General features: G+C 45.3%; 1 protein-coding gene and 2 long non-coding RNA genes across 6 annotated transcripts; all 3 read right to left on the reverse strand.

Annotated features, from left to right (window-relative positions):
* Window positions 1–10,232: 10,232 nt before the first annotated feature.
* On the reverse strand, window positions 10,233–13,666 carry LOC134474195 (uncharacterized). Its single transcript, XR_010044859.1, has 2 exons — window positions 12,398–13,666; window positions 10,233–12,310 (listed from the first exon to the last, which is right to left on the reverse strand). It is a non-coding gene; the product is annotated as an uncharacterized LOC134474195 (long non-coding RNA).
* Window positions 13,667–42,620: 28,954 nt separating this feature from the next.
* Window positions 42,621–72,672, reverse strand: LOC134474133 (uncharacterized). Its single transcript, XR_010044761.1, has 2 exons — window positions 71,499–72,672; window positions 42,621–43,205 (listed from the first exon to the last, which is right to left on the reverse strand). It is a non-coding gene; the product is annotated as an uncharacterized LOC134474133 (long non-coding RNA).
* A 9,930-nt stretch (window positions 72,673–82,602) lies between these two features.
* On the reverse strand, window positions 82,603–109,318 carry Ppp1r36 (protein phosphatase 1 regulatory subunit 36). Of its 4 annotated transcripts, none has more exons than XM_003472510.5 (11): window positions 109,184–109,318; window positions 108,424–108,503; window positions 98,419–98,505; window positions 97,314–97,411; window positions 97,154–97,220; window positions 95,208–95,306; window positions 90,876–91,010; window positions 84,654–84,696; window positions 84,170–84,348; window positions 83,755–83,943; window positions 82,603–82,856 (listed from the first exon to the last, which is right to left on the reverse strand). In XM_003472510.5, the coding sequence occupies exons 1-11, from the start codon at window positions 109,241–109,243 to the stop codon at window positions 82,673–82,675; spliced, it is 1,221 nt and encodes a 406-aa protein (XP_003472558.2). In that variant the 5' UTR covers window positions 109,244–109,318; the 3' UTR covers window positions 82,603–82,672. The 4 variants fall into 4 exon arrangements, with proteins under 4 accessions (XP_003472558.2, XP_063097362.1, XP_013010806.1 ...); XM_063241292.1 differs by having other exon boundaries at window positions 98,229–98,505; window positions 109,184–109,202; XM_013155352.3 differs by lacking the exon at window positions 98,419–98,505.
* Between the last annotated feature and the right edge of the window lie 729 nt (window positions 109,319–110,047).

Here is a 110,047-nt window from a genome sequence, read left to right on the forward strand (position 1 = left end):
TAAAAGTTTATTATTCTTATTGTTGTTTGTTTATTTATTTTAGCTGGGTCTGTACTTTTAGCACTTGGGAGACTGAGGTAGGAGGATCACTTGCCAGCCTGGGCTACACAGCAAGAAATATTTTTTATTTTTATTAATAGGTGTTTGCAGTGCATAGTTATATTCTTTGTAGGGAGCTGGTACACGTATAGAAGACAGCTTTGTTCTTCTTACTTCTTTTCCTGTCTGCAGAAGATCTATCCTGGAGACTTTAGAAAGACTTCGGAGGGATGGGAAAGAAAACAAGGGAAAATTTTTTAAAATGAGAAAAGAGGGGCCGGGGATTTAGCTCAGCGGCATAAGTGCCTGCCTTGCAAGCAGGCAGTCGTGAGTTCGATCCCTGGTACCAAGGAAAAGGAAAAAAAAAAAAAAGAGAGAGAGAAAAGAAGGAAAAATGGAAACAAAACTTTTGTAAATGGGGAGGAGAGCAGGGGCTGAAGGGGGGTAGGGGAACTGGAAAAAAAAAGAAACAAGTTATATCACGTACAGGCCCAAAATTTCTATGATGAATGCCATCATTATGTATGCGTAAAATATACTACTAGAATCTTATGGGAAAGCAAAAACAGAAACACTTGGAGCAGAAGGAACTCTGAGCTGAAAGACAGGAAGGTGGGGAGACACAGCCAGGCCTCAGCCTGGCGCTGCAGCAGAGACGATGCCCAGCGGGGAAGGAGGTGAGCAGGGGCCACGTCACACTGGCACAGGGACCTAGAGGTGTGGGTGTGTGTGCGTGTGTGTGTGCCACACTAGTGAGGAGTGAACTCAGAGCACTTTCCCTGAGCAACACTCCAGTCTTTGGTTTGCTGTTTGTTGTGTTGTGTCTTTTTGAGACAGTAAATTGTTAAATGGTCCAGGTTAGACTCAAACCCAGGATGCTCTTGTCTCAGCCTCCCTGCTGCTAGGATCACAGGCATATGCCACCATTATGGCATCTGGGGATGGGAGGCAGGGACAAGACATGGTGTGGGGTGAGCAGGAAGAAGGGACGGTGACAGGTGAGATGTGGCAGGTAAAGTAAGAAAAGGAGCTGCGGAGAGGCTCATTTTCTGAGTGATCAGAAACAGAAAAACGGGAGAATCTGGGGGCGAGGGGAAGAAAAGGAAGCTTGTGTCTTTTTTTTTTCTTTTGAGGCTGGGTTTCATAATGTAGCCCAGGCTGGCCTTGAACTCACAGTGATCCTCCTGCCTTAGCTTCCCAAGTGCTAGGATTACAGGCATGTGCCACCACGCCCATCCGGCAAGCCTCTGTTGCATATCTGAATGATGAGCATTCTAAAGAAATCCCGTACAGGCCAGCTAGGACAGTGCTGTGGGGATGAAGCCCCTGCAGGCACGGAGCGTGCCGCCCCGCCCCTCTGGAAGGCTAGGTGCTTCCGTGTCACTAAACTGTGTCTTCACAGGGTTACAGTACTGGGGAAGGAGACAGGTAGGGGATGTGAGGAAGGTCAGAGTCTGGAACCCAGAGGACACACGCAGACCTCTGCAGCCAGGAAAGAGCAGGAGGCGGGGCTGGGTCAGCAGAAACTGCTGTCACCCTCGTGGCACAGGGGCTGACGGTGACAGTGCATGGGGACAGCCCTGGAGCCTGCTTTTCCCCAAGCAGCGCCTTGCAGGGGTCCCCTGCCCTCTACAGAGAGAGGCAGTGTCACAGTGTGTCCAGTCTGGAGAGGACCTGGGAGTCCCCCCATCTTGCTCTGCTTCCCTCTGGCTTCAGTGTGACCCAGGAGAAACCCAGAAGCTCCTAAAGGATTCCAGGAATGCACAGATAGTTGTGTACTGGGTTTTGGGTGCTGGAGTCTCCTTGTAGAGGTGGCTCCTAGGTTCTTTCTGGAAAAGGCTTAGTCAAGACAAGCACAAGCAGTAGCAAGTTTTATATTTATTAAAGGCAGGAAGAACAACAGGCTCTGCAGAGCAAATCTGGACCAAGAAAACGCAGGAAAAAGGCCCAGGCCACAGCGTAAGCAGGGATTGCTGTGAAAAGAGAGAGTAGCAGGGAGCCTTGGAGGCCACTGCCCTTTCCTGTCTCCCTGCCTCAAGCCGGGTCAGGTCTAGGTTGCACCGGGAACTCCTTGAGGAGCTGCAAGGCTTTGGGAACTGGGTCTGCCAGTGTCCTGGGATCTCAGATCACGCCTACTTCTCAACCAGCCTCCTGTCTCAGATGGGGAGGGAGACATGCAGGGGAGGTGGTAACAATCCCTGCAGGAATTCAACTGACTATTTTTGCAAAAGAGACTAAATTCATTTAAACTAATTTTTTTTTTTCTTTTCTTTTTGAGACAGGGTCTTGCTATGAAGTTCAGGCTGGCCTTGAGCTCACTTTGTAGCCCAGGCTGGTCTCAAACTTGCAATGATTCTCCTGCCTTAGCCTCTCAAGTACTGGAATTATAGGTGTGCACCACCATGCCTGGCTTCATTTAAAGTAATTTTATAACAGAAGAGACCAGTTTGCTTTATTGGTCAAGTTTTAAACTCTCAATATTAGTGCAAATGAAAATATGAGATTTGGGGGCTGCGGATTTAGCTCAGCAGCATAAGCACCTGCCTTGCAAGCAGGTGGTCGTGAGTTCGATCCCCAGTACTGATTAAAAAAAAATGAGATTTATATCCATTCTAAAAATATAGAATTTGTCTCTATCTCCTTCCATCCCCAACTCTTTTTTATATCTTTATTTTTAGACAGGGTCTCACTAAATTGCTAAGTCGTTCAGGCTGGGCTCTATTTGCAATCTTTCTGCTTCGGCCTCCCAGGGTGCTAGGATTGCAGGAGGCCCCAGCACTGAGTTATCTCTCTTTTCAAGTTGTAGTATGCGATTTCTGATACCTCTTACAATTTTACTTTCTTTTTTTATTTTTATTTTTATTTTTTTTGTCTTTTTCATTTTTATCGGTACCAGGGATCGAACTCATGACTGCCTGCTTGCAAGGCAGGTGCTTATGCCACTGAGCTAAATCCCCAGCCCCACAATTTTACTTTCAAGTTATGTTTATGGACCATAATTTAGATACAATAAAATCAACCTTTTTTTTTTTTTCTTTTTGAGATGTGCTTGTTATGTAGGTCAGGCTGGCCTTGAACTCACTATGTAGCCCAGGCTGGTCTTGAAATTGCCTGCCTCAGCTTCCCTAGAACTGGGATTACAGGCATGAACCACACCACACCCTGCCACCTTTTATTTTTAAATGGGTTTTTTTCCTGGCTTCCTTTTTTTTTTTGGATCAAACTCACAACCTTGCACTTGCCAGGCAGGCATTTACGCCACTAGCTAAATCCCTGGCCCAGTTTTTTTGTTTTGTTTTGTTTTGTTTTGTTTGACACAGAGTCCCACTCTATAGTTCAGGCTGGTCCTGAACTCGCTATGTAGCCCAGGCTGGCCTTGAACTTGATTCTCCTGCCTCAGCCTCCCAAGTGCTGCGATTACAAGTATGCATCACTACATGGCTGAAATCCACTTTTTAAAGTATATATTTCAATGTATTTTGACAAATTTCTACAGTCATATAACCATCACCCCTAAGGTTCCTGGCATCCCTTGTGCAGTTAAATTGCCCCATTCAACTCCTTGCCTCTGCAACCACAGACCTGATTTCCATCTGCATAATTCCTTTTCTTTTTTCTTTTTCTTTTTTTTTTTTTTTTTTGTCTTTTTCGTTTTTATCGGTACCAGGGATCGAACTCACTACGGCCTGCTTGCAAGGCAGGCGCTTATGCCGCTGAGCTAAATCCCCAGCCCCATAATTCCTTTTCTAGAGTGCTGTATAAATGGAACGAGGGTATGCAGCTCATTCTGCTAAGTTTCTAAACATATTCCTGAACTGCCTCAGCTTCCCCTTCTCCTTCAACTCTGCCTTCTCCACGAACTGCTTTATATGGACAAATCCCAGACCAGCTGCATCCTCCACAGCTCCTCAAATTCACCACTCAGACCCTGTATAAGGAAATCCCCAGGGTCAGCACAGGGATAATGAGAATTCCTAGCCTGTTGATTCTCTTCGACATTTGCTTTTCAGTTTTTGTGATAGGCTTCCACTATGCAGTTCAGGCTGGCCTTGAACTCGTGGCAATCCTCCTGCCTCAGGCTTCAGAATGCTGGGGTTGTAGGTGTGCACCACCATGCCCAGCTCTATATTTGCTTTTCTTTTCTTTCTTCTTTTTTTTTCTTTTTGGTACCAGGGATTGAATTCATGACTTTACACTTGCCAGACAGGCACTTAGGCCACTGAGCTAAATCCTCAGACCTACATTTGCTTTTCTTTCACAAGTGTTTCCACTTTTTTAGGACACAGAAGCACTCTCAGCCTCACATACCTACCCCCTGCCCCATTCTCTCCACCATACTCGCCTCTGCAGCCTGGTGGCCTGGAACAACACGCTGGTCACTTTCGTCCCAAGCTTCAAGCATCCCTGTTCTTCTGCACAAGCTTTCTCTCCCTCCCACCCTCCGTCCTCTGTTCTCTGGCTGTCTGTACCCCAGACGTCTCAGGATCTTATTTCCATGACCCACCCTTCTGCCCAGCTCCCCCCAGCATCCTTTGGCTATGGCTTGAAGTTTGTCAGCAGCTGGGGATTTTTCTCCTTGAGGAAGGATCAAGCAACCTCAAGACTGCGATTTCCTTTGCGACAGGCTTGGTCTCGGGGCAAGGATCGTGTCCGCACATGCCCTGCGCAGCGCTGCAGTCACAGTGGGAAAAAAGAAGCAGGGCGCTGAGGACAGACAGGAAGGGGCAGCAGTGGGTGTGAGAGGCACGGCTCCACACGGCTGAGAGGACTTTGGAGGTGTGTAGCTTCCCACCGCCGGGTGCCAGACATTTGCAAGCTAAGTGCACCTCAAAAGAGTGATGCACCCCATCTTCATGCTTGAGAGCCTTTGCAAAGGGCCCCACCCAGGAAACGGGTTCTCCCTGACTCCCATAGCCAGAGGGAGCAAAGCAGAGTAGGCGATGGGGCAGAATATGGCTGTGGTTGTGGCTCCCAGGGCCACTGAAATGATGCACACCTGTAATCGTAGCACTTGGGAGGCTGAGGCAGGAGAATTCGTGTCTGTTTGAATTCAGTTGTATTCGAGCTTTCAGGACAAAACAGATATTGTTAAAGGCCTTGGTCTTTAACAGGGCTCTCAGGAAGGTAGGTATGGAAGGCATAGACTGCCAGATCCCTATTCACTCAGCTTCCTTCAAAGCTACCATTTGTGATTCGGAATTCAGCTGGTAGCCAGACAGCTGGAACCCAGCCATAAAGACCTTCATTGACTCCCCCAGAGGCCTTGAGCAAGTTCCCTACCCACTAGCACTTCGGCTTCCCCTCTGTAAAACCACGCATGGGCTGCAGTCAGGAGGGAAGGAGAGGACCTATAGCAAGCACTTAGCTCACAGGAAGGACCCAACAAATTGTGGCTGCTACTGTCATTGTTCTTCTGATTTCCTGTTAGCTATTCCAGGCAAAATTGAAAAGAAAGTAATCCCCATGTCCATGGTAAAGAAAGTTGCATCTACCCTTAGGGCAACCCCAGACCTTGCAGTGTTGGTGCTGAAGAGGAGGAGAAATCCCCACTGAGGTGGTGAACAGTGCTGTTCCCTGACCCTCAGTGGCACCAGTGAGATGAAAGAGGAATCTCTAGGAGAAGGAAGATCTTGCGGGACAAAACATAGCCAACGAATCCAGTGACCTTTCTAATATGAAGAGGCTCCCAGCAGCTGGGGCCAACATTGGAGGATGAGTTTGCTTTCATGAAGCGTCTTAGTCACTTTCTTCATCCCTGGGACAAAAACCAGGCTCTTGCACCTTAAAGGAGGAGCAGTATATTTTGGCTCAAGATCTCAGTACATGATCAGCCAGCTCCAAGGCAGAAACAGCACAGCAGAGAGGCCAGGCAGGAGGGTGGAGCAGAGGAAAGCTGCTCACATCACGAAGAGCAGGAAACAGAGAGAATGGAGCCAGGGAAGGAAGGGCGTCCTTCCAGGCCCCGCCCCAGGGACCTGCTTTCCCTCCCCTCCCCTGTCCCCGCCTCCTAACAGTGCATTGGCTGTAGAGTCATCAGTGAATTTATTCACCACCCAATCACCTTCCACCTTCACTCTGGACGTGAGTCTTTTGGAAACCTTTTCAGATTTTTTTTTTTTTTTTTTTTTTGTCTTTTTTGTTTTTATCGGTGCTAGGGATCGAACTCACGACTGCCTGCTTTCAAGGCAGGCGCTTACGCCGCTGAGCTAAATCCCCAGCCCCGAAACCTTTTCAGATTTATATCAGAACAAGGAGGCAGCCAACAAGTAGCCTTCCGTGCACCGTGATGGGCTCTCTGTTATAGATATGACTGGTTCCCAGCATGTGAAATGTCATCCTATGCCAGAGCCCAGAAGAGAGTGGGCCGAATAAATGCCAGTTTAGGAAGCTTTAACTACTTATGGAAAGTAGGATCTCGCTTCCCCTGCAGACTTAATGATTGTGTCTTTATAGAGCGCAGCAGAAATAGGTGAAATGATAATAGCTGCTAATTTTTTTACCATTTACAACGGAAGTCTCACAATCTGTTAAGTTGGTACTATTCTGAGATATATATATAGTCTTTTTGAGACAAGGTCTCACTATGCAGTTCACATTGGCCTTGAGCTCACTTTTGTAGCCCAGGCTGGTCTCGAACTTGCAATGTTCTTCCTGCCTCAGCCTGCCAAATGTTGGGTATTCTGTTACATAGAACAAGAAGCTTAGGGGCTGGGGATTTAGCTCAGCGGCATAAGCGCCTGCCTTGCAAGCAGACAGTCGTGAGTTTGATCCCTGGTACCGATAAAAAAAACGAAAAAGACAAAAAAAAAAAAAAAAAAAAAAAAAAACAAGAAGCTTAGACTTGATGAATTAAAATAGCTTATTAGGGTCACAAGAATAGGAGGTGGTTTTCAAACACTTGTTTGACTCTGAATTCGTGTCTGTTTGAATTCAGAGTCTGTTTCTGCTGGCATGTTGTCTCATGGAGAATTCTAGATCCCATTTCAACCTAGCGAGAAAAGCATGTGTAGCATCTGCTTTTTTTCTGGCCTCCTCGGGGTATTTTATTTTCTCAAGAAAGTCTGGGAAAGGCACAAGGGTCAGCCCCCGAGAATGCGCATGCGGCTCATTGCTGCCCCCTAGGGGCCTAGAGGACAAAGCCGCCGCACAGAGGAGGAGGGTAGGAAGGCGGTGGCTGATGCGTGCTGTAGCCCTGCTGAACACCAAGTCTAAACCGGCCGCCTTTAGTTCACAGAAGGGAGGTGATAGCAACACCTAGGAGGTGTCTGGAATAAGACCGAAAGCAACCGATCGGGGCAGAACCGGTAGTTGGAAGAGAACCTCATTCGTAACATGAGATGACTCACGTACAACTGACTCATCTCCTACACGGGTTTAGCATCCCAGTGTTACTAACACATGTGGTGGACCTCAAGGAATCGAGTCCAGGGTTCAGCTGCAAACATCATGACGCAGGTTTGCTGAGTGAGAGGATGGCCGCTTTCTGGACGCTCACAGCGGGTTTCCCTTAATCTCCCAGACCTCTGCTTCCTTTTCTGAAACAGCAGAGAGTGAATACTCACCAAGCTTCCAGCCTGCCCTGGTTTGGGTCTCTTCCCGTTCCTGGTGAAGTGCCGGAGGGAGAGCTTGTGTAGGCGGTGTGTTTAGGACTCTGGTCTCCATAACCACGCTGATCCACACCCCTTAGAACATTTTCAGAAGTGCCTGATCCTGTTCTGACGTTCAGCGTTTTCGTGTTCCGCTGGGCCTGGCACTTGCAGCCACACTGCTGAAGTTTTCTTTCCTCTCTGGTTTCAGATGGACCAGGCTTCAAATCTTAGCTTCGCTACCCAGTTGCTGTATGGGTCGGGCCAGATAACCAGTCCAGGCTTGGTTTTCTCATCTTTAGAATGGGCCTATGAATAGTATCTGTGTTACTAGATCATGGACAAGATTAAACAAGATATTTATTTGTTTGTATCTTGAACCAGGATCTTGCTAAATTGCCCAGGCTGTGTTTGAATTTGTGATCCTCCTGCCTCAGCCTCTCAGAGTGTGGAATTACAAGCACTCACTGTACAGCGGAGAAACACACCCTGTCCCCTTGTTTGAAAATGTTGCAATGAGCCAGGCATGATGGTGCATGCCTATAATCCAAATGCTCAGGGGCTGGGGCAGGAGGGTCAGTCTGAGGCCAGGCTCACAGTGAGGCTAGCTTTGCTACAAAGTATGTTGTCCCAAAAGTTATTGCAATGAGGCCAAACTTTCCATCTCAGATTTCTCAAGATGAGTCTTAGTGGGTTGTCCTTAGGTTCACAGTGTTCACCAAGTTCCCAGAGAAGTGTAGCTACCTGGGCTTGAGACTATAGAAGGAGAGACCCTGGGGGCCGGGCAGAGGCAGGCAGCCCCACAGGTGTTCTTCACAGGTGGGCTGCAGTTTGGCCCAGGAAGCCCAAACCCTGGAGGCAGAGGTGGGGCCCTCCTTAAAATTTGCATTGTCTGTATTTGCAAACTTTTTTTTTTTTTTTGAGACAAGGACTCGCTACAAAGTGAGTTGAGCTAGGTCTTGAACTCACTATATAGATCAAGCTGTTCTTGAACTCATGGACATCCTGTTACCTCAGCCTCCCAAATGCTGGGATTATCATGATGCCTGGCTGAAATTACTTGCTTTTGCTTTATGCAAATGCTTTGCTTTGCATTGTTATTTTGTTTTGTTTTCGTTTTTGTCTTTTTGATATGGGGGTGTTTGTTTGTTTGGTACTGGAGATCGAACTCATGACCTTGTGCTTGCCAGGCAGGTGCTTATACCACTGAGCTAAATCCCCAGCCCCTTGACATAGAGTTTTGACATAGAATTTAGGCTGGCCTTGAACAACTCAAAACAATCTTCTTGCCTCAGCTTCCTGAGTCCTGGGATTACAGGTATGTACTACCATGTCCAGCAAAAACACCGAAAAGAAAGAAAAAAGAAATGCAAGTAGGAAATAAGTCATAAAGTTTGAAGATCATTCTCGTCTTCTTTTCTATTATTATTATTATTTTGGTGCTAAAACTCGGACTCAGGGCCTCATGTATGCTAAGTACAAATTCTACCACACAGCGCACTACATCCCCTGCCCAAGAATTATCATTATTACCTTTTGTATTAGAGATTGAAAACAGTAAGTGCTGAGTTGCATTTTGCTTGTTTTTGTTTTTGTGACAGGGTCTTGCTTCGTAGTTCAGGCCTTGCACTTTCTATGTAAGCCAGGCTGGCCTCAAACTCAGGTTAATCTTCCTGCCTCTGTCTCCCAAGTGCTGGGATTAAGGCATGTACCATCATGCCCTGCCCAAAATATAAAATACATTTGGCCTGGAACTTGCAGTACTCCTGTCTCAGCCTCCCAAGCAACTGGAATTACAGGCGTGTGCCACCATATCTGGCTAGGATAACTCTAGATGACTCCCACTAAGTTGCTAAAGATGTTCTTATGCTGTCTTTTGCTCCTTCCTGAAAGGACTTGAGGACCACAACTTTTTAAGGAGAATGGACTCCCTGGCCTGTCTTCTTGCCTTCCAACATGCAGTCCTCCTCCTCTGCAGCCTTTCCCAACAACACTGTGCACTGTGAAAACACAAACACCTTGTAATAGTTTCCAGCAGCAATCAACTATTCAGGCCCTCCAAGGAGAGTGTGACACTCAGCTGGGCCTCCAGAGGTTAAAGTTGCTGCTTTTCAAGGAGCAAAATCTGTTTTATTCCCACTGAATTAATCTACTTGAATCCAAGGGGAGGCACAAAGAAACATAAAGGCCTCCATTCTTGTCCATCCCTGTCCTTAAGGAGACATCTAGAGTGGGAGAACCTTGTACAGAGGTAGCCTATGACACATGTGGTGTCAGATGAGAGCTCCAGATAAAACACAGCTTTGCTGGGGAGAGGAGGTTCTCCTTGGGCTGGGCTGGCCTTAAATGAATATCAATTTATGCCTGTAAGAATTTTAAGAATATTTGACTGGATTAAAAAAAAAACTTTGTGTTTCCCTTCCTTATTGACTGTTCCTTTAAAACATAAACCGGGCATGATAGAGCACATCTCTAATCCCAGCACTTGGGAGGCTGAGGCAGGAAGATTCCCTCTAGTTCAACACCAGCTTATAGTGAGAGCCTGTCTCAAAAAACAAGTAAACAGAGGGAAAAATAACATCACCACCAAGCAAATACCAAAACAAATACCACATAAAATATAAAATTCAATCAAGCCACAGGCAGTTAGGAAGAAACAGAAGCCTCAGGAGCGAGAGGCCCAGACAATGATGCAAACGTCAGAGCTGGAGCTTTCCTTTACATTTTCCATGTGGACTTAGGATCTGATGGCCAGGGGTTGTCCCCAAAGATGGCAGTCCTCATGACCACAGTGACATTTTCCCAAGGGATCAACAGGAAAACAAGACAACACAAAACACATAATTTACAGTATTATTTACAATGGTCACCTAAGGAGTCAGATATAAAGAGAGTGCAGGTATTCTGTCCATAACACCAAAGACCTAGAGAATCCATCCAGGGCCTGCATCCCACGGCAACCTGCATGCGTCCAGACGAAGACCCAGAGCCCGTGATAGCGCCTCCCACAAGTCCAACTGGAGGCCTGGAGCCCATGACAATGACTCATGCAAGTCTGCTTCACAGATCTGCACTGGGAAGGCCCCAAGGTCAGCTGTAGAAGCCAGAAAGTCTGTACCAGTGGGGTAAAGGAGCTGTGTCAGTAGGTTGAGGGTTCTACCCTGGAGCAGCCAGGAAGTGATGCTCAAAGTAAGGGCCAGAGCTCTCCCAAAGTGAACTGCAGCCATTCTCAGCAACAAGGTCCTGAGCTCCTCCAGTGGTAACTGCCGAATTCATGTTAGGGAAGCCAGCGTGACAAGTTCCTCCAGGAGAACCAGCTCCAAACAACAATATTCTTCCTCTCTGATTCTCCTTTTAATGCTGGCAGCAGTCTTCAGGTGGACCATCTATCTGCACTCAGCACCACGCTGATTTAGTTCCGCGGGTGTTTAAGTTGACCACTGATTTCAATCCACCACAGGTCTCAACACTGCAAGGCCAGCAATTCTTTTTCTTTTCTTTATTTTTTCCAGTACTGGGGATTGAACTCATGACTGCACACTTGCAAGGCAAGCGCTTATGCCGCTGAGCTAAATCCCCAGCCCTAAGGCCAACATTTCATCCAGTGGATGTTGTGCGTCCCCTTGAGTCACGCATAGGCCACCAAGCTAGTAAGCATTCATGGAGGGCTCACTTCTGCTGGACACCAGCTTAGGTTCCTTCTGACAGCATCTCATCAGCACCCCCCCCCTTGGGTGCAGGTGTACTGCTAGCCCTACATCACACAGGAGGAAACTGACTTGGCCTTGGGGACTAGTCCAGGGGAACTGGATCTCCAAGCCCATTCTCTTACCCTGCACTCCTGCATTCAAAGGCAGAGGGGTTTCTTCCCATTGGACATTTAACTGTGCCTTTCCCAAATACAAGGACATTTCCCAAATACAATGACCACGATGACTAGGAAACTGACACTGATTCAATACTGCCATGGAACCATGGACTGAACCTACACGATACTTGATATACCACATATGTTTTTGCAGGTCCAGCACCCAAACTGAGAGCACAGGTGGTACTAGTCACTATGGCCCTCAGGCTCCTTTTAGCTAGAAAATCTTTCCAGGTTTCCTGGTTGTTCGTGACCTTGCCATCCTGATGGAGTAGATGGATGTGCCTCAGTGTGGGTTTGACTCCTTGCTTGCTAATGAGCTATGTGTCTTTGACAGGAACAGCACAAACCCAGGGCTGTATGTTACGCACCATAGTCAGGAGGTTACGACACCACTGTGTCTCATTACTGACTGACACAGAGGGATGTTTGACCAAGGGCTTCTGATTACCTACTGATAAGAAGGACTATGACAGTGGGAATTCTGCCCAGCTCAGTAGAGCCTTAAATACCCGCTGCACCATGGTCCAGCCCAAAAGAGGCCTGAACTCCATTCGAGGAACAACAGTACCCCTGGAAATGGTGAGGACAGTGGGCATATTTGTCAGAGCACCTCCCGGGGAGGAGGAGAAGGGGGAGAGAGGGAGGGGAGGAGGAATTCTTCCCAGGCCCTCAAGGTGGAGCAGGAACCGGGTGCTGAGAGCAAAGGAAGTGAAAACAGGGAAGGGAGAAAAATGGGCCGCAGGGTGAACACACAGTGGAGAAAGCAGCAGCCACATGGAGCTTCCAGTGTATGCCGAGCGGATCTTCTTCAGGGCTGAAAAATAAGAGGATTTACAATGCACTTACTCCCAGACGTAGAGCCAAACAGCCTGGCTTAACCCCAGGTCCTTGAGGAAATTACCTAGTTTTGCTGGACTGTTGCTGTTTTCTTCTCTGAACAGAAGGGAGAAGAACATCTCTCACAGTCCTGCTCATAGGACCGGATAGGACAACACCGGTCACGCGGTCCGGGCATACTGATTGTGTGTCTGCTGCGTGGCCCACGGTTCCTCACGCTGGGGACAGAAAACAAAACAGAAAAGAATCCCCACCCCACGGCCCCCATGCGCTCCAAACTGTCACCTGGAATTCTTGGGTCTTGCTATGTGGCCCAGGCTGGCCTGGGCCTCCCAAGTGCTGGGATCACAGGCATACACCACCACAGCCAAATTCTTTCTGTGAATTGGTCTATTCTAGGCACCTCGTGTGTGAAATCATACAATATTCATTCTGTAGTGACTAGATTATTTCACTAAGCATGTTTTCAAGCTTTGTCCATGCTTTCAAGCCCGCCCCCATCACATTTTGACTCCTTTGTTTGGCTGAGTAATATACTTCATCTGGATATCCCATATTCCTTTTATCCAGTCCTCTGTAGATAGACATGTGGGTTATTTTAATTTTGGGCTATTGTGAATAATGCTGCTATCAGAGCTGCGAATAGCAGCCTCAGAGCCCCTACTTTATTTCTTTTCTGGTTTGTTGAAACAGGATCTCACTATACAGTCTAAGATGGCCTTGACTTCACTACTGAGCCCATGTTGGCCTTGAACTCCTGGTGATCCTCCTGCCTCAGCCTTCTGATTATTGGGGTTATGGGCATGTGCCACCACTACATCTGGCCAATGTCCTTGCTTTCATTTCTACCTGGAAGTGAATTCCTGGGTCATGTGGTAGGTCTGTGGTGAGCCTTTTGAACTGATTCACTTTTTAGAAAAAAATGCAAATATCAATAAAACAGCGTATCAAAACAGATTAGTAGGAGAGTTGCAATAATTAATATACTGCGTATTGTTGTCTATATTTACAATCCTACTTCGTTTCATAAAGCATCTGCCATACTTAGGAAAATATACACAATGCCGTGAAAAGCGGGAGAGTTAAAGGGATTGGGGCAAAGGGAACAGGATGCCAACAGCCTCCTGGGCAGCCCCTGCTCCTACCCTTTCCAGCCCTGGGGGTCAGCAGCCAGCTCCTTCATGCACCCCGCTGCACCCCTCAGCGTCGCGCCGCTCCCCATGGCTCCAGGGTCCTGGGCTCAGGCTCTTGTGTCCAGGGCAGTCTCTCCTGTCCAGACAGGCCTGGCAGGGCCTAAGCAGTGTGTCCTGCAGGACATGCAGAGTGTGCAAACCGCAGACCTGAAATCAAGCCCAGCGTCCAGCGCCAGCCCCTCCCTCCCCGCGTCCCCTGCTCCCCCAGTTCCCGTACCCCCGCTGTCATTTGTGTCCACTTTTCTGCACTTATTTGGGAAATAGGCCGGCTCTATGAAAGCATTTAGCACGCTCTCTCTCTCTCTCTCTCTCTCTCTCTTTTTCTCTCTCTCTCTTTCAGTCCTGGGGAATGAATCCAGAACCTTCACTGTAAGCTACATTCCCAGACGCTGACTGCTTTCCAAATTTATTTACTTATTTTTGAAACAAGGTCTCATTAAGTTGTTAAACTGCCCCGTCTGGACGTCAGCTGATGACCCTCCTGCCTCAGCCTCTCAGAGTGCTGGGATGACCAGTGCCACCTCGCTTAGCTTTGTTCTCATTCTGTGGCTACCGAAATCCTTATGCAGTTTCCATACCCTGAAAGCTTACAGTACTATTCTGTGACACTAAACAATGTGCACACAGCTGCAGCAGGAGAGAGACGTCATAAATCCTGCTGCTGCAGCTGGAGCTGCCCTGCTTATTTTAGAAAACTTTCCATGAGTTGTTTCCTCAGAAAGCAGTGTTACTTCCTGGTTTCCTGGGGTGCTTTTTAAAATTTTGATTAAACGGTAGCACCCAGACAAGTCTGTCTGGGACTCCAGCGCTCCAGGGCTTGGTGACTTTGTCACAGAGGGAGAATGTGAGGCCTGCTATGTGCTCATCCAGCTTCAGGTCATGGAGGTCAGCGGACAGGCGTGTCAGACGGACCCCGGCTGGGTTTCTGCTTTTCGGTTTTTTGGAGGCAGGGTCTCACTATGTAGCCCAGGCGGGGGGTGAACTCACAGTGATCCTTCTGCCTCAGTCTCCTGAGTGCTGGGATTGCAGTTGTGCACCACCATGCCTGGCCCTGGGCTTCTGTTTTGATGTTAATGTCAACACAGCTGCTTGGTTTTATTTGAGTTCATTGATTTGATTTTTTTAAAAACAGATTTCTTCCCTTCACATGCCAGAGGCCTGGCCACTTCCTGTCCTCCCCCAAGGGTCACCAACACACACACCGTGGTTCCCAGGACTTCCTCGGCATCACTGTGCCTGTGTCAGCATGAGACCCTGGCGGCCACGCCCCAGATCACACTCTGTGACTTCCAGCAGGTGACCCCACCTCTCTGCCAACCTCATTTTCTCCTCCGAAGACTGAGGAGGATGAGAATTCCATGACCTCCTATGGCCCTGGGAGAATGAAGTGAGCTAACAGATGCAGTGGCGGGCCCAGAGACGCCGTGTCCTAATGCTGATAAATTGACAGAGCTCCTGCCTGCTCCAAGCCAGACACGGCCAGACTGTGGGAACATAAAGATGATAAAGCACAGCTCCCACTGCCAGAAAGCTCATCAGAAGAGCGCACTGTCTGTGTGTGATATGCATTCTCATACTGAAGAGACGAAGAAAGCTCGTTCCATCTGCTGCTTCCCCTCCCCTTCTCCCTTCAAATCCAACTAGGTTAAGTTTTAACTTCCTAAAGGCCATAAAACAAAGGCCTGAGGTACTAGCTCCTGACATCCTGGGTCTTCCCTATCTGGTAGCCCCGTCACAAATTGTGTTAATTGCATCAGATTGTATTAGATTGTACATTCTTCACAGAAATAGCTTCGTTTATATCATAGTAATACCTGTAACTGTAAATGTGTGTCTTCCTTTTCCCCTGGGTAAAAGATTGATATGTTAATCAATGCTCTCATCTGTAAAAAAATTGTAAAATCTTACCCAATTGATATGTTAACCATTGTTGCCCTCTACAAATAAAAAGGTTGTGGTGCTAAAGTAAGGTAATTATGTCAGGAAACTCAGAGATAAAGTCTGCTGACTATGCTAATCAAGATTGGGAAGTATGTCAGAACCAAGCCACACAGGAGCTAGGTGACCTAAAAATAAGCTGTGCAAAACAAGACAGTTAATCAACTCTGACCCACTGGTCGCCCCTCATGATCTGACCAATCACAAATGGACAAATCACCAACTGTTCTGCTCTAACTGCTATGATTGGCTTCTGTAACAATGCTTGCTTGCTTTGCGGTTTTCATCCTTAAAAACACCAGCCTTGCCCCAACTCAGGGTTCTCCGTTTCCACCTGTTTGGAGGACCCCGTGTACACGGAATAATAAAAACCCCATTGTTTTTACATGAGAGCGAGGCCCTTGGAGTCTTCCTCGCGACACCGGTCTAACATTTTGGAGGCCCTAGCGAGATCAAACTGAGAAGAGACCTCCTCGCAGAGGGAGACCCCAACGGCACCTCTCTGGGGTAAGTAGTACGGCCAGTTTTTGTTTACTTTCATTTTGGATCGATCCGCCATTTCCTTTCGCCCCAGGCCAAACTCCGGCTCTACTTCACGGGCAAATTCTGTTCTTGAGTGATCGGGGGACGCCCCACACGGTTTTCCGTGACTCACCGTCTGCGATAGGATTTTCCTATCGATCTGGGGAATTTCATTCCCAATCTGTGGTCCTTCTGGGCCAATCTGGGGAATTTCATTCCCAATCTGTGGTCCTTCTGGGCCAATCTGGGGAATTTCATTCCCAATCTGTGGTCCATCTGGGCCAATCTGGGGAATTTCATTCCCAATCTGTGGTCCGTCTGGGCCAATCTGGAGGCACCCCCTAAGGTGACTCGTTTGATGTGAAACTAATGCGTGAGAGTGAGGTGGCCGGCCTGTTTGTCCTGTGTGTTGTGACTGTTGTGATCGGTTATTTGTTGTGTCGCGCGTACGCTAACCACTCTTTGTCTTCAGAACACCATGGAACAAATGACATCGTCCCCATTGTCCCTCACCCTCGACCATTGGTCGGAGGTTCGAGAGAGGGCTCACAATCTCTCCTTTCAGGTTAAAAAAAGTAAATGGCAGACTTTCTGCTCATCTGAGTGGCCCACATTCTCCGTGGATTGGCCACCGGAGGGGACTTTCCACCTTCCCCTCATCTTAGCAGTTAAGAACATCATCTTCCGCCCTGGACGAGAGAGCCACCCCGACTGGGTCACCTACATCTTGGAATGGCAGGACCTCAGGGAGGAGCCCCCACCGTGGGTAAAACCCTTCCTTCCTCCGCCCTCTCCTTGGTTGCCTGTTTAAACTTGTTACTAACTTAGGGGCTTGTTGCCCATTTCTGTTACAGGATCCATATGGCTTATTAGATTCAAGGTTCATGATAAGAAAAATTATTTCCTTTAGCTGACCAAACTATGCAAGAAGCTCCCTTTGTTTGTGTCTTTAATGTTGTGGCACCTTGTTTAATATGTAAGACTTCAATTGATTGCTTGCAACCTCAGCATGCCTTTTAAAAGGAGTATTTTTTTCTCTCTGATGAAAATATAAACATGTACACATATATATGTATATCTATGGTTGTTAAGAGTCATGTCAACTTTGCCAAGTAAAAACCAGGCGGTACTATATTTGAGCCAGTTAAAAGGTTACAGTTTTGTTTTTAAAATACAACATTTTTATGTGGTAAAAAGACATAAAATAAGTATGTTTTGGACTACTAGAAGGTGACTTCAAGGGTTTTGTTGAGAGTTTTGATGTTGTCTGAAAAATGAAAAAAAAGGTAATTGACTGGTAATAATAAAAAGAGGGACAAAGAGAGTGGTCTTCAAGTAAAGGTGTCTGGCTATGCCAGAATGTAAAAAAAGATTAAAGCTTAGTTTGAGAGGTATTATTGTAAGTTGTAAAAGGCTCAAGAGGATGTGAATTTTATTTGTCTTGGTTTATAGTACTACAAATAACAGGTTTGACAAAAAGTAAATGTGTTCAGAATTTGACAGTATTAGATCAGTTTTGGTAAAAGTATACATAAGATTGTACTTTGCTGCAAAATGTTTTCATTAAAATGAGATTATAGGTGATATTAAAAATAAGATACAAGTTCTTACATATGCTGTGAACATCTGGGAGATTATACAGCACAATTTTGTTACCTATGAAAAAGCCCTTTTTGTTAAAAATATAATTTTAATAAAATAATGGCCTGTCACGTGACACCCTTGGACAAAAAACAGTGTGCCATCCAGATGAAGCCGGCTCTCTGATCCGGAATGCCAAAACCATGTTCTCCTTTTGTGCCACCCTGACTGGACATCCAGAGGTAAGGAGGTTTCCCAATATTGCCAGTTGTTCTCTTTGTAACTCAGTCGGCCCCACATGTTAGACAAAAATTACAAAGGTTTGAGAGGTTTAAGGAAATGCCCCTCAGCCAGTTAATAGAGATAGCACAAAAAGGTCTTTGAGAACTAAAAAATTTACAAAAAGATAGCCAAGATGTTAAAATTGCTCTATGAGAAAAAAACTTTTAAAAAACAGACGAGAGTTTCTGGGGGCAGTTGGATACTGTAGGCTAAATTTTACTGAAAAGCTTGCCTCTATATGACTGACTCCCATAAGGGAGAAACTCAAAATTCGCTGAACTGGACTGATAAATGTAAACAGGCCTTCCAACAGCTCAAGCGGGCCTTGACAGAGGCCCCAGCCCTGGGACTCCCTGACGTTACCAAGCCTTTCATCTTGTTCATAGATAAACTCAGGGACATTGCCAAAAGAGTCCTAACTCAGGACATTGGCCCTTGAAAGAGGCCTACCTCTCCAAAAGACTTGATCCAGTGACAGGAGTATGGCCCCCTGCCTAAGAATACTAGCTACTGTGACAATGTTACTTAAGGAGACAAAAAAACTTGCTTTGGGCAAGTGATTTCTGTGGTAACCTCTCACAGTTTAGAGACTCTTATCAAAACCCCTCCTAAAGAAAAGGCTCTCAAATGCCAGAATTCTACTGTCAAGCCCTGCTTCTAGACCCAGAGTTAATGATATTCAAGACTTCTTCAGCTTTAAACCCAGCCACCCTTATGCCTGATGATAATCCGGAGGAACAAAGGACACCTCTCTCCATGAGTGCGCTGACATCCTCGAACTGCAACAAAACCTACAGGCTGATCTTACTGACCAGCTTTTGGGAAATGCCGACAACTGTTCGATGAAAGCAGCTTCATCCAAAACGGCAAACGAGTGGCCGGGGCAACAGTGACCGCCGAAAAGGAGGTACTCTGGGTTAAGCGGGTAGAGTCTGGCACTTCTGCCCAAAAGGCGGAGCTTGTTGCTTTGACTGAGAGGCTAAAACTAGCCACAAAAAAGAGGGTAAACATTTTTTTTACTGAAGACATCCCTTTGCTACTGTACATATACGGGGAAGCCATCTAAAAATGCTCCACAGATTCTAGATTTGCTGGCAGCTGTCTGGCTGCCTCAATGGGTTGCTATTCCTTACAAGGCTCACCCAACCAGAGATAAAAAATAGCAACCACATCAGAGGGGTCAACCAAAAAAGTAACTGCTCTGATACTAGTCCTCTGACCTTGTCAGAACTAGTCTACACAAAAAAAGACCTACAGTTGGCATCTCAACTTGGAATAAAGTCTCCCACCCCAAGGGGCTAATACCAGTTACCTGATAAACAAATACTGTTACTGGAGGCACTAGGGTGGGAGCTGTTTCACCTTACAGAATTGTTCAGAACTCAGTATTTTATTCCAAAACTCTACAAACTGACCACCTCTTCGAGCTCCAGATGCCCACAGTGCTTGTTAGTCAACTCAGCCAAGAGCTCTGCGTTGGAGACCACCCGACATCAAGAAATTGTTCCAGGAGAACATTGGGAAATAGACTTCATAGACATGGTAAAACTTAATTTACAGGGACACCGCTATCTCTTGGTATTAATAAACACTTTTACTGGCTGGGTAGAGGCTTTCCCTACTAAATCTGAGTCAGCCTTAGTGGTAGTTAAAAGGCTATTACATGAGATCATACCTTGATTTGGCCTCCCACTATCAATGGGGTCCGATAATGGCCTGGCTTTCATAGCCCGAGTCACCCAAAAGTTAGCCCAGGCATTAAAGATTAATTAAAACTCCACTGTGCCTATCAGCCACAAAGCTCAGGGCAAGTAAAACGTATGAACCAAAGTCTCAAGGACATTTTAGCTAAGCTGTCTTCAAAAACTGACAATAATTGGATGAGCCTTCTTCCCTTTGCACTGTTAAGAGCTAGATATACCCCATATGTTTCTAAAATTTCCCCCTTTAAAACCATGTTTGGGAGGCCCCCGCCATCGGTTCCAAGATTGTCAGAAGACAAATTAGCTGAAATTACTAATCGAGATCTTAAGTCCCTACAGACACTCCAACCTGTGTTGGCCTGGATCCACCAGCTGTTTAGACAAAAACACTTGGACCTGCCTTCAGAGACCAAGGCCTCAAGGACTCCAGTCTTGGTTCGATGTCATCACCATGACTCCCTCAAACCCCACTGGGAAAGACCTTTCACCGTGGTGCTCAGTACCCCCACTGCCATCAAGGTAGCAGGAAAAACTGCGCGGATTCACTACACTCATGTAAAGCCACTAAAAACAGCAGACAACGAGGGACATACTCAGTGGACTACACAACAGACTGGTAACCCTTAAAGTTAAAAATTGACTAAAGCATAGTTAGATTATGCTGGTCATAAACTGTTTTAGCTTGATTGTTTTGATTTTAATAACATTGATGCCGACCTTGCATGGCGGCTTTGGTCCCCCTGTAAGCAAAAAAAAAAAAAAACAATTGTTAAAGATCTTTGTATGGGAGCCCCCTTTAAAAAATGTAAAACGGAATTCTCCCCTATCTCCTTCCCTTGATAAGACCATTAGTGACCTTAATCCTAATCCTAGCCATTGTCCCTTGCCTCATTAACTGGATTACCCAATTCATAAGGGGACAAGTCTCTCAGGTCAAATTAATGGTCATACGTCACCAATATGAACCCCTAGCTACAACAAACCTCTAAGATTAGAGGTCATCCACAAAAAAAAAAGGGGGGGAATGAAGAGACGAAGAAAGCTCGTTCCATCTGCTGCTTCCCCTCCCCTTCTCCCTTCAAATCCAACTAGGTTAAGTTTTAACTTCCTAAAGGCCATAAAACAAAGGCCTGAGGTACTAGCTCCTGACATCCTGGGTCTTCCCTATCTGGTAGCCCCGTCACAAATTGTGTTAATTGCATCAGATTGTATTAGATTGTACATTCTTCACAGAAATAGCTTCGTTTATATCATAGTAATACCTGTAACTGTAAATGTGTGTCTTCCTTTTCCCCTGGGTAAAAGATTGATATGTTAATCAATGCTCTCATCTGTAAAAAATTGTAAAATCTTACCCAATTGATATGTTAACCATTGTTGCCCTCTACAAATAGAAAGGTTGTGGTGCTAAAGTAAGGTAATTATGTCAGGAAACTCAGAGATAAAGTCTGCTGACTATGCTAATCAAGATTGGGAAGTATGTCAGAACCAAGCCACACAGGAGCTAGGTGACCTAAAAATAAGCTGTGCAAAACAAGACAGTTAATCAACTCTGACCCACTGGTCGCCCCTCATGATCTGACCAATCACAAATGGACAAATCACCAACTGTTCTGCTCTAACTGCTATGATTGGCTTCTGTAACAATGCTTGCTTGCTTTGCGGTTTTCATCCTTAAAAACACCAGCCTTGCCCCAACGGCTCCAGGAACCCCAACTCTTTGAGGCTGTGATTTCTGTCTCTCAGGAGCTTGGCCTCTGCAGGTCAGCTCTCTGCAGTGCCATCTTTGACCCAACCAGTTCCTCTTTCTGGGATCCTAGTTGAAGAGTCAAATCGTCAAGGTTTTCGCAGCTTTTTTACTGGCTTCCATCTAAATTTCCCCAAGCATTCCTCTCTGAACTGCCTTTCCCTGTTTGCTGATGTCTACTCTAGATTTCCAAAAGTTACTGCTGTATCATTATGAAAGCACGCTCGGCCAGTGTGATGGGGCACACCTGTAATCCCAGCACCTCAGAGGCTGAGGCAGGAGGTTTGCTGTGAGTTTGAGGACAGCCTGGGCTACATAGTGAACTGAAGGCCAGCCTGGACTACGCAGTGAAATCCTGTCTCAAACAAGAAAGAAAGAAAAGAAAGAACGAAGAAGGGAGAGCGAGACAGACAGACAGACAGACAGACAGACAGACAGAGAGCGAGCAAAAAGAAGCAAAGCAAAGCATGCCTGGATTCATAACCTGCAACCTATTTCTCAGTGTTACAAACCCTGCGGAGTGGCTTTCAGGTGAAATCTGCAGCCTAGGTGTAAGGTTACAGGACAAAGCATGGCAGCCTCCTCCCCTTCCCCATCCACTGAGGAGCTTAGCAGAGACCGGCCCCTCAGGGGACTCTCCTCTTTTGTAGGTCTGCGCCCACGCACCCCACCCTTGGCCACCACCTTATCTTGTTCCCAGGATATGATTCAGACGTGGGCCTTGGAAATGAGGTGGTCCGGGGACTCTCCTCTCCTCCCCCACCTTCTCTTCTAAAACTTCTGTCTCTTGTACAACTTGACCCCTGGCTCCCCAACTCCCGGGGGCGAGGCGGTCCTAGCCCTCAGGGATCGCAGCACAGGATCTTGTCATCTGCCTGGGGGGCCCTTGCCCTTGCGGGGCGCTGCCTTTGGGAGGGTTTGGGCGTGGCGCGGGGGGGACTGAGTTCCAGGCCAGGGCCCCCACCGCCAGCGGAGCTGTCACCGTTCCCACGGCAGGCGGCGACTCCTGGGCGGGAGCTGGCACAGCTCTGCGCCCCCTGCCGGCGGGGCGTGTGGTGCAGCAATCCCCTCCTGCGCTTAGCTGCAGCACCCCAGGGCCTGGCCCCTGCTCTAGGGGTCCCCTTCCTGACGCCTCTCCTTGCTGCCTCCTGCCGGTGCTCACCGCTCTACAGCTTGCCGGGCTCTGGTCACCGAGGTAAAGTGTCTCGCGTGCACTTTCACTGATGCTGCGCTGCCGACTCTGAACACCATATAGATGTTCCCTCATGAGAATATGCCTTTATTCCCTCACCTTGTGCTCCGTTAAGTTGGGACTTTTGTTGGGTTAAGGAAATCTGCCTCCCTCCTAGTCAACTTGCGAGACAGATCTGTGAAATACCTGTTTCTCTGCTCACATCCTGGAGGCCAGTTGTGGGTCTGATTCCTCTGGCTTCTCCCCTTCAGCTTTATGCCACACATGTCTCTCCTGGAGAGGGCACTGGGGAGCTTCCCATGTCACTTGATGCGGCCCAGGCATTTAAGCAGGAACTGAGAGCTGGCACAGTGGCACAGTCTTGTAGTTCCAGCTCCTGGAAAGCTGAGGCAGGAGGTTTGGGACCAGACTGAATAACGCGGTTGGTCTCTTAAACAAAACAAAATAGAACAAAAGCAGTTTCCTTAAAAATGTTTTAAAATTAAAAACATGCACAGTGGTCATGTTGAACCCTACAGTTAGGCTAAACACAGTTACATCCAGAATGTGGGATTCTACAGGACAAAGGACCTGGTTTCTTGAACACATAAATGTCATTAAAAGAAAACAAGTGGGCAGAGGGAGAAACAACAACGGATTAAAAAATATTTAAGAAGCATATTCACCAAGCGTACTAGAGCATGATGGCACACATCTATAATCCAAGGATTTGGGAGAGTGAGGCAGGAGTATCGCTGAGAGTTCAAGGCCAGCCTGAACTGCATGGAGAAGCCCTATCTCAAAAAAAAAAAAAAAAAAAAAAAAAAAAAAAAAAGAAAAGAAAAGAAAGAAAGAAAAAGATATATACACATACACACACATATGTAATAGAATTTTAAACAGTTTGGATAGTAAATGAGATTAGGACATTATTAATTTTGATAGGTGTGATAATTCTACCATTGGTGTGGCATTTGTAAACATCTTATCTATTGCCAGAGATTTAGCTCAGTGGCGTAAGTGCTCACCTGGCAAGCACAGGATGGTGAGTTCAATCCCTGGTACAAAAAAAAAAATCTTATTAGAAATTGACACTGAAGCATTGCCAGGAGCAATGATGTTTAGTATTTGCTTTAAAATTCTATGGTAAACTGGGTGTGGTGGCGCATGCCTGTAATCCCAGCACTCAGAGGCTGAGGCAGGAGAACTCTGGAAGTTCAAGGCCAGCCTAAACTGCAGAGTGAGACAACCCTGTATCTAAAGGGGGGCGGGGGGGAATGACACGACTCTATTATAGTCTTTGACAAATGTTTCCTGAGGGCCGACCAGCCCCAGCTCCTCAGCCCTGAGCTGTGATGTGAAAACAAGCAGCAGGCAGGGCCACGTCCAGTCCTCACTGGAATGGAGGAGCCAGCCATGAGATGGTGGTTTGCTGCTCCAGGTTCTACTGCAACAGGAGGGCACAGGCAGAAGGTGAAGAAGGTGGAGTTTGTTTCGAGTTTGAGACCAGCAACCAGCCTGGGCTACATAGTGAGACCCTGTCTCAAAAAACCAAAAAAATAAAAAACAAACAAAATGCCAAGAACAAAAAGAAGAAGACGGACTAAATGTTGAAGTAGTAGCTGGGTGATGAGTATGTGGCGGTTCACCTTGCTGTTTTCTGGGGTTCCTACCTAACTCTCTTTCACACCTCAGCACACAGGCCTCGGTGAATCCGAGTGACCTGCAAGGCTGCCAGGGCGCGTGGCCGTGGCCTCTCCTGTTATTCTCGGACACGCACAGGCTCGAGCCGCACACTTAGAGAGGCTTTTCCGAGGGGGTTGACCAAGCCCTCCAGCCCAAGCTGGGCTTCCTGGGGTGGCAGGCCGGGAGGGTTAGAAGCACGCCAGGAGCCTGCAGAGGGCGGGAACTTGGGCGCTTGGGACCTGGTCAGCACATGTGGAGTTCAAAGAAAACCAAATGTGAAGCTCACGATTCGACGCCATAAATCCTTTTAGAAGCCATGTAATTATGAAGCAGATGACAACGGGCGGCTCAGGGAGGGGCAGAGTTGCAGATGTGCCTGGGAACCTGGGTGTGTGTGTCCCCCCTGCCGTGGATGGCGGTGGACGGCGGGTCCACGGAAGAAAGCACAGCTGAGGCCCTCAGGGCCCACGGGACTGGGAGGATGGCCCTGCGGACCTGCATGAGCTGGAGGCTTTACCTCCAGCCTGTCTGCCCCATGACTCAGCTCCTGCCACTTTCACAAGCCCTGCACTCCACCTGAATTCCAACTTTTTATTTTACTATCATTATTTTTAATTCCAACTTTTGAGGGGAAGAGGACTTTCCTGACCATGCCAGCTCCTAGCAGCCTCAGGCTTCCCACCCCTGACCTCCTCCCAACCCCACGTACTGAGGACTGAACCCAAGGACGGGCTGAGTGACTTCCTCATTCCCCCTCCGTGTTGGTTATGTTTTGTTTTTGTTTGGGCTGACCTTGAAGTCACGCTACAGCAGAGGCTGGCCTTGAACTCCCAGCAAACTGCTTCTGCCTCCCAAATGCTGGGTTCCCAGACGAGTGCCACCACAACCTCCCTCTTTTGTGAGAAGGGATCTTGCTAAATTGTCAGACTGACCTTGACTTTGCCACCTTCCTGCCTCAGCCTACAGGGTAGCAGGAATGACAGGTCTTTACTGCTACACCCAGTCAGCCTCAACTTCTTATGATTTTCCGGCCCATTCTGACTTGCCATCCCTTACTTACAGGCTGCCTAGAATAATTAACCTTGGTTACTATAACAGATGGTCCTGACTTTTCAAACACTCAACACAACAGAAGTTATTTTCACTGTCACAACACAAAGCGGGTGTGCCCAGCCATGGAGGTGTTCTCAGCGCTCATGCAGACTCTCTCAATACTCCATCCTTGTCTAGATCCTTAGGGTCCTGGAAGCACTGGGGTCCTTGTCATTTAACTGCAGGTGATTTGATCACACCCAGAGTCATGGCATGAATTGTGAAAAGCATTAAGATCATGAACAAGACACTGCTATGCTTCATTCTCTTTTGTTACTGTCAAACAATCTGCTGCATGAATGTAGCATGATTTATTTCATCCATTCCGCTCCTGTTTGGCACTGGGCTGTTTTGGGTTCAGAGCTGTCATCAACAAGGCTACTATTAATGTCTCTTTTGGTGCACATATGTGTACATTTCGACTGGGTATGGACCTAGAAGTAGAATTTCTGTGTCAGAGGGAATTAATATGTAAGTATTAACACACACTGCCAAACTGTTTTCCAAAATGACAGTGCAAATTGGCACACCCATCAGCATTGCACAAGACTTCTAATTGTTCCATATCCTTGCTGAGACTTGGTATTCTCTGTTTGTTTCATTTAACCATTTTGGTGTGTACACAGCAGTGTCTCCATGTGGTTTCAATCTGCATATCTCTCTACTAAGGATTTTTTAATTGAGCACCTTTTTATAGTCTCATTTGGGCACTTTGAAAATTTTCCTGTCCTTCAGTTTACAGTGTATGGGCCATTGTTGCCCCCTAATTAATGTATTTTGAAATTTAGTTTTAGTTTTCTTTTTTTTTTCCTCCTTGAAATAAAATGAATTTGGTAAAAAAGAAAAGAAAAGAAAAATTTCCTGTCCAATCCGTTGACTTGTTTTTCTATTAGGCAGTTCATCATTTTCTTATTGATTTGAAGATATTATTTATACATCCTGGATACAACTGTTTTTATCAGTTATATGCATTGCTCATATATTCTGTAACTTCCTTTTCCTCTCTTCATGATATTTTTAATAAATAGAAGTTTTAAATTTTAATGAAATAAACTGGGTGTGGTGGCACACGCCTGTAATCCCAGCACTTGGGAGGCTGAGGCAGGAGGATCATCGTAAATTTGAGACCAGCCTGGGTGACAAAGTGAGCTGAAATTCAGCCTGAATTGCATAGCGAGACCCTGTCTCAAAAAGACAAAAAAAAAAAAAGAGAGATATATAGAGTATCGTTTTTTTCTCTAGTGTTCAGTACTTTTTGTATATTTTTAAAAAATCTTTGCCCTCTCCAAGGTCATGGCAATATTATAACATTCCATGTTATGTTTTATTTACTGTATTTATTAATTTTTTTTGTACCGGGGATTGAACTCACAACCTCACACTTGTGCAGGTTAGCTATGTCCCTCGCCCCTATTTTGGTCTTTTGAGACAAGGTCTCACTGTGCAGTTCGGGCTGGCCTTGAACTCACTATGTAGCCCAGGCTGGCCTTGAACTCACAGCAATCCTCCTGCCTCAGTCTACTGAGTGCTGGGTTCGCAGTCATGTGCCACCACACCTGGCTCATGTTATCTTTGAGAAGTTTTATTATTTTGGCTTTCTCATTTTTATTTTATTTATTTATTTGTGCTAGGGATTGAACTCAGGACTTTGCACTTGCCAGGCAGGCGCTGAGCTGCTGAGCTTTATCCCCAGCCAGCTTTCTCATTTAGATCTGTGATTTATCTGCAGCTTATTTTGGTTTTAGTGTGATGGAGGGACCAAATTTCCTTTCATCCTATTTGAAAAGCCTGTGAATAGCAGCATTTACTGGAAAGACCATCCTTTCCCCGCGCCCTGTAAGCCAGGTAACAACACATATCAGTGGCTCTATTTCAGACAGAATTTCGTTATTTTAGTTCAAGTAGCTGTAGCATTCGTTGTTATAGCTTAAATACCAGTAATTTATATTCTCTATCTTTGTTCCTTCTCAGAATTGTACATGCTATTCTTGGCACTTTACATTTCAGAATTTACTTGCCAGTTTTTGCACATACCCATAAAAATCTGTTGGTATTTCGACTGGGATCAAATGGTGTCTGTAGATAAACGGGAAAATTAACAGCTTTACAATCTTCTTTCACCCATGAATGTGGTATTGCCATTTTTTTTTTTTTTGCTTCCTTTGTAAAGTTCTCTTGGTGACGCTCTGCAGTCTTCTATATGAGGTCTTATACATCTTTTGTTATTCCTACATGGTGGTTTTTTGTGTTACTTATTGATAATAGAATTTTTTTTGAAATTTTATTTTCAGATTGCTTGTTGCTTATAAAAATAAACACAACGGGTTTTTGTACAGATAATCCTCATTTAATGACGTGGCTGTTAATCAATGGATGGTGCAGATGCCAGGGCAGCTTCAGTGACTTCTTCCACAGCACGGAGCTGTGTGTTTTGCTGATGACACTGTAGCTTTATGTTCTGTTATACGTTACAGTACTGCATGTAAGAGTTATGCAAAGAAAAGCAAAGTCATCAAGTTGGAATTTACCATTTCTTTGTTCTGCATATTGTCATGTACATACAGTTCCTCATTTAGTGACCGATTCTGCTAATGACTCAGGCAGTCCCTGGAACAGAGCTTGGTCATCAAAATAGGATTGTCTGTATATGAATTTGTATCAACTGATCTTGGCACATCCACCCTTTAGCAATTTTGGTCACTCCCATGGGAGCTCCCGATCAGAACTCGGACTCAAAGCAACTTCTAAATGCAGGCAGGGTGGGAAGTCTGAGTAGGCAGGAAGAGAGGGGGAGGAATTTTATCAAACACAACAGACTCATCTACACTCTAGAGGACAGCTTAACATCCAGGGACTTGCCCTTTCACTGGGGTGCAAGGTGTTCTAAAGCTCTCTAGCTTTTAAACCAGTGTTTAATCAATTTATAACTTGAGAATTCCTTTATGGTGCTTCATGCCTGTGATCCCAGCACTCAGGAGGCCGAGGCAGAAAGATCCCAGAGTTAAAGGTCAGCCTGCGCTACATAAATTCAAACACAGTCTGAGCTATACAAGGAAACCTTGTTTAAAACACAAAAACAAAAACAAAAAAAACCTAGAATACTTAATTTGAAAGAGACTACATTAAAAGCTATACTCTATAAAATGTGGTACATCTATATAATGGAATGCTATTCAGTGATGAAATGAAATGAGCTTGTTGGGAGCCGCAGCCCCGAGCCCGGTCGCCTCACTTGGCGGACGTGAGGCCTGTAGTAAAGAGTGAGGCCTGAGGTAGATTACCCCTCCCATCGAATATGTTAGTTTCCTGCTTACCGCGTAAACAACCCGCTCAACAATATAGTCTGCCTGGCAACTGATGATGTTAGCCAATCAGCTTGCCTTGCTTACTTTAACATGATTGGACACTGTACCCGTATATATACCGGTGCCACCCCTGGGCGGAAGAAGAAGCCAGGTAGAAGCCCAGAAGTAAAAGCCCAAAAGGAGCCGCGGAGAGCGGACCGGTAGAGGCTTTGGGGCAGACTGAAGCACAAAAGGAGCCGCGGGGAGCGGACCAGAGGAGGCTTCAGCTGGGAGAACCCAGGGCAGGCTGTACGGAGAAAGAAAAATAAAAAGAAAAGGTTGTCCACTACCAGACTTTGTCGTGTGTCCTTCCTGCCGGCCGGGAGCGGACATCGACATTTGGAGGCCCGCCCGGGGACTGATCACCCCCGAGACGTGGAAGTGGACAACGCTCCAGTACAGAGCTGCGAGACAGGTGAGTTGGGGATAAGCCTGGGCTCTGGGTGGCGCGCACCTACAGGGCTTTTAGACTCCCCTCAGGCTCACGCGTAAGTGGCGGATTCCTTGGGCCTCACGCGGTGAGTAACATATTAAAAGATGGGAAACATGTTAGGTAGCAACACTAAGAGCGAGGGTGGTTGTGGAGAAAGCTCTCAAGAGCTTACAAAAGTACGCAGGGTATCTGAGCAGGCCCAGTCAGGGAGCTCCCGAGAGGGGTCCGTCAAGGGGAACAAGGATGCTAAGGAGAAGGACGGGGCTCTAGCCTCGGAGTCGTCTGACTCCGAGGACGAGGGAAAGTTGAATGGCAAGGAGGCCAAAGAGACCAGCTGTCAGGAGCCTAAATCGCTCAATAAGGAGTCGCAGGGTTCTTTTCCAGCGTTGCCCCGCGAATTGCGCTCTGCTCAACCTGGTCTGCGGAGGAGTAGAGAGCTCCTGAGCGCTCCCCGGCGCGAGAGGGAGGCGAAGCCTTCCGCCCCACCTTGGGGGCCGTTTCCGGAGGCGATCCCTCGCCACGAGGCGGCCGCCTGGGAGCTCCCTCCCCTTTCGCCAGAACAGGAAGTGATGCACGGGCCCCCATTTTCCGCCCAATCACGGCCGCTGTCTTATGCTCCGCCGCCGGCGGGTCGGTATTTTTACAGGCGGCTTTGGCAGGGGGGACGCTTGTCTCATGAGGTACATCCACCTGGGATAGATAGTGGCCCCTACGGGATATTTCCTGTACAAGTAGCTATGGGCCAGGGACGCAATGTATGGGAGCCTTTTGAGATAAAGCAGATTAGAGAACTTAAAAATGCAGTTACAACCTTTGGGCCGACTGCGCCTTACACCATTGCCATGCTGGAGAATCTGTCTTCTGGGCCCCTCACCCCCGCGGACTGGATTCAGCTGGCAAAGGCGTGTCTGCCCTCGGGCAGTTACCTGGATTGGCGAGCCTGGTACACAGAGTTCTCTGCCGAGCAGGCTGAGAAAAACGCCGGTCGAGGAAATGGGGGCTGGGAATTTAGCTTAGCGGCATAAGCGCCTGCCTTGTAAGCAGGCAATCGCCAGTTCGATCCCTGGTACCAATAAAAAAAAAAAAAAAAAAAAAAAAAAAACGAAAAAGATAAAAATAAAAAATAAAAAATAAAAAACAAAAAGGGGGAGTAGGCCAAGGCCTGGCCCCAAAGGCACGATTATCCATGGCACTATTCACACACAATTTTTTAAATTTAAATAATGATAATCGCTCCCCAGCTGTGGAGCACTGCAACCCTTCCCCCAACCATAAAGGGTGGGTGAAGTGGAAAGATGTCCTGACAGGACAATGGATGGGCCCGGATCCAGTGGTCAGCTGGAACCGAGGCGCGGTTTGTGTTTTCCCACAGGAATCGGGACGAGAACCACTGTGGATACCGGAGAGACTGACACGGGCAACAAAGCCCTCGACTGAAGATCAGACCTGCCCTACCGGAGATCCATCACAGACCAACCAATAAGATGAATAGAAATAGCGGTAGCCCGAAATGGACAAGAAGATCCTCAGGCATATGCATGGCTCGCTCGCCTAGCCTACGACCGAGTCTAGGGACGGTGAGCTTCCCACACTCCTCCTCTAAAAAATTATGATATAGCAGGGTAGATGAGTCAATGACGGGTAAGAGCGTGCCTCCCCAGCATGACTCGACCTAAGCCAGGCCCTACCCCATCCTGCACGTAAGCCGCTGGACTGTTAGATGCTGCCCAGGTCTAAATTTCTCTCCGAGGGGATTTCTTTACGGAGAGAGAATGAGTGCAAGCTTGTGTGCATCCAGGTTCCGTCCAGTTTGTGCCTGGCCCTAGAAAAAGGACGAGGGCCTCAGGGCCTTGGCAGACCATGGGACGGCCGACCAGGGTCTAAGCCAAGGACCTACAGTGGGCCTACGCATAGGGCATAAGCCTCTGCACCCAGTCCAGGAAGGGCTACGATGCGCACATTCATAAAAAATAAAAAAGGGGGAGATGTTGGGAGCCGCAGCCCCGAGCCCGGTCGCCTCACTTGGCGGACGTGAGGCCTGTAGTAAAGAGTGAGGCCTGAGGTAGATTACCCCTCCCATCGAATATGTTAGTTTCCTGCTTACCGCGTAAACAACCCGCTCAACAATATAGTCTGCCTGGCAACTGATGATGTTAGCCAATCAGCTTGCCTTGCTTACTTTAACATGATTGGACACTGTACCCGTATATATACCGGTGCCACCCCTGGGCGGAAGAAGAAGCCAGGTAGAAGCCCAGAAGTAAAAGCCCAAAAGGAGCCGCGGAGAGCGGACCGGTAGAGGCTTTGGGGCAGACTGAAGCACAAAAGGAGCCGCGGGGAGCGGACCAGAGGAGGCTTCAGCTGGGAGAACCCAGGGCAGGCTGTACGGAGAAAGAAAAATAAAAAGAAAAGGTTGTCCACTACCAGACTTTGTCGTGTGTCCTTCCTGCCGGCCGGGAGCGGACATCGACATGAGCTGTCAAACCACAAAAAGATGGGGAAGAAATTTAAGTGCACTGTATTAAGCAAAGAAGCCAACTGGAGCTATAGTATCTTCCTGTAATACCAGCAGTCTGGAAGGCTGAGCCCAGAGGATGACAAATTCTTGTTTTTTTTTTTTTTTTTTTTTGTTTGTTTTTTTTTTTTTTAATTTAAGGAGAAAAAGAAAAAAAAAAACAGAAAAAGGGTACGAGTTATACAGAATTTCAGAAAAAATAAACCGTAGTAAATCACTAGTTAATAGATTACATATTGTCATCTTAGAAATAGTTGTTCAAGTTACAAAATTAAAGCATATAAAGTGGACATTCAAACAGTGAGACTGCAAACAGTTCTGTTTGATGATCCAACAAAGCTCAGTAATATGGTTATCTATCTTATACACTTAAATATACATGCAGTTATATCCTTTAGAGCACTTTCTCTTCCTCTCTTTTGTACAATGACAATTACACATTTTGTGTTTTATTACTCCCACAGTTCTTATTACTTTTTTTGAAGAGAGTAAAACCAAATGTGACATAACAGAACAGAGTCAGTCAAATCAAAAGGATGGACATAATACATAATGTAAAAACAAAATACAAGGTGATCAACAATGGTTCCCATAATGCCTCTTGCTATCTTAAAAAGAATTGCCTATATCATTAGTTATAATAAAATTGAACAAAAAAGTAAAGAACAAAAACAATAAAACCAAAACATTGGAGACATTACAGGACTTCAAAAGAAGATAATAGTCAACCAGAATGGGCGTCCTAATGAATCTTATTGTCTTCACAGTTGTTGCCTATACTTTCGAACTTGGTACTATCAAGCAAAACAGAATAGAGGAAAATCAGTCAAAACAAGATGGTGAGAGCAATACAGGGTTTCACATCAAGTTAACAGGAAATCAAAGTGGGTTACTATAATATATCCTGCTATTTTTTATTTATTTTTCCCTTAATTAAAAAGATAAAAATAAAAAAGGAGATTGAGATAAAAGAGGGCATAACAACAAAACAGCGTAGGTCAAAACATAGCCATTTAAGCAAAATAGTGTTTCAAGATATTCTGACATAAAAGTAGTTATCATAGTGTCTCTTTCCTTGAAATCTTTGAGTATAACTTCATATACTGTAGCATCAAACATATTAAGACAATGTAAAACCATTCAAGAGAATGACAGTATTACAAGGTATTTAGAACCAACTAACAGAAAATGAACAATGGTTTCTGTATAATCTCCTTGTCTATAAAAGTTTTTGTTTATATTATCACATATAATAAAATCAAATAAGACACAACATGTTAAGACCAATGGAGACAGAAGAACAAAAGCTTGATGGGACTTAAACAAGATGATATTAAATCAGCACTAGCTATTATGATGTCTTGTTTTCTCTAAAACAGCTGTTCCTATCATCTGATCTTTTCTGCCTCATTTCTGTTGAGCTCTTTTTCTGTCGTTTGTTGTCAGTTTGTCTTCTTCATTTTGCTTTCTGCTCCATTCATTGTGGCCTCTCTGCTACTGTTTCTGGAATCTTGGTATTTTTCTTTTTTAGAATATCCTGCAGTATTCTCTGTAGAGTTGAATTGGTGGTTGCAAATTCCCCTAGTTTCTCTTTATCCTGGAAGCACCTTATTTTTCCATCAATTTCTAGGGACAGTTGTACAGGATATATCAATCTTGGCTGGAGGTTATTATCTTTCAAAGCTTGAATTATTTCCCCCCATGCGCTTCGTGATTTGATGGTTTGTGCTGAGAAGTCTGCTGTAATTCTGGTGGGTGTTCCCTTGTAACTGATCTGTTTCTTATCTCTGATGGCTTTTAATCATCTGTTCTTATGTTGAACTTCTGAAATTTTGATTATTATATGCCTGGGTGTAGTTCTGTTTGGGTTGTAGGTAGCTGGGGTCCTGTATGCCTCATACATCTGAGTATCTTTACCTTTTGCTAAATTAGGGAAATTCTCCTGGATTATTTCTGTGAATAGCTTTTGTAGTCCATTTGTTTGTGTCCCTACTTCTTCTTTTATGTTCTTACTTCTTAAATTATAGATTCTCTTACCATCTTCTAGCCTTTGAATTATTGTCATTTATTTCCTTATTTTTAAGAAGTTTTTCATTTCATGCTCCCATATTACAAATCTGTCCTCCAGTTCAGATAATCTGTCCTTATTTTCTTTCAAGCTGTTATGCCAGTTTTCGATACAGTTTTTAGTTTCCTGGTAATCTCTTTGAACCTGCTTCACGTATTCTATGTTTTCTCTGTTTTCTCCATCAAACAATTCTCCCCTTTTTTTCTGTTCTTCCATTCTATCATCTGTTTTTTCTTGGGCGGTGCTTAGCATTTCTTTAACTATTCTACTTATATCTTGCTTTATTTCATCAAATACTTCACTTTTGAACTCGTCTATGAGGCTCCGGAGATATCACTTTATGTCTCTTGTTGCCGTGTCTGATATAGCATGTTTTCTGTCCTCATTCTCCTTTGCATTTACCTTGCCTGGATCATTGTTCTCAGGATTGGGGACTGAGGACCCTTTCTTGTTGTTCCCTTTTCCCATACTTTTTGTTCCTTCCATACAAGTGTATATAGAAGGCCCAGTTTCTTTCTTTGTCTGTTACAGTTTGTTTGAATCCGCCAGCTAGGTGTTCCCACCCACTGCAGCGTACTAGGGAGACATAGACCTGAGTAGCCTCTGCTGGGCCCCGCCCTTCCAGGTCAACCAACTGAAGGCTTCACTGCTAGGGTGCACCACCAGGCGCAGGGACCTGGTTTGGGCTAGCCTACTGGTTCTTAGTCTGTGGTGTCACCCAGGCCAAGCACTCCCCACCAATCCCGCTTGAGAGGGGAATATGCAACTAAAGTCACTGCAGCGTCCTGTTCCGGCTAGTCTGCCTGGTCCCAGAATGTCCTCTGTTGGAGCCTGCTAGTCTATGGAAGTGTCCCCATTCCTCTCACTCACTGCAGGTCAATGCAGGGCTCCCCGCCAGTCCCGCTCTCAACTCCATTCACCAATTCCCACTCTCAGAGCTTTCGTCTCTCTCCCTGCTGTGTCGATTCATACGCAGTAGCAGCAGCGGCAAGAAATTCAAGTCATGGCTTCCAGAGGTGCAGGTTCCAGCTTCAGCACTGAGATTTTATCTGTTCCAGTTATAGCACTGGGGTTGCATTTCCAGTTGCTTTCTCTCAGCTTAGTTCGTTCCTGGGTCAGCAGGCTATATCTCCCCTTGCTTAGGACTCCTCACATCACACCATTCCTGGATTCTACGCTGGCTATCTCAGAGAGCTTCTGTAGCTGCTATTATCTATCTGTCATGTTCTCCCAGAAGTCAGTTTTGTTTTTTTGTACAGGAGATCAAACTCATGACCTTGTGCTTGCCAGACAAGTGCCTGTGCCATTGAGCCAAACCCCTGGCCTGAGGATGGCAAATTCAAGACCAGTTGGAGTAAGTTAGTGACTTAGTAAGACTCTGTTTCAAAATTTTAAAAATGAAGCTGGGGGCTAGGACTTTAGTTTAGTGGCATAAGTGCCTGCCTGGTAAGTGTGAGGTTGTGAGTTTGATCTCTGGTACTGAAAGAAAGAAAGAAAGAAAGAAAGAAAGAAAGAAAGAAAGAAAGAAAGAAAGAAAGAAAGAACTGGGCATGGTGGCACACACCTGTAATCCCAGCACTCAGGAGGCTGAGGCAGGTGGATCTCTGCAACTTCTAGGCAAGTTTGGGCTACAAAATGAGTTCTGAGCTGGCCTGAACTGCATGAGGAGACCCTGTCTAAAAAACAAACAAACATTTAAAAAATGAAATAAAATGTAAAAAGATCTGGAAATATACTCAGCATGAAGATCCAGGGTGCAATCTCTGAAACCATGCAAGGATAATAAAGGCTGAGAACTCAGTGAGAAGAGTGGGTTCAATTCTGGTACTGCAGAAGGGAGGGAGGAGAAGGAGAGGGAAAGGAGACCGTGGGGTAGGAGGGGTGGATCTAAAAAGGAAAGACAGATAGGTTTCCAACTGCATGACAGTCTGGAAAATGCCAAGACCTGGAGACAGTACAAAGATCAATAGTTGCCAGAAGTTAAGGGTGAGGAAGGGATGCCTAGGTGGCCCAAGAGGATTTCGGGGACAATGACATATTCTGTATGGTACGGTGATGGTGGACACGTGTCCTTAGAGCTTTGTCAAAACTCAGAATGTGCCAGGACAAACCCAGTGTGGACTGTGGGCTTTGGTTGGGTTCGCCCGCTGCAGTACACACTTCCCTTGGGCGGAGACAGAGGCGGTGGCAAGGGACGGGACTTGAGACCTCTCTGCACTCTGTGCTCACTTCTCCTGTGACTCTAAAACTGCTCCTATGTGGAGATGGCCAGGGACCTGGAGGGGGTGACAGGAGGGAGGGGTGGGGGAGAGAGTAAAAAGGGTCAAGACAAGGTGTGTGTATGTGCCAGTTCCCCTGGGATGAATATATTTATTATGCATCACACACATACTAATGGAAAAGAGACAAAAAATTATTTAAAATAACTGAAACATCGTCACTATCTTAGTTACTGTTCTCTCACTCCTGGGACAGAATACCTGACACCCAAAGCTAAAGGAGGGAAAGGCTTACTTAGCTCCCAGTTTGTGGAGGTTTCAGTCCATCATCAGCTGGCTCCGAGGCAGGGTGAGCACAGTAGAGGACAAATGGTTCATGGTGGGCAGAGGCAGCAAAGCAACCAAAGATGACCATGGCTCTTTCTATCCCTTATATTTATCTAGGCTATTGGTAGGGGGAGTAGCACTCACACCTTTATCCAGCACTCTTGACCATATATTTCACCATGAATCAATCCCAGCGTCACACACTCTAATCCAGCCACCTCTGAAAAAGCCCCACCTAGGACCTCCTGAGGCTTGGGGGACATCTGGACACAGCTACAATAGTCACTTTAGATAATCACACAGCACCAAGGTGACCATAAACACACTTGCTAAACATCACTTTGAAATTGCATACTGTTGTTATGCCAGACACTGCAGTCTGTGCTGGGCACTGAAATGACCCAAGTTATGCCTCTGCACCCAAGACAGTTATTTACAATAAAACTTTGGTTTGTGAGCATAATTCCTTCCGGAAACATGCTTCTAATCCAAAGCACTGGTATATCAAAGTGAATGTTTCCATCAGAAATAATGGAAACTCAGATGATTCATTCACAATCCAAAAATATTAATCTAAAAATGATTATAGTACTGTAATATAATACAAAATAAAGCCGGGCATGGTGGCACATGCCTGTAAGCCCAGCACTCAGGAGGCTGAGGCAGGAGGATTGTTGTGAGTTTGAGACCAGCCTGGGCTACAAAGTGAGCTCACGGTCATCCTGAACTGCATAGTGAGACCCTGTCTCAAAAAGATAATAATAGTAAGAAGAAAGAAAATACAAAATACAAAGAAAAATAAACCAATTAACCTTTGAATACTTTTGTGACTGACAGGAGGGAGACAAGAGAGAAGTGTAATTGTATAGGATGACTTCCACTCTCACTAAGGGAGTCATTGCTATTATTATTATTATTATTATTTAGTACTAGCAACTGAACTTGCCAGGTAGGTGCTGTGCTGCTGAGCTACATCCCCAGCCCATCACTGCTGTTACTGAGGCGGTGCTTTTCTACAACATTTTGCACTGTTTCCCACATTTTGCACATCTCCTTAATGTCATTTGAAGTGAAAGATTCCTCTCCCTTTTCCTCCTTCTCTGTGAGGAGGCGATCATCCACAACCAGACTCTGAGGGGCCACCACTGGCTCAGCTGCGATCATGTGATGCTTCTTGTCACACACTGCATATATTGCAAGACATCGCTCATGGGTCAAGTTAAAATTTATTGGAAATAGTTGCTCATCTTGCAGGAGTAAGTTATTCGGCATCTAAGGTTCTGGTATATTTATCTTAGCAGCCCTGCAGACAAACCCAGGGCCATCCTCAGTGTCCCTCTCCTTCTGAGACAGGGTCTAGCAAATTACTAAGCTGCCCAGGCTGGGCTCAGACTTGAGATCCTCCTGTTTTAGCCTCCTAGAGTGCTGGGATTACAGGTATGTGTCACTGGGATGCTGTGTAGTTTGTTTCTGTCACTTTTAGGTTAGCACAGGAATGAAACTTGCCACCCACCTCCTGAAGAGCAAGCAGGCCACACTCCCTACCCCACCCACACCTCATTTACATGGGAGCTACCCACCCTGTGCATTCTGTGACATGCCAAAGTCAATCCTGTATCTTTTGCATGTTTATATTTTGCAGTTTATATTTTTTGTTCACACAATGTTGCAATCTCATGTCTTGTTTCATTGCTGTTACCAAACAGCAATGATGTACTTTCTGAATTAATCGGATTTGCTTATGGAATAACACAGCAGCTATACTTATGGTTTTGCCACTGAACTCAGATGGCTCCTGTGGAGCATATCTGAATTCTGACACTGAATTTGAAGGCTTTTCGTCTGTCAGCCATGCTCATTTCTGAGAATACAAAATACAGTCAACTGCTCTTGTGGTGGTTCACAAACCATGATGTGTGTTTTGAGTACACACCTGCAATGCTTGGTGAAAGCTGGTGTTCCAACACGGTATCTCCCTCCGTCACCAGCTCATGACACGATTCCAGCCCCACTGTGCGCTCTGCGTGGGCTGTGCTCTGGGGAGCAGGAAGACTTGAGAGCGAATGTTTTCACCCCAGGCCGGGAGGCTGAGCAACAGCATCTCCCAAGGTCTGAGGTTCAAGTACAGCCTCAAGCCTCAGAGGAGGAGCAGTCATTGGCCCTAAATTTCCTTCTGGAATGCACTGTTTTTCCAAAGCATCTCGCTGTACCCCCCAACTCCCCCCCAGCCCCACCCCAGTCTAGCTCAGAGAGAGCCCGGGAGGAATGTGAGGACAAGGGACCAGGGATGTGGCTCAGGGGGAGACTTGCCGCTTAGCACACACAAGGCCCTGGATTCAATTCCCAGCACCACCCCAAACAAACTAACAGAATATGAGGAACAGAGTGGGCCCCAACACTGTTTCCCGGAGCCTCAGCCTCAGCCTCCCTCCCTGCCCACCTCCTGCCCCCAACCATGGCCTGCCAAGCAAGGTGTTTAGAAGCCCTTCCCTCCTGGCACAGCCCCTCCACCACCAGCAAGGCCCTGCAAGCTTCTCCAACTCCTCCTCCACTGCGCCTCCAGTTCCTCCCGCTCAGTCCTGGCTGTGTGTTGGAGCCACGGTGGGCGTTGCCTTGTTTGGCTTTTGTTTTTTAGGAACCCAAGGACGGCGGGGAAGAGGGAGGCCTGGGACAGAAGTGCGGAAGATCCGGGCCACAGGACCTCACAGAGCCTTAGACTAATCACGCGTTCACAGCTCACAGAATCTGAGAACCACATTCTGAACAGTAAGAGCCAGCTTTTATTGGGCTGTGCACCAGGATCTTTAATCCTCACAACAATCCCATGAGGCAGATGCGGCAGCTGAGCTGGAGCTTGCCCCACAACGGGGAAGGTGAGGCTAGGGGAAAGGGCGGTTTTGCTCATCTAATCTGATGTTATTTGGCTGTTTTCACATCTATGACGCCAACAGAAAGATAGGACAGGGCCGGGGATTTAGCTCAGCGGCATAAAGTGCCTGCCTGGCAAGCAGTAGGTTGTGAGTTCAATCCTCGGTACAAAAAAAAAAAAAAGATCATGTTGGGAGACAAGTGCTGTATTGGAATTTTCACTCAGCCCGGTTCTTAAAGGTTGGAAACGAGGCTTGGATGATTATGTTTATATTCTGGTAAGTTGAGTCATTTCCCCCCTGGGTCTGTGGGAAAAGGGCAGCCACAGGTCTTGGATTCTGAGGACCCTGCCCTGGAGGCCAGGGGAAGCTTGGAGACAGTTTGGAGGGTTGGGGACGCTGATATTCTCAAAAGTGCCAGCAGGTGGCGGTGTTTCTCTCGCCATACGGAGACACCTCACCCAAAGTCTGCGCAGAGGCAGGGGACGTGAAGGCGATTTGTTCCGGCCAGAAAGACCTGAGCACCTGCCTGCATTGGGGTGCAGGTGTGGCTCTAGGGGTCAAACCCCAGGGTCTTGCTGTGCTAAGCAAGCACTCTATGTTCTGATCTACATCGGTCTCCAATCTTCATTTAAAATTTTTTTGAACTTTTTTTGTCTTTTTGAAACAGGGTCTCTATGCAGTTCAGGCTGGCCTTGAGCTCACTTTGTAGTCCAGGATGGTCTCGAACTCGCAAGGATCCTCCTGCCTCAGCCTCCCCAGTGCGTGAGCCACCACGCCCCGCCTTTTTTTAGACTTTTTTACACCTTTTGTTTTTGAAATATTTGTTGAAATCAATCAGGGTTAGCTTTCGTGAAAACAGCAGCGATAGGAAAGGTGCTTCTTTCCACGCATGCCACCAACTGTCCTTGGCTGCCCAAGTCCCCTCACTGTCGCCCCCTACAGATGTGCCCGTCCAGAGCCGCCCTGAAGATTAGCCCAGCCTCGGCTTCACTCGCCTGCCCGCCACCCCACCGCCTGCCTGCTGGTCGCCACCCACCTCCCTGGAAACCTGCTCTGTGCACATCTGGAGAGCCAGCCTCAGTCCTTTGGCCCTGTCTTTCTCAACTGAGTTTCTCTGGGGAACCAAGAACCCTTCTATCGAGGGCGCTGTCTCAGAACAATTTTATCTGTTTTATAACAGGGTCTCACCATGCAGTTCAGGCTGGCCTCGAATTTATAGCGATCTTTCTGCCTCAGGCTCCCTATAGCAGCGCATAAGTGACCAGATCCTTGAAATCGCCAAAAGTCCTCAGTCTTGGACCCAGATCGTTACTAACATGCCAAAACAGAATTCAAATACCCATTTCCCTCTCTTCCTAGATGTTTGTTTGTACCGGGGATGGAACTCACGACCTTGCGCTCTCCAGGCAGGCGCTTACACCCCTGAGGTCGATCTCCAGCCTGCTCCCTGGGTCCTTGGCCGTCTCTGTGTGAGAAACGCTAACTCTTCAAGAACGTCGCGTTTCTGTACCTACGCTCAGTACTGTGTTCTGATGTGGGGACTTCCACAATCACTACACAGGAGAGGGACCACGCTCATCAGGCCAAACCGGCTCCCAGCACCCGGCATGCTCGTACTCGCCCCGCGTGCGCCCCCTGGCGGCCGCTCCTCCCGGACAGGCGCCCTAGCACCCTGTAGCTCCACGGAGGGAGGGAGGGGACCGTGGTAACACAGTGGTCTCCGAGGGATGACAAAGAGGATGCTGTGCACCACAGAGAGGCAGCTTGTTCTGCTGTCCTGCCTCAGCAGCCAGGACCAGCTCCTGCGTTTGGTTCCCGTGGAGTGGGCTTCGGATCCACTCAGCAGTGTGTTTTTCTTTCCACTGAGGTCATGATGTCCTGCCTCCCCACGTGTTTAATCAACAGGTCTCCGCTCTGCAGGGAGAGAGCTGGTACCGAGAACATCCAGTCATCCTCAGGTTTGGCTGTCAGTCTTTTCTTTTTTTTTTTTTTTTTTTTTTGCTACTGTTTTTTTTTGTTTTTGTTTTTGTTTTTTTTTTGGTCTTTTTTGTTTTTATCGGTACCAGGGATCGAACTCACGGCTGCCTGCTTGCAAGGCGGGCGCTTATGCCGCTGAGCTAAACCCCCAGCCCCGCCAGTCTTTTCTTTTAATCCTTCAAAGACAGCAATAGTGAAAAGTGGTCTCCAGAGGGGTGTACCCAAGATTGCACCACTGGGTGCAGAAAGAAACGACAGAGTTTCTGTTTTAATTTTGCATCTTATCTTGTTTGTTTGTTTGTTTGTTTGTTTGTTTGTTTGAGACAGGTTCTCACTATGTGATTCAGGCTGGCCTTGAACTCACTGTGTAGCCCAGGCTGGCCTCAAACTCATGCCAGTCCTCCTGCCTCAGCTTCCCAAGTGCTGGGATTTACAAATATACACCACCACACCCCACAATGTATTTTAAAATGTCTGTGTGTGGAGGCATTTTTTGCACAGCCTAAATATTGCATATATAGCCTATTGGGTCCCCATATCTGTGGATCTCTTCTTTCCTTAGGCTGGACGGGAAGTTCACCCACAAGCTGGGCCCCCAGGGTGAAGGTGAGCCTCAGGGTGTCCCCGCCAGCCCTGAGCCCTACAGTGGGGGTGCAGAGCCGGCTGCACGTCCCAAACCCCTGAGGGGTTAAATACCCAGATGAGAGGGTAAGAAAGTTGAGGGACACTGAGAAGTCACAAAATGTGAAAACCAGATGACCAGAGGGACCTGCACATTGGGATTGTGTTTATTTTAGTTTTCTGGCTGCTGGCACAGAGTGGCCAACACCCACAATTAAAACAAATTAAATTAGATTTTATTAGTACATTTTAGATATATATAGCAATCACATTTCTCATAGAGAACTTGCATCTGTGCGTGATAAAACTTGTTTTTTTCTCCCATTCCCCTACCTGCCTTCAATGCCCTTTCACTTCTCCGTTTCCAAAGCTTTGTTGCTTATTTTCCTTTTCTCATTTTTTTACTTTTCCTTTCTTTTCTTTCCCCCCTCCTCTCCTATGCTCCCCTCCCCACTTGAATATTTTCTTCCTGTTTTGCAATACCTGTTATACATTTTGGTCTTTATTTACACTATCAGCTTCTCACACCAGAAAAACAATGTGATATTTATACATGTGTGTCTGGTTTATTTCACTTAACAGTGTGGAGTCAAGGTACATATATTTTCCTAGAAATATCTCAAGTATAAAAAACATTTTTTTGGTCTTTTTGAGATAGGGTCTCACTATGCAGTTCAGGCTGACCTAGAACTCACTTTGTAACCCAGGCTGATCTCAAACTCACAGCAATTCTCCTGCCTCAGCCTTCTGAGTGCTAGGATTACAGGCATGTACCACCATGCCTGGCAAAATATATCTTCTTTATCCAGTCACTAGTTGATGGGCATTTGGGTTGTCTCCAAGATTTTGCTATTACAAAGTGTTCTGCTATGAACATAAGTGTGCATATATTGCTGTGGCTTTTAATTCTTTTGGGAAGATATCCAGGAGGGAAATGACTGAGCCAAATGGAACCTCTAGTCCTAGGTTTTTGAGGAATCACCACACTGATTTCCACAATAGTTGAACCAGTTTACATTTCCATCAACAGTGGAGAATGATAGGATTATTTCTAGAAGATGAAAAATATTCCCAAAAGATGAGGAGTATAAATCAAAAGAGGCCTTTATTCTGGGAACACGGAGAGAGAGGACTGGCATGCCGGCTGCTGAAATCTGGTGATCTCTCTCACACATGGCGTGGGGGAATATAAGTAGCCTAAGCTTAGAGTAGTGCCCTAAGGCCATTAGAGATATACAGGTATTTCATTGGCACACTTTTGGCGCCAGGGGCAGATTCCGAAGGGTGGGGGGATATCGAGTTACAGGTAAATCTCTAGGGGCGAGGGAGACAGGAGCTCCCTGATTCCGGCTGAGGCTTTTTCTGGCTAAAGTGTCCGGTCTGGATCAACAACCCTTTCATATCGCATCTTATGATTATTATGAAAACGGGTGAAGATTTCTCTCTTTAACTACTTCCTGCTGGCAGGGGGTGCTGTACGGGAGCCTAGGGGAGTTGACGGGATGACAGTTGATGCCCAGGTAGACTCTGACGCCAGGTGTTTTAGCCAGGACAACTTCACTGGTGAATGTACATATGTCAGACTGGAAAAACAAAGAGACATGATGTTATGAGGAGACATGGCACTGTCATATTTAAGGACCCAGGTGAGGTAGAGAGGAAGGTGCCTTTGATTTAGACATGTTATTATTCTATCAGGATGACGTTGAGGTAGGATCATTGTCACGGTGAGGTAGAATTCTGAAAAATAAGTGTGAGGTTAGAAGGAGTGAAATTATGAGAGGTGATTACTCCCCCATCTGAAAGCATAAAAGTTAGGAGGGTAAGTGTGTAAAACTTGTCTCTGGTCCAGGAGTTGAACTGGAAAAAATAGGGGGAGTAGGGAAGGCGGTGGCTGTACCAGTATAGGGAAGGTCAGGGCTTAGGCTTTCAGGGATGTCACGTTTAACCAGACAGCTGAGGGTAGAAAGAACCAGGACAGCCATCACATAGAACATTATGAAGATGATCTTACGCATGATGTGGGAGTCTCTAGGAAAGACTGTCAAGAGTCCTGCTGTAAAAATGATCATTAATAGAACATAAGAGATTAGGAACCTAATTGGATAACAAAACATGACTTAGCCTGTTAACTGTGGCTGTGAGGCCTTCATGAAACGGAGACGGGTGGGTGACAGAAGATGAGATGACTACTCAGAATGATCAGATTTAGGGCTGGGAGGGCACCTCTTAGCCTGAGTGATGTGAAACCAGGATGGGAGTCCAGCAACTTTGACCACTGTAGGGGTAGCCAAGTAGACCAGGTAAGGGCCGCTTCACCTTGGTTGTAGTCCTGTGGATTTAGAACATTTGAGATAAATTAGATCTCCTGGGGATGTGGGAGGATCTGGTTTGGCCTCTCTAGAGGGTTGCAGAAGGCAGAGATCAGCATGTTGTCAAAACAGGTGTCGGAGGGAGGAGAGGACTGGGACATAGTCAGCCAGGGGAGGGAGATTTTGGGAGTAGGAAGATTATGGAGTAAGAATGGCCTGCCATACATAAGTTCAAAAGGACTTAAGAAAGTAGGAGCCTGGGGAAGTGCCCTGAGCTTGGCTAAGGCTAAGGGCAAAAGTTGAGGCCAAGGTTGGTGTAGTTCTAAAGTGAGTTTTGTAAGGTGTGTCTTATGAGGCCATTTGCCTTTTCTACTTTCCCTGAGGATTGTGGATGATACGGGATGTGTAGGTGCCAGGTGATGTGTAAGCTTGAGGATACCTGTTGAGTGATCTGAGAAATAAAGGCGGGACCATTATCTGACTGAATACTCTGAGGTAGACCAAACCTTGGAATGATTTCTTGTAATATGATTTTGGAAACTACATCAGTAGCTTCCCTGATGTGGGAAAAGCTTCTATCCATCCTGAAAAGGTACAAACAAAGGTGAGAAGATATTTGAGAGTCTTGTGGCAGGGCATGTGTGTAAAATCTATCTGCCAGTCCTGAACAGGGGTGTGTCCCGAAACTGATGGGTAGGAAAGGAAGGGGGTGCCATGCGTCCCTGAGGAGAGGTCCTGGCACAGAGATCACAGGTGTGAGTAATCTTAAGAATGATAGCTTTTAGAGAAGGGTGTGTGACTTGTGATTACTGGGGCTAAGAGTTCGTCTAGGGCCTGTATGAAAACAGTTGTGTAGGTCAGCGATGATGTCTGAGGCCTGTTGATGTGGGAGAACAAGTTTAGATCCCTGAAAAATCCATCCCTGAGTGTTTTGCATGTAACCTGGTTTATGAAGTAGCTGTCACTGCTCTGGGGAATAATTGGGCTGAGGTAGACTGTTTGGGACTAACAGAAGATGAGAAGGGCAGGGCCCTTGTGCAGCTAACTTGGCTTGTGAATCTGCAAAGGCATTGCCTTGAGCAATAGGATCTGTAGAGTTTTGGTGTCCTCTGCAATGAATAACTGCTGCCTGCTTTGGAAGTTGGGCTGCCTCTAGAAGTTTAAGGATAAGGGGAGCATTAATGATGGGGGTTCCCTGAGTGGTAATAAAACCCCATTCCTGCCAGATAGAGGCATGAGAGTATAAGATGCTAAATGTATACTTTGAGTCAGTGTATATATTTATAATCTTGTCTTTTGCTAGTGTAAGGGCCCTTGTAAGGGCAATAAGTTCTGCCCTCTGGGAAGAGGTCCCAGGTGGCAGTGGATTTGCCTCTATAACTTGACTGGTTAACTGTTGCATATCCTGCCTTTTTTTGGTTGTCTGTGTTTGTTGAACTGCCATCTATGAACCATGTGTCAAAGGCCAAGGAGAGAGGTGTGCTAGGGAAAGGGGTGGGAGTCATCTGTAAAAACTCTATACAGCCATGGTGAGGATGGCCCTCTGAGGTGGGAAGTAAGGTGGCTATACTAAGAGGACCACTAGTTGCAATACAGTTGCAAGGGTCTTGAGAGAGAGCTAAGTGTACCTGTTGAAGGCGAGAAGGGGTCATTAGGGCAGGGAGCACCTTATGTGAGATAAGGTCACGTAGGTGATGAGGTGAGTGTACTGTAATAGATTGTCCTAATGTAAACTTTTTAGCTTCCTGTGTCAGGAGGGCTGCAGCTGCAAGGGCTCGGAGACAAGGAGCCCATCCTTTTACTGTGTGATCTAACTGTTTTGACAAGTAGCTACTGCTTGAAAAGAAGGTCCCTTTTTGTGCCCTAGTACACCTATAGCGTTGTGGCCCTGACAAGTAGTGTATAGGATGAAAGGTTGGGTGGGATCAGGAAGGGTAAGAGCTGGAGCTTTGAGGAGAGCCTCTTTTAATTTTTGAAAGGAGGCATGTATAGGCCTAGTAGGGTCCAGGGGTTCTGATAAGGGACCCTTAGCGGCCTTGTAGAGGGGTTAAGCTAGGGCTGCAAAGTTAGGAATCCAGAGATGAAAGAAATTAGCTAAACCTAGGAAAGATGTAACCTGCCGTTTAGTTGTGGGCACCTGGAGATCACGAAGAATTGCCTTACGATCCGAGGTGATGGAGCGAGTGGTGGGGGTGAGAGCGAGATTGAGGTATTTGACTTTTGGGGAGGCTATCTGGGCTTTGGCAGGAGACACCCTGTATCCATGACTAGCAAGGAAATTAAGAAGACGCTGAGTGGCGTATGGCTAAGATATGGGATGGAGAACATAATAGGAGGTTGTCTATGTATTGAAGAAGAACACTAGGTTTGAGATCGAGTTCTGTGAGGTCAGTAGCAAGAGCCTGACTAAAGAAGTGGGGACTATCCCTGAACCCCTGGGGGAGCACTGTGCAAGTAAGTTGTTGAGACCTGAGAGTGTCTGGGTCAGTCCATGTAAACGCAAAGAGGTTCTGGCAATCTGGGTGTAGGGGGATAGTGAAGAAGGCATCTTTAAGATCTATAACTGTAAGGTGAGTAGTGGAGGGAGGGATATGAGAGAGCATGGTATAAGGATTTGGCACCACTGGGTGAGTTGGGGTAACGGCACTGTTAATTACCCTAAGGTCCAGTACCAGGCAATAGGACCCATCAGGCTTGAGTACCAGGAGAATGGAGTATTGTGGGGTGAGTGGGGAGGTTTAAGAAAACCATTGTCTAAAAGCCGCTTAATTATGGGTTTAAGTCCCCTTAAATGTTGAGGAGCTATTGGGTATTGGGGAATGCAGGGAAAAATTGAGGGATCCTTGAGACGGATTAAAACAGGTGTGGCATGTGTAGCCAGAGTGGGATTGGATGTGTCCCAAAGCATGGGGTCAATCAGAGAAGGAGGAAGAGGGGGGAATGGCCTTGCAACGCATTGTGAAGCTGTTTGGAGGATTAGGGCTGTGGGGAGAGAGAAAGTGAAGGAAAATTAAGCTTTTGAAGAAGGTCTCTACCTAAAAGGGGTGTGGGACATGTTGGGATTAGGAAGCTATGGGTAAAGACAAGAGTCTGGAATCTACACGGGATAGGCCCAGTCTGCAAAGGTTGATTCAGCTGGCCGTCAACGCCCACAACAGAAATCAGACTTAGTACAGGGTCCTGAAAATTCAGGAAGTACACTATAGGTTGCCCCCATATCCACAAACAGAGATATTATTTTGCCTGAGACTTCCAGTGAGACTCGGGGCTCTGACAAGGTGACCCGAGTGGGGGCTATGAGCCCTGAGCCCCATCAATCTTCCACAGCAAGTCTGAGCAGGTCAGTCAGCGACGAATCTGGCAATCACCAAGTCTCTTGTGAGGGCGAGGGATTAGGGGATGGCCTAGTCGCTCGCTGGCATTTAGGACAATCACCCTTCCAATGCCCTTTATTGTTGCAGTATGGGCAGGGCCCAGGAGGAATGCCAGGGTTAGGGCAGTCTCTTGCCCAATGTCCTTGTTTGCTGCATTTGAAGCATGGTCCGGGCGGGACTCGGGCAGCCACACCTTGTTGTGGATTCTTTGTCTTGGAAGCTCCGAGTGCCACTGCCAAGAGGTCAGAGTAATATTTAGCGAACTTTAATTTTTGAGATTGCTTTTCCTCTTTTTGAAGCTTATCTCTATTATTGAAGATACGGAAGGCTAGTTTAAGTAGATCTCCTTGTGGAGTTTGAGGGCGATGTTCAACCTTTTGTAACTTTGCATGAATATCAGGAGCAGACCGTGAAGTAAAATAAGAGTTAACAACAATCATCCCTTCATGAGAGTGTGGGTTTACATTGGTATATTTAATTAAGGTTTCCCGAAGCCGATTTAGAAACACAGCCAGGTTTTCCTTAGCCTCCTGGACCTGTTCTAAAAGCTTGTTATAATTAGTGTGTTTGTGAGCGATCTTATTAAGGCCCACAATCAGACACTCAATCATCTTATGTAATTTTGTTGAACCTTGTCCATTCTGATAGTTCCAGTTAGGGTCTTGGTCTGGCACAGCTACAGGCCCAGGGTCATTGTCAGTAGTATTTGCCCTGTGCCTGCGGTCAGCTTCTTCTCGAGCTGCTTGCCACAGCTGATTTCGCTCTTGCGAGCTAAGGGTGGTATTTAAAATCACATAAACATCTTTAAAATGTAAATAACAATTGGTGATAAATTCAAATTGCCTGATATAGTTCTGTGGGTCAACAGAGAAGCTACCTAATTTATGGGTAATCTGAGACAGATCAGAAAGAAAAAATGGCAATGTATATTAACAAGTCCTTCGGGGCCGGCAGCAGAGCCTGAGGAGACGAATGTGGAGGAGAGTGCCATTGGGCAGCTATCCGCCTGGTAGACGCGTGTAATTATCTGAAGAGCGGCTATAGAGCGGCTGCCGCTCACCCTGGGAAGAGGAAACACAGGCAGATGGCATTGCACTGCGTGCCTTGAAAGGAGAGGATTGTTGTGGGCCGTCACCATGCGGACCTTGACAGGGCAGCTGTTGCTGTTCACAAGAGGAGCCACAAGGGGGCACTCATTGACCGTGAGACCAGAATGAACATGGTGGCACCCTGTCCCCATGGTAATCAACTGAACATGGCGGTGTGCCACGTGACCCCTCTGAGCATGGCAGCCCCCGTCGCCATAGTAACTATCCAAACATGGCGGTGCTCTATTGCCAAGTGACCCACCTGAACTATGGGAACATGGTGGCACCCTGTCACCATGGCAACTATGGGAACATGGCGGCACTCCATTGCTGCGTGACCCGCCTGAGCAATCGGAACATGGCAGCACCCCTTTGCCATGGTAACTACCAGAACAAGGTGGCGCTCTGTGGCCGTCGCAGCTGCCCAAACATGGCGAGCATGGTGGCTGTGTACCATGCAAGCTGGAAAAATCACGCTGCTTGCTGGAAAGCACAATGAATGTGACATAGTGTGGTAGGCGGGTGGTGAGAAGGTGTCAGAGGGCAGAGCAGAGCTGCTGGGAGAGGCCTGCATCGCGGAAGGCAGAGGGAGAGACATTGCGCAGTGAGAGGTAATTTTGGTGCAGAGGGACCAGGGGCGGGGGAAGGGGATGGCGGTGGCGATCGAGATAAGGGTGAAGAATTAATTTGGGGGTATTAATTTTCAGGGGTAAATTGGCGGAACGTCCTCAAGCATATCTTGGGGACAGGATGAAACAGATTGGGTCACAGGAGAGCTAGCTAGGAGTATTTGAGTGGGATTACAGGACTTAATGAGAGACGGACACGTTCTCAGAACCAAAAACGCCTCTATGTATGGTAGCTCAATCACTCTGTCACTAGCTCGACAGAAATCATGTAATGTTTGTAGAATAGAAACATCAAATGTTCCTTCCCTAGGCCAATGCTTGCCAAGGAGTGGGTACATAGGCCAAACTTCCTGGCAGTAAAAATAATTTAGTTTTTATGGTACTTTTAATTTTTAATGTACATAAATTGGAAATTAAGCATTGTAATGGTGTTTTTTGGGAGTGAGGAAGTAAATTTCCCATTGTTGATTTAGGCAAGTAAAGACCTGTGGCCCAAAAATTAAGCCGTCACTGATTCTGTGGCACCACACGGCAGGACTAAGGTTCCAAAACTCGTATATTCTAGTCGTCACTGAGAAATTTTTGAGTGGAGTTTGCGTGAGGTCAGTAGCAGCTTTGCTGGTGAAAGCGTCAGGCTATTAAGGGAAGCGAGGCATTTTTTCAGTGCAGGTGGTCCAAAAATTTCTGCTTTGGGCTATCAGAACCCAAAGAACGTGAGAAATTTTAGTGTGGACACAGGTTAGCCCAGAAAAAAAACCTGCTCAGGGCTGTCTTAGGGACGTGAAAATGCTAGAGACCCACGCAAACGGGGAGACCAGTCCACTGGGGCCTGGCCCAGTGCCAGGAGTCTTCCAGAGCGTGCTCACCTTAAATCAATCTAGGTGGTGGTGTGTGGAGGCGGCCGGTAAGAGGTGGAATGCGTCTCAGCAGAAGGAAAAGTGCAGAATCAAGCCAGGATGTTACCGGTTCCTGAATCGGCCTGGGACCCAACGGGGTGTGTGTGTCCCAAGAGTCAATCGCCTGCTGATTGAGTCACAGCACCAAATGATAGGATTATTTCCAGAAGATGAAAAATATTCCCAAAAGATGAGTAGTATAAATCAAAAGAGGCCTCTCCTCTGGAGAGGACTGGCATGTTGGCGCTGAAATCTGGCAATCTCTCTCATGCGGACACGTGGTGTGGGGGAATATAAGTAGCCTAAGCTTAGGGCAGTGCCCTAAGGCCATTAGAGATGCACAGGTATTTCATTGGCACACGTTTGGCGCCAGGGGCAGATTCCGAAGGGTGGGAGGATATAGGGTTACAGGTAAATCTCTAGGGGCGGGGGAGACAGGAGCTCCCTGATTCCGGCTGAGGATTTTTCTGGCTACAGTGTCTGGTCTGGGTCAACAACCCTTTCAGAGAAGTGTTCTTTTTTCCCCACAGCCTCTCTAGCATTTGTAATTGGTTGATTTGTTAATAGCCATCAACCCCTGAAGTTTAAAGGAGAGGTTTATTTGGCTAATGTTCCCAATGAGTTCAGTCCAATGGTCACTGGCTCCAAAGCAGAAGGACATGGAGCTCCACCCATGATAGCCAGAAAGAAGAGAAGGATGGGAAGAGACAAGGACCAGAACACACTCTTCTGGGTCACATCGCAGAGTCCCACCTCCAACTGCACATTTGGTCATCAATGCATAAATTCGCCAATGGATTAAATCACTGAGGAGTATAGTGCCCCACCTGTGAACACAGACTGGGTAGGACTCTGGACATCTAGATCCTAACAGGGACCAGCCTCACCTTAGTGAGCACTTGGCAGGCTCTGGGTGTTAGGGGCCCAAGCCATCTCTCATGGTGCCCAGCCCACAGCCCTCCACCCCAGGGGAGCCACGCCTGTCCCCTCCTCTCCAGGGGTTTCTCCAGCCAGACCTCAGCAGCGCTGGTCAATTTGTGCTCCCTCATCCCCAGTTTACACATTGAATTCCTGACTCCCAGTAGCACCTCAGAAGTTGACCTTCTACAGTATCCTTGTAGATATCACTAGTGAAGAAGATGTACCAGACTAGAGAGACCCCGATCCAATGTGATTCGTGTCCTCATTGGAAGGGGACATGTGGAGACAGACAGACACACACACAGTTTGAGGACAGCCTTCTACAAGCCCAGGAGAGATTCTTCCAGCTCGCAGAGGCAGCTGGCGGGCCAGTACCATGTGCTCTGATTTCCAGCCCCACCACCCCTAGGCAAGTCACTGGTGTTACCGAAGCCACTCTGTCGCAGGGTGGGCACAGCGGTGCTACTGTTGCCCACTGATCATCACTGTTGCTATAGGGACAAGGCAGGCAGAGGGCAATGTGGGAATGAAATCTTTAGTCAGCAGAGCCTGAGATAACCCAGAAGGGAATCTCAGAGATCTTGAGAGACCTTTCCTAGACAAATGGAAACCCTCTTCCTATAGTGGCCACAGAAGAAGACAATGCATTTTCTGCTGCTCTTAACGGAACGCCTTCGGCTGAGCAGTTTATATAGAAAATAGATGTATTTGGCTTGCAATTCTAGAGGCTGGGAGAGCCAGGGTCATGGTGTTGGCCTTGGCACAGCTTCTGGTGGGGCCCTGTGCTGCTTCATCACACAGGAGAGAAACGAAGAAGCCAAACCTGCACTGTGACACACCAGTCTCAGGAGAACAAAGCCGCTGCCTGAGACCCACCTCACTCTGCTGTGAACCCACTGGCACGCGAAGGGTGTCCATCCACTGGTGAGGCTGGAGGAGGCCTCACCCCCTGCACACCCACCTCCCGATGCTGCTACGCTACACCGGAGTACAGGCTTCCCACAGGAAATCAGGGGGCAGACCCAAACTTGCAGTGGGATAGTCACGGAGAAGGGGCCAGTGCTTCTCGCATGTCTGAGCACACTGAGTCAAATGTCAGCCTAGCCGTACTTACAAGATGTCCCTGAAATACACAGTGAATGTTTTTTTAACATTACTACAGAGAAGAACACATTGCCTTTAGTCCCCTCAATAATTCCCCCTCAGGCCGGGCGTGGTGGCACACACCTGTCATCCCAGTATCTGGAGGCTGAGGCTGAAGGATCACCACGAGTTTGCGGCCAGCCTGGGCTACAAAGTGAGTTCAAGGCCAGCCTGAGAACATGTCTTTAAAAAACAAACAAAAAATCCCCTCACTTTGGACACCCTTAGCCCATCTTATTTGCCACTTTTGAAGTAATTCTGGAAGTCCATGTCCTTGTTCATGGGTGTCTTCAGGAGGTGAGGTGAGAACGTGTGAGTGTGCTGCCAGTGCCATCTGATAAAAAGGCTTAGAAAGCCTTGCAGCACGTCCTCACCCACATTATTCACCGGGGCTGGCACGCGTAGCTTCTGTTACTTCCCAAAGTCAGAATGACCGTGAAAGGTGAACAAGGCCAAGGCAGCCTTGCCACACAGCTAAATACACCGAGCAAAGAGGACTCCCACAACTGCTTCGGAGAGCGGCAAGAGGGCTGGGGCAAGAACGCTGGGGTGCCTGCGTTTGGAGGGGTGAAGGACAGACTTTGGAGGCTTTGAGCCTCCTGAGTAACTCTCAGGCTCCCAAGAGAACAGGGGAGTCAAAAGGGTCTCCGAGCTCTAGGACTCTGTCATCTACTCTGTAACACCCCTCATCCACCAGCTGACGTGGCGTTTTAACTCCCAGCAGAGCCAAGTCCTCAGAGTGACTGCTCTGTATATAGTAACAGGTGTAAAAATAGCAGGCGGCTCCACTTCAGTGATAAGTGCCAGGCAAGACGGGTTTCAGGGGCCCCAGCAGGTACGCTGTGTGGTGCAGCAGTTCAGCAGCTCAGGGCTGACCTGGGCTGGTGGCGGCTCCATCACTCACCAACCATGTGGGTGGCACAAAGGAGTGACCTTTCTATTCTTCCATGTGCTCATCCGTATAGATCATCCATATAGAACAGAAGAGAGCTGTCAAAAGTCCACGAGCAAGACACAGATTTCTGTGTATGTGCATTTTAAGGTTACAATGTTAACTAATACAATGAAGGAAAAAATAAAATCTAAGTATAAAGAAACTAGGGGCAGGTCCTAGGAGTGGTGATATATCTGAATCCTTGTCTATCATAGCAGAACAATAGAAGTTAAGAGTATTATTTAAAGATAAACATGTAACCCCAGATACAGTAAAAACAGAACAAATAAAAGTAGTTACCTCTAGGGTTTGGGACTCCAGTGGGGAGAGATGTGCCTGTTGTTTTTCCCTGCTGGATTATTCAAGTTTTTACTTTTGCAGACTGTTCACACACTACCTTGATTTAATTTCTTTCTTTCTTTTTTTATTTTTTTGTCTTTGAGGCAAGGTTTCACTATATAGTTTAGGCTGGCCTTGAACTCACTTTGTGTCCCAGGCTGGCCTCCAACTCACAGCAATCCTTCTGCCTCAGCCTCCTGAGTTCTGGGATGACAGGCATCTGCCACCACACTTGGCTAATTCCAAAAAAAAAAAAGCCCTGCATTACATGAGCTAGACTTCCAGTCCCTCTCCCTCTTGAACATTAGTTTGTTTCATACTGTTCTTTTCTCTAGAGCAGAGTTTATGTGCTTTGCCATGGGGACCTTGGAAATGGTTTATATTTATAGCCCTCCCTGGTGTCTCTACAAATTTCTTTAGCTCCTTTAAGTATGTTCTGTGTGTCTCTTGATTTATAAGATGCTGGTGAATCACTCCAAATAAAGCCTTCTTTTCTTGCAAAACAATATGTAAAGAAACGCAGTGATGAATCAGCATTTGAAGCGAGTGCTTTTGCCTCAGCAGTGTGGAGCTGGCAGCCTGACAGTGGGTGACTGTGCTCCCCAGACCCCGCCTTGACCTCAGACCAGGCGGCCTCCTGCTTGGCTCCCCAGGCACTCACCGCCCCCCTGCAGCCCCAGTCCAGTTGGAGATGGGGGGCTCCTTAACCCCAGTTCACACAGTGTTCATGGGTCTCTGCATTAGCTTTGGGGGGCCCACAAACCCCCAGAATCCCCTTTGCACTACCTGCCTTCCTGGGGAAACGTCCACACCATCTCCAGGGCCCTCGGACAAGAAGAGTGAATTAAGCCGGGCATGGTGGTGTGTGCCTATAATCCAGCACTAGGGAGGCTGAGGCAGGAGGATCGTTGCAAGTTTGAAAGTAGCCTGGGTTACAAAGTAAGCTCAAGAACTGCATAGTGAGGCTCTGTCTCAAAAAAGAAAACAAACAAATGGTGAATTATACATGGCTCTCCAATACTTCTGGAAAATCAAATTTAGAGTTGGGGTAGGACTAGAGAAACAGTGAAAAACAGCAATTTTCTATTCCTTAGCAGGCTTCTAAAGTAGCATAGTGACTAGAAGCCCCTGCTTTGGAGGTTGGAGCCTTCCTCCCTGAGCACTGTCCTCTGTGACCTCAGGCACAGTGTTTTATGCTCTATGCCTTTGCCTTCCCAGTTATAAAGTGGGGCAAATCGTAGCACCCCTGGCCGGCTTGCTGTGTAAATCAGTAAACAGAGGTAAAGTGCGCAGAGCAGAGGCTGCCCCGCAGCAGATCCTGGTGACCTCTGGTCCCGCCCTTAGGCAGACTGACAGCTCACAGGGGTCAACCTTGATCACCACCTGTGTGGCAATCTTCTGGATGTTTGGGGGCTGGGGTTAGTGCAGGACTTTGGGGGTCCTGAAAACCCAGACACTACAGTGATTCTATAGAGAAGAGCAAAACCTTCGAGTACGCATGGGTGCACGTGTGTGTGTGTGTGTGTGTGTGTGTGACAGAGAGAGAGAGCAAGAGAGAGAGAGACAGAGGATGGAAGCTTCTGTACTGAGCACACCTCAGGCCTCCTGTGGACTCCCCAGTCAAGGACCACGCACCAGCCTTCTCATCATCATCCCATCTCACATGCACTCCTCTCTGTCCGCATGGCAATGTCCACTTGTCTTCCAGACTGAGTCTAAGTCTCCTTTACAGTCACTGCCTCCCCACAGCAACACGCGGTGCTTCCTTGGGGATTGCTGTGTACTGCATGCTGTGTTCCATGCAGAGTGAGCCTCATGCATTAGCTCATGTAACCTCACAACAACCCTTGTAATAAATGGAAGTGATCAGTATCTCACAGGAACAGATTAAAAAAAAAAAACTAGGTTTAAAGAAATACTTAAGGGCTGGGGAATTGGTACAAAAAAATAAAGAGAGAAAGAAGAAAGAAAGAAAGAAAGAAAGAAAGAAAGAAAGAAAGAAAGAAAGAAAGAAAGAAAAGAAATTCTTAAAATATGATCTGCCTGAGGCTAGGATGCCTTCATGTCCCCTCCATTTCCCTAGACTTCCTTTCTGACTGTGCCCAACTCCTGGACCACTGGTTTGGTCTTTCATTGTTTAAAGTCTCTCAGGATCCCCTTGGAGACCAGGATCACATCCCACTCACTTCTGCATCCTAAGCATCTAGCACTGTGCCTGGCATACAGTAAAAATGGATGTGGTGATCTTGATTCAGATTCTGCAAATTTTTTGCAATGGCTCCCTCCAGATTACAACATTTAAAAAAGCTTTCTAGCCTTGATCCAGAGATTTGCAAACACTTACTTACTGCACTAAACGAACATTTTATTTGGTGCCCAGTGGCAAAGATATGGAGAAACAAAATAACAAGACCCCCAAACTCTAGGGGGAAGTCTACTGCTCTTCTCCTTGAAGAAAACTTGGCCTGGCTGGTGGAGCACCACTGTGGCCTCCAAGATAAATTTTCCTCTTCCTGAGTTGTCTCAGGTATTTTGTTGCGGTCATGGAATGCTAACACGGGGGCCCACATCAGCTCTTGACTCTTCCCTCCCAGGCTCCCATCCTAACCAGAAAACAGAGTGGTCCATTCGTCTGACCATCTCACAGCACCAATAGTCTCGGTGTGGATCTTCAGCTCCCTTCGGCAGCTCTTTCTGGGTCCCTCCCACCCCACCACGCTCCACCCCAATTAGCCGTGGGCACCCAGCGATGTCTCCCTGTCCACTCTCCGCCTGCACCACCCGAGCCTCTGCTTCCTGCTGTTCTTCCTTCGGTGACCACAGAAGTGCAGGTGGGTGGCACGGGGCAAACAGGAGGGGAGCTGTGATTTAGGGGCTTCTTCACCCCCAGGAGTCCAGCTCAGCTTGCTATGGGGCGTGGACCTGCAGCCTCACTGGATTCTCTGCGTTAAACCAGCTGAGAGATGGTTGAGAATTTCAGAGTGCAGCAGGGGCCCGGTCAGCAGGCCCTGGACGTGCTCCGATTACCCTCACTTTTAGCATCATGGAGTGTGAAGTCGTCTGCCCGCCCCGTCCTCCTGAGTAATTCATCCTCCATCTTTGAGATTTGATTGAAATGGCCCCTTCTAGTTCTCTTTCCCCAAGTCCTCGGTCCACAGTGACCTTGGGCAGCTCTGAGTTCCTGCAGCTGTCACACGGTACACAACAGTTTCACTCCACTCTGCCGGGTCTCCTCCCGGGCTGAGGGCTGCCCTGCTCCTGCCCAGCACCTCTGAGTGCCCAGGCTAGGTGGTGACCTCCTTGGTGCTCCTCTGGAAGCCACCCACAGCCTCTTGGCGCCTTGACAGCTGGTGAGAGCTCGGCTTCTTGCTGATTGATGAGCCACCGAAAATGCAAACTTGCTGTGTCATCTGATTCCCTTTTCTGATAAATCAGGGAGGTGGGTGGCACTTTGGAGAGGGGCCCATGGCTTGTGTACTCCTGACCAGATGTGCTGCTCTGGCAAAACCCGAGGCTGACTGGAACCCGAGAGGAGCAGAAATTATAGGGAAGGCCTGTGTTCCAAAGCCCTGATAAAACATCCAACGACACTTCCATTCCCAGCTCGGAACCACCGCAGATGGAGACGAGTGTGGGAGTAATTAGAGGCCGAGGTGAGGGAACCGAGTCCTGCGTCAGGCCTGGAAACCTCATCAAAGGCAGTCAGCCCGCGAAGAAGTGCCCCCGGTTGGTTTTGGAAGAAAGGACAGGGCGTTGTGTCCTGGCTCCTGCAAGTGCGAGAGACCTGGCACGGGGTTGGGCCAGCCAAATATTAAAACCTGTAATTACTCTGGGCTCTGGTTCCCAGGCCTCATCCGTTTCCCATGGCAACAAGGCCAAAGAGCAAGGCTCTGAAGATCCCCGGGCACAAGGGCCGCGTCTCAGGCGAAAGGCCAGGGTTTTCTGCACACTCAGCCATCATGGAAGCGCCCCAGGGTGCAGCCAATCAGGGCGAGAGCAGATTTCCTGAGTGAAGGGGTGAGGATGGCAGCAAGGGACTAGGTAGCATCTCGGTCTGGCAGGAAGCATTTTGGCCTGATCCACCCTTTCTTTCCCAAGGGCTGTGCAGAAATATCCAGGGATTTTCTTCTTCTTCTTTTTCTTTTTTGGTATTGGGACTTGAATCCAGGACCTTTGAACCAATGCACTGATTATATATATATATATATCTGACTAAATTGCTAAATTGCTCAGGTCGAGCCCTGAATTGTGATCTTCCTCACCCTCCCTCCCAGCCCTCCAGGCACGCACCACCATGCCCACTAGCATCCGGGCACTTCTGAGCCCTCCAAGAGTTCGTGGCCCCACCCTCTGCTGTAGCCCTGCATCAGCAGCCTATAAAGGGAGCTGACAAAGTTTCTACCCCACCCGACCCAACCAATAAGAACAAGCTAATGCAGTAAAGTTAGTCACCAGATGTCTTCGTGGAGAGGCCTATGGGAGAAGGACTGAGGAGGAAGCTGTGGTCCCCACAGTCTCGGGGAGAACGTGCCTCTGAAAGGAGTCCTTTCCACCCATTGAGATGAGGCCCCTTGTCTGTCCTCTTCTGCTTCTGTGACTGGGTGGCTGTTGCCCAGGGCTGACTCTACAGAAGTCCCTTTAGCTCCCCCTCGCTGGAGTCCTGGACAGGGCCTTGCCCATGGCAAGCGCCCATGACCTCCTGGGAAACATGCATAATGTGCTTACCTCACCTGGCTCTGTCAATAGTTAGGCGGCACCCACCCTCAAGAAATGTGTCACTCAGCGTCACGGGGACGCCTTTCTGTCTACTACACTGGCATGGACTTCACTGCCTTAGGAGAAAGAAGCACCCGTTAGCTGAAGGTGTGGTCCCTTTTCTTCTATGAGCATGGGTCACCAAATAGTCCTCAGTTTTTGGTTTTTGTTTTTGTCTTTTTCCTTTTTATCGGTACCAGGGATCGAACTCACGACTGCCTGCTTGCAAGGCAGGCGCTTATGCCACTGAGCTAAACCCCCAGTCCCAGTCCTCAGTTTTTTTAAAGATGAAAAAAATTAAACAATTGAATTTAAATAATTATTTTAAGATTGCCTTTGTTAACCTAATAGTTATTCCTGGGAGAAAATTTAGAAAAAATTCCCAGAAAATTATTAAAATAATTTTTAAAAACTCTCTTGCAACTCCCCCAACTACAGACATTTCGGGAAATACATTTCTCCTGTGCTTTCCCTGCCACTTTTATTTTTAAAATTGAGATCCCATAGTGTCTAAATATATGTATATGTGTGCATATGTATAAAATCTTTTATTTAGTCACATTACAAACAATGGCCACAAATATTTTTTATGCATTCATAGAACCACTATACCATGATCAAGAGATAGGATATTTACAATACCCTAGAAAGCTTCCTTGTGCACTTTCTCAGTCCTCAGCTCCCAGCAATACTGTCACTGGCTTCCTGTCACCAAAAAGGACACTCATTTTTCTAGCGTTTCATAGAAAAGGAGTCACATAGCATGCCCTCCTTTTGATGGCTTCTTTTGTTCAGCACCATGTTTTTGAGGTTCACCCTCCATGTTGTTTCTATGCTGTTCTTTCCTTTTGATTGCTCAGTAATATTCCATCTTATGACACCACAATTTATGCATCCACCTGTTCATTGATATTTGAGTTATTTCTAGTTTGGAGCAATTATGAGCAGATACCTATAGACATATATCTTTATTTCTATTGAGTAAACATTCAGGAGGGGAGTTGCTATATTTATATATTTAAATTTATATGAAGTATGCTATATATATGTGTGTGTGTGTGTGTGTGTGTGTGTGTGTGTGTGTGTGTGTGCGCGCGCGCACAGAGGATTGAACTCATGACCTCGCGCTTGCCAGGCAGGCAATTATACCGCTGAGTTAAATCCCCAGCCCTGAATAATGCTATATTTAAATTGCATTTGTTGGGCTGGTGATTTAGTTCAGTGGCATAAGCACCTGCCTGGCAAGTGCAAGGTTGTGAGTTCGATTCCTGGTACCAAAAAAAATTGCATTTGTGTATAAAGAACCATGTGTTTTTAAAAGTAGTTGTGCTGTTTTACAGTTCCACTGGTTGTGTAGGAGCAGCCCAGTTATCAGGCCACTCTGCAGGAAGAGGAATGGTCTGGGTTGCACACAAATATAATATAGTTAATATGTATCATTTATATCACTTTAAAAAAATATTTATATTAAAACATTAAAAATAAAGCCAGGGACATAGCTCAGTGGTACAACCCCTGCCTAGCAAGTGTGAGATTGTGAGTTCAATTCCCACTGCCAAAATAAAAATAAAGGAAAGCATGAATTGGACACATCTGCTACATCCTCACCAACACTGAGCATAATCTGTCTTTTTAATTTTAGCTGCTCTGTTGAGTATGTCATTTACACAGTTCTAAATCATTTATAATTTATCACCAGAGCATGGGAGTTTCCCATGATAAGAAATATTATTTTCAAATGTCCTTTTTTGCTGGGTATAGTGGCACACACCTGTAATCCCAGTACTCAGGAAGCTGAGGCAGGAGGATCTCTGTGAGTTCAAAACCAGCCTGTGCTACAAAGTGAGTTCAAGGCCAGCCTGAACTGCATAGTGAAACCCTGCCTCAAAAAGACAGAAACAATTAATCAAATAGCTTATCTTTTTTGGATGAAGCATTTTTCATCAAGTAATCCTTTATTAATGAATTTTTAAGTTATTTGTAATGTTCTCCATAAACAACACTGTTAAAATTTTTTTGTCAGAATAAGCCTTGAACGTCTCTAGAAGAAACTGAATGTACAACTAAGAAGCACAAAACCAAGCTGTCTCCTTTGCGTGCCGCCTCCTCTCCGCCAAACACAGACATCAGCTCCTCCCCAGTGTGTCATCCTACGCTAACTGTCCAGTTTCTTGTTTGTGAGGCAGTGTCTCACTGTGTGGTTCCAGCTGGCCTTGAAGTCACTATATAGCCCAGGCTGGGCTCAAACTGAGGTGACCCTGGGATCACAGGCTTGTGCCACCATGCCATTTCTGAGTGTGGGAAAGAAGACTTTGCCTGATGCACTCTCTGGGCTCAGGGAGGGGCTTCCTAAATGCTGGGTGTGTGCTAAAAGCAAAGAGCTGGGCTGTGCCTCAGCCTCAGTGGGCAGACACCTCGGAGCTCCAGGCTGGTGAGCACTTGGAGAAAATACAGGCATGGCCATCAGTACTCCTAGGAGGGCACAGACCCCGGGAGAGACCCCAAGGCTTTCTCATCTAGGGCTTAGAGTGGCAGGCACACACTCTGGAGCAGTTACTGGCCAGGCAGGGCCCAGCAGCAACGCCTGGAAATATGAGCCAACTTTGAATTTGTGCTTCCAGAACTAATTTGTGAGCCAGAACTAAGCTATGTGCTCTACGGGGAACAGCTGCTTCAACATGCACAGCGACCTATGAGGCTGTCAGCTTTGTCATGTCAGTTGTGCTGAGGAAATAGAGCTCAGAGAAATTAAGCAACTTACCCAAGGTCACACAGCTCATACCAGTGACTGCAGCATCTGTGATCTGGACCTACAAAGCCAGTAATGCCAAGTGGCTCTGGCAACTGCACTCTGGCCCAGTAAAATACCTCTGCTCGGCCCAGGCTGTCCACACTTGTGTGTATAGCTGATCATACACAACTCTGGGTGGTGTATGCAATGGGATGTAAGAAATGTGAGTGAGTCCTGGGACCCCTCACCATCAGTGCCTGTGGTCCCCTGGCAAGTCCCCGAAGGTCTCTGTGGGCCTCTCAGCCATAGTGCAGGCTCAGACAGGTCTCCTGTGTTTGTCTTCCCAGCTCAGGGGTCCTGATGAGGGCTTTATGAAGCTACCTACTCAAATACTGAGCATTTCAGCAGCTCAGGCAGCTGGACTAGCAGCACTGCTGGCTGTGCCGCTCTACAGTGATATCTCCTACTGTCTGTGTCTTCCTCTGTCCTCTGCAGGGTGGAGCCTCCTCCTTGGACTGCAGTAGGTTAAAGCGAGGGCACCTAGGACAGAGTAAGCAGTGTGCAAATGTCATTACGGATATAAGTGGCAGGTACCTAGCCGCACCACAGAGGCCAGCTTCGTTCGCTATCTAAGCCCGGTTCTGGCCGTCTCATCACGATGATGGTATGCTCCTCTTGTGGATCTCCAGCTCTCTCTGCTGTCACTTGCAAATGTTTAGACCCAAGCTAGCGAGGCAGCTGACTCCTGCCCACTGAAGAGAGCACCTCTGGCCTTGGGGTTCACAGCAAGGAGCCGTGTGGAGATGCTGCCCCAGAAGTGCCCACATCAGTCAGTGTGGTGTCTGTGGCAAGATCCTGTCAGGTGTATTCACATAGAAGCACCTGTGCTCTGAGACCCAGACAAAGCCAGGGCCTAGAGCCAGGCAGGAGAAGGGCATCCCCTGGACAGCGGCCACCTGCTGTTCGTTTAGAAACGGTGGGAATCAGAGTCCTGCTCCTGGACTGCCTCAGCATCTCCCCAGTGAGCCTCGCTTTAGAAATCTGCAGACAGACCAGGGTAATTCACACCAGATGGCTCTGATTCAAACCAGTAGCATTGCAGACTACTCTACTCAGTTCAAATTATTTTCTAATTTCCTTGTGATCTCTTCACTGACCCATGGGATGTTTAAAATGCATTGTTTAACTTCCAAATAAGAGATTTTCTAGCATCTTCCTTTTATTTATTTCTAGGTTAATTCCATTATGGTCAAAGAACATACTTGGATTTTAATTCTTTGAAAAAGCAGATTGATGGTGCTATGCAGGTCTCACCCATCTGTACTGTTTTCCTATGTACTCTGTCTACTTGTTCTGTTGAAATCTCATTTGTAATTAGGGTTTTTTCTACTTCTTTAGCTATTTCTATCAAATTCTGATTTGTGTATTTTGAATTCCTGCTATTGGATGAACACACATACCTTTTTGATAAATCCACTCCTTTATCATTGTGTGATATACCATATCTGCTTTACTTGGGTAAAATTCTTTATTTTGAAGCCATGATAGCCTTCTTTTCATTAATTTACCATTTTACCACCCTTCTTTCTCCATTCTCTTACTTTTATCTATTGTCTCGATTACCTTGTCTCTTGTTGCTGAGACAAAATACCTGACACCCAAAATGAGGGAAGCAAAGGTTTATTTAGCTTACAGTTTGGGGGGGTTTCAGTCCATATTCAACTCCAAGGCAGGGTGGCGTGGCTAAGGCACAGCTGTTCATGGCAGCCACAAGTAACAAGAGTGAGAAGCCAAGAAGGAAAACACACCTCCTTCTCTCCCTTATATTGTATGTCAGCTACCTGCCCCTGGGTGGGTGCAGCACTCACACTGCCAATCACAAACACTAGATTCAGCTGCTTCCATGACTGCATGAGGCTTGGAGGGCCATCCAAACACAGACCATAGCATCTGTATGTCTTTATATGTAAGGTATTCTTTTTTTTTTTTTTGTCTTTTTCCTTTTTATCGGTACCGGGGATCGAATTCATGACTCCCTGCTTTCAAGGCAGGCGCTTATGCCACAGAGCTAAACCCCCAGCCCCAAGGTATTCTTCTTACAGGCAGCCATGGTTGGATCTATCTTTCTTATATTCAATCTGACAACTTTAGCCTTTGAATGGGGGTGATTTAAACTGTTACTCTGTGTGTGTGTGTGTGTGTGTGTGTGTGTGTGTGTGTGGTATTAGGAAATGAATCTTGTGCTAGCCTTGTGCTTGCTAAGCAAGTGCTTGACCACTGAGCTATATACCATCTTGCTAGTTGTCTTTCATTCATCATACTCTTTTGTTGTTTCTCTGTCTTCTTTTAATTATTTTTTATTATTCCATTTTATCCCCACCTAATAATAATTTCAATTAAAAGCTTTCCCATCCCTGGTGGACCCAGATTAATGATCCTTTTCATGTATTGCCAACTACAAGTCCATTTGATTTTAATTAAAAGAATCTGGACTTTGGAGACACCGAAACTTGTCATTGAAACTTGATTCTACTGACTGTGTGGCCTTTGTCAACTTAAGCTCTATAGGATTCAATTTCTCTGTTTGCAAAATTGAATGATCATTACTGCTCTTCTGAGTAACCTGAGCACCAAATGAAGAGTTTCTATAAAGTATCTACCACAGGTCCAAAACATAATACATGTCTCCTTATCATGTTCTGCTTTTGTCTCATTTTTCTGTTTTCTGTACACCTCTGTTTTAGGAGGTTTGAGTGCTGTCAGGGAGGCAGAGACCTGTCTGTACTTGTCCTTCCTGATCTGGAGCAGACTTTGCCAGTTAATCACAAAGCTTTCACTAAATAAACTCAGACATAATCTTTCTTTCCCCTTTTCCATTTCCTCCCTTCTTTTTTCTCTCCTTCCTTTTTTCCCTCTCCTTTCTTCCTTATTTAATGTATTCTCTTTCTCAACATTTTGTCCCTCATTTGGAGACTGGCTATAATAAAAAACCTATGGCACCAGGAGCTAACACATAGCCTACTTAAAGTCTTTTAAATATTTATGACCTCAATTGGGTTGAATCCCCCTTCCTCTAACAACTTTTTACTTCCTTCATGTACCAAGGCCTTCTTAAAAGGTCCTGCAAAGGAAAACTTCAGTTTGTTCAGCCCCAAGGATCCCAAATGCTGAATCAATGAGGTCTGGATTTGGCATTTTAAAAATCAGACACCAGTGAAGTGGGGGCAGGTCATCTGGTCTCATCACATTCTCGTTTCAGAACCAGACACAAACATGTGAGGAGGGCGTGGTGTCTCGTGACAGGTACCAAGTATTCCTGCTGGGGCCTCGGGGATCATTTAGCTACAGAGGGACAAAGGACGATCTGTCTGTGGCTTGGAATAGAAGCCTTGACCTTGGGGGGTAGAAAGCACTGAGGCTCTTCATTCAGCTGACTCTCATCAGCTCAGCTCCGACAGAAACAACTTCCTGTCAGTGGTGTGGGGCTGGGGCCGTGAGCCACTTCCAGAGACTTACTGGTGCCCAGGGACAGACATGCAGCTCTGTCCCCAGGACTGAGCCCACTGGACTGAGACGGCCCCTCTTGGAGCCACCACTGTCTTTGTTAGGACCCACAGAGGCTGATTTATGACGGAATTTGCTTCTCGTTATTTGGCAAGACAATTCCAAAAGAACAGACATGCTGCCTGAAGGGGACTGAAAGTGACACCCAAACCACTGCCAGCCTGGATCTGCAGGGACATTGGTGTCCCGAGCCTGCAGTTGGTCATCTCTCCCCCTCCCCCTTCTCTTCTCTGCTTTCTCCTTATCTTTCCTGTCATGGAAAACTTAGGAGCAATGGTTTGGATTCTGGAGTTTTCCCACATTATTTGTAGAATGTTCTAGACTTTCACCAGTTGGAAACAAACTGGAGTGGGTGCCTATTTCTAATCTGTTACTCTGACTGAGGTGACGATATTTTCAGAATCTAAGAAACAAGTTTCAAGGAAAGAGTTTCAGCGAGGCATGGCTGTGCACACGGTAATCACAACACTTGTAGAGGCTGAGGCAAGAGGATTACAAGTCTGAGGCAGCCTGGGCAACTTAACTACTTGGTGAGACTAAGTCTTCAAATAAAAAATAAGGGGCTGGGGATATAGCTCAGTGCAAAGGCCCTGGATTCTATCCCTAATACCACACACACACACACACACACACACACACACACACACACACACGGGGGCAGGTGGGAGAGAGACAGAGGATTCACACTCTGAAATCTCTACAGGGCAGAGGTACAGCTTAAGCCTAATGGATTCTCATTGACCAAGTTCTCAAACTCAGATTCATCCAGGAATGTCACAGCTCACCACCACACCGCTTAGGCTGAATAACAAGGGAAACAATGACAAAGGCTCCTCGGACATAATGGAGCATCCACGGCAGGTAGCTGTTCACAATGCATCTCGGCCTCCTCCAAGCTGCCATTGGCCAAGGCCCTGTTTGGAGGCCCGAGTGCCAACGAGTCACCTGCTCAGGGTCACGCAGTTAACACAGGACAGCAGGGCCTGAGCTGGGACCCGGCTCAGTTCTTGTTCAATGGTTCCCCACACATATGGAGGTGTGTTGCTTCCCTAAGACAGGAAAGAATGAAATGTGGATTCTTTTCTCTGTTGGAAGATAGAGGAACTCCTGATACTTCCATGAGGAGTTTCTCAACAGAGAGGGCAGGAAGGGAACTGGAGACTTCCTCTGAGACATCACCTGGTCTATCCTTTCTGACCATGCAGAACTGCACCTCCCCTGCCCTGCACTGCGAAGTCGCTGGACCTGGTGGGAGCCCTCACTCTCTGACCCCTCCCAGCTTTGCGCAAGACCCCGTCTCTCCCTTGCTCACTGCAGTGCCTGGGTTCTTCCAGCCTTTGCCCGTGTCCCTAGGCAAAAATTAGTAAAGCTCTCAGCCTCCAAAGCTCTTGTTTTGGAAGTAGTGTGTCCATCCCGTGAGAGTAGAACTATTTCTCTTTCTTCTTTTTCTAATTACACTGTGACATCCCCAAAGGCAGGGAACAAGGGCTACTTGTCTTTTCAAGGGCCTCACACAATAAGGGTGAGCTGAGCCGAATGGAATTTATCTGAATTGAATGAAACTGCTCCCTAACCCGGAATTCAGGCATGGATATATCCCATGGTATCTAGCAAGACTATTTGTTGATGTTGCTATAGTGTTAAAAGGCCAGGGTTTAAAATCCATGTGATTGAATATGTGCTTTATTCGGGGCAGCCACAGCTGGGCATGCAAGATTTATTATTTTGTGAAACAAAAAATGTGATAGAGGGGCTGGGGATTTAGCTCAGTGGCATAAGCACCTGCCTTGCAAGCAGGCGGTCATGAGTTCGATCCCTGGTACCGATAAAAATGAAAAAGACAAAAAAAAAAAATGTGATAGAGTGAGGTGATTTTGAAACTATGACTAAATATTCCGTTGGTGAGATGTTTAACAGAGTCCCCATGTGTCGCTGACGGAGCTGATCCAAGTAGAACTACAAATCTCACCACAATTTTAAGGCAGTCTTTAAAGTGTCAGCGGCAGGCAGACTCAAGGGTTCTCTCCCGGGGACCCACCTGGGGAGCTGGGCAACCTGAGCCACCAGCCAGTCATCACCCAGTCCTCCAGCTTTGCCTGTCACCTCACACCATCCTTCTCACAAGCTTGGGAGGGAGACAGATGCTGTTGGTCTGGCCACTTCTCCAATGGGGAAACAGAGGCAGACTGATGTTAAAGAATCTCCCCAAGGTCTTGCGAAAGGTAGGTTGGGGAGCTAGGATCTGAACTCGGGCGTGCTGCTCTAGGGTCTGTCCTCTATACCAGCATGTGCTGCATGCTAAGTCATCCAATACTTGTGTCCCTCAAGCATGTCCTGGGATCTGTTGTCCTCAGGTTATCACATATTTCCAGTTGTTTTCTTACAGGAAGAGAGAAAAAGACATTTAGCACTCTCAGCAATCTCAACATAAATACTTGAAGACAGCTTTCTGAGTTTTCTTTCTGTAGTTTAAATAATTCTAATTAGTTTAAAATTTCTCCAGAGCTGGATGTGGTGGTGCATGCCTATAATCCCAGCACTCAGAAGGCTGAGGCAGGAGGACTGGTTTGACTTCAAGGCCAGTTTGGGCTACAAAGTGAGTTTAAGGCCATCTTGAACTGCATACTGTTTGGAGAATTTTTTTGGGGTTTTTTTTTTTTTTTTTTTGGTTTTTTTTTGAGACAGGGTCTCTCTATGGAGTTCAGGCTAGCCTTGAGCTCACTTTGTAGCCTAGACTGGTCTCAAACTCGAAACATCAGGCTCTAAACTGCATACTGAAACTGTCTCAAAAAGATTTTTAAAAATTAGAAAGATTTTACAAATTCTCCAAGTGATTGCTCATCCCCACATTTTAAGTCACCTACATTTTGGAGGGCATATTTTTAAAATAGATTTGCCAAATTTTAAAGCCCCAAAGCAGATATGAATGTTTTCCAGTGAAGTCCTGATCAATGCCATATGTGGGGAAAGGAGTTTTGCGTCTCTTTTCCTCATTAATATTCCAGCATTATGTTCTTTGATTTGCCTAGCAGTTCTATATTGCCCACCAATTTTGTGCTTGTGATGCAATCACTAACTTGGAAAACATCATAACCTTTTAAAAGCAATAGTTCTTATAAGCCACATCTCATGCGGCGAGGATCTTGTTCTTTTTTTCAGCTGTGAAGGCCCATCTGGAAGGGTCAGACAGAGTTTAGCGCTCTCCGTCTGGGATGTTAGTACCTCCACCTAATTTGGTATCATCCACCAAACACACGATGCTTGTTCTCAGCTCCGTTGTGTGGATCACTGAGGAAAATATTTACATAAACCTTTTCCCATAAATCTATTTTTTCTGGCTTTCAGATAGCTTTGGGAGTGGTGAGCTGAGTTCACATTTTTTTTTAGTTCACATTGTAATCCTTCCCAAGAAGGGCAGTTGAGTATCTGAGCTGTATACTTTCTTAGCAAGAAACAATTAAGATTCATTTTTTTTTTTTTTTTCGGGCTTGTGTTGAAGTCACTACATAGCTCAGGCTGGCCTCAAACTAATAGTGATCTTCCTGCCTCAGCTTCTTGAGTGCTGGGATTACAGGCATGTACCACCATATCTGGCAAAATGCATTTCCAAATCTGAAGAAATACTGATATTTGACCACTATTCGGGAGGACAAGCAAAGTTAAGTTTATGCAAATACAGGAGAAGCAGCTGTGTTCTGTAGAAGCGAGGGTATGGCCTGGACTCTGCTCCTAGCCATGCTCCTGTACTCATGGCTAAGCAGAGAAAAACTTGTCTGGCTACCTGGTATTGCTTCTGTTGGTAAATCCAAGACCTGATCATGCAGAGAACACCTGGAGAACTCTGGAAAGTGCTTTGGTCAGCTCTCCCCACTCCCTGAATCTCCAACTCTTGAGAGATGAAGGGAAGGCATCTCTGGTTTTCCTCTCGTTTTGTTTTGTTTTCCTATACTGGGGATTGAACCCATGCCCTTACACATCATCCATGAGTTCTCACCACTGAGCTACAGCCCCAGCTTGGCATCTCTATTTTTTAAAACCTTCCCAAATCAACTATATTAATTATGGTTAAATCTATGTAATGGGACCCTAAGCATTTCAGAAATGAAGTAAATTTAAACATGCAAATATGGAAAGATGTCACATTGGCTAGACAGAAGGCATAGCAAACTTCCGTTTGACATAAATGTACAGGTGCAAATATGAACTTAGAATACCGTTTGACCACATTATACTGTGTCCATTTAGATGCTTCACCAAAGGTTTATGACAAGAACCAGGCAATCAGGAAGAATGCTGCCTGCAGAACAGAGCTCCTGTGCCTGTAGGGGTCTAAACTTGCTAGATGGTGAGTTGTAAGGGACAGGGGTGCAGGGAAGATGTGGCTCAGGGGAGGGCATTGTTGTTGCAACCTGTTATGCAAATATTTCACCATGTTCATAATGTAGTCAAGCTTAGTTTTAACTTAACACACAGAAATATTCTGGAAGAATTCTCAAGAACCTGAAACTAGCAGCCTATCCATGAACGTTGGCTGATTAAAGCAGAAAGATCTAGGTAAAATTAGAAGGATGTGGGAAATACAAGTAAAGGCAGTGCGAATAACTAGTCACATACACAGGAAAAGTCACACCGTGAGCAGTCCAGGGAGCCACTGCCACCCCACCCCTGATCCCTGGATGCTGCTGCTAACATCACTGCCACCTGCAAACATTAGGATAGTGCTTAGCACATCGCCTATACTATTAGACATGCATCTGCTTCCCGCACTGGACTGTAACCCCTTGAGCTTAGAGCAGCATCCTGTTCATTAATGTCTAGACTTCAGTCCCTGCCCCGTCCCTGGCATAGAGCAAGCACAAGGCGGAATGAAATAGATGAGCAAATAGAATTTTCTAGACACATTAATGCAGCAGAGAGAGGAAGAGCAGTAATTCACTAGGTGTGTCATTTTTGTTAAAACAAAAATGTGTACATGCTCTTTTTCCACTCCTTCACTCGTGGTTTGTCACACATAGCAACCCCCCCCCAATAAAAAACCATGTGGCTTGGCTTTCATAGTGGATTAATATTATCTTTTCCTCTGAATTAAGGTTTGCTTTCAGCAGAGATTTGCATAAAACTATGATTCTATACACTCTTTCTTTCTTTCTTTCTTTCCTCCATTCTTCTCCTTTACAGTGCTGGGCCTTGCATGTGGGGCAAGTGCTCTATCATCAAGCTACACTCCCAGCCCTGGGAATTTTGTTTTCATTGCTAATACATTTCAAAGAATTCCAACCACATATCTGAGATTTTTTAGGAACTTGAAGCCAAATATGGTTCACTGACCGAGATTCTAGAGCAAAGATATAAGAATAAGTGACATCTTCAAAATTGCAATGGATTGCATAACAAACCAGAAGTCAAGAACATACATCAGAATTCTAGCTCCAAGGACCTACAAATAAATTATGTACTATTCCCCAGTTCTACCTGGTTTTCCTAGGCTTCAAAGAAGCTAGAGATTGGAAAGCTTAATGAAGATGAAGGATAACAGCAATCATGATATGAAGAAAGAAAGTGGTCTTTATTTATGATTATATATTCTCCTCCTAATAAAATTTATTATAAAAAGGCAAAACCTCAGAAAAATGAAAGCTGATGTTCATGCCAAAACCTATACATGAATGTTTGCAACTTTATTTGTAATAACCCCAAACTGAAATCAACCCAGATATCTTTTCAAAATATAAACCTAACAAACTATGACACATTAACAACAAATAAAATGGAACAAACTACTGACACATGCAACAATCTAGACAAATTTCTAGAAAATTATGCTGAGTCCAAGTCAGTCTTAAAATGTTACACATTGTATGACAGACCCATAAGAATGTACGTAACATTCTTAAAGTGGGAAGTGTATGTGGCTAGAAGAGGAGGACATAAAGGATTCTTATGGCAATAGAAGGTTCTGTATCTTGACCAATATTAAAACGCCACTGAAATTGTACTATAATTTTGCAAGTTGTTACCATTAAGGGAAACTGAGTAATGGTTTCACAGGAGGTTTTGTTTTTTACAATTATAAATAAAAAGCTGAACTAAGCCAGGCATGGTGTTGCACTCATGTAATCCCAGCACTCAAGAGGCTGAGGTAAGAGGATTGTTGAAAGTTTGAGACCAGCCTGGGCTACAAAGTGAGCTCAAGGGCAGCCTGACTAAAAACAGAGTCTTTAAAAAAACAAATTAATTAATTAAATTTTTAAAAGTTGAACTAAAAAAAAAAAAAAAAGGTAAAAAGTACAAGCAATACCAACCTGTAAAATATAGAAAATAAAAATCTGAGTGATAAAACACCTAAGCTCTTATGATTCAGTATTACCTTCTTTTCTGTGCTTCCTTGAAGCAAAAAAGAAAAAGAAGAAAGCACGGACAGGTTATACATCCTTTTGTCTGTTGAAAGTAATGACAGCAGATTTTTAGGAGACAATCCTCTGGCAGGCAATTCAAAAAGAGAAATGAAGCTTTCTTAAAATACAACCCACAGGGGCTGGAGGTTTAGCTCAGCGGCATAAGCGCCTGCCTTGCAAGCAGGCAGTTGTGAGTTCGATCCCTGGTACTGAAAAAAAAAAAAAAAAAAAAAAAAAAATACAACCCACAGGGCACTAAAAGGCTGACAGAGCTTTGGCTAGCTCAGAGCTCAGAGCTCAGGGGTGTTCAATTTTGTGCTTGATGATCCATAGCTTGAATATCTGGGGTTCTGGAGGGCAAAGGTACACCTTCAGGCCCGTCTGACATGTACTGGAGTAGCTGGTCACCGTTAGGAAAAACCAAAAAGACGCATGACAGACTGGCTGTCTTTCCTGTGAGGGGTCTGAGAGCCCACACTGGGAATGTGCCTGTTGTCTAGACTCCTATTGAAAATTCAAGGACTAGCTGGATGCAGAGAGCATCTGCGAGCCTCCAGAGAGCGGGAAGAGCATGAGCTGTGCACTCCATCAGGGCAGCCCTGCTGCCCCCACCCCGACCGGCTTGCTCCTTCAAGGTCTCAGCTCCTACACACACCCACCCAACACACATTACCCGGCTCCAACTAAACTGGATCACTGGTATCAGCACTTGGATGTGTCCTGCTGTCTCCTGTCTCTGAAAACCCAAACTAAAATGTCAGCTCCACCAAGACCACACCATCGCTCTGAACTGACCGTGCCATTTCTTTCCTTCTCTCCAGGGCAAATGTCTCCATGCTGTCATGTTGGTCTCCACTTTCTTTCTTGTCTTTCTCCACTCAAACCATTTCAAGACTGCTCCACACCTCCAGGCCTGTACGGCGGATCTCCACATTCCCAAATCCGATGGCCACAACTCTTCCCGTTGTTTTAATTCTGTTGGTGCCTTTTCTACTCTGCTTCCCTCTTCTACCTCGTGACACACTTGCTCATGACACTCCTCACTCCTGGTTTTCCTGCTGCTTCTCTGGCTGTTGGCACACTGTACACATAATAAACTGGCTGCATTTTCTCCGTTCCTTCTCTGCCCCTTCTAATACGTAGTCGCCCTAAGCTGGGTCATTTGTTTTCTCTTCTATCCACTTTCTCTCCTTAGCTCATCTTGTCCATGGCGGGTTATTTCCACATCAACATTGCTCATCTAATACATTTATTGATAGTTCCTTAATAACAAACATATAGTTTCTAGAATTAAATTTCTTTGTTTAGCTCATATATATGCACCATTTTACAATAGATATGAATCACAAAATAATTAATTCATTCAGATTAGGATCCAAAAAAGGACCACTCACCATGCTGGCATGTATCTGGCAGGCCTTTTTTTTTTTTCTTTTTCTCGGTACCAGGCATCAAACTCTGGACCTTGCGTTTGCCAGGCAGGTGCTTGTGCCACTGAGCTAAACCCCCGGCCCTTTTCTTTTTTTTAAACCTAAAAAAAAAGTCCACTCTTCCTTTTCCCCCTTGGTATTTTCAGAAGGAACTAGGCAACTTTCTCTCTAGACTCCTCCCTCTTTTGAATTTTTTGGTTGCATACCCATAGCATTAATGTGTTCCCCTTCCGGGTTTGCTAGACTGCATGTCTGCCTGGAGCAGATTCCGTCTTCAAAGGCAGCTTGTGTGCTCCCCTCAGCTGCCGCTGATAATCACTGCTTCCATCAGTTATGCCATCAAGGCTTTGTTAAACAGTAGTCTAGCTCTACTATTGTTACAGGCAGCTGAGTTAGTTAGAAATATCAGAGGCAGTCAGACAGGGTTGGGCCCTTGAAGGAGCCAGTGCAGAAGACCAGATATCTTGCAGCCTTGGAGGAGACAGACACCTCCTGCTGTGGGCCAGATCTCAGGACAAAAGGTGAGAAACAAATGCAACCACACCTACCAGAAACACCAGGGGTTGATATTCTAAATAGGTCTGGATCATCTTGAGGAAGCCAGGAGTCCCCATCCCAACCTCCTACAGGAAGAGTCACTGCTCTTTACGCATGCTCACTTGCTAGTGACTGACTTCCTCATTTGCCCCTGATTGGGTCAATGTTGCCTGAACAATTAATCTTGTTGGTTGACTCTAGTTCAGTCCCACCTCATGCCTGTCTGCCTTGAGAATTGCCGTTTTCCCCATCTTGGACCTGTCCCGCCTCATGGTTTTACTCTGTAAAAAAGTCCCTGGAAAGGAGACTCTTTAAGAGGCCAGGGTTTAGCCCAGTGGCATAAGCACCTGCCTGGCCAGCAGGCAATTCTGAGTTTGATTCCCGGTACCAAAAAAAAAAAGAAAAGAGAATCTTGGGCAACCTACTTGGGACCCCTTTTGTCCATCAGGCAGAAGTTTTCTTACTCTCAGTAAATATATTCTGCTCTTAACCTCCGATGTTACTAAAATTCATTTTTTCAATTTTAGAGAACACAAACTCCTATCAGATACATAGCAGTTGGGAGTTTCGTTCCCCTATATCATTATGAATAGTTGTCTAAAGAGAAATTTCCCCTCATCAGCTATTTGGGTTGCCATGAGACACAGTTTGAAAGGGAAACCACCTCCTCCAGTTGGGGGTGCACACCTGCAACGCCAGCACTCTGGGAGGCTGAGGCAAGAAGATCACAAGTTCAAGCTGGGCCCCGGCAGTGTAGCAATTTAACAAAGCACTGCCTCAACAACAAAAATTAGCAAGGGGGGTGGGGTGGGGTGGGGAGGTCCAACTCAGTGTAAATGCCTTGATTCAATCCTCAGTGAAAGAATCTTGCCCTAGGCCAGACGCTGTAGCCAGTAAAGCCTTGGAGGCAGAACCAGAGGTTCTATCTTGAGGTCATCTTCCCGGCCCCTAGGAATTTACCTGTGGCACAAAATGAATACCAATGGGCTACCTGTGCATCACTGATGCCCCTTAGGCACCACCCCAAACCTAAGCTACCTGTATGCCTCCACTCCACGGGCGTCTGCCAGAGAGAATGCCAGCCCCTGGAGACAATGCCAGACCCCGGAGGGTCAGCGGGTCTCTCCCCACATTCTTAAAATAAAGGTCTCATTTATATTTCATACTTCTTATCTTTTCAGCCGCGCCAGAATTTTATCACTCAGCACTGCCAAAACAAGGTGGGTAGGATAGAAAAGAAAAAAAAGACAAGACAAAGAAAAGAAAGGGAAACTACTGCTTTCAAGTTGAGACTTGAGTGGAAGAGCCAAGGAAGAGAGGCAAAGCTGGGGTGCACTCCGTGCAGCAGGAGGAAGAGTGGCCAGTGGCACCTAGAGGTGAGCTCTCCTCTAGGGCCTCAGCACTGGACCGAGGAAGATTATGAGCTGCCTGCTGCCAAGCTCCTGCCTCCCCTCACAGCACAGCCAGCCCGCCCTGCAGGCCTCCCTTCAGTTTCTGAGCTGTAGCCTGACCTCCTCATTTGGCTCCCAGGGCAGTAGTCCTGCTCTGTCTCGGGTTCCTCAGGGCCCTAGCACGGCACTGAACACTGAGGAGGCTATCAACAAGTGGTTGTTTATAAATCCACAGGGATAAATTATTTAATTTATAAGTTATTTTACTGCATTTAAAATGTGATTATCTTAATCATGCTGAAAGCACTTCCTAGGTGTCTGTCTGGTCACCGGGCTGGCTGGAATATGTAGCTCCAGCCCTCCACCAACAATGTTACCTCCCTTACCTTCCTGGAGGCCCCCTGAGCACGGTCCCATCCTGGTCCATGAACTGCCAGCAGCGTCCCCACTCACTTACCAACATCAGTGTTTGCTCTTTGAATCATTGCAAATTCAGTAGATGAAAAGTAAAATATATTTTCTAATGTATACTTCCAAGTAGTACTGATAATGATCACTCTTCTCATTGGTCATTTGTGTTGGTCCTTGTGTGGCTGATTACTTATCCATACCTTTTCTTCTTTTTTTAAATTTTTTTTTTTTATTTTGAAAGTAGTAAAAATGCAACAGCACAAGACAGAACAAAGCCAAGCGAGACAATGCAGTGAAATTGGTACAGGATTTCACAGTAGGATACTGGGATGGTAGTAATAGGTAGTATGGTGTATCTCATTATCTTCATAATAGTTGTCTAGTCAATTAGATATAGCAAAGTCAAACCAAAAATAGAACATTATAAAACCAATTGAGAGTACTGAATAGAGCAAAAGAAACATAACAAAACAACAGTGAAAACAACCTTTGCCTTCAAACAAAAGATAGAAGGAAATCCCCCATATTTGCTAGACTGCATATGGTCATCCTCCCAAGAGATGCTGAGACATCTATCCCCAGTAGCATGGGGGAGGGGGAGGCGGGAAGAGGAAGGGTACTTCATTTTCAGCCCATGTGGCAGTAGGCTCACAGGTAATGGTTCTCTTCCTGATCCACGCCGCGGGCGCTTACCAAGAGGGTTGGTGAATAAGCTGCCACCATGGCTGGCACCATTATGTGAGAAACCAAGGGCACTTTAAAAAAAAATCTATTGGGGAAAAAATTGAAAATACAAAGATGTCAAAGTGTTTAAATGAAACTAACACATAATCCTACTATGAGAGGAAATAGCTAATAATGTAGCTGTTTCCTTCCGGATTTTCTGTGTATCGAGTGTACATGCCTTTGACATAAATGAGTTCTTACTCTATTCAGCTTCTCTGCCACCTGTTTTCCTCACAGGAGCCTTTGCAGTCACTTTAAAGAATGACAATAAGAGATAAATATAGTTTATTTATAGAAAAATGAGCAGAGGATACAAATAGCTTACTATTCACAGAAGCAGAAGCACAGATGGGCAGTCTGAAGAGGTGATCGCCCTCCCTATTGATTAGAAATGCAAATGGTTCCGTCTTCTACCGTTACAGAACTGGCAAAGATTCAAAGAAGTAAAAACGCCTAAGGCGTGCAAGCCGCGGAAATGAGCATTCTTGTCCACCAGTGAAGGCCGCGAACCAAGAAGCGGCTTTCCGGGAGCCCGGGTCTAATACAACCTAGGGGTGGTCTGTGCCCTTTGATGCTGGATGTCACCAGAGGAGCTCATCCCCAGGAAATGATTAGCACGCTGAGTGATGGTGTGTGTGAGGCATATTCATACCCAGGACCCTGTGGGACGAGAGAAATCAGGTTCAGGAAGACTCCCGGCTGACATGGAGGGAGATTTATGAGACCCTGTCAGGTGCTGGAAAGGCACATGACACAACTTCATTTCTGCATACACACAAATGACTGAAAAGAGATTTACCAAAACATGAACAATACATTATCCTGGGTGATGAGATTACGTGTTTTGTTTACCTTGTGTTTTTCTAAGGCTTTTTTTTCTTTTTCCTTTTTATCGGTACCGGGGATCGAACTCATGACTGCCTGCTTTCAAGGCAGGCGCTTATGCCGCTGAGCTAAACCCCCAGCCCCTCTAAGGCTTTTTTGAATTTTTTTGTGGGTTTTCTAAGGTCTTTGATACTTAGCAGGTATAATTTGTGTAAAATGGGAGGGAAATGTCATTAAAATTGTTGCTGGAATAAGTATGATAGTTGACTTAGGGCAAACACAGATGAATTTAAGGATTTAACTCTAGTCTGGTAGGTGGTGGCATCAGTAGTACCTACCTGTAATCCCAGTACTCTGGGAGGCTGAGGCAGGAGGATGGCAAGTTTGGGCCTAGTCTGTGCAATTTAGCAAGATCCTGTCTCAAAATTAAAAAGGGCTGAGGACAGAGCTCAATTCAAAAGCCTCCTAGGCTTGTGTAGCTACCCACTTTTGTGCGGGTTTCAGCCTGGCTGGACTTCTTAAAGTGAAGGCTGAGACCCTAGGCCCCAAGACATTTCCCTTTTGCTCCGTGTAGGAAGTAAAGGTAGGGCCAGGGACTTAGCTCAGTGGCACAAAGTGCCTGCCTGGCAAGCACGAGGTCATGAGTTTGATCCCCTGTAAGAAGAAACAAAAAAAAACAAAAACAAAAACTTAGAACTTTAGGGGCTGGGGATTTAGCTCAGTGGCATAAACGCCTGCCTGGCAAGCCTGAGGTCCAGAGTTCGATCCCTGGTACCTGCTAGGATTATTTCCAAAAGATGAAAAATATTTCCAAAAGATGAGAAGTATAAAATAAAAAGCGGCCTTTATTCTGAGAACATGGAAAGAGATGACTGACACCCCCACCACTGGCATCTAGCAATCTCTCCAGCGGACACGTGGCGTGGGGGCATGTAAATAGCCTGGGTTTGGGGTGGAACCTAAGGCGGGCATTAGGGATGCACAGGTAACCCATTGGTCCTAGGTTTGGCACCATATGTAAATTTCCAGGGGGGGGGGGAGATGGCGTCACAGGTAACTTCCTAGGTGCGGGGGAGATGGGGCTTCCTGCTTCCGGTTGAGGCTTTCCTGGCTACAGCGTCCTGTCTGGGCCAAAACCTTTTCAGTACCATAAATAAATAAATAAATAAAGGGAGCAGGAAAAGAAGAAATGAGGGTAAATCTTTTTGCACAGAGTGAATTGGAGGGACCGTGTGGAAAGGGAGTGGTCTTCTCCTGGGGGTGCTTCACCTAGATGGCCATAGGCATCAGACCACAGAGGGGGTGCCCCAGCCCAGAGGCACAGAGCAACATTAGGAACTGTGCCACAGATGACCTGAGATGTAGATGCATGGACTTTGCGAACAAAACAAAGGCATAGCTCTCCAAAGGCTCCTGGTTCCCTAGCTTCTGCAAGTAGTTCAGAAAGGGGAGGAGGACTGATGGTAAGGAGGCCTGGAGGTGCCAAAAGTACTTCTCTTTCTTGGTATAAAAATTAACTGAGAGATCAGAATGCTTTATGCCAAGTTTTTAATGGACGGTTTAGGGAACAGAGCCCCGATCAGATGTAAAGGTGGAAATGCTGGGCCACTGGAACCTTAGGGCCAATGGTCCAGATGTCGCAGGACCTCTCAGTGGAATTAGAACCAGGCTTGCTGCCTCTAGCAAAGCATGCAGCAGGGAGACCCATTTTTCAGCTGAGTCCTCAGTTCCGCCCAGGTCCATGCATCTGCACAAGGCCACAGTTACCAGCTTGCAGTCTGACCCTGTGAGGACCCCGAGAACCCTGGGCATCTCCATCTTTTTCTGCCCATCAGACCCCACATCCTCCAGTGCCATCCTACAGCCCTCCCTCTGCCCTGACCTGCGAGCTCTCTGCTCATGGCCCAGCAGCGCTGCTACTCTCCAGGTCTGGCTTCTTTTGGGGTTGCCTTCAGAGCAGGAACCTGTCTAGCCTTGTCCTTCAGCTGACAGCAGCTAAAAGGTCAGCATCCTCTCCATCTCTGTCTCATGCTGAGTGCTGCATGCGTTTGCTGAGCACTTTTAAAATCAGCTTGCTTGCTTTTCTTTCTTTCTTTCTTTCATTTATCGAGACTGGGTCTCACTACATAGCCCAGGTTGTCCTCAAACTCATGGCGATCCTTCTGCCTCAGCCTCTAGAGTGCAGGGATAACAGGCATGCACCACCATGCATGGCCAACTTTTTATTTTAGAATAGTTTGGAAATAACATAGAGAGTTCCTGTGCACTGCACTCCTGGTTCCCACTGTTAACATTTCATATTAGGAGGGCTCTTTGGCCCAATTAATGAGCCAGGGTTGATACCTCATTGTATTCTCATCAGTTGCTGTTTCTCAGAATTTCTTTTATTTCTCTTTAAAATAAAATGAATTTGAAAAACCTTGTATTGAATGTTTATATTGGATTATAATTTACATACTGTAAAATTTAACCTTTCAAATATACAATTCAGTGGGGTTTGTTTGTTCGTTTTTATTGTATTTGCAAAGTTGTGGGACCATTAGCACTACCTAATTCCAGTCACTTTCAACTCCCTGAAAAGAAACTGTAGGGCTGGGGATAATTCAGTGACAGAGCAAGTTCTTAGTATGTGCACGGTCCCACCTTCAGTCCACAGCACCAGTGGGGCAGGGGAGCGGGGACAGAGAAAAAGAAGGAAAAGAAGAAGAAAGGGAGAAAATGAAACCTGCACCTTTTAGACATCATTCCCACAGCTTCTAGTAACTAATTTACCTTATCTTATCTATTTGGAATCATAGACTGTAAAAGTCTGACTTTTTTCATTTAGCAAAATGTTTTCCAGCTTTATCCATCTTGTAGTATTAATTAGCAACTCATTTCTTTTGGTGGCTGCATAATACTCCGTTGCATAGACACACCAAATATGGTGTGTTCATTCAACTGATGGATCATTCCATTTTTGGGGGGTTATTTTGAGTAATGCTCCTATGAATATTTGTAGCAGTGTTCTGTGTGAACATATGCTTTCAAAGATCTTGTGTATTTTCTTAGGAATGGACCGCTGGGTCGTAAGATATTCTATGGTTAACTTTAGAGTTTTCCAAAATTCTATACTTAAAAAATTAGCGTGGTATTTCCAGAGTGACTGAACCATTTTACCAGCAATATTATAAGGGCTCCAGCTGCTCCACCAGTTGTCTTTCTGTTTATTCCAGTCAGCCTATGAAGTTGTATTTCATTGTGTCTGGATTTGTGTTCCCCTAAAACTGATGATGTCATGATTTTTAAAACATGTTCATTGGCCGTCTTCTTTGGAGAAATGTCTATTACAATCCTTTGCCCATTTAAAAAAAAAATTTTTTTTTTATTGTGGAGTTTAACAGTTCTCTATATATTATGAGTACTAGACCTTTACCACACGGATGATTTGAAAATACTTTCCTCCATCCTAAAGGTTGTGTTTTTGTTTACTTTTCTTTGTAATAGCTTTATTGAAATAGAATTTATGTGCTACATAATTCACCCATTAGAGTGTATGATTCAGTTGTATTTAGTATGTTCACAGATTTGCACACCATAACCATCTTTCTTGTGGGGGTGCTAGAGATTTAACCCAGATGCTTCACCTTGAGCTAGCCTCCTATTATTTTGAGACAGGATCTTACTGAATCTCTAAGGATGGGCTCAAACTGGAGATCCTCCTGCCCCAGCCTCTCAGAGTGTTGGGATTACTGGCTGGCCTCGAACTCACAGCAATCCTCCTCCTCAGCCTCTCTTGAGGGGTGCTGGGCTTACAGGTGTGTGCGACCACACCTGGCATAGGTAGCAATTCCTAATCACTGCCAAACAATGTCCAGCTTGCTCCTTGGCTGGGTATGCAAGGCTCACCTTACATTTCTGCCACACTCTGGCCTTCTAGTGTCAGCACCCTTTGTCATCCACCTGTTCCTCCTTGGAATGCAAGTCTACCCAAGACCTTCAAATCAAAGTCAAAACTGAGGAATGGATTAAAAAAAAAAAAAGATGTGGTATTTTTATACAATGGAGTACTACTCAGTTATAAAGAAGAATTATTTCAAGGCTTTCATAGGTAAATGGATGCAACTTGAGACCATACTCATAAGTGAAATAAATCAAACTCACATGTGTAAATGCCATATTGCCTCCCTAGTATAAGAAACTGAAAAATCAAATAAGATCCAGATCTACAATAAATATTGTGTAAGGGTAAGAAACTGCTTAAAGGGGAAAAGTAACTAGAATAGGGGAAAGGAAGAAAAGAAGTGAAATGGAAAAAGAGATAAATTTGTCTGTATATACATAAGATAGCTAAGATGACAGTACTACTAATTCTGAGTTCTTGGAAAAGAAGTTAATATTCGTATGATCAGATCAACTTTGCATGTCTGTATCTGGTAATCTGAGTAACTCTTTTGAAGATAACAATATGCACTGTTAACAACCATTGTTAAATTCCCATCATCATGTCTTGAAAGCTTATATTGTCATTGTTTGGGATTTGTTGTTTGTCTCTTTTGCTTTTTGTTTTTCTTTTCTATGTTTTTTCTCTTTTAAAAAAAAAGACCCAAAGTCAAATTAGAATTCTCAGGACCCCTTAGGAGGGCCTGTCCCACAGCACAATTCCCTCAAGGCATTTATGGCCTCTAACGTACTCAGTATTGTGTTTTGATTGTGTACATAACAGAATCCTTTATCTAGACAGAACTGGAGGAATCATCGGTCTGGATGGTTTTTAATTCCTATGTAACCTGGTGCAGAGTTCTGGCTGGAGACACTTAAAGCACATTTGATGTTAACTGAACGGAATATAGTGCCAAATAGTTTTAAAATGAATCGGATGCACTTTATATTCTGATGGAGACCATTACAAAGCAGCTCTGAGCAGGATTTAAAATTAACCAACTGGCTTTCTGTGTTTACCTATGAGTCTGCCCCAGGCCTAGGCAGCTTACTTGGAGGGTGGCTGCCGGCATGCAGTCAGTGTAACTCCCCATTGGTGACTCCCCAATGGGGAGTCCCCATGTGACTCCCCACTGGTCACATTTCAGACGTGTGTTGGTCCATGACACTATGACACCTTGGAGGGCAAGATAAAGCTTCAGCTGAGGATTCCTGGCTCTCACTCCAATTTATAAGATAAAGACTACAGCTGTAGCCACTCGGCTCCTGCTGTGAATGTAAAGCTGAGAGACTGTACAGTTCTCTTAATGGGCAACATTTACTACTTGGAGAAGTCTTTGAACCAGCTTCCCAAGGTTGTGTCCGGTTTCCCACCTTTACTTCAGTATGTTCTTCCTTTGTTTGGAAACCCAGTAAGTATGGATACTCCAGAGAACTCGTGGTCTTAGCTCCCAGAGAGCTTTGCCCTTTCTGGACTCCCCCAAACCACATTACTTGTCTCTTTTATTTAAGTCTATGTTGTTAACTTGTTTTAGGAGGTTGGGGGCCAAAAATAATACCATACACACACAAACAAGATTTCGTGTTGAATGTTTTAATTTGCCTTTTTGTTTACGGGATTTTGGTCACAGATGCTCTCTCATAAGGCAAAGATGAGTCAGGCATGGTGACATATGCCTGTAATCCCAGCACTCTGGTAGCCTGAGACAGGAACATCACAAATCCATGCCCAGCCTGAACAACTTAGCAACTTAATGAGACCCTGTCTCAAAATAAAAAAAATAAAAATAAAAAAGGACTAGGAATGTAGTGCAGTGTTAATGCCCCGGGGTTCAAGACCCAGTACATACACACACACACACACACACACACACACACACACACACACACACACAAAGGCAAAGATGAATTTAGAAATGAAAACGGAATGCTCATTCACTAATTCTCCACACAATGCTGGCCAAATGACCGATTATTCTAATTAGCCACACAGCAGTCAAGGAAGTAAATGAGTTACAAAATAAACTAGTAAAAACAGGAAAAGTAGCTTTTTCAAGAGCTTTCTGTAATTCTTTAACAATCTATTACCTGATAGATTGTTTAACAAAGTAACTTGGAAAAAATAACTTGAACAACTTTTGAAAGGATCTCACTGAGAACTGTGGGGGACCGGCGGTGGCTGAAAAGATAAATAGTATGAAATATAAATGACCTTTATTTTGAGAATGCAGGGAGAGACACCCCCAACCCCCTGGGGCGTGGCATCCCCCTCCCCGCTTTGTGGATCTCTCAGGGAAACACGTGGAGTGGAGGCATGTAAGTAGCCTCGGTTTGGGGTGCAACCTAAGGGGCATTAGGGATGCACAGGTAGCCCATTGGTCTTTGTTTGGCGCCACAGGTAAATTCCTAGGGGTGGGGGAGATAGGAGCTCCTTGGTTCTGGCTGAGGCTTTTCCAGCTACAGTGTCCCGTCTGGGCCAAAACTCTTTCACTCACTATATAGTTCAGTGTGGCTTTGTGCTCACTATGTAGCCCAGGCTGGCCTCAAACTTGCAGTGATCCTCCTGCCTCAGCCTCCTGCTCACTGGGATTACAGAAGTGCACTACTACATCTCTTCTGACCAATTTTTTTTTAACGTTTAATAACAACAAACATTAGTTCTACTTAATTACAACAAAGCAGTTTATTTCAATACAAGGACTTGAGTACAGACATGGAATGTACCAGGTTATTTAGGGAATGATATTTGAGACAGGCTTTTCAAGGCTAAGTCCAATGTGTCCTGAATTCTCACACTATTTCTCTCAATCAGAGAAGAATTTCTACGAGATGCTTTTGCGTTTTCTTCTGGTTCAATGGGGAGCAGGGTGTGGGGGTTGAATAGACATCTCGGCTCCCCCAAGATGCCAACCCTGTGGAAAGAATCATTGGCACAGCTCAGTGTGAGGCCAGTGAGTGAGGTGCACAGTCAGGTTATGACTGTGGTTGTCTCCGTGTCTGTGAGTGTGCATGTCCGCACACATGTGTGTACTGACAGAGGAGCACACACACTTGTTTTTAAAGCTGTGCCCAGAGTGAGACTCTCTCTCAAAAAATAAAAATTTTAAAACACTGTCCCTGTCCCCATGAAGTACCACTGATATATGGGTCCAAAACTTGATTGCTAGCAATATTTTTACTGGTCCTTTCTACATTTCCCAAAGATGATTCTTATAATAGAAAAACTTTAGCTTTAAAAGACCTGTTCCCGGCTGGGAGTACAGCTCAGTGGCACAAGAGCCTGCCTGGCAAACACAAGGTCCTGAGTTTGATTCCCAATACCAAAAATAAATAAATAAATAAAATATTTGTTCTTCACTACGCAAAGCTAGCATTTCAGAGTTTAGCATAACTTTCACGAATTTTCCCATCTTTCCAGGTATAAGAAAAGACACTCTGGGGGCTGGGGATTTAGCTCAGCGGCATAAACGCCTGCCTTGGAAGCAGGCAGTCGTGAGTTTGATCCCCAGTACCGATAAAAAGGAAAAAGACAAAAAAAAAAAAAAAAAAAAGAAAAGACACTCTGGGCTGGGGATTTAGCTCAGCGGCATAAGCACCTGCCTTGCAAGCAGGCAGTCGTGAGTTCAATCCCTGGTACTGATAAAAAGTTAAAAAAAAAAATAATAATACACAGGAAAGAAAAGACACTCTGGACAGGAAATGGGGAGGTGAGTGGGATGGTGGGAAGACAGGCACAGTGCCAGAGCCCCACTCCTCTTGGGCCACCTAAGGCAGTGACACTTGGCCTTCATGTCTCTCCTTGGCACTTACACTGGCATGGGTACCGAGTCCTGGCTCGCCGTGTGCTTCCCTGCATAGGCCGACCGTCTTGCGCCCCCTTGATACTTTTTCTCAACGATGTTCTGAGCTTTTTCCCTGAGAGACGGCAGCAGTGTAGACATGACTGGAGAGCGCATGTTGATGGCTTTTTTAATTGCTGGGCGTTTAGCCATCATTCTCCTAGGGGAGCAAGAAGGTGATGTGATCTTTTTTTCTAGCAACATCTTTGAGTTTAGGAAAGTCAAGAGCTCATACCTGAGCCAGGCGCAGTGCTACACACCCACAATCCTAGCCACTCAGGAGGCTGAGGCAAGAGGATTGCACATTTGAGACCAGCCTGGGCCACTTAGCAAGACCTGGTCTTAAAAAAAAGAATCAAGCAAAAAAAAAAAAAAAAAAGTCATACCTGAATTGTACCAAAGTCATACGCCTCTTCTCCCCTCCCAGTTCTTCATCCTCATGCTTCCTTCGAGGCATGTTGAACATGTTGGTACGGAAGAGCCTTCCTATTTCTTCCTCAATCTCTGTCAAGTGTTGACGTCGGAAAACAATCCAAGCTACGTATGTACAGAAAGTAAAAAAGGACTACAACAAAAACAGAGAAGGATCACCATCCCCAGAAGTGACAGGACAACTCCCACCTGTCTACAACACTGTCAAACCCAGATGACCCACTTCTCAACAGCTCTTGAAGCTGTGTGTAATTACACAGGCACTCACATCTGTGGGAGGAAAATCAGACTGGAATTCTAATGCAAAATTCTATAGATGTTAGCATCCCTTTTAGCAAAGAGAGTCACCGAAAATACACCCCTAACAAATGGCTGCTGTTCGTTCCTCTACATCATGTTTCATATGAAAGCTTAGTCCCCAACACATAAGTGCCTCACCTCAAAGAATTTCCAGTCTTTCTGTGTGTCTGACATTTTATCCCTGTAACATAACAAATCATAGTTATAGGTGGAGAGGGAAGACCAGGCTTTACCATTCTAGCACTCGTCTTCCCCTAAAGGTAGTATTGTGACCTGTGGCCCCAAGAGTATTCAGGACATAAATACTAGCACAGGGCATTGGTCAGAGGTCTCAACACCTTCTTTACCTGTCTAGGTGACCCAGATCCAAACCTCTGAAGTGTCTAGTCAAAAGTGAAATCAGGGACTGGGGATTTAGCTCAACGGCATAAGCACCTGCCTGGCAAGCGTGAGGTCGTGAGTTCAATCCTCGGTACCAAAAAAAAAAAAAAAAAGTTAAATCGGGTAGATTCAGGATAAAACAGCCAGTGGGGAATTTATTCTTCCAAATGCCTCTGCAATATGTGTGTACTCAAGAGGGAAGGACATGGATCAGGTGGTAACAGGCAATATGAGGTATTAAGCAGGTTTAGATGTGTAGAGTTAGAGGGTAAGTCTAGAAGAAGATAACAAATAGGAACCTTAATGGCAACGGCTATTAGGTGGGAAAAGAAATAGGTGCAAAACTGACAGGTTCACACCATACAATTAACAGACCGAGGACAATATTGTGTTCCTTCTTCTAATGGATACAGGCACATTTGAGCCTTAACTCTTCTGGGCAGGTGCTCACTCAATGGTCCCCATAATATGAATCTAAGGTTAAGGATACTGTATCGGCCCGAGCCGCTGAGTGAACTCGGCCCCACTTTCCAAGCAGGTCCTGCTGTTCTGATTTGGATTCCCTGCACTAGGAGAGCAGGTGAGGCCTTGAGAGCCGATCGAGTGGACAGCAGACCTGCAGCCACTTGATTAGTCATGAACACCAACGCCAGAGCCAGTGCACCCCACTCATGATCCTGGTTTTTTTTTTGGGTCTTCCCTGGAGTAACTGTGACTTACAGCATTGGCCCTGGTACCAGGTTCTCTGGAACTTTCCTTAACACCCAAATTTCAGCAAAGGTGACTCCAAACCATCAGGATCCCCAGAGTTCTCAGAGGGACCTTGGCTTGGATGGGCCCGACGCATGCTTCCATCTGGAGCAAGAGGCTAAAGGGGCAGGACAGCTTTTCTGGGGCTGGTCCTCCCTCTGTGCACTTCTCTTTATACGCTGATTTCCTCTTGGCAAGTCTTCAACAATGTTTTTTCAGTGCTACCTGAGGCCTCCACCTGGGTGGTTTCTGTCTGTGTGTGTTCTCTACCAGCTGAAAGCAATTGTGCAGACATGCCAGGCTGAGACAGAAAACCAGACATAGTGCTTTGGGTACAGCAAGTCAGTGTGTGCTCTGGGAGAAAGTTTAGAGCACAATGCAGTCAGCACCATCTTAGCAAGGTCTACAAAACGAGCTGGTGATGGTCCACGACACAGGCACGCACTTTTTCTTTTTTTCTTTTCTATTTTTAGGTCAGAGGAGAAGGTAAGATGAATGTACTCCTCTACAAGTTGCCATTAGCATAAAACCATTGCTCTCTGAAAGCCCAAAGGAAATGGATGTAGCCCACACCACGGAAATTAAGTACAGAACGTTGTGGGTTTTCTCCTTGTCATTTGGATTGAACCCAGGAAACGGTGGTGTAGAGTAAAGACATTTAGGGACCCTCATTATGTAAACCTCTCCTCTCCACATTCAACTCCTGCTGGCGAATTTTGTGTCTTTTTTTCTGTCTTTGCAATACATGATTTGTTGCAGTAAGTATATAAAACATAAAATCAATTGATTATCAATTTAGGAATTTGTGATTATAAATACCAGAATTTAAGCCCCAAATCCTCTACAAAGCAAAACAACAGCACAATCCAGTAGAAATACAATGCAAGCCATACGTGTAATTGTAAATTTTCTAGTAGCCATGGGAGGAAAAATAGGTAAAGTTGAATTTAGCAATGTATTCATTTTACCCAAACTCCCCAAATAGCATTTTAATATATAATCAAAAGTCTAAACAAAAGAGACATTTAGTTTTAAATTTTTTTTTTTTTTTTTTTTTTGAGAAAAGGTCTCACTACATAGTTCAGGATGGTCTTGAATTTGTAGCAACCTCCCTGTCTCAGCCTCTCAAGTGCTGAAATTACAGGGGTGTGCAACTATGCCTGGCTTAAACTTTTTTTATGTAGTACGTTTCACATGCATAGCATACTTCAATTTGGAGTAACTATGTATCAAGGACTCCATAGCTACATGTGGCAAGCAGCTACCACGCTGGTCTGTAAAGACATGGTAACTATAATTCGCTTTTAAGGGTACAAGCTATAGACAGAAAGGACAGGCCAATTGGTAGCATGCAGAAATTTTTAGTAGCCTGTCATGATTCTTTCTTATTTTTTCTTGCTATCCTGCTTTGTGGCTCCAAATCAAAATTAGGAAAGTAGGTCACATTATTTGTCACCCTAAAAAGATGCCAATGCCGAATGGTGGGCCTGGGTTGGGGAGCAGGAGTCCTGTTCTGGCAGTGGCCTCTGTATGAATGAGGTGTCAATTTGCTTTCATCCCTGGGAGCTCAGCCAGTGGTTGGGGAGGCTATAGCCCTGACCAGGTAGCCTATTGCTTTGGGTCTGTGATGGCAGCCCCTCATGGCTGGGAAGTGAAAAGAATTGGGATAGGTTAAGGTCTCACGGTCCCCTTCCAAGGCATGGCCCCCAGTGACCCCAGAACATCTCATGAGCACTGCCTCTTCATGGTTTTATACCTCCGCTAGTGTCACCCCAGGACCAAGGGAGTGGGAAACAGGCAGGATCCAGACTACCGCATCAGGGAGAGATGATGGTCAATTAGCAATTTTTACTGCTGCAAACATGCCAGAATCTGTGTCCCTCTGTGACCACTGTTCAGCCCTTGGGCCTGCTTGGAACTGGGTAGGTGAATGGCAGGCAAAGCTCAAAGCCCCTCTTCTCCAAATCACAACCCAGCAGGCAGACGGCAGGCAACAGCCCAGACTGAGGTAGGAGACCTGCACCTCTCAGGAATGAGCTGTGAGAACTAAACCCCACAGACTCCTTTCAAAGTCTGCATTAAAGCGGCCCTGTGAAGAGGACAGAGGACACCTGCTTATACAGAGGGTTTCTCCCCTAAAAGACTGGATTACATCGCTCACCGTGACACGTTTGTAGGTAGCCTTTCTGTTTAAAATTGGTTTCTAATGTACATGTCCTTTCAAACAGTAAAGATTAAGTATAGAAAATAAAATGATGTTTTTTAAAAAAGAAAATTTTCTTTTCATTATTAGGAGAAAGGTGTTCTTTCTGCAGTGCTGAGACTGAACCCAGGGCCTCGTACACAGCAGGTGAGCACTCCACAGTACCACACCATGCCCCCACCTGGCAGCAGGGGTCTTTTTCTTTTTAACTTTGAATTCTACTTTTCTCAACTAAAAGTGACTGTTTTTTGGGGGAAACAGAGTAGTACCAAGGATGAATCCCAAGGGCATCCTACCTCGGAGTACATCCCCAGCCCCTCTCCCTGCTTTATAAAATATCTTAAATATCTTTAGTTCCCAGGCTGGCGGTAAACTTGCTGTCATCTTGCCTCGGCTTCCTACGTAGCTGGGAAAATGGAAAGCTGACTATCATTTGACCGCAACATTTTTTCCTGAAAATTACATCCAGAGAAAGCCCCACTTCTTACAAATTATGCAATCTATATTAAGCTGAGTCCTCACCAAAAATGGGGGTAGGGGTCGGTCTTGCAAAAACCTCCTGGATTTGAATTGTAGGAAAGCTCTTAGATGCTGAATTGCTAATCCTCGATTTTAAACATCTTCTAAACAAAGAGGTACTGAATGAGCATCAAGGATATTTTTCTTCATTATCTTGAGTTTCGGCAATCAGCAACAGAGCCTAGGGGCAGCGACCTCCTCTCGCCTGAGGACCTATGTGTGGCAAACTAATATGTAGACAGAAATGACCCAACATCTCCCAGCAACAACACTTACTTTTACTTCATATGATGCACTTTTTAAAATTCTGTTCTTCTCTTTATGACTTAGTAAATGGATCTCAAGATCTATTAATGTGCGTGGGCACAATCCCTTCTCTCCTGCCTTTCGTCCGAGTCTCTACACCTCCACAGTGGTCAGCAATCTCTGGTTCCCTTAGGTGATGGCTCCTCCACTACACCCTGATAACTGTATTTTCTCTGTATTCTTCACACCACAACTCCTGCAGTGGTGGCATTCAATAAGTGTGGAGCAATTTGAACAAAATATAAACCATATAGTTCTATGTTTAAAACACAAATGCTGATCAATAAAATTATAGAAATTTCCATGGCTGGGTTTTAAAGTATCTGAAAAATTCAACATATAATAAATAATAAATGTTCCAATGGACAAAAAAATTGCTAACATATTTTTGGGAAAAGTTGGATAAAGGAAAAATATCTTACATTCATTGCTCATTCATTAAACAATATAGAAACAACTGTGTAAGTACATGCATTGAGCAAACTAACTCTGAAAATGTAGGGGATGTAGAGAGAGATAAATCACGTAGTGAGTTCTTTTCCTATTGAGTGTTTAAAAAATTTGTGAACTCAGTGCAGTGGCACACAATTATAAACCTAGCACTGGGGAAACCTGAGGCAAGAGAATCACAAGTTCAAATCTAGCCTGGACAATTTAGTGTGACTCTGTCTCAAAATAAAACTTTTTTTTGGTACCAGGAATCGAACTCATGACTTCACACTTGCCAGGCAGAAGCTTGCAGTGCTGAGCTAACCCCCTGGCCCAAAATAAAACTTTTTAAAAAGGGTTGAGGTGCCAGCTAGGGGACAATCAGAAACCCAAACCTATATACGAGTCAGCAGAAGTCACACTGGCTGGGGAGAACCTGGAATCCAAACCCCCACTGAGTCAGTAGCAGTTGTGCCATCTGGGGAGAACCAGAAACTCAAGCCCCTCTGTGCCAACACAAGTTGGGGGAGAACTAGTGAAGAACCAGGAACCCAAGCACCCCATCTCTACTCCCCCTACCTGCCCTGTGAGCCAGCTGGCACCTGGGCCAGGAGAAAAGAGCACCTCCCTCTCCAACCCTAAGCAACCAGCTGATTCAGAGGAACCCAGGCTGAGATGATAGCAACTGCAGTAAAGAAACAATTTAGGGGCTGGGGGTTTAGCTCAGTAGAAGTGCCTGCCTGGCAAGTGCAAGGTCATGAGTTTGACCTCCAATACCAAAAAAAAAAAAAAAAAAAGAAAAAGAAAAAGAAAAAATAGTTTAGGTGCTGGGGATTTAGTTCAGCAGCGCAAGTACCTGCCTGGCATGCATAACATTGTGAGTTCAATCCCTGATACAAATAAATAAATGACAATAAAAAAAGAAAACAATTTAACCCTTGTATTGGTTGATTGATTTTTCCTAAACTTGACAGTCTGAGCAATGATTTAAAGGATGACAAGAGGCATTCTAGCGGTCAGTGTTGATTTCCTATTATCTTGTTTTTAACCCCTGTGTTGTTTTCACTGTTTTGTGTTGATTGGCTTCAGTCTATTGTAGTTTGTTTGGTTTTATTCTCTATAAAATAAAGAAAATGAAAATTAAAAATAATAAAAAGGGTTGAGGATGTAGCAAAGGTCCTGGGTTCAATCCCCAGTGTGGAAGAAAGGAGAGGAGGAAGAAGTGGAGGAGAGGCAGAGAGAGAAGGAGGAAGAGGGTGAAAATGTGGGGGGGCTAGACATAGAAAGGAAGAAGAAATTTGGGGTTAAGGGTCAAAGCTTCCCATTCTTTGATCCAAACTTTCCTGTGGGGAGACTCCTTTTAAAATTTTAATTACAGTAGTGTAGACACTGTCCTCCACAGGTAAAAATTAACTTCCCAATGAGTCATCTTATCATTGGCAGCTCATGGTCACAGCTGTGCTCACTGCCCCCACCCCTGCAGCACTGTCCCATCCATGGACCTCCCAGATACCAGGCATCTGGCCTATTTCAGTTGACACCAAGACTCCACTGAGAGATCAAGACAGTAAATCCCAAGCAGGGAGGGCTTTGCAAGAACCAGCTGAGATTCTGGACTGCCTTCCACACTCACTTTCTCTCTGAGAGAGACAGACAGATGCTTACTTGTGCCCAGTTATAGTGCCAACATCAAGGGAACCCTTTCCCAAGGGCACCAGAGATAGAAAAGGCTGAGATGTGACACCCTTACGGCCCTGGAAATGCACACTTACTTTCCGCAGCACATGTGGTGCTTATCTGGCATGCCCAAACCCAGCACAAGGATACAGTACTTCTTTGCCAGGTATTTCTGGGCTGCTACTAACTTGCTTAAGATCAGCTCCATTTCCTTTTTCTCTACAAGACCCCTGGGGGGAGACAAAAGACAATATAGTTTAATTTGAGCCAGTGCTTGCATTTATGAATAAAAAGTCAGACTCAAACTATTTTAAAATAAATACTAGGAAGTCATCGCATTTTCACTTATCATTTAACTTGTCTCTGTAAAGTGGTGGCATAGGGAAATGCTCCAAGTCCCTTGATAATGACTAATCATGGGAATCAGCATCTCAAGTCTATGGTGAATTTTCCCTTGTTCGTAACCCTTTACTCTTTTTTAATAGGTACTGGGGATGGAACTCACAACTGCGCACTTGCAAGATAGGCTGCTGCTGAGCTAAACCTCCAGCCCTCTTAATGCTAATTGCGTATCCTCAGTTTTACTAAGCCCTAACCTTGACAGAATAGCTCAGCTGATAAAGTTACCATACTGGTTTGCTCAGCCAGCTGGCAGTTTACAAGCCGCTGTTTTCCTAACACATCTGTGCAAACTGCCATCCCAGCTCCCCAGGTTCCGGGTTTCTAAAAGCCTGGGGCTCCGTGTCTGAATTCAGTTCCCAGTTCTGCTGTGTCTGCTAAGGAGCTATTTGCATCCTGATGCAAAACAAAGCCCTGTGCTAACTGCATTGCAAATGAACTTTGTAAAAGACAACCCATCCTTAGGTTACAGCATATCTGAGGGCTAATTTTAAGTTTCTGTAGCATAGGAGGAAATAATGTTGCTGACGCCACCTTCCAGTGTGCTGCCCAGAAGTTATCGCTAGATGCCAAATCAGATGCACTCTAAACAGCAACACGTGATGCTACACTCACTGCACAAAGGTACGCTGTGAGGGGAAAGGATGAGTTTAAGGGTAATAGGAGTATTTCAAAGCATGAAATCTTACTTCATGTGCTTATTATTACCAAAGCCTGCAAATCACTGGAATGAAATATTCTGGGGATAGATAAAGTGGGCTCCAACCTGAAGTACCCGAATGCCTAAACCCCACTCACCCTTCCACCTGCCCCCTGGCCTGATTAACCCCCTCCCCCCACCGTTCCCCTCACGGCCCTTTTCAGCTGGCCATGCTCCCCATGACGCTACTTGGCTACAACTGCCAGCAGCAAATACTTTTTTGCTGCAGAAAATAAACCAAACAACAATCAAGGAATGAATGCCTTGAAATTTTGGCTAATGATTCTCAAGTTTCAGCTGATGTATGAATTACTGAAGAGTCGCCTGGGGTGCCTGCCGCAAGTACAGATTTCCAGTGCCACCCCCTCTTCAGCATTCTGGACAGAGCCCAAGAAGCAAAACAATTGCTCTGCAGTGACTCTGAGTCAGGAGGTTCTTGGGCCACATTTGGAAACAGACAAAAAGGTTCCTGTGTTGAAACAAGGGAAAAAAAAGAAGAAAGAAAAAGTGGTGGAAAAAGAGGCAACAGAAGGTAACCCAGACACCAAATTCCAGGGACGGGCCACCCACAGCAAGACTCTGTGTCTGACACTCACTTCCCTATACTGTTTTGCTTCTTTGTGTAACACTGCCTCACACACACTCCTTAACACCAGCTGGCTGCCTCCTCAGTGGTGCACAGGGAGGGCCTAACAAGCCCTTAAAAATGTGCCTTAAAAATGTGCGTGATCGCACTGACTACATTCTGCTTAAACTGATGTATTCATATATTGTTGATAGCAGAAAAGCAGCAAAAAAAAAAAGCTTGAAAAAAATTTAAGAGTAGAAATGTTCATAAATTTTGACCCAATAGTGTCTCTCCTGGAAATTTTTTAAAAATCACTCAAATTTGGAGGGAGGATTGTTCTCTGCCTGCAGATAGTTAATATAATTATTATTCATCTAGCAGAAAAATTGGAAACTGCCAAGATATATAAAATGAGACAAAGAAGAATCCCCATCAAGAACTGTTTAAAGACCTGACATTTATGATCACAATCTATGAATGAGTCTCTGTGAGATTGATCACAGCCATCAAAATCTCTACCGCTAGCCCCTAAAACATCCGGCCTCTGAGGAGTAAAGTCAATCTGTCTACATTTGACACCTTAAAAAGTTATAAATATGAAGACTGTAACAACTTGAAAAGTGCTTATGACATTATAGTGCCTTTGTCCAGAGGTTATAAATCTTAATTCTGAAGGGATAAACTTGGAAAACGTGAACCTCGTTGATTAGCAGTGGGCACTGGGCATGCTGCACAGTAGTCTGTGCACCAGCTTTAACTCTGGATTCTAATCTAAACTCCATTATGTTAGGTAGGTAACTGCCACAGCCATTTACCCTCTTGGAGCCTGAATTTTGAATTTCTTCACCTGGAAAATGAGGAGAAGCTCTCTTGTTTTGAAATTCAGGTTTTTGCTCATCTAAAATCACCCAGGTGTATCTTTTACATCCTCTTCTCTCACCCTTCCTGCTGTCCTCACAAGCTGCAGGGTTTCCTTCCCCGTGAAGCTCTGGATAAGACAATTCGTACTGTCTCATTTAATCTGTGTGACTGTGAGTTACATGCTGCCACCATCTATATCCTATCCCTGACTAGTTTAACCAAAATACGTTTTTCCTTCTGCACAGATATCTCAAGGCAATCAGTATGTATTTCTATATAACAAGTAAACTCACCAACTACTGCAAGTTTACAAATGAAAGGTTATGACTATTTTTTAGACTCAAATCACAGAATCAATACTTTGAAGACTGGGTTTGGTTTGATTTTTATCATTCTATGATTGATTCCATCTAAGAAATTATTTTATACCACTGTGTTCCAGCAAGCTTTTAAAATTAAGAAGACTTTTTTATTACTTATAAATTAAGATACAAAATAAATCTCCTTACTAGATTAGTAGTAACGTTCAGAATTAGAAAAGACCAGATAAAATTAACAAACCAAAGGGCATCAAGGGTAGTAAGTTTCTATTTGGGAAGAGTAAGAATTCTCCGGCTTCTCTGCCCACAGCTGGCTTCCGAGGCTTGCTCACTGCTATGGAAACTCTCCATGCTCCAGCTGTCCTGCTGAGGAACCCCACCCCGGAAGAACACTCACATTGCACGCAAGGATGACATTACAGGAGTAGCAGTATTAGAATTACACATTTGAGTTTTTATAAAACTGATGTCCAGAAACACTCATTTATCTGTAAAATGTTTTGCAGGCTGATTATGTAAGAGTTTTGCACCTTAAAAACATTCTGCAGCAATTAGTTAATAATTCTACCCAGCATTCCTAACAACCAGATCATCAGGTTAGTTCTGCATGTACTGGGCAGGACAGCCTGGGCACTTGGAAAGTTCCATGGCTTTCAAAAGGTCACCAAGCCTGAGAGGCGTTGCTCTGCCCTGGATTCTGAGCTCCTGGGTTCTTGCCTTGGCAGACTCCGAGCCATCTCGGCCTAAAGCAGGTACATCCTTTAGAAACAACCCAAGAAACCTCAGGGGTGATGTGGAATGGAATGGAGTTTTGGCCAGATCTATTGTTTTTTAAAAATTTTTCAGCTTTTTAAAGTAGAGGCATAGAAGTCCTTGAGTAAAACACTTTGTAAGCACAAACAGCATAGAAAAAACTCTAACTGCATTGTTCCATGTGGTAGCCACTAGCGACGCGTGTTGTTGAACGCCTGAAAGGTTAGTCTGAATCCAGATATGTCGTGAGTGTAAACACCAGATTTCAAAGACTTATTTTTTAAAAAGTAAAATAGCTCACTACTAACTTCCTAATATATATGTTGCAAAAATAACAGCTTTGAGTTATTGGGTTAACTAACCTAAAATTAATTTCCTCAGCATCTTTTTACATTTTTAAGACACGGTACAGAAACATTCAAACTACATATGTGTCTTTCATTATATCTCATTATTAGGCAGTTCTGGTCTGTATTAGTTGAGGTATTTTTTTTTCTTTTCTTTTCTTTTCTTTCTTTCTTTTTCTTTTCTTTTCTTTCTTTTTTTTTTTTTTTTGGTACTGAGGATTGAACTCACGACCTCACACTTGCCAGGCAGGCACTTATGCTGCTGAGCTAACTCCTCAGCCCCTGAGGTATTTTCTTATAAAAATATACATGTATTTTTTTCAGTGAACTTAAAAGTTGACAAATTTCTCCTATGTCCAATGTCTTCATAGAATCTAAAGATTTTTTTTTAAATTCCATCATCTCTTCACAGTATATAAAGTTTAGTTTTAATACTGGTGGTGATAAAACCCTACAGTGCATCATAGAGACTTACTTACACCATATAGCTTTTGGGTTTCTTTTCCAGTGAATTTTTTTCCAAGAAATAAGACAAGTAGTACAATAACGCCATGAGGAAAATGTCGAGATTCTTATTTCTAGAGAGATTTGGGGGGGAAAGAAAGAAATCAATACTAACCCATTTTAAATAGCAGGTTTGTCATAAAAATACATATGAACACACCACAGAAGAATACATAGGTAGAAATACATGTTATCATGCCTATCACACAACTAATTTGTCATTTAGATTTTTCTACCATATCATTGAAGTTTTAACAAATCTGATTTTTAAAACTTATTTTTGAGAGCTGAGAATTTAGTTCAGTGGCATAAGCACCTGCCTGGCAAGCGCTTGGTTGTAAGTTCGATTTCCAATACAAAAAAAAAAAAAAAAAAAAAAATTTGGAAGTCAGACACTAAATTCTTATAGTTATGTTCATTAATTCATTTTCGTCTTTAAAAAGGTATAGGAGTAATATATTTCCATTGTTTCAAAAATGCATAGAAATATATGAAGTAAAGATGTCTCTTTTCCCATTCTTTGTCACCTTCTTACTCCCTAGGGCAGCCACTATGAAGAATTTGGAATGAATTCTTCCTTGGCCTTCTAAAACATAAGCAATCACACATAACATCCTCCCCTACAAATACATACATCGGCATGCACATGCGCATTAAAGGGCCTTTTCTTAGAACTAAATGGGATAATGCTGTCGACATGATGCTTTGAGACTTGCCTTTGTCATCTGTGTGAGTAGTGCGTGCCTCTATGATACTGTATATAGATTTCCTACATTCTTTTAAACAGCTGAATAGAGAACTCTGTATCTCATAAGTTACTTAACTAGTTCTCTACGGATGAATATATAGGTCTCTAAAAAATATTCTAGACAGTAGCTAGGAGTATAACTCAGGGGTAGAGTACGTGCTTAACAAACAGGAAGCCTATAAATAAATAGATTTTTTTAAACAAAAGTGAACTTGCTGGAGTATAGTACATATACATATTAAGTTTTATGTTTTGCTCTCCAAAAACAGTACAGTGGTTTACAAGACTCTCACATTTGTTTTTTATTAGAAGCCATTGTTTTCTTTCTAAATATTCATATGACTTTTTGGTGACTTTTAACCCCAAACGGATTTGCTATTGTGGAACTAAGGAGTGAACCCAGGACCTTCACACTGAGCCACGTCCCCAGGCCTTCTTTTTTTTTTTTTTTTTTTTTTTTTTTTGATTTCCAAACTTTTGTTTTTAAAATACTTACTCAGTTATCTATTTATTTGCAGGAAGTGATTTTCCCGACTCCCCCTCCAGCCCACGCCACCCGAATGTCCTGTGGTCAGGCCTGCCAGATGATCCCCAGTGCCCCACCTTTGTGTGAATGCACACTTGCTGGGCACTGGCAAAGTGTGTGTGCCGGGGGACAGGGGTATGACTCAGGCTTCAGAGTATTTGTCTAGCACATGCTTGGCCCTCGTCCATCCCCAGAACTGCAAAAAATAACCAAAATAAGGGCAGGTGCCTTGCAAAACAGCTACACGCAACCATATAAAGGAAATTTCATCTATCACTTCCCTGTTTTTATAGCTAAGATGCTTTGAAAAGTCAATCGCCCAGAGCCACTTTTTGCGAGAAAACTCTTCTAGATGAACCAGTCTCTTCTGTGACTTTTATACAAGAACAGTTCAGTCCATAAGGGGACTCTTGCACCCTGCTTTCTGTACCCCATGCCCTAGGGGCTCCCAGGACTTGGGGCTCCGTGTCTGAAGCCCTCTTCTCCCAGATTCTCTGGTCTCTTAGACACTTCTTTCTGAGAGGCCAGCTTGTACACCGCCAGACTCATACTTTTTCTCTAAAAATCACTATCTGTCCTCATTTATCACACGGAATTACCCCAAAATAAAAGGGAAAAAATCCACTGTATCTCACAAGTTTCCATACCGCATGAACGTTGTAAAAGAACAGATCCGCTGCATCTCCGCGTCTTGGAGCAAAAACAAAGCAACAACTGAAAGAAGAGAAGGTGGACAGCTGAAGGAGGAGAAAAAGCCACCTTAGAAGTTCAGATAGCGCGGGGAAGGAGGAAGAGCAGGTCACTTACACTTAACATCATCCAGGGTAATGTGGCCCTGCTGACCTCGTTTCTCTGAGGCCTTTATGGACTTCTCATCTCTTGAAGAAAGCTTTTTGTCAGTCAACCTGTTACAGAATATAGGAGTCTCTGAGAGTGCTTTAGTTTGAAGACAAGGTCTCACTTTGTTTTTTTTTTTTGTTGTTGTTGTTTCTACCGGTACTGGGGATCGAACTCACAACTGACTACTTGCAAGGCAGGCACTTACACTGCTGAGCTAAATCCCCAGCCCCCAAGGTCTCACTTTGAATGCAGGCTATCCTTGAACTCACTATTTGCTTATGTAGCCCAGGCTGGCCTCAAACTCACAGCAATCCTCCTGCTTTAGCCTCTTGAATGCTGGAATTACAGGCAGGTGCCACCATGTCTGGCTCCAGGAGTGCTTTTAGTTGTTTCTAATCTATCCTGCCATGCACAAAGCATTTACCATAAAGTAATGGAAGCCTGAGCATCATGCATGGGTTTCATCTAATGTAATGCCATTTATTTTTTTTTTCTTTTTTTTTTTTTTTTTTGGTCTTTTTCATTTTTATCGGTACCAGGGATCGAACTCACGACTGCCTGCTTGCAAGGCAGGCGCTTATGCCGCTGAGCTAAACCCCCAGCTCCAATGTAATGCCATTTAAAAATGCATTTTATTAAATGTTACGTTTATTAATTTAGGGGCAGAAGGCATGCACATTCCCTGATAGAAGATGTGAACACAGGACTGGGGAAGAGCTCAGTAGTGGGGTGCCCAGGCCTCTAGATGAAAAACAAAACACAAATCCTATCCAAAAGAGATTGTTTCAATCATCTGTTCTGGTATAGCCACCATTTTCAGATTAAGAAAAAAAACTATAAAAAGTTGGTAAATTGCTAGCAGCCAAGTTTTCACAAGGATACATTTAGGGACCATGTGTAACTCCCATCACAATGCTGCAGTAGCTTCCCTGTGCCTTTGATGAGTGCTTTTCCTCGATGGATATTTCAGCTGGGATAATGGGACTGTGATCTTTTTTGAGTTTGTGAAGACTTCAGTGATTCCCCTGAGAGGTACCACGGGCAGCCCCAGGGCGGGTACAAGTTAAACCACCTTTCTGAAGCTGCGCCATCCACTTCTGTAAAGTGCACTGCCTTGCCTTTCTTTCCTTTTTCCTTGAGTTCTACTGTAGGTGCAAAACTGTAACAGAAATGAGATCATTAGGAACTTGACCTTTCCCCAGGGAAGATGAACCCTATCACAACCATAACTCATGCAATCTTAGGGCTGACATCAATTCTTTTGTTTGGTTTGGTTTTAAATTAGATTTTATTGGTACATTTTAGATATACATAATGATCACATTCATCATACAGAATTTGTACCTGTACATGATATAACTCATTTTTTCCTACTCCCCTATTGTCCCTAAACCCTTCCTCCCCTCCCCGTTTACAAAGCTTTGTTTCTGTGTTTTCCTTCTTTCTCTCTCTCTTTTACATTTTGCCCTTCTTTCCTTTCCCCCTTAAGAGTAGCAGCAATTACTTGTTTTGTGGTTTTTTAAGACAGGGTCCTGCTATACAGTTCAGGCTGACCTTGAAATCACTGTGCAGCCCAGGCTGGTCTCAAACTCCTAAAAGTCCTCCTGCCTCAGCTTCCCAAGTGCTGGGATTACAGGTATGTGTCACCACACCCAGCTGGGATTAGCATCAGTTATAAGCAGAAGCTGAATACCTTCAGGCACAAGGCAGTGTTCAATTCATGTATTTACATATGGAACTATTATCTAGAGAAAGATTAGACCTTCAGAGTTTACATTCAATCTCTTCACCTCAGCAGACTCCAGATCACCATCATACACAAATATGTCTTTTTTCAGTCTCTGTTATTAGTCCATGTTGGCATTACATAACAATTACACACCTTGTGTGGAGTCGGTTACAAGCAGATAACACATATTAGGGGTTTTTTGGTCCCCTTTCCCTCCCCCTCCTGTCTCCTCGCTCCATCTCTTGATTTCCTTCCCATTTGAACCAAATCTGTGCCTCTACTATCTTTTATTTTGCTCCTTATTTGTATTTCTTATAAGAGAAACCATGTGACCATACAGCAGTATTTCTATCTGAAAGTCTTGTAGCTTCAAGGAAGCTCATCAATTTGGAAGAATGTTTTTCAACCTGTTCTTGTCATGGGCCAGGTGCCTTTAAAATAAACCTCATTTAATTATCATAGCAACTTGATGAGGAATACATTACCAGTATCCCAACATTTTACATCCGAGCAAACCGCAAGTTGGAAATTTGTAACTTGGGCGTGATGGGCACCCCAGTTCTCCAGCCACAGAGCTGTGAGCTCAGCCACCAGGCGGGGCAGCGTCCGAGGCAGCCATTTCAGTGCCATCTGTGGACCTGTCTGAAGGACCTACCCATCTCCAGGAAGAGCTAAGTAGATTTACAGGAAGAAACACTATATGGTTAATACCTTCTGTTGGGAGCCGCGGCCGACACCGGTCGCCTTACTTGGCGGACGTAGGGCCTGTGGGTGGGAGCGGAGCCTGAGCTAGATTGCCCCTCCCACCGAGTGAGCCAAGTTGGCACCTGCTTCCTGCCCCCTGATTGCGCTAGCGACTTAAACAACCCGCTCTGTAAGATAGTCTGCCTAGCAACAGCTGATGTTAGCCAGTCAGCCCGCATCGCGCGCTTTGAACTGATTGGCCACTGTTACCCTATAAAAGTAAATGCCTCTCCCGCCACAAGAGAGAAAGCACAAAGGAAGCACAGAGAGAGATAGAGAAAGTCCACCGGCGAGAAAGGGCTGGTGGCAGAGAGGAGGCCTCGCGGGGCCCACGCGGAGACAAATAAAGGCAAGGTTGCACACCGCCAGACTTTGTCGTGTGTCTTTCCTGCCGGCCGGGAGCGACCCCGACAACCTTCTACTGACAAACCACCTAGAGAACCTCCAACAAAATACTCAACCCCAAACATTTAGGGTATTCCCATGGTTTTGCTGATGTGTAAACTGCACATCAGCGGGGCTGGGGATTTAGCTCAGTGGCATAAGTGCCTGCCTTATAAGCAGGCAGTCGTGAGTTCGATCCCCAGTACTGATAAAAAGGGAAAAAGGCAAAAAAATAAAAAAAGAAAGAAAGAAAAAAAAAAAAAACCTGCACATCAGCTCCTCCAGTCCCTAACATTTTCTGGTTTTCCATGGTCTAAGACAGTGTTTTGGGCCTCTTTTTTTTTTTTTTTTTTTTTTTTTGGTCTTTTTCGTTTTTATCGGTACCAGGGATCGAACTCACGACTGCCTGCTTACAATGCAGGCACTTATGCCACTGAGCTAAATCCCCGGCCCCAAGTTTTTTTTTCTTTCTTTCTTTTATTTTTTTATTTTTGTCTTTTTCATTTTATCAGTACCAGGGATCAAACTCACGACCGCCTGCTTGCAAAGCAGGTACTTATGCCGCTAAGCTAAATCCCCAGCCCCTGTTTTGGGCCTCTTAAGCCATTGCCCATTACATTTGTGTTTCTCTTCTCCAAGCTGGTGAATGTCTAATGAAATTATCTCCTGCCTTCTGCTCAGGCTCATCCCTAAAATTCAGTTCCTCACTATCCTAGTTTGCCTGTAGTGTTTTCAGATGAGAAAGCCTTCAAATAAGGAATTTTGAAAGATCTGGGACTGTGAACTAGGTAAACGGCTTTGAAATTATAAAGCCATAGAATCATAGAATTCTGGGCTTAGGGGACATTTAACAGATATCTATAGAGGTCTGTTATCTGGCTGATGGAAACCGAAGGCTGCTGAGGCTCCTGTGTCCCTGTGTTTGAGACAGGAGATGGAGTCGGCAATTCTGCTCAACTTCCTTACTCTCCTCCTCTGGCCATGGCGTCTCTCCTTTGCATTTGTCTGAGTGCTCTTCACTGGATTAGGCCAGTGAAGAGTCACTCCCACCTAGCTGTCTGGACACAGATTTCACTGTGAGCACCTGCCAACAGCTCTTATAGTAGCTGGTGCTCACAATGCACGCAGGCCTGCTAAGAGGCGATGCCAGCAACCATGTAAAATTGCCCTTTGAATTGCACCTCTGACTGGCTCCCAAAACAGTCTGGGCTAATTTGTACCTTCTCACACTCTCCCCCTTCCACCTGGAAGCCCAGTCAGAATATGGTCCTCTCTAGCCTATTAGACGTGATTTCCTAGTATCACAGCATGTTCACATCATTCCCCTTTGGCCTGAAGGAAACAAAATTCACACTTGTCCTCTAGAACCCTTATCACTGAATGCAGAAGGCTGGATTACTTGGCTTGCACACAAGTCAGAGCTGGTCCAGTGTTAGCAACAGTGGGCCACGATGACAGGAACTTCCTGAGGGGCAGAGCCCCTATAGTTCTAGGGCCTCAGAGAAGTCCTTGACTTTATAGATATGTGTGCTGTCTGCTGGTTCTCTTCCAGCTGGGGGTAGCCCTTGAAAAGAACTAGAACTGCTGACACTGTCGGACAGAAGCATGATATGGGGGCTGGCTTTAGCCCAGCGGTTCCTTCGAGTCTGGCTTCCCAACCGCCCGGGCCGATCGGTCTGGTGGTTTGAGACCTGCGGGCGCTCTCCAGTCCTTTAAAAAAAAGAAGAAGAAGCATGATATGGCCCGTGGATAAAGGTCCTCTCTCTTCAACAGGGAGAGAGAACTGGCTTCACTGGGCACCGTGGCACTCACTATAATCCCTGTAACTCAGGAGGCTGAGGTAGAAGGGTTATTTTATAATTCTAGGTCAGCTTGGGTAATTTAGCAAGATCCTGTTTCAAAACTGAAAATTTGGGCCAGGGATTTAGCTTGGCAGCACAAGCACCTGCCTGGCAAGCTGAGGTCCTGAGTTTGGCCCCTGGTACAAAAAACAAAACAAAAAAACCTGAAAATTTAAAAAGGGATGGGGTTGTTGCTCAGTTAGAGGTACATGGTTAACTCCACAAAACCACAAAAAAAGAAGGAAGGGGGGTAGGCAGGGCAAGAGGGGCACAGTGATTGTTGAAGTCAGGTATTGCATGGAGAACAATTGCATATAGGACACAGAATTTATACTATTTTATGATGGTCACCCAGAGTTAACACAACAATGTGCAGGAAATCTTTCCCCAAGACTAAAGACCTAGAAAATCCAGGCAAGGGCCTGAATCCTATAGCAATGTCCTGCATGAGTCCAGCTGAAGACCTAGAACCCATGACAATGGCCCCCCTGAGTCCAACTGGAGACCTAGAGCCCATGACAATGACTCACACAAGTCTGTTTTATGGATCTGCACTGGGAAGGCCCAAAGGTCAGCTGTGGAAGTTGGAAAGTCTATGCCAATGGGATGAAGGAGCTGTGCCAATAGGTTGAGGTTCTACATTTGGAGCCAAGAAGCAATGCTCAAAATAAGGACCAAGGCTCCCCTGAAAAGTACCACAGCCATCCTCAGGGACAATGAGGTCCTGAGCTCCTCTGATGATGAGAACAGCCAAGTTCACATCAGGAAGCCAGCATAACAAGCTTCTCCTGGAGACTGAACAGCACCCATCTTCCCCTCTGGAGCCAGGAAATGATGCTCAAAGTAAGGACCAGAGCTCCCCTAAAGTGAACCTCAGCCATTCTCAGCAACAAGGTCCTGAGCTCTTCCAATGATAATGGCTGACCTCCTGTCAGGGAAGCCAGCATAACAAGCTCCTCCAGGACAATGAACAGCTCCAAACAATAGCAACACTTAGGAGAACCCACAGTGCTATGCTCTTCTTCTCCACATCTCTTTTATATGCTGGCAACTTTCACTCAGCACCGTGCTGATTCAGTTCAGCTGGTGTTAAAGTTGACCACTAGTTTTTAATCCATAACAGTGGTCCACGCCTTCCTACTCAGGAGACTGAAGAGTGAGAATTACTTGAGTCCAGGACTGTAAGACTAGCCTGCACAACACAGAAAAACCAATCCCAGTCAATCAATCAATTAATAAATCATGCATGCTGATAAATCAAGCAACACCTTCTCTCTTCATGACACACTTTTGGGGAGGTGATTTGAAAAAATCACACTATGTACTTCAAGCTGGACTCAAACTCACTGTGTAACCCAGGTTGGCCTTGAACTCATAGCAATTCTCCTGCCTCAGCCTCCCAAATGCTGGGATTACAGACATGCACTACCATGCTTGGCTCATAATGTATTACTCTTCAGAGTAAGGAACGAAGGATTAAGGAGGTCACACAACTGGACAAATGATGACCACCTAGTCAGGGGTAGAGGTAGGACTGGAAGCCAAGTATCCTCTTAAACCATTCTTCACTGTCTTTTCCTGAGCTGCATACTAAGAAATAATGACCATCTTTCCCTGTCATTACTGTGTGTTCATTTCTTTCCAGCCTCATGAAATTATTTCTTTACTTCAGCTGCTCTCCTTTCAGAAATTTCAGGGGTGTAACTTCCAATTTCTTCCATTTCTTTGTCTCCAAGATTCATTCTGTGTGGGCTTGACGTTCTCCTGGGTTCCTTCAGACAAGCTGGTTGTGGGGTCACAGGTGCTTCCCGCATTGGCTGCCCGTACACCATGTATGGGAATGAGCCAGGCACCTGGGTTTCTCCTATCCTCCTAGGTTCCCAGGGAGGCAGTGTGGTATATGGCTGGCTTCTCCAGACATGTGCAGCTACACCGAGCGAGGCTCCCACAATGGCGGCAGGTGTGCAAGAGCTTGGCAGGCTGGTTCTCTCCAGCAGCACTGGCTACCGGTCCCTGATGGCAGCTGGCAGGTTTGCAGGGGTATCATGTTCAGTTTCTTCTTCTGGTGTTGACAGGTCTGTGATAATGTCTGTGTTGCATCCCAGAGATGTGCTGGGTATGGACCTGATCTTGGCCTCTGGGCTGGGATTGGTCTTCAGTCAATGGAGCTCTCCAGAGTTCAATTGCTGTCTCTTCGCTGCTGCTTCAGACACTTCCACGTCACTAGCCTCACTGATTACTTCACACTCCAGACGTGTGTATGCATCTGTGCGCCAAGCTGTTATCCTGGATCTTGAGGTTCCCCTTGGTCTTACACTTTTCCAGCTGGCCCACCCTCCAGAATGCAATGGATGAGGCTCAGATCACAAACTCAGTGTCCTCGAGCCAGCCAGCCCACTGGGATGTAATTTCTTGCACAGGGTTAGGGCTAACCTGATCTGATAGTTCTCTCCCTCCGGGTATAATCTACCAAGTGAGGTAAGATGTACCTGTGAATGGGGTACCAGGTGAAGATTTCCTGTCAGTTACCCAGGAAAGATGCCTGGACAGGAGAGGGGAAAAGGGTCATCTCTTGATGTGAACTTGAGATAGCCACAAATTCAGACTCCTCTTGGCTACTGGCTATAAAACTGGCCTATACCCTGCAATCCCAGCATTCTGAGAGGCTGAGTCAGAAGGATCACAAGTAAGACAAACCTTGGTAATTTAGTAACTAAGTGAAACCTTGCTTCAATTAAAATAATAAATTAAAAAGGCTGATGATGTAGATCTATATGAAGATCTTGGGTTCAAACCCCAGTACTGAAAAGCAACAAACTAGATTTCACACAGGAAAACTAGAAAGTCCAGAAGACTTTTCAGGACCTTAAATTGATGGGGCAGACTCAGGCTAACTGGATGATCTATATTCATGCCATCCCACTTTCCTCCCTCTCTCTGGCTAAAATTTCTTGGGCTCCCTCAAGGGTGTGTTTCTTAAATGAGAACCCTTCTCAGAGATCCGCAGGGTTACTCTCTTTTCTTTCCCCTGGAGTGATTCCGTCTACTCCCGTAAGGCTGAATTCTTTCAAGTCTGGAATCAGTCTGTCCCCTTCTCTTCCTACTGCTACCAGCATCTGTCAAAAATTTCTGTTTAACTGAACTCTCAGCCTCCCATTTTATCTCAAAAAACAAAACTAAAAAAAAAAAAAAAAATCAGAGATACATCCTGAGTCCAATCTCTAGGGCAAAAAAGGAAAAATAAAACACTCATACAAGTTTTAATACTTTAAGAAAAAAGGGGGGGGCTGGGGATTTAGCTCAGCGGCATAAGCACCTGCCTTGCAAGCAGGCAGTCGTGAGTTCGATCCCCGGTACCGATAAAAATGAAAAAGACAAAAAAAAAAAAAAAAAAAAAAAAGCTGGCAACAAAATCTGACCTGCAAAGACTTCAATGTACAGGTATGATCAGTCACACAATATGAAGCAAATGTAACTGGTATGTTGAACACATAAAAATAAAGTGGTAACTCCTAATTGTGGTACACTGGCTTGTCTTTGGGGATAGAACTGGGTTGGAATCACTTTTTACTTTGCAAGTTTATACGTACTTATATGTATGTTTATGTATACTTTTCTGAGTATGTGTACAATTTGATAGTGAGAAAAATACAAAATGATGGAAATGTAGAATATAGTAAATTTAAAATGTGTATACCCACCCCATTAATATCAGGAGAGAGAAAGACAGGTAGAGAAGAGAAAGAAGAGACAGAATACGAAAGCTAAAGGTTACTACGTCGACAATTATTTTTGCTAAGTGAGATTATCAATTTTCTTTTTTTTCTTTTTGGTACGGGGGGATTGAATTTATGACCTTGTACGTACCAGGCAGGCACTTATAATCCAGCCCTTTTCATTTGTTTTTGCTTATTGGTTTGGATTTTTGTTGTTTTTGTTTTAGTTCTTGGGATTGAACTCATTGTGCTACATCGCACCAATTTTAATTTTTTAGTTTGAGACAGGGTCTCCCTGAGTTGCCCAGGATGGTCTTGAATTTATAATCTTCCTGTTTTTCCTGAGCAGCTGGGATTCCAGGTGTGCACCACCACATCTTGCTCCATTTTTAAACTTACTTGCATACACTTATTTTATAATTTTAAGAAGGATTTTAATTTTAGGGTTCTGGCTTTCATCATTTCACTTCCCAGTCTAATTGCGTACCCACCTTTCTCCTGAGGTCCAAATTCCCACTTACTGGCTTCTTGACCTGTGTGGTGCAGGTAGGCACCTCTAAGTTTGCATGTCTAAGAAAAGTAAGCTTACTATCTTTCAGCTCCTCTACATAAAACACGCCACATCCCTCCCTCTCTGTTCTCCTGCCAGAGTTCATCTGAGGCCCAGGCAACCCTCTGGGGATTGCTGCCAACCGTCTTGTCCACCTAATCTGAATCTCCTGCAGAAGTGGCCTTATGAGCAAAGATGCAGCCACCCCATGGGGCTTTCTGGAGGGAGGGAGGGCTGCTATCTCTGAAGCTTCGATCCTGGCCCCTGTCTCCTCATACATTCTCAGACTTTAACTGGAAATCAATCTGTATTTTTCCACCAAATCCACTCACTCACTCTCACCTAAAAAACACAAAGGTCTGCTTTCTTCTTCCTTACTATGCCCCTTGGCAGGTGCACTGAACATAAACTAACATTTGCCAAGTTGGATGCCTTCACCTCAAAGCAGCTGCACCTCAAATGGGCTGAGCTTTTGACTCACTGTACCCCTTTCTTCATTTCTCCAAGGGTCTAACGTGTATTGTATATTTCACAGCGTCTGGAGGCTTATGACTTTTTTATGTTTTAAATTGAGTTATAACTTACATGTAGTAAAGCATAAAAACCCTAAGTATACACAGTTTGATGAAGTTTTAATATGTGCATATCCATGTGAACACAACCCACAGAACATACACCATTTCCAACACCTCAGGAGATTTCCTTGTACCTTACTCTGTGCCCTACAAGTTGAAAACTACTCTAAAAGTACCTGCTCTTGACATCCTATAGAATGGTAATTCTTTCTTTTTTTAATTAATTTTATATAAAAATAGAAATTTAGCATTTACATTTTTGTGGTCTGGCCTTTTGGGGTCACCATTATGTTACACAACCTATATTTTATTTTATATGTTTAACTGACACATGCTAAATTTGCTTGTATGTGGAGTACAATGTGATAGTTCAGTACATATATTTAATGATCAGACCAGGTAAATGGCATATCTGTCATCTCAGACATTTATCATTTCTTTTTTTGTTGGGAACATTCATATAAACTGTTTTACTAGTTCTTTTGAAATATACAATTAGTTACATCTACATTTTATTTATTTATTTATTTTTGGTACCAGGAGTTGAACTCAGGAACTCGTACTTGCCAGGCAATAAACTACATTTTAAATTATACTATTCCACACACTCTCCAAAATTTGTGGAAATCAAATCAAGTCCTATTTTAAAAATACTTTGGTAACAAACCAAGAAAAAAACTTCAGTTTAGCTGGGTATGGTAGCACATGCCTGTAATCCTAGTACTAGGGAAACTGAGGCAGGAAGATCACTGTGAGTTCCAGGCCAGCCTGGGCTACAAAGTGAGTTACAGGCCAGCCTGAAATGCCTACCGAGACCCTGTCTCAAAAAGACAAAAATAGGCTAGGGATTTAGCTCAGGGGCTCAAGTGCTTGCCCGGTAAGCGAAAGGTCACGAGTTCAATCCCCAGTACCAAAAATAAATAAATAAATAAAAATAAAAATAAATCAGTGGTAATGTGGCACAAAAAACTATACAAAAAGCAAAAATACAGATTTAAAAAACTGACAAAAAACAACAACAATAAAAACCCCACAAAAGCCCCTTCAACTTCATATGAATATGAAAAACAGTATGAAACATTATCTGTAAATATATTAGTAGGTTCCTATATGAAATACTATCACTTGGGATGGGTTGTAACTAGATTATTGGCAATGTAAATTACTTTGAAAACACTTGTAAATTAATTTAATTTATATAGAAGTTCAGTAAGTAAAAAGTATGGTCCAATTTTTATTTTTATAAAAGAACTAAAATGACCTTTAAGTATACTGACAATTAAGGGGGGGGGAGGTTGGCACTTAAAATTTATGTCCACATTCTCCCATGCTTGCAGGAAGTCTGGTATTAGGAAGCTTGGACAGGTGTTAATAGAAAGTGATGTATGAAAGACTCCAGCAAAATGCTGATCTCCAGATGGTGGGATTTCACCAGATACTTTATTCTTTATATTCTTCTGTGTTGCTTGAATTATTTTTTAAAACCCAAACATATATAACTTTTATAAAAACTCCAAAAAAGCTTTGTTAAAATTTACCTTTTGAATTCAAGAGTTTTGGTGTCATCTTTCCAGTACCACATTCCTAAGCGTAATCCACTTTGCTGTAAAGGAGATGGCTGCAGTAAAAGTGATAAAAATTCAATTTACAACTCACAGGGCACAATACGCCTTTAATAGTTCCTACTAGTTGCTCTGCTCTTTATTTAATACAGAATCTTTATTTTTGTCTTTTAACTCAAAGCCTTTCTGATTGTTTTTAGGATGTAGTTTCAATAGGATGGGAGAGAGGGAGGAAAGGGGGAACAGAAGACAGGAGAGGGGAGGGGAAATAGACTTCACGTAGCCGAAGTCTTTCGGATATCATAAACTGATGCCCAGTGCGGCCACTTTTGAACTGAGTTAGAGCTCATATAAAAGGAGCAGCCTGCCCCGCCCCCACGCCTGACCTTTCGAGGCTGTCGAAACCCAAGGTCACTCTTCCTGGCGGTGGAGAGTTACCCGGCCTGTGCTCTCCAGGATCCCCCACAGCTACACTGTGCGGTTTGCAGCCCCCAACCAGAAGCGGGAAGGTGGACTTTCAAGACATCTAAAGCTCTGCGGTAGGAGCCAAAATTCAATCCTGACCGCTAGCGGGGTGCACTCTTCCGTCCGGTTTTGTTTTTCCAAGCGAGTACGCCCTGCGGCGCGGGCCAGGGGCGCAGCAGAGGACGCGGGGTGCGTCGCCGGCACCCGAGGTCCGAAAGAACAGCAGGCCCCGGCTTCTCGGCCCCAGAGCGGGGACCCAGATTGCACTTACATCCAGCTGTGCGGGGTTCTGCACATCCCACCGCTTCTTCTGATAAAACACCGGGAACATGGCCCCCAGCAGCGTCCTCGCAGCGTCCTCACCCCGTCGCCTAGGCTACCGGGGGCGGGGCGCGGGCTGCGGCGGGGCGGGGGCGGGGCTTCGGCGGAGCGCTCTCCCCGCCCCACCGCCCCCGAGCTGCCACGCCTGGAGTGGAGGATCCCAGAGTTGATTCATCGCGGCGCTACTACCTTGGCAGGCTGAAATCCACGCTGAACCTAGGTTCATTCTGGGGTTTGCGGGGAGGAAGTGGTGTAGTCTAGTGAAAGAGAACCATAGACAAGAAAATAAGGTTTTTAAACATTTCTACTGCTTCAAGAGACCTGAAACAACTTTGATCCAGCTTCTGAACATACCCAAATTGGGAGTTATGAGAATTTCAGAGGAGAGATGTGTGTAAAGCACAAGTCTTAGGTACTTAAAATTGTGTTGCAGAAACAAAAACAACCAAAAAACCAAACAAAAACCAAAAAAGCAAACCAAAAAACTCAGTGTTCGTGAATATTCCATGAATATTTTCACACACTTCGAATCATGTGTTTGTAATTTTTTGCAACTGAGGTGACATGTAGGTTTCTGGCTGATGCTTTTCTCCCTCTAACACTGATGTAAGCAGTAATATTAGATGGGGCTTGTGTATGCCCTTTTCATTGGTATGAGAGGCTCAGTAGAGATTGTATAATCCCATAAACGTTGAAACTATGGCAATAGCTTTCCCTCGTTGTCCTGTGTCACTGCTAGGTCTCACACAATCACTTGTGGCCATTCTGTAATAGTTCACCTTGGTACACATGCATGGGAAGCCACTCAGACTTA

Source organism: Cavia porcellus, unplaced genomic scaffold (genome assembly GCF_034190915.1).
Source record: "Cavia porcellus strain 051 isolate PalLab524CR breed Dunkin Hartley unplaced genomic scaffold, mCavPor4.1 scaffold_31, whole genome shotgun sequence".
Taxonomy (NCBI): Eukaryota; Metazoa; Chordata; class Mammalia; order Rodentia; family Caviidae; genus Cavia; species Cavia porcellus.

What these genes read in the sequence shown, in the direction of transcription:
- Ppp1r36 (XM_003472510.5), bottom strand. Translation starts at nt 109,243, where the DNA reads ATGTTCCCGGTGTTTTATCAGAAGAAGCGGTGGGATGTGCAGAACCCC. An exon ending in GATGGCGCAGCTTCAGAAAG is followed by an intron (nt 97,412 to 98,418) that starts GTGGTTTAACTT and finishes ATTCTGTAACAG; the next exon opens with GTTGACTGACAAAAAGCTTT. An exon ending in CACCACATGTGCTGCGGAAA is followed by an intron (nt 84,697 to 90,875) that starts GTAAGTGTGCAT and finishes GTTATGTTACAG; the next exon opens with GGATAAAATGTCAGACACAC.